We start from the raw sequence: 144,179 nt of genomic DNA, 5'->3' as shown, positions 1-144,179 counted from the left end.
ATAACATATTCAATAACACATTTGACATAATGATTTTATGTGGAAACTCAATTTGGAAAAAACCACTAGTAAAATGCTACTCATTCTCACTCTTATAAAGTGATGCCCTGTGAAAGGCCAACCCTATTAAATGTTAGAATGCACACTGTTAAATGTGACTTGGTTAGAGGATTTCAATCACCTTGTTAGGAGTGAGCCTTGTTAGAGGAATTTAGATCATTTGCTTGGAATGTTACCTGGTTAAAGGATTTACAAATGACTTTTAGGTTAACCTTAATCCAAAGGTTTTACCCTAGATTGATACAATGATTAGAAAGTAATAGTAAGGCCTGATCTGATGACAACTTACAACATGCTTGTAAATTATAGATCTCTATTTTAGTCCTCCATTCTGCTTGGCTTTCATACATTTCAGCTCTAATAGCTTGTTCAACCTTCAAGCATTTTTACCCTTCAACCTTCTTGCTTTACTTGCCAATAGTAGTCTCTTCTCTTTGGTCACTAAATGAAGCAATACCTTAGACTCCATGTCTTCCTTAGGGTCTTGCAAATGACAACCTTTTCTTTTGACTAGCCATCTCTATAAATAGAAAATTGAGATCTTTTGTCGTTCATCCACTATTGTCCAGTTTAGGGTTGGGTAGGATTAGGTAGGATTCAATGAATCTACCCATATTTTCATTTTATTCCCTTCCAGAAACTTCTCCTTCAATCCTCTTTGAATTCACCTCAAAACGGTTCATCTTGAATTTTGTGCCACCAGCCCATCAAGCTTATCTTCCACATGGTTCACACAATCCAAGAAATCAAACTTGTTGGCTCAGATTCATTGAAGTCATGATCTTTCACACAATGTTGTCACTCAACATTAAATTGCTTCTGATGCTTGGCATAAACTATGTTGTTCGACACCCACTATCAAATCACTATGCATGAACTAAAGTTTACAGGTGCTTGGCATCAACTAAACTTTACTCGACTAAAACTGTATCACTCGACATGCACTGAAATTTGAATTTGTTTGGCTCCAACTATTTTTTGCTTGGCTTCTATTAACATTGCTCGGCACCTACTGTGCAAATTGTTAAGTATGGTAGGCACAATTTGTTTTACTTGTTCTTATGAACTTAATTAGTGTATCCATCCTTTGCAACCTTAAGTAGATAATCAATGCACTATAATATCACTGTCTTAATTGATCTTTGTAGTCCTTTTCCATATCATAACTTAACCTTTCCTCTTGGTGCTATTATTACCTTATTTGATCAAATCCTCTTCATCAATCAAACAAATGATAGTACTCAAATCATCTAAGGAATTGTCTTACTAGCAAGTAGCAGGTTTGACATCAGTGACAAAACAATGATTGAAACACATTCTCATACTTGTATCAATTTTTTTTCAACAGCAATTGGCATGTCATACATTTTATTTCGTGATATTCATTTGCTTCCAATTTTTAGTTATCGAAGCCTTAGCTACTTCTTATGTCATTTTATATATGGAAAAATGATTTGTATAAGAGTAGTTCACTCTAATAAAATAATTCAAAGTGCTATGAGTCCTCATCTAGGATGACATAAAACTTTGGATGAGCATTATAATAGATTTCACCTATCTCTCTTTCCATTTGCAGTGCTTATGATTCAGAGAATAGGAGAAAGATATTGTAGACTCAAGTGGTGTTATATCCTTATTCTTTAGAGGTCATTCCACATAGGTGTGTAAGTAGGTAGTCTAGATCTGGCTTTCATCTATCATCTTTATTATTTGGTGAAAAAAATTCTTTCAACATTCAAAGATGTGAAAGGTCAATTACAAACAACAAGGGACAATTTTTGGAGCATGTGACATATTTTTTGTGCCCCTATATCATGCTCTTCCATAATCTTAGTTGTGGATTTTCAGTATGTTGTAAGGGTTAGGATATATGCTTGTTGTATTGTAGATTATTTTAAAAATAAATTGATGCAAATCTCAAACATTCTCTTTTCTCTTGATGCATACTTAGCAGTGTATTTGAGATTTTTTTTTTTTTTGTGAGATAATAGGTTGACAAACTATGTTGTCTCTTCATATGTGTAACACTTCACAATTGTGTATATTTAACCTATCATCATTCCTTATAGGTTCATAGTTTTAATTCCCATTATTGTGAAATGACAAGGTGAGGTCATTTTGTTCTTTCCATGGCACTTGGCATCAACATCTTATTTTTTTCCTCCTTCTGCAAGCATGTTTCATCTATACACTTTGTGTGCCTCTAGACATGGTTAATTGTCTCTTCATAGTCATTAGTAGGAAGTGTAACAAATATCTCAATTATTTCCAGCAGGCATAGATCATCTAGCAAGAACTTGTACATTGTGTCATATATGCTTTTTGCATCATGAGGTTTCCAAGCACTAACATACATGTCAAAAAACTTTCTTTCTCTTTCAACCTCCATATTATTTTTCTAGTCGATTTTATACATACTGGGTGCACTTGGGAGCCAAACAAATCTATCTAAATATGCATTACCTCTATGTTGCCACTTGTATCTATACTAATAGTTTTTTACCAAGAAGTTTTTCAATCACTTCTTTGTGAAATACGGTAAATCATAAGTACAAGTATAGTATTGTAGTATGGGGGTTATTGATTACATTTTCCAAACTTTTCTTGTTTGATTACCTTTTAATGGGAAATTCATTGGATGATAATTAGTGTAGATCTAGCCAGTTCATGTCTTTTTCACTTCAAGTGAATACTATGGTGGGTAATCCTATTTGGTTGATTATGTCTATTAACTCTGCCAAACAATTTTTCTAATTTGATCTCGTATCTCTAGCAGAAGATCTAAAGCACATGAACTCCTCCACAAGTTGTGTGTTTGGTACAGTTTTCAAGTGTGCGTGAATATTTTCAATGGTAGTCGACATGTTTTCATCTACATTTCTTTAGATGAATACAATTATAAGGCTTTGGTGTGATGAGGAAGTGTGAGGTTGTAGATAAAAAATTAAAATCACCCCACCTTCAAAATCTTTGTTCATGAAACCTCATCAAGTATAATGCAATCTCATGGATCAACACTCCCCTGAGTTGTGGTTACATGTGTTATGCAAATCCATCTAGGAAAACTATGAGAAATGTCATATCAAGGAATTTATCAATATTCTATTCATTCATTAGACAAAAGTCTATTCTGAGCCAATTAACAATACTATTTGTGTCATCCTCAAGTTTCAATGTTTGCTTGATAAGTTTAAGCTTATGAAATCTTTTTGGCAATCTATACATGGTTGTCAATGTGAAACTCGTACTAATTTCATTTTGGTCTTTATCAATTTCTATCTCATTATTAGGCATGGTCATGTCTTCATATGTTTCAATGCTAGTAAGCATTATTGAAATATCTATTATTATTTCAGAGATTTCTACTAGATAATTAACATCTATCATAATATCATTGTAATATGGGCCATTCCTGACTTTGTATTGCAATGCATCCCTAGCACAATTTCTAATTATATTACTATTGAATAATGATGTCATTACTCATGCAATTTTTAAGCTATGAGCATGGGGATCTAAGGTTGCATTTTTTGTATTTAAACATAAATGTTGTAAAATTACTCGTGGGCGATATTTTCATACAACTATTTGTTAATAATCGACATATTCAATGGTCAAATTTTATTAACAAATAACGGTTAAGTATAAAACTAATTTTAGTAGCTAATAAAAAAAAACATAATTATCTAATTAAAATATAATGGAACTATTTAATGTATGGAATGATATTATTGTACTTGTCATAGGCTAGGTTGGTTTGCGTTCACTTGTTTACAATTAGTGAATTAGCTTTGTATTAATCAACTAATCATAAGTAACTATTTTTCTATCAATTGAATATCTCTAAAGTTTCTATATTTATTTATTATTTAATTATATTATCTAAATTACTTATCTCAATTATCATTGATTTATTTGGTTTGGCAACTCCTTTTTGAAGGCTTCCTCCATATTGTTTTTTTTTTTAGCTAGATTTTTGTGCTACAATTTTTTTTTTTTGTATTTTGTATTTCTATTTTTTTCATGAAATCATTTGTAGATTTAGTGGTGGTTACTTTTACCTTTTCTAACAAAAATCTTAATCTTTATAGCTTGCAATTTTATCAATTTAAAACAACATATTATATGGTTGTTTCTGGTTTAATATAGATAATGTCACTCATCTTAGACTATTATACAATTAATTACCTTTTTCTATAAAAATATATTAGTTAGATTTATAAACACTTACTTTCTACTATTTTCTTTAAGATCACATAATGAATTACAATTTAAAAATTAATTTCTTTCTTCAACTTTCAACAACTCTTTTAATTTTAATATCTATAAAAAAGGTCTTTTAATTTTAATAGACCTTCATACTTTATTAATGATTAATTATTTCTTTAAAGAAAATAATTAATATGTAATATATTAAATTTTCTTTAATATTTTACTATAAATAGTACATGGTAAGTTTAAAAAAGAAAAGAAAATAAGTATATTCATTTCACAAAATAGATATCTCTCATCTTTAAAATCAAACCAACACATAAAATTAAGTTGTATTATATTTTTATAATTAAGTAAATAGGCTTCTTGTTGGAGTTTTGCTCCTAATTTTTTCTTCTTCGATGGAAACATTGTAAGACTCGACAGAAATGTTGCAAGACTTCTCGGTTTTATGATTTTCCATTGATGTAAAAAAACTCATTTAAAAAAATTAAAGTTTTCTTTATCGTTGTCAATCTTGTGGGAAAGATTATAATTTTTATTTCTTCTCCATACGTTTCTATTTTTTTTTTAAATCTATTTAACTTGTGAGATTTATTAATTAACCTATGTTTTTCTCCCATTTGTAACATTGTAAAGGCTCTATTGGATTTTCTTTCTTATCAACAATTTCTATTATTCTCTCTTTTTGTACATGTTCATTATTTTTTTCATATATGCAGGGATTATCATCCACAAGTTTATATACAAGTTTGAATTTCTCGACAAGTTTAGCATAATAAAAAATACATAGTGAGTAGTTACAAAATGCATACATATAGATTATAGAAAAGTTGAGGAAATAATCATAAATGGTAATACATGCCTAACAACAAAGAAGTGTGAACAAAACTAAATCATATTAGTTATAGTTTTTTCTCAATTTCATGTGATTGTAGGTTTGTGTCAATTTTGTGCTCAAATCATTTTTAATAGGCTATATTTTATTTGGAAATTTATCCTTCTCTCCAAATGTCACGTGCTCTAAATTTGTGTCGTTTATGAAAAAAAATTGCATTATTTTTATTATCAAATATCTTGACAATGATTCATGTTTTTTTAATAAATCATATAAATAAAAATAATAACCAATTTAGATATAATTTTGATTTTAGATTCATGATTAAACTACTTATTCATATTTTTTATAAATCTTAATAATAATAATCAATTTATATGTAAATTTTTATTTTAGACTCGTGATTAAATTGCTTATTGCTTTATCTCAAAATTAAAAAATTAAATTAGAATTTGAAATGCAAAAAGACAATAGAAGACAAAATTTCTAAATATAAAATAAAAAGATTGCATTTGTATCTATATTTTATTATTAGAAGTGTTGCTATAGGAAAAATATAGATTTAGTTTTAAATTGAAGTTGATTCATTTTAGAAAATTAAAATATAATTTTATATAATTTTAAAATTTGAAATGATTTATAAGAAAGAAGAAAAATTAAAAAATATATTTTGAACATATATATTCCTACTTTTAATTTTATTAATTATTAAGATAAAAATAAAATGTATAAAAAAAATGTAGTTGTAACATATCTTCAATAGATATAGAAGATTTCCTTTATATCTAGATTTTAGTTTTAAATTTTATAGTTTCATTTTATCATTTTAATTTTTTTATATATAAAAATGATTTAAAATTTAGAAAAGTTAGTTATATATGTAGATTAATTTCTATCTTTTTTCTAATATAAGAAAAAGTGGACAAGCCACTACATATATCAATTATAATTTTAAAAAAGCATGATTCAAAAGCTCTATCGGGAAAGAACCAATAAGAAAACCCAAAATCATCGCTAAATACAAAATTTTGGATCATTGAACTTTACATATAGTAACCTCCATGAGGATACAGAAGAAATGTATTTACAATATTGACCGAGCATTAATCTCATAATGTCCAACTTCAAAAATTTTGAATTTCTCATATCCATTAACTATCCTTTCTCCATCTCTGCAAATGTAGATTCAACAACATGACCATGTCCACCCATTGACTAGGAATCATTTATGCAACCACTATTAGGGTTGTCACTGTTGGTGAGAACCAATTCGGCCTGAACACCACACCACCCAAATGGTCCTCATGAGTAGGCACATCCCAACTAGAAGAACCACCAAATGCAGAGGCATTTGCCATGTCAAAGGGAAAATGTACATTATGCAACCCGATATCTTACCAAGACAACTCATTGTCACATGAGGCCGAAGACGACCACTCCAAAGGGTTGTGTGAGTTTCGAGCAAGATACAAATTATTCGAAAGGGCCGACAAGTCCAACAAGGCATGCCCATTTTTTTGAACTCTTTCTTCTAGCTGATAACCAAGGGCACGTGCGACAACTTGTATAACATATTTCATAGCTTGAGAGCTTTGCTTTTGAAAGAAACTTTGGAGTGCATCAAACATAAACATGTATTCATGCTTCCTAAGAAGCTGAGACCTTGTGAACAAACCCCACATTAAGGCATTACTAGCCCAAGGATCATAGTGCTACATTGCAAGCTTGAGCTTGTTTAATTTTCTAATAGAAATGTTGTTTATGGTAAGAAATATAGAAAGATGATTTTTATATCAATTACAATTTGAAATGATATGCATGCAAAAATATTAAATAAAATAGAAATACTTTTTACATTTTCAGAAAAAATATAGAAAGTTTACATTTAAGTCTAGATTTTAGTTTTTTAATTTTCAATTTACATTGATTCATTTTGAAAAATTAGAAATAGAATTTTGTAAAATTTTAAAATTTGAAATGATTTACAAGGAAAAATATTTTTTTTAATATATGTTATACATAATTATTTCTATTTTTTTAAAATTTAGTAATTATTAAGACAAAAATAAAATGTATGCAAATAAAATTATTTACATGTATTTTATAAATATAGAAACAATTTATTTGTATCTAGAGTTTAGTTTTTAAATTATAATTTAATTTAAATTTTTTTACAATAATTTTTTCAAAAATTTAGAAATATTTTTCATACATGTAAGTTAATTTCTACCTCTTCTTATTTTCATAATTATAATACTTGTTTATTCATTTAAAATTAATTAATTTATTGTAATGTCAACATAGTACATAATATAAGCATCTATTTACCTATATTATAATAATGTATTCCAGGGCCATTATATTCTCACAACTCTTAGAGCTATCCATCCTATAAATCCTAACTATAACCATAATCTCAATCCTATGTATAACCATAATCCCAATTCCAACCTTAATTATTTTCCAAGACCCTTACAGTTGGGCTAAACACTTATCCAAACATTAATCTTGATGTAACTACAATGTGACCTTAACTATGACTTAAACATAATGTGAAACCTAACTTATTAAATTTTATGTATGGATTGAAAATTTTATTCACCTACTAAAAATATAAAACTATTTATCTTAATAGATTAACCATTAACCTAACATTACGCTTTATTAAATCATAAGTAGAAATTGAACCCTTATCCTAAAAAAAATGAGTTTTTAATAACCCTCAAATTATTCTTAATAAATTAAACTTTGAACCTAACTCTAATACTTACACAAAACCAAATTGAAACCTAATGTTTTTAAAATCTAAATAAGTTAACCCTGATCCCACACTATATCATTTAATTTAAGAAATTTTTGTGTACCATAGAATTAATCCTAAATTATATTAAAAATTTAAGATATATTTGAATCATAACCATAACACCAATCTTATGCAACATGAAACCTAACCTCAAACTTAACTCTAACCCTAATTAAATATTATGTTAAATTAAAAACTTAATCTAATTATAATTCTAAAATTAACCATAATACTTCTTCTCTTCCTATCATTCAATTATACAAATCATTCCTATTGGCTAAATTGTTGCACGTACATAAGCACACAATTGCTAGTAGTAAAATATTATATAAATGGCACACTTATGCTCTTTGAAAATAGTGAATAAGGATTATGAGACAAATTGAAGTTCATGAAATAAATGTCCTTTAATATAAAAATATTCATAATTTGGTCAATCATCAACTCAATAGTCTGATCATCTATAAAAATAAGTTTGAAGCCTAATTGGGGCTTGTTCGAATAAGGAGACCAAAATTCAATCAAGAAAGAATGGAGGCAAGACCTTCCAAGAAATGTTTTCACCACCTCAAAAAAAAGATTCATTTCAACCATGGGTGAGATTCAAACTAGATCGATTGCGGTAGTGGAAACGGGCGAGAATAGAGGTTGCGACGAGAGAGACTGGGGCGACAATGGCCGCTCTGTGCTAGGGCCTGCGTGCCCTAGTGACTGCTTCTGGTCCTCCACGCTGCTACAGGCGGCTGGCTTTGTGGGCTTGGGGATCTCCTTTGACGCTAAGCAGGGTTTGGATGGGTTTGAGGGCCCAGACTCTCCTTTTAACGACAAAAACTTTCATTGCATGCGGCTGTAAATGCAAGACTATTGGTCTTGGTTTGGGGCTTAGCTCTTGGGGTCGGAGACCGGGGGTTTCCCATCCTGTTGTTTGCTGGTAAGATTTTCAAGTTAACCCTATGGCGAATCGGGGTCTTGTTTTATCTCAGATTGCCTCTGAGGATATGGTGATGGCTGATCCATCATCTTCAGCGCATGCAAAGGGTAAGGACCAGACAAGTAAACCTACAATAGGAGATGGGGTCTTCTCCTCCATAGGAGTGCCTCACATTAAAAAAGTTAATGGATGTTTGGAAAGATCTGAGGACCGACCTGTTCTGGTCATTCAACCTGAGCAGATTTCGGAGGATGTTGAATATTGGTAGAAACATGCCCTTATTTGCAAATTTTTGGGCCTTCATCTCTCCTTACCTGTGTTAGATTCCTGGGCTTGTAGGGTTTGGAACCCTGAAGGCGATATGGAGATCATTTTGGCAGCGAATAATTACTTTTTAGTTATCTTCTCTTGCATGGCAAACATAAATAGGGCATTTGAAGGAGGCCCTTACTTCTTTAACCAGGTGGGGCTTTTCATCAAGCCTTGGCACATGGGCTTCAATTCAGCTGAAGAGATTCCATCACGGGTTCCTGTGTGGGTTCATTTGCCGAGGCTTCCGTTGGAGTTTTGGAGGGATGATATTCTTCATTCTATCTCACTACTGCTTGGAAAACCTATGGGGGCGGCTACACAAACTCAAGATCATAAATTAATCTCTTATGCTCGTATTTGTGTTGAGGTAGATTTAACTAATCCATTACCAGATTCTATGGAAATACAATTGGGATCCTCTTCCTGGATCCAACAGCTGGATTATGAGACCCTTCCTTTTAGGTGTCAAATTTGCCATGAATATGGTCACTTGCTTCGCAAATGTCCTACATTCAAGCCTGCTATTTTGGATACATCCGGACCTCTTACGGGAGACAAGGGGAAGGCCCCGACATCTACTCGCCCTATGGATAATGAGGGCTTTACTCAAGTCAAAACTAGGAACAAAGGCAAGGGTAAGAAGAGAACCTGGCAGGAGAGACACAATGATGGTACCTTTAACAGATTTAATGTTCTTGAAGACCTTGTGCAGGAGGAAGGTATTCTGGTTGAGCTTTCTTCTAGGGATAAGGGCCTGCATGAAGTTCAGGAAGATGAGGCAAAGGGGGAGCTTCAATTACTATTACTAGAGGATCCTCAGAGTGTACAAATTGATATGGATCTACCTCCTCAGGTTTAGGATACCAGGGAGCCCCAGGGATCATAGGTTTTGATGAGTTCAAGTGTGGTGGTTCCAGATCCCCCTATTCCCAAGGGGGCCGCAGAGTTGGCCAAGGGTGGCAAAGCCCATCCTACTTTAGGGTTACAACAGAAATCCTTCAAAAAGGGGTCTCTGGAGAAACTATCCAAGAGTGGCAGAAAGACAGATCAAGAGAAGGTTAAGATTATGGGGGACACTTTGGTTGAGTCTGGGTCTGTGCAACCCATTGATTCCCACTTCACCCACCCCCATAAATGATTATTTTATCATGGAATGTATGGGGGTTGAATAGCATCCCTAAACAAAAGGTTGTTCGTAAATTAATTGAATCTCAGTTACCTTATGTGGTTTTTATTCAGGAAACTAAGCTTTCTGTGGATGGTTTGGCCAGTTGTACTGTGCATATCTGGCCCCAGGGAAATTGGTAGGGGGTGGGAGCTCGAAACAATTTAGGTGGGGTTGCTTGCTTCTGGAACCTAAGAAAAGTTCTTCCCTTATGGTCGATTTCTAGTCAATCCTCTATCTCTTTGGTTGCATCCTGTCTAGCGACTGGGGAAAGGTGCCTTCTATCTAATATTTATGCTCCTATGGATATTGTGGGAAAATAAAATCTGTGGGTTCATATTAGCCACATTCGGGCCATGGACCCATTTCTTCCATGGATTATAGCAGGGGATTTTAATTCTATTACTAGCTTAGAGGAGAAATGGGGAGGAGTTGCTAAGTTGGACCCCTCTGCAAATCTTTTCAGGGATATGATTGACTCTTTGCATCTTATTCATGTGAAGCCAACTAATGGTGTCTTTACATGGAATAATAGGAGGTGTTGTGAGGAGGCTATCTCAGAAAGGCTTGATAGATTCTTGGTTTCCTATTATTGGATGAACAACAAGTTGATCACCAACTCTAAAATTCTTGATTGGAGAGGCTTTGATCATTGGCCTATCAAGCTCTCGGTTACTACTTATGGTGTCACCAAGAACCCTCCCTTTAAATTTTAGTTAATGTGGTTACGAGATCAATCTTTGCAAGACCTTATGATGGATTGGTGGTATGAGAGGATGCCTACCCATGGGACGACAATGTTTACTTTCTGTAAGAGGCTTCAAGGTAAAAGCACAAACTTGTGTCACCTTTTATGAAGAAACGTGATATCAGAATGCGACAGTTCAACATTAATGACAAAAAAAATGGTAGTTGTGTTTAGAATTTGAAAATGATGTAAACTGATGAAATGTGTAGAATTGGATGAGCTTTATGTCTATCATTTTTTAAATTTTTTTTGAGTAAGAATTTATTCATTTCTTTTATTTTGAAGTCCCCTTTTTAACTATAAAAAATATAGGGTCTAGTTCCCGTCAAAAAAAAAATGCAAATCATCTTTTTTTGTTTTGATTTGAAAATATCTTATAGATGACATGTATATCTAGTGCACAAAAAAAGAAATAATTATTTTTGATCTATATTTTCTTTGTTATAAGTACTCAAGCTTGACCTTCTCAGAAGCCAACAATTTTTTCCTCCCGTCAAAACTTCCTAATCAAATCTACACCTTCTTGAGAAAAAATTACATATTCATGAAGAGGACTCTCTCCTCTAGAGATAAATATAATTTTTTATTTTTTTTGGTATGATTTACTATTTTTTCCCTTTTTTTAATTGAGCATCTTCTGAAATGTTGAAATATCGACTTATAATATTTTTAAATTCTAACATATTATAACTAATCAAAACACTCAAAAATTTATATAATGATGATATTGAATCTAAGATCTATAAAAGGGTATTTTTAGTTTTTGAATAAAATTGAGTTTTGATAGAGAAATGAAATTTGACCAAAACAGGTTTTGATATCACAAACGGTGACACAAATCTGTGCTTTTACCCAACATGTTAAGTATAGGCTTAAGAAGTGGAATAAACAATGTTTTGGGAACCTATAGGCTCAAAGGATAACTGCTCAAACTAATTTAGACAATATCACTCGGTTGATTAGGGATCAAGGGAGGACCTTTGATCTAAGTGAAGTAGAGTCTGTGGCTCTTAAAGGATTAGAAGAGTGGGAGCTTTGTGAGGAGATCTTTTGGAAGCAAAAATCTCGTATTGATTGGCTTCAGGAGAGGGATAGGAACACTGCATTCTTTCATAACTTTGTCAAAGCTCGGAGATAGGGGAATTCTGTACCCTCCTTAATCTTGCCCAAAGGGATTCATCTTCCTTCCAATATTGACATTTCCAGAGCTGCAGCCAACTATTTTTCAAATCTTTTTTCTAAGGAGGATCTTGATGCTTCTTGATGCTTAGGCGGAAGAGAGGGCAATCTTGGATGGTATTCCTCACTTGGTCTCTGTAGAGATGAATGAGGCCCTCTTACGTCCTATTTTGTTATCTGAAGTGGAAAAAGTGGTGTTTAACATGAAAAAAGGTAAGGCTCCAAGCCCTGATGGATTTTCGATTGAGTATTTTCAGGAATTCTGGGAAATTATTAAGTTAGATCTCCTTGAGGTGGTTCAAGAGTCTCATAGGAATAAGCAGATGCTCAAGTCCATGAATTCTACTTTTTTGGTTCTTATACCTAAGCAGGAAGGGGCTAATTAGTTGACTCATTTTAGAGCTATTGCACTTTGTAATGTTGTCTATAAGATCATCACCAAGCTGATTGTGGAGAGACTTAAGCCACTTCTTAGCACTCTGATCTCCCCAGAGTAGGGGGGTTTTGTTGAAGGAAGACAAATTTTGGATGGTGTGGTGGTTGCAATGGAATCTATTCATTCTATGGCAAATTCAAAGGAGAGGGCTATGTTCATAAAGCTTGACATGGCTAAAGCTTATGATCGAGTGAGTTGGGAATTCTTATAGAATGTTCTCTTAACATTTGGTTTTGCTTAGGAATGAGTTAATTGGATTCTGAGTTGTGTGACCTTCGCTTCCTTTTCTGTCATTATAAATGGGGAACCATCAGGTTTGTTCAGTTCCTCTCGAGGACTTCGGCAAGGGGATCCTTTATCTCCTTATTTATTCATTATCATGGTAGAGGGTCTTGGTAGATTTATCAAATCTCAAGTAAGGCAAGGCCTTATCCAAGGGTGGAGTTGGCATGACTCTCTCCCTTCCTATTCTCACCTTAAGTTTGTGGATGATACTGCATTGATGGGTATGGCCAGAGTTAGTGAAGCTATAAATTTCAAGAGGGCCCTTGACATTTATCTGAAGGCTTCAGGTCAATGTATTAATGATGAAAAATCTTCCATATTTTTCTTCAATACCCCCCAGCCTATTCAAAATAGGATTGCTAGGATTTTCAGATTTTAGATTGGTGTTCTTCCCCTTTTATATCTTGGAGTCCCCTTGGTTTTGGGATCTCAATTTAGAGGGTATTGGCAAGGAATTTTGGACAAATTTCAGAGTAAAGTCAGTCATTGGACGAATAGGTGGCTTTCTACGGCTGGCAAAGTGATTCTTCTTAATACTGTGGTGCAGTCTCTACCTATTTACAAGTGTTGTGTGCAAGTTCCCCCTTCCACCTTTGTTAGGGATTTTGATGCTCTTTCTCAGTAGTTCCTTTGGTTTGGTACCCTTCTTTCATCAAAGTGGAGTTTAGTTAAGTGGGAGTGTGTTTATAGGCCAAAGTTTGCTGGGGGTCTGGGTCTTAGATCCATGGCACTTGTTGTCACGGCTCTTGCTACTAAGTTGTATTGGAGGTGGTGCAATAATCAACACTCAGATTGGGCCAAGATTCTTACTCACAAGTATTTTCCTAGTGCAGATAGTTTAGAGGTGCCATGCCTGGCTTTGTTGGGTAGAGGGTCTTGTGTCTAGAACACCCTCAAGAAGGGCACTCAGCTAATTAAGGAAGGCCTCTTTTGGATTTGTAATGGAGGCTTGGATGCTCTTTTTTGGCAGGATTCGTGGGATGGCCATCCACCCATGATCTCTTGCTTTCCCCAGCTCCAGTCTCTCTACCACATTTTCACTAATGCTAGCTGGTTTAAGGTGGAGCATTTTAAGACTATCAAGTGTTTGGGACAGGTGGAGGTGACTTGTTGGAGGGAATCTCAAGAGTGGCCTGTCGGTGGCTCTGATGAGGATTGTGCTCTTCTTGCTCATGTGTTGGAGGGTAGGTTTTGTAGCTCTCTTAAGGGGAGGGATGTTCTAGCTTGGGATCCTAGTCCAAAAGGAAAATTCTTTGTGGCTCAAGGCTATGTGGTGCTTGATAGGAACCTACATGGAACAGCTAAAGTGCACTGGTGGAAGAAGGTTTGAAATAACTTTTCTTGGCCCAAATGTAATTTCTTCATATGGTTGCTAGCCTAGAAGAAATGTCTTACTTGGGAGAATCTCCACAAAAGAGGCTTTCAGGGACCTTCTGTTTATGCTCTATGTTTTCATAATTAGGATTGTATCTCTCACTTATTTTTTCTTTGCTCCTTTTCAAAGGATATTTGGCATATATGGTGGGAGGCTTGGAATCATGGTTGTATTCATGCAACTTCCCTCATTGACTTTTGGGCAAGTTTGGGCAGACCTCCAGCAAAGACGTCTTTCTTGCAATCTGCCTGAACAGTCGGGCCAATTTTTATTCTTTGGAACCTTTGGTTGGAAAGGAACCACAGGATTTTTTGTGACTCTAAGTTAGATAGCCTGCATTTGTGGAGGAAGATCCTTAGTAGGCTGCAGGAGACTATTTCAGCTAAGTGCGACATGTTTGAAAGTATAGATCCTGGGGAACAAAATATTGTGAGGAATTTGAACCTGGATGGCGATAATCGGGGATGCACTCTTGGAAAATGATCAAGCCATGGCAAGTAATGTGTTTATAGGGATGGGCGATGGACCCCTCCCCCAGCTAGGATCCTGAAGATTAATACTGATGGGTCTTCTCGAGGAAATCCTAGTCATGTTGGGATTGGGGCTATAGGTAGAAGTAATGATGGTGGTGAGATTTTTATGACGTCCATTTATAAGGGTCAACTTTCTAATAATCTAATGGAGGCCCTTGCTATCAAGATTGCTATGGAGAGAGGTTGCTCTTTAGGCTAGAAAAAGATCATATGTGAGTCTAATTCACAGATTGTTGTTGATATGTTGAATAACCAGAGCTTGGAAAATGTTAATTGGCTATTAGCCTCTTTGGCCAGACAAGTTCCGAGTTTATGTAGTTCTTTGGAGTATGTCTCCTTTCGTCATATCCCTCACGAATGGAATAGAGTTGCGGATTATTTGGTGAAGTGGGCTTCAGAGAATGTGGCTAGTTGGGATATTAATAGAAGGGATGAGTTACCTTGGGAATACCGTGAGATTGTTGATCAGTTGATATTGGAAGATAGGAATATGTAGTGTTGGTGTGGCCCTTTGGCCTTTGTTTTGTAATCTGGATTTGAGTGAATAAATTTTTACCCCTTTCCCAAAAAAAAAAAAAAAAAAAAAAAGATTCAAACTAGATCGTGCATGAAAGATGACCCTGGCGAGGAGGGCTAGATTACAGTATGCAAGCATTGTAACAAAACCGCATGGAAGAATTTTAACAGGCCTCAAAATGATCCTATACCACAAAAGGTGTTCATATCTATCAAGCCCCCCTCATTGACAATCCTTGATAAACAAATGAATAATATTGAGAGTGAACAATTGTGAAAGACAAGATCAATAAAGCTGTCAAAAAGTTTGTTTTAATGAGAGGACAAAGATTCTTGGATAAGAAAGAGGAAATTTTACACAATCCTCATCCTCCTTATAATTGGCCAAGAATCCCATCACAAAACACTATCAAGAGTCTAAGAGGGTCGTATCCCCAAAAATCATAGTGATATTAAGTAATATATATACAAAGGGCTTATGGCGATATTGTGAAGAACACTCAATATGTGCCTTTTGGAGTGCCCCATAATTATCTATAAATAGAATTGTGAGGTGGATATACCCGACCTTTGATGACCAAGTAAGTATTGCTAACCTTAATAACAATTTCATTTACTTAGATTGAAAAGATATTACACTAAAGAAGATGTTATTAGAAGGATTTCGTGTTTACTTTTAAATTTATTGATTAGATTTCTTCCAATTGGAAACCCAATTTAAGCCATAAAACCTTTTTGAAAGAAATAGCTCTAAAATGGGTAGTTATCCATAATTTTTCTAGTAGAATTATTACAAAGTAAAGTACTATTAAAAATTGATGATTTGATGGGAGAATATGTAGGGATAGAAACTACTTTCTTAATAATTGACCTGCCAAATTCTTTATTAAAATAATTTTTTTGAAAAAAAAATCTTTAATCCATCAAAATTTATCACAAACAATTTCATATATCATATTTAGCTAGAAATAATCTTTGGAAATATTATGAATATATATATATATATATATATATATATATATATATATATATATATATATATATATATATATATATATATATATATATATATATATATATATATATATATATATAAAAGGTAAAGACATAATAGGAAGAGATTCACATTGTCTAACTAAGTCAATAACATAATATTTTAGATCTAGGTATATTGATCCTGACACACAAGCCTTGGAAGAATGACAAATAAAAGGGGATTTAGAAGACTTGGAAATGGATCCTAGTACATAATTCAATAACAAAGATATGTCTAAAGAGAGGCATCAACCTTTAAAGGAGGATACAACTTTGATTAACTATCATATTGGAGAAGGGGAAACAATAGATGACATAAATCCGAATGAAATGGGACAACCTAAAATAGATTCTCAAATAGAAGTATAAACATCATAGCTACTTAAAACCAACACATACTTAGAGATATCGAAAATGAATAAGAATAAGGAAATGATAAAAGCTAACATTTCCAAGGAAAATTTGGAAGAGGGCATACAAAAACTAGGTAAACAAATTATGGATAAGGTTTTACATACTTTATCAATGGTGTGGAATTAGAACAACAAGAAGGTCAACTAACGATGCGAGATTACTAGTAAGAGCAAGAAAGAGTTGTAAAGAAGATGGAAGAAAATATGGTTATGCTAAGTGAGATGATGCAAGACTTTCAAATAGTTTATAATTAAATAAGAAATTAATTAACATACTAGCATAGCCTAGAAAAAGAAAAGGAGATAATAACAAATAAAAACAAATCTCCCGCAAGGGACAAAGAGGAAAAATGAGAATGTGTTGAAGCTAAGAGTTAGGAAGTATGTTGAAAATAGATTGATACAAGTATGAGAATGTGGTTCAATCATTGTTTTTGTCACTGATGTCAAACTTTCTACTTGTTTGTAATATAATTGCTTAGATGATTTGAGTACTATCATTTGTTTGATTGATGTAGAGGATTTGGTCAAATGAGGTAACAATAGCACCTAGAGGAAAGGTTGAGTTATGATATGGAAAAGGAGTACAAAGATCAGTTAAGACAATGAAATTATAGTGCATTAATTATCTATTTAAGGTTGCAAAGGATGGATACACTGATTAAGTTTAGAAGAACAAGTAAAACAAATTATGTCTACCAAGATTAATAATCTACACAGTAGGTGCTGAGAAAAGTTAGTATAAGCTGAGCATAAAATTAGTTGGAGCTAAGAAAAGACAAATTTTAGTGTATGCTAAGTGATACAGTGTTAGCCGAGTAAAGTTTAGTTGATGCTGAGCACCAATAAACTTTAGTTTGTGCTGAGTGATTTGATAGTAGATGTTGAGCAATGTAGTATGTGTCGAGCATCAAAAGAAAGTTAATGCCAGGTGACAACATTATAAGAAAGATTATGAATTTGATGAATTTGAGCTGACAAGATTGATTTCTTGGATTGTGTGGAAGATAAGATTAATGAGTTAGTGGCATTGAATTCAAGATGAACCATTTTGAGGTGAATTCAAAGAATAAAATGAAAAGATGGGTAGATTCATTGAATCCTACCTAACCCTAAAATGGACAATAGAGAATGAACAAAAAAGGATCTAAATTTTCTATTTATAGAGATGGTTGGTCATAAGCAAAGGTTGTCATGTGTGAGAAGCTAAGAAAGACAAGGAGTCTAAGGTATTGCTTCATTCAATGACCAAAGAGAAGGGACTACTATTGGCAAGCAAAGCAAGAAGGCTTAATGGTATGGATGCTTGAAGGGCGAATAAGCTATCAAAGTTGAAATGTGTGACAACTAAGCATAATGGAGGACTAAAATAGAGATCTATAATCTGCAAAGTGAGTTGTAAGTTGTTCTCGAATCAAGCCTTATCATTACTTTTTAATCATTGTATCAGTCTAGGGTAAATTCTTTGGATTAAGTTTGACCTAAGAATCATTTGTAAATCCTTTAACTAGATGACATTCCAAGTGAATGATCTAAAGTCTCTAACAAGGCTCACTCCTAATAAGGTGATTGAAATCCTCTAACTAGGTCATATTTAACAATTTGCATTGTAAACTTTAACAAGGTTGGCCTTTCACAGGGCATCACTTTAGAAGAGTGAGAATGAGTAGCATGTTACTGGTGGTTTTTCCCAAATTGGGTTTCCACATAAAATCATTGTGCCAAATGTGTTATTGAATCTGTTATGTTTCATGCTTACATTTTTGCAAAGTTGATTTGACAACAACCTACACAGTTTAATTGATTGTATGATCTAATGGATGCATGCATGATAAATATGTTTTATGGATATGGGTTCACTAAGCTGTGAAAAGTTTTATTTGTACATCTAGAGCTTGGATAATTGATTCATCATCCCCCCCTCAGTTATTGTAAAGAATTCCAACAAAGTATCAGGAAAAAATCTAATCCCTATTAAAGTAGAGACTATTTACAAATAAGTAGGTTAAGTACCTCATATTGAGATCCCTATAATTAATGATATGGGGTTGGCAAGTTTTGACACAAACCTCTTTGTTGATGAACCAAAAGTTTGGGAGGAAGTTGGTGTGAATGAATTGGACATTCTCAAAAAAGGAAAAATAGAGGCAATTATCGATGACTCTCTAGGGATTCAAATTGAACCTATATCAGTAGAAGAGATTAATAGGGATAAGGAAAAGTGGTTCAGCAATAAGGTAATAAAAAAGTTTTAAGAGAAACAAGATGACAAAGAGGGTGATGAAACATTATCAACAAGTTAGTAGAACGTACAACTCAATCTAGACAAATTAGGCATTTAAAAAAACATGGAAGGTATTGAGAAACAAATATGTGGCAAACAACATAAAAAGAAAGCAAGGAAAACCTTAGTTGAATTGAGATCAGTGACATGAATGACTAGTAACCAAAGGAAGATAAATCACTCACTCAATGAAAGGAAGCAAAAGTTCCTTCCCAAGGAGCCATCAAGTTGACTACGTGGAATGTTTGGGGCATTAATGCCCCTAAAAAAATGTGCTTACTCAAGTGCAACATATTAATTGTAGAATCAAAACTAATATTAATTTAGGAAATTAAATTAAACAAAACATAGAGTGAAGTTTAGAAGAAGACTACAAATTTGGAAAGTAGAAACTATATGTACATATGGTGGGGATTCTTTGGGACCCTTAAAAGATTAATTTTATTAGTTGGGTGTCAAACAAAAATTAGATAGGAGAAAAAGTTAGCAGTTATAAAAGTTCAGTAAACTTTGTTCTCATAAATATATATGGTCATATTCCAATTGTAGAGAAGAAAGTAGTATGGACAAAAATTAGTCAATTCATGAAATTATATAAAGGGGGAACCCTTTTTTTCTAGGTGGTGATTTAATGTACTTCTAAATACTAAAGAATAATCTTGGGGCATAAAAAAAGTAAAAAAAAGTTATGAAAAACTTTAGAGATTAGTTTTCTCAAAATAACCTATTAGATATACCAAAAAACATTAGGGATTTTTACTTGAAATAACAAAACAACAGGATTCAACAATATAGAGGAAAGACTATATAGGTTTACATTGAGGGTGATTTATTGTCTTTTAATCACTTTTTAAGTTCTAGCATCTTACCTAATGTGGGTTCAGATCGTTTCATAGTAAGGTTAGAAATAAGTGAACCCAAAAAATCATCTAGTAATCCATGTGTGAAAAATATAGTTTTTGTTGGACTTAAGTAGTCACATTGACATTATTTGTCAACAAAATGGTGATGACTAAGTTGTAGTGTCACGAGGACTCAAGTATTGAGTAAGCATTGAAGTGTTGTCATTGATTGGCAATCGGTTAACAAGAGATTGAAGAGTTGCAAAGAATGTGCAACCACTGATAGACTGACATATTGGTCACAATAAGGAACATGATACAAACAAGAAAAAATTCCTACATGTATAGACACCTATGTATAGGTAGTCATAGTTATTTTGTGACTATGCTCTCTTATGGATCTCAAAATTTGAATACTTGATTTGATAAGGATAACTTTAGGGTTTTGACACTTGGATTGAATCAATAGATTTAAGGACACTCGAACTTCATTATGAAGTTTTCAACATTGTTGTTGTTAGAGCTCAAAGATCTATAGGAGACAGAGAAGGAAAAAACAAAGAACAATGAGCCAATAGTAGATCAGTGCCCAAGCATGAGAAAGAAGAAGTCAACATAAGCATTTACTGAGTAAAGCCAGAACATAAGAAGGAGATCATAGAATTTTTGTGGGTAATCATAGTAGATCTATAATGAAAGGTGTGCCATATTCTTAAATCTAATCTTTAGTTTGTGTTCTTATCATTGCAACTATTGTATGCCTTTAACAAGGAAGACTTGTAATAAGTTTTTAAGATCCTCTAACAAGGTATCTCTCAAAAAGAGGTCTAAATCCTCTTACAAGGTATCCTTAGTAGACTATTGTAATAATAACAGACTATGTTCATTCCTAACAGGATGAGTTCTCAAAAGGAATAAACGCAAGCCTTTAATAGGGTACCCTTTTACTTGCAAGGAAAGAGAAGTGGCCAGGTCTATTACTCCCACCATAATTTCCACCCTCACACTGGGGGTCTCCATGCAAAAATACATGTGTCATAGATGTATGCTTTCTTATGTGATCTCATGTGGTTTTACTATAGAACATTCATCATTTTTTTACTTCTTAAATAACTTGTAATAAGGCTTGTGAATAAGTTTGTTTTTATAACCAATAGAAAAGGCCATATTGATTCACCTCCCCTTTCATAACTGGTTGGGACGAAAAATTGGTATTAGAGCTCAGAACTTAGCAGTAACGAGACTTACAACTTGAGGGAAGATCAAATGACATCAACTAGAGTTTAGGGACAACTTGATGATGCTTTGGACACTCTTTAAGACTTGAAAGACAAGTTGAGAGAAACTCTACAAAGAGAACATAACCGATGGGGAAGCTAAGAGATAATAGATAAACTAGAAGAATTGATTGGATTTGAAGAATTTGCGAAAGAAATATCTGAACTCATAGTTGAGAATAAGAAGTTAACCATAAGGATTAGGACAATGAAAAATGATAAATAATTTGCAACAATTAGAACGAGTAAAGCTTGAGATGAGAAAGAAAATGTCATCCTTGCAAGAGATCAAGCCTATAAAGAACTAAGAATAACTCAAGAAGAAAAGAAACAACTTGAAGATTTTTTGAAAGAAAAGGAAGAGGAAATGACTATGATGGAAGAACACTGGTACATTACGCAAGAAAATAATATCTTGTTGGAACATTATCATGACAAACCAAAAAAGCTAAAAGTCCTAAATAAAGAAGGAAGGTAGATTGGAGAGTATATTCATCAATTGATAGATGAACTAAAGGATATGAAAGAGAAAAATGAAAGACCGACAAAGACTAATGAAAGTACCAAGAAGTCAGAGGAGCAACTCAAAGCTCAAAGGAAGATCACAGGCTCAACCTATCTAAAATTCAAAGGAATCAACACAACGGACAAAGGAGAGTCTTTAGGTACAAAAGACTCAAACCTCACAAAGACAAGAAGACATCAAAGAAAGGTATGTCATCCAACAAACCTACCTATTTTTGTTATGGTAAAATAGGACACACGTCAAATATCCATTGACATAGAAAATTAGTGTTTGGTATTTAACACAACCATAAAGACTACTACAATTTTTGTTATCAGTATAGCACAATGCACATGAGTGCAAGGATCTTACAAATTAAGCAAGAGAAGAAGGTTACTATAATATCCCCTCGGATAGTATAATCTAATAGTAAAACATAATCAATATATAGCTAACTGATTATTAGATATAATAATTAGAAAATAAATTATTGTCAATATATATCATAAAAGACATTTTACATATTGATATAACATAATAAAACATTACAAGTACTTAAGTAATGAGTTATTATGAAACTTAAACACATTGGCACATTAGCCAATGAAGTGACAGATTTACTTGTACAAATGAGACCTCATGACTCATCAAAACATATATACCCAATTCTCAAAAGTGGATAAGGCAACGGAAAATACATTAGAAAATGGGTGGCAAAGTGGTTTTTCCATATTCATATCATCAAATAAAGTGAAAGGAATATAGTAGAAACAAGTTTGTGTATTGACACGAGGACTCACAAAATGGTGTCATGGAACACCAAAACATAATAGTGACCATCCTCATCCAATTGCATACACACCCAAATGTCTAGTCAAAAGAATAAGGAAAGAACGAGTATTGAATAGTAACAGACCTAATGTAAGCACTCAATCAACACATAGTCGTATAGTACAATGAACAATTCTAAGGTAGGTAAGGGTAAAAGCACAAACCTGTGTCACCTTTTATAAAGGAAAAGTGATATTAGAATTTAAACTCTTCAACTTTAATGACATAAAAGTGGCATTTCTGTTTAGAATTTGAAGATAATGTAAACTAATGAAATGTGTAAAATTAGATGAAGTTTATGTCTGTAATTTTTTTTAAAAAAATTGAGTGAAAAAATTATTTATTTTTGAATTTTTAAAGTCTTATTTTTGAATTTAAAAAAAAATGCTAAAAATATAGAGTTTTTTTCCTGTCAAACAAATATATGCAAATGTTCATATTTTGGTCTGATTATGGAATACATTAGAGTTGACATGTATACCTAGTGCATCAAAAATGAAAATTGAAATTCGGCTAATATTTTTTAAGTTATAATTGGTAAAAGTCAAAGTTATCAGAAATTGACAATTTTTTTCTCCCATCAAATCTGCATACTTTTTAAAACAAATTACATATTCTTAAAGAAGACTCTCTCCTCTAGTGTAGCATTGAAAAATAATAATTTTTGAACATTATTTACTTTTTTTTTCCTAATTTTGAATAGACATCTTCCTGAATCTTAAAATATCTACTTGTAATATTTTCAAATTATAACATATTATCCATAATCAAAATAAAAAATAAATTATATGATCATAATCTTGATTCTGAGACCTACAAAAAAATATTTTTAGTTTTAAAAAACTTCAATTTAGTAGGTCAAATTGGCCTTCAAAGTGAGATGTTTACATAAATTCTTATTTTTGCTTGTGGCTGCCACCTAGGATGCCACATAGACAGTTACGACTAAAACACTTTCGGCCATAACCCTTTCAGCTGAAACCCCTGTTGGCCCATGAAACCACCGGCGATCAATTTGGCTATTTCATATAAAATAAGATGTGTTGTTTTTTTTTTAATAAATACAGAAAACAACAAAAAATAAAAGAGCGTTTTCAAAAGACAATGATTTTTGAAGCCATTTTCAACAACTATTTCGTGGATTTAATCAGAATTGCAAAGGATCGAATATTTTAAAGGTGTTTTTTCCCGTCTACTTATTTTTATTTTTATGTATTCTATATTGAAGCATTAACTGGTATTTGTATTCTATAGATTAAAGTATTCAATGGGTAGTAAAAGGGAAAGATCAAGGAAATATGATAGAATAAGAGATGACAAAATGAAAGGTCACACAAAATGTAACCAAAACCAACCTACTGAAATTCCTGAATAGGATGAGATTTATGAAGAGAATGAAAGTAATGAAGAGGAAGAAATTGGCAGTTCTACTGATAGAAACAAATTAGAATGCATAAAAAATTTGATGGATTTGGATGAGGAACTACTTTTAAACCAAATTCCATCTAAAGATATGATAAGTGATAACACTATTAGAAAGCATTGTCAGAACATGTGGGATGAATATTTCAAAGATAAAAGTATATTTGGACAAACACAATTATTTGTCAAGCTATTTAGGAGAAAAGATATGAGACCTATTTTGGAGTTGTTGGCTGTTGATAATAGGAAAAACCATGCGCATAATATTAATAAAACAATAATTGAAAACTTGCAAAATACTTATAACAAAATTGACAACACAACTCGAGGAGTTGATTTGAGTAATGCACGTAGAGCATTGATGACTACTATATCTAGTATAAAATTGACACATAGAAAATAGGTACATGCAATTTTTGATGTACTACATATATCTAGAAGAACTGTTCAGAGATACATCAAGAGGAGAAATATGCTAGATGATAACATTGAGAATAATTGGGTGAAAATTTGTAGAGTTCCTCAGAAAGACATAATTTTTGAAGATGTAAAAAGAGAAGTTATTGAATTTTGGACCACACATTGTCATGTTTCTTCCAACAAACATTATACTATACAAATTAAAGATCAAGAGATAGGGGTCAAATTTGAACATCCAAAATATTTCATAGATATAACTCAAAGTGAATTATTTCAAACATTCAAGAAAGAATTTTCAAATGTCAAAATATGTCAAAGAATGTTTGAGAGTTTGTGTCCTTCCCTTGTACGTATAAATAAGATGCGTGAAACTTGTTGTTGTTGAAATCATGTTGAATTTGGTCTACATTTTCAATTATTAAAAAAAATTATGGCAGCACTTGATCCTAATTTGGTCATCCCTAGCAGTACAACACAATTTGTGAAGTCCATATTATGTGATAAATTAGAAGATTCAGATGAGTTCAAAGTGCAATGCATCAAAAATCAGTGTGAAGATTGTGGAGATTTACACAAATTTTTTGAAATGCAAATTGAGAATAGTAATGAATCGACACCAGTTTCATGGATGAGATATGAATATGAGACATAACAAAATAAGACAAGAGATGAATCCAAAAAAAATGTATTGAAGGAGAGTGAATTGCATTATGATGAGTTTATGACTAAGTTCCATCCATTGATATATCCACATATCCAACATTGTCATGGTGCACGATGGCAAGCTAAACAGTTTTGTGATTCCAAAAATTGTTTTCCACTTGGTTTATACTTTCGGTTGTAGATTTTTCTTAGAATTATACATTTGCACCTCAAATAGAGCTTCAAGGGCAATATTATCATTCTGAACAAGTTACAATATTTGTGCAAGTGACCTATAGACATGCACAATTTGAGGTGGATGAGATATAAAGGTTAGATAAAAATGAATGCATCATCATCAAAGAGGTTCATTTCTATATTAGTGATGATAGAGTTCATGATAGGAGTTATGTGGCTAATTGTTTTGCAATGTTCTTTGAAGATCTTAGAAATTGTGGAATAAATGTTTCAGAGCACAAGATTTGGTCTGATGGATGTGCAAGTTAGTATACACGAACTTACACATTTATTTAACTTTATTTTAACTTATATTTATTTGTACATGCCTATTTTGATTTGATACATGTACACAAATAATTGTTTCTACTTATCATGTTTCATGTTCACAGGACAATTCAAATATGCAAAAGCATTTAATTGGTTAGCAATGCAACACGCTAGAACCAATGTTAGGTTTTTATGAAATTTCTTTGAAAGTGGACACGAAAAAGGGGAGCATGATGGAGCAAGATCATGTATAAAGCATGCGCTTTGACAACATGAACTTGTAGGTAAATATGCATTTAATGTGCACATTTTATACTAGTAGCATATATTTTAAATTATATATATGCATGTTGTATGTACATACAGGGAATAATATAAAGAGAGCAAATCAAACTGTTGAATGGTGCAAAGTTCATTTTGCTACTCGAGATACTGAATACAATAAGTGTTACTTTTGGGAAGTGAAAGGTGAATTAAGTTATATTTGTTTTTAATATATTTTTCAAATTCTTGAGTTTTTTTATTAAATATTTATTCTGAAATATGACAATTAATTTTTGTATTTGTAACATATATAGATCAATCTAATCCTTACAATTGTCAAATGATTCCTGGTATTAGAAGTTAATATCAAGTGATGATTACAGGAAACCATAAACCTCTAGTAATTAAAGTAAGAGAGAAAACATGTTTTTGTGATGATTGCATTAAGGACAATCTAGTGAGTGTATGTGAAAATATTGTGAATGAATATGTTTCACATTGGAATTTGAAGGAGATAGTTAGAAAGCCTTTTTTTGAAGATGTTGACATTGACATTGACATTCATGATCCCGTAAATTTAGCTAATTATGAGCACATTTCTAATTTAGTTATGGTAGGTTTGTATGTATATATACATATATATAAATTAATATACATGTATATTCATTTTAAAGTTAATTTATATTTATCTATTCTTATATACATGCAGGAGATATTTTTACAGTTCAAGCCTTACTAGATAATGCAGAAAATGTGGACTATTATCTTTTAAGATGCACAAAAGCAAAACACAAGTTGCTAGAAGGAACTATAGATGCTGATGGAAAATCATATCTAATTGGATCAGTTATTATTGAAGGAACATATTATCAACAAAAAAGGATAATTGATAGTGGTATTGAATTTATTGAATACAAGCCTAGAGGAAAAGTTTTACATTATAGTAACCATGTTATAGCAACAAAGTTACAACTTGAAGCAATACAAAGAAGAGGACATCGTGGAAATCAAAAGTGGAAACTGTATATTGAAGAACATGAAAAACTTCTAGAGATAATAACAACTAGAGAGGATCCTAACAATATAATATTTGTGGAGCTCTAGTTTACCTATGTACTTATTCTGGAGCTCTAGTTCAACTATGTCTATATAGCTAGATTATACTTTCACATTTAATGTTGATAGGATATTTTTTTTATAAATTTGTATACATTGGATCATTTATCAAGTGGATGTGTGAAATTAGACATGTTTTGTTATTTTTATTTAAATTCGACATGGATATCTCATTTAAGACAACCTCTTAGGACCTCCCCTTAAGAAAACCTCTTAAGACCTCCCCTTAGGACTACCTATTACCTAACCTCCCCTTAAGACCACCGATTAGGACATCCCCTTAGTACCACCTTTTAGGACCTCTCCTTAAGACAACCCCTTTAGTAAATTTGTATGCATTTATATACATTGTTTATGTTTTCTTATTGATTGTTAATGCTCTTATGTATTTATGTATATAATCTTTCTATTCTTATATGATACATGTTCTTTATGTTTGTATATAATCTTTATGTTCTTATATGTATTAAATTTTATTAATTAAATGTTCTAACATGCATTCTTTAGGTCATACTCTTTATATGTTCTTATGTACATGTATATGTTATAGTCTTGCCTGTGCATTAATCTACATTCTTATAACATATTAAATTTAGGATCTCCCCTTAAGACATGTCATTAAATATAGTTAATTATACCTAGATTAAGGCATTAAAAACAATAACATATACATAAACATGAATATTGAAAACATACATGTGTACATTTAACATGAACATATTTACATACATCTATGAAATAAAATATACATTAATCTACATTCTTATGTATAATTTAGGATCTCCCCTTAAGACATGTCATTAAATATAGTCAATTACACTTAGATAAAGACATTAAAATCAATAACATATACATAAAAATGAGAATTTTGAAAACATACATGTCTACTCTTAACATGAACATATATACGTATATCTATGAAATAAACAATACATTAAATTAATCTACATTCTTATGTATAATTTAGGATCTCCCCTTAAGACATGTCATTAAATATAGTTAATTACACTTAGATTAAGGCATTAAGATGAATAACATATACATGTAAACTTGAATATTGAAAACATGAATAAGGCATTAAGATGAATAATATATACAAAAACATGAATAACACATACATAAACATAAAAGATTAAGCCATTAAAATATCAATAACATGTACATAAACATTAATAAAAATATGAATATTGAAAACATGCATGCACATTCAACATGAACATATGTACATATACATCTATGAAATAACATCTGAGACATGTACATATATATAATAAAATATATCTGGAGAATAATGTACCCATATCAAATTTATAAAAATATCATGTATCAAATGTCTCCAAATAACATATATAAAACATCAAAGTCTCCATGTAAACATATAACTGGAAATAACATAAAAAACATCAAAGTGTCCATATAAACATGTAAATCCAAAATACTATATCAAATGTCTCCAAAATAACATGTATAATATAAAAGGCAATGATCTAATCAGCAACATCCCCCTCCTAATCCTGAATGTCCCCAAAAGGGTCTATTAGCTGTGTTTGAACCCTGTGTCAAATGATAGTGTCAAATTATGTACAAACAAATTATATCATGTACATATAAATCAAATATATATTTAAATTGTAACATACCGAAGACTCAGGACGTGTAGTATCTGTTGGTGTCTACAGATCACCAAAATGTAACATACTATCACTCAAACCCTATAACACATACACAAACACACACACACACACACACATAAATTTAAACATATCTAAATCATGCAATGATAAAACATTATTAGTGTCCCAATCAATAGTGTCATCTGAAAGCATAGAGGTAAATAGACTAGCCTATCTAGCAGTGAAGTCCTGAGTTGGGGGGGGGGGGGGGAGGGGGGTGTTGTAGGGTCCTGAGTAGCTGGGGTTGGTGCCTGTGTAGCAACAAGAGTAGTAGAAGGTGTAGGAATGTCCTTATGCCTCTGTGAACCCTTTGATCCTATTGTAAGTGACATAATATGACTAATTTGAGAGTTGATGTCACGAAGTGGAATCCCTATGAGTGTAGATAATGCTTGGTATGAATCCAAAAGATCAGATACTTAACAAGATCCCAAACAGTGCAATGCATCCACATCTGAGACTGTAGGAACCTCTAGTGGAGAAGGTATGTCTACTACCCCATATGCATCATCAACATCTACACTAGATGATGCAGCTGTGGGAACAATACCTCAAGACCATAACATATATCTACCACACTGATCAAAAGAAATCTCCTACAAGTGTGTGGTGACGGTGGCGATGCTTGAATAAATTTGTGTCCTGATTGTGTCATCAGGAACACTATGGCCTGTAGCAACCATCTGTGGACCTCTCGACATAACGAAAAGGTTTGGACCCACCATTGCCCATTTGTTAACGAGCGCAGGAGTGTCCATGGGTTTGAATCTATTTGAAAGTCTCCCCAAACCCTACCCAACATGACCTGGATAATCTATGTAATCAACATTATGATGTAAATAAAATTTTGCAAACAATTGTTTGCAGAAATATAGAAGCAACTCATCCTTTTGTGGCCATCTATGATGAGTAGCCAACCAACGAGGATATATGAATGGTGCCACGAGCTCATTAGTAGACTTTGTTGTAGAGTAGCCTCTAACTCTAGCTCTATCTGTATAAAATGGAAACATGGTCTTCACCATGGTAGTGGAGACCTCAATGTCAACCTGTCAATACTTCACAGTGCTAGTGACACTGTGAGATAGAGAAGAATAAAATGTCTCAATACTAATATCATCAAAAGGGTTGTATGATTCAATGGTCTGAATCATATGAAACAACTCCTCTCGCATCACTGTGATCTTCTCCCTATTAGGGAGGGTGGTAGAAGAGGAAAGTGAGGAGTCCAAAACCTCTATAACACGAGATAATTTGGCAAGTGTATCTTTAAATAATCGTTCTCTATCCTCAGTGGAGGATGTCGATCTATGTGCTATGCCAGACTCAACACTTTGACCCCCTCTATGGACATTAGCCTCCCCTGAGGATGCAGGACCACAATCCCCAGAACTAGATGCCATAATGTATATATGTATATAATTTATGAGGATATGAGTGTGAAGCTACAAGATTGATAAATATCTAGAGATCTGCACATGCGCGCGCGCGCGCACACACACACACACACAAGTGTATAAATTCAAATAATTAAAAGTTAAATTTAATTTGAAACACACGTACATATAAATACACAACATTGAATGTATGGTGCTATTCGATCATGTAATGTATGTATTTTAAAACAAATTATCTTAGAGACCATATCTAATGTAGTTTAACGTGCTCATGCAAATGTGAAAAATAAATATTCGTACATGTACATGTATATGCGATAAAAAAAAAATTTTCTTGATTAAATTATAACTAAGTGTATACATGTATATGCGATAAAAAAAATAAATTCTTGACTAAATTAGATTTTGATTTAACTATAAGGTTAAACAATTTGTCTAAATTTCATATAAATTCATATAAAGGTACATTTTACCTAATGTTTTTCTACATTTTTACCTAATTTTTTTTGCATTTTTTAACTAATGTTTTTTACATTTTTACCTAATGTTTTTCTACATTTTTTAACTAATGTTTTTTTACATTTTTACCTAATGTTTTTCTACATTTTTACCTAATGTTTGACTACATTCTTGCTTATGTTTTAAATAATTTACTAACAAATCTAAAAAATAATTTAAATATATTAAAAAATTAACAAATCTAAATAAATCACTCATAAAACACGTAAAAAAAAATTAATTTTACTACCATTAATATTTACTAATAAAAAAATACTTAAAAAAAATAAAAAAATGGAAAAAAAGAGAGCCATTGACGCGTTACGACCGAAACACCTAGATTGCTCTCCAAGAAATTTGAAACCACTACAGTGAAAATGGTAGCCACAAAGTGTTTTTCAGTGGTTTTATAAAATTGGGGTGTTTGAGCCGAAAGTGTTTTAGCTGAAACATTTTTGGCAAAAATGATATAGGCCATGTCCGCACACGAAACTACCACGTATGTACGACCAAAATTGGTACAGCTAAAATTGGTATGACTGTAAGCATTTTGGCTGTAACCTTCTTCAATATCATAGAGGGTGACACATCTTTGTACTTTCACCAAATAATATAATAATTATTCATTTACGATTATAAATATTATGCCCCATACTAGTTGGTATTATTAATTTCGAATATGTTATGATGGGGAGGTGATATATAGATCATGAACATGCAATTTTACATTACTAATAAAGGGATAATAAGGATAAATAAAATTATTTGTAAAGGGAAGGTCACCTCTTCTTATATTGGTATCAAAGATAGGGGTACACCTGTTTGGCCAACATAATCAAGTATGTTACAAACTCTTTGTGTCAGTATTAGAGATAAGTATAATTACCATTTGGTTGACATAAATGGATATATACTCTTGGTATCAGAGATGGGTGTAATTCTCATTTGGCCAAAGCACTACTTAATGGATACAACCTCTATAATGTTGGTATGTGAGAACTATATGCATTTGAAACATAATGAAGTAGGTTACAAACTCTTAGTGTTAGTATCAAAGATAAGTATAATTACTCATTTGATTTACATAAATGGATATATAGTGTTGGTATCAAAGATGGGTGTAATGCTCATTTGGCCAAACACTACTTAATGGATACAACCTCTATAATATTGGTATGTGAGAACTATCTCCATCTGACCAACATGCTTGAGGAAGTTATAAGGAAGGAATATTTTAATGGTGTCAACATATGCATACGTGAACCTTAAAGGGTGCACTCTAGAAAAGACAGTTGAATAACTAAGGGTTAGGAAACCTGATCTAGAGACATCTTTAAGGTTGGGTTAGGATAGGGGGTAGTCCATAGTAAAATATATTTTATTATAATATAAATTATAACCTTGGTTTTGCAGTTAATGGGGACATTATAGTTACTGATACCATTATAATAGGTATGGTCATAAATCCAAGGCTAGTAGATCAAAATCTTGATCAAAATAATCATCCTCAAAGGTAGGGAGACACATGAGAACAACAAGTGTGTAAATAGGTTAGCTCTACTTGTGAAAAAAATGGTCATCTAAGTGCATTTCACTATAAGCTAAGGACTAGTTACAAGAACATCCCTGAACCATGGAATTGTCTATGCATGACATGTTATAGATGTCATAGGGTCACATTACCAAAAATTGTTGGGTCAAATGAAAACCTAAGCAACAATTGTTAGCATGAATGCTGATGGTATTTCTGTAGGGGAGTATCATAGCATTGTTTAAGACATGATTTGGTGCTTATGTGTTGCATTCATGATAGAGTTTGTCATTAATGTGTGAGGCCTTACCCAATCTGTCATAGTATAGATGATAGATTTACATTATGATACTTCTAATTTGGTGTTTTGATATACTTTCGAGACTATAGGGTTAGGTTATTTTAATATCTACATTTTGATGATCCACACTTATGTCTACACATTAAGATCTAAATGATATAATTAATAATTTTGTTTCATGTTCTAACCTTTTTCAATTGCTTTGATAGAAGTTGAATTGCAAAAATGCTTGTAATATGAAATTGTAATGCTTAAGTGGGGTTATGTTACTTGCATTTTGATATTTGGGATTTGGATATTTTTGACATTATTCAAGACATATAAGTACAATGGCTTATTTTATCTATTGATTCTAACATTTCAATAGTGTTTTGCATTTATGATATGTACTTAGAACCTAATAATATGTATGGGATGATCAAAAAAATATGGATGCAATTTTATACATGGTAGAATAGAATTAGATTATGATGTGATGGAAAATGTTAATTTGATAATGATGATTTATGATTTAATGTGATATGCAGATAAATGTTAATTTGATTATGATGATTTATGATATGAAGATTTTGAGATTCCAACATTTTGAATGATTTCCTTGAAATGATTAGGAAAGTAAATTAAATTGAATTATGTTAATTTGGATTACATAACATTTGAAAGTATATGCATTTATGATATATATGTTATATGACCTTCTTGGACTATTGATGCTCAAGTTTAATGTGTAGGAAGTGGAACCATGGAAATTTTTGAGGGAAACAAGTTCCAAACCTATGTGAATATGGTTTAGCCAAGTAGAATCTTTGGAAGATTCAAAAGCCTTGATGTGATGTATTTTATTTCATAAATGTGAGCTTGCTTGTGTGTGAATTTTTTTAATATCAAAGCTACAGTAGGGATATGTCATGGTGATGTGGAATGTGCAATTATGTGTCACTTGACACCAGTGGATTTTGTGTGTAAGGATATGTCATTTAGGGTTTTGGTCATGGTGATATTTTAACCTAAAACTAATTACCTTGTTAATGAGTAAGTAAACCCACTTGACAAGGGGTAGGGTGGGTCACAATCAAAGGAAATTCGAATTTAGACTTGACTAGGTTTTGAGGGGTCATTAGGTGGTTCCAAAGTGCCTTTTATGTGAAAATGAGCTACCCATATGATATTATAACATGTTAGGGACCTAATTTTGACCCTGATAGTGACTAGATAGCCTAGGGGGCCCCTTTACCCATGCATCCTTCCATCAATTCGAAAATGGAGTTGTCACATGTGTTCTTCCCCATGTTTCCACTAAGTCAAATATAACAAACTTAGAGGGAGAAAAGTATGTAAGAGGAAATGGCTTGGTGTTTTTGCTAAAATAGTTAGTGGGTAGACCTTATTGGAGAGTCTTCAACAAATTAGTGGGTTGTTCACCCAATCTCTAAGTTTAGAGACTATTAGGGTTTGGAAGCTTGGAGGAAGCTCTTCAACAAACTTTCATTACCATTTTTCCAAGGAATTTCAAGGTTGGTGTTCTTACCATGTAGTTAACTTTTTCTATTTTGAAGTTGAATCTTGGTATTGCATTCATGAGTATGTAGGTATGGAGAATGGCATTGTAAGAATAAGGTCTGGTATCATCTTGTATAATTTTGTGTTGTGATGAGCATGAAGTTTGGATTTTCATTTTCCTCTTGTTTTTTTTGAGTTTTCATGATTTTTTACATGAGTGTTGTTATGGGTGTGAGGGCTTCACTCACCCTTTGGGAAGGGAAGAGAAGTCCAGGGTGAAGGGCTTAGTTGGGCTTGAAATATAGTTGAGAACCTTGGAGTATGGGCTCCATTGTATGCCATATTCATTCAAATCAAGTGATTTAGGGGTGATAAGGGAAATATGGTGTAGAAAGGGATTTTATGGAGTATGGGCTTCAAGGAAGCTATAATTGATGGTAGTATGTTTGGAGGAGGTTTGTGGAAGCCCTGAAAGGGCATGTAGATTGTTGATTTGTGAAAGCCTTGAAGGGGCTTAAAGATTGTTATTGTAGATATGGTATGATATGGCAAGTCTCCTATTTGAAAGCACACCTTCTCCCTATGTTCAAGGTTCTATTGGTGAACCATTGTGAAATACCCTTGGGATGAAATTGTTCAAGTGTTATAATTTGATGTTTATGCATGTGTGAGATTGGAATGCAACCTGGTTTGAATCTTATTTCCCTTGCTTAGTGGGTGGCTTCATAGAAGCCTAAGATGGGAGGTGAGCCTCCATGGTTCCAAGTTTTGTGTTGTTTTTGTAGGTTTTGAAAGTATAGAACCATTTGAAAAGGATTAGGGTTTCAACCCTAGCTATGTTGGAGAACCAAGTGTTGTGAAGAGATAAGATCTCTTTCCATGTCATCTCATAATGTACTATGATGTTGAGTTTTCTATTGTTGTGTTGCTAAAATGTGGAAGGGGATTCACTTCCTATTGTACATTGTTGTAGATGTGTAAAATGAAAAATGAGATCTTGCATATAGTGGTCTTCACATGAGAAAGATTGTGTTTTTATCATAGTTAAGTAAAAAGAAAAGAAAGATCATTTTCATGTAAAAGAAGAATTAATATTATAGAGACTCCATTGTATTGAAAGATTACTAGAGATTAGCAAGTATATGTGATCTTGTACCCATTTTTCAAGCCATTAGATACTATGAAGAAATTGTATTTTGTTTTCAAAACTATGTTGATCATGCAAAGAAATTTTGTATTATGAAATGAATTGAAGGAGAGAAATCATTTAAATTTTTTCTTTTGTTGTAGAACAAAAGGATTGGGATTGATATTCTTCTTTGATAGACTTTGTTTGATCTAAATATTCATACTGATGTTGTTCCAAAAGCATTACAAATAATAAATCCTAGCTTTGAAATAAAGTTGATAAATTCCATTGATCTATACAAATATCTTAGCATGTTAGGACAACATCTAACTAATGCCAAAAATAAGATTAATGTCATAACTATTGAGTAGTGGTAAATAACTAAGTAGAAATTCAACACCAAGAAAATGTATAAGGAAACAAGCCCATAGGTAGTAATTAATTCTCTAGAATTTGTATGAGGAATGGTAAAAATCCAATTCTGTGGAATTTGTATGAGGAATGGTAAAAATCCACTTTCCATTATAGTCTAATATCATATTAAGAGAATATACTAGGAATCTTGTGCATAAAATAATAATAGGACAATATCTTAGCTTAGGGATAAGACTCATCAATTAATAAAACACCTAGTTCCTATATAATGTGAGGAAAGACTCCTATGAGTCATGTGCCTCTATATTATAAAACACCACAAGAAAATTTAAATAATGATTGTTAAGGTTATTTCAACTCAAAAAAAAAAAAAATCATAAAAAGGCTAGACTTAGGTAGCACCCTAGAAAGAAAAACATCACCATCAAAAAAAAAGAAAACTAACAATTAAACAAAAGTCATGTCTAGTCAAGACCTAGGAACTCACCCCTTAGTCCTAAGTGAAAAGGGAGAGGTACCTTTCAGTCATTGTTAAATAGAAAAAAAGAAAGAAATATTAGCCCATGGAAAATGTGACCCATGTCACATTAGAAAAGGTGGGGTGGGGGCGAAATGTATTTGTGGTCACGTAGGTCTATGTGGTGTAGAAAATTTGGGGTGTTTGAAGTTTTAGTGGGTGTATATGTTAGGGAATTAATATGATAGTTTTAGGAGAGTAAGAGGTAAGTAGGGTAGTTAGTAGAATGTGTTTTCTTTTGTTTTGGATTGTTAGTAATGTTTTGGGGTTGATTTATTATATTAATTCATGTGTTAGTAGGAGCGTAGGGAGTTAGGATTAATATTAGATGTGGTAGACTTTAGAATCTAATGATAGATTTTTAGTTAGTAGTTAATTTTATGAATTAGTAAATTTTAAAAAATAGAAATAAAACTGTAGGATAAGCTTTAAAGATATTTAAAGAGTTAAAAGGGGGCACATGACCCTAAGTCTTAGGAAATTTGCATGGGAGGATGTGAAGTTTAGATATTGGTATGTTATGTTAGGTATTTTGTTTGGGATTATATTATTGTATAGAGTAAGGATATGATTATGTTGTTTTGGGGGTGAGTATTAAGTTTTTTTTTGGGAATTATATTATAGGGTAGTGAGTCAGTAGTTAGTAGGATTATGTAATTGGTTTTATGGAATGGTTGGAAATGTTTTTTTTTTCTTTGGAATCGATTTAGTAGATAAAGGTATGTGTTAGTAGAGAAAATTAGGATTAGTATTAGGCGTGGTAGATTTTAGGAATATATGATAGTTCTCATTTAATAATTAATTATACATAATTAGTATTTAAAATAATTTAAAATAATAATAAATCATAAAATAGAATAAATATAAAGTAGTATGTATAACAATTAGGTTCGAAATAAATATTCTAATAATTCATCTACATAATGCCAACACTACGTACATGTATATGAAAGGATGTAAACACAAAACAAAGATATAGTAAGTGGTATTCATAAATTGACACCATTAATATCGTAATGATGTGTTTCCTACATTAATAATGCAAGATACCATAGGTATTTATTAATGGAATAGGAGTAGTTAGGAACTTAATGTAATAACAACATCTAAGAACTCGTTAAAATTAGTATAACTAAATAATAGAAAATAATAAAACATAGTTGATGATAAATCTAATAGTCTAGTTGGTAATACTTAACTAGTAGCCATCAATATGATTGAGGTTAATAAAGGATAAAATGTAAGAAACTCATTAACATGGTCCTACCATATCATAATAACTAGAATAGTTTTGGACATGAAATGTAATGAGTTAAAGTTATTTACCTAGGGAAATTATAAGACATTTGCACAATCACAAATTATGGAACCATTACAACAACATTGATGCAAAATTTGTGCTTCACATTTACATACGTAATGCCTCAATTCAAGGATAGGGTGTGAATTCTGATATGATAACATCACCTAACTATTATGACATAACCTAGGTTCTTAATTAATGATAGGAACAAATTGGCCTCCTGTGGAAACTTGAAGTCTAAAATTTTGAATGAAAACAACTTCTCCCACCTCAACTAAAAATTAATCATCTCCAAACTCAATGATTGAATGAGCAACTTTATAATTTTCTCGAGGATACATGAACTATTGTATTTCAATCACCCCATAGCTCAATAAAATCTCATAACGTAATATAGGTCATATCATGCTATCCTTTGGTTCACCTTTCAAAAAAAAATTGTTGGTTGTGTTTGGCCTTGTTAAATTTAGGGCATGACATAATGTCAACATATACTTTATTTTGTGAACATTTATAGATTTTTAGAGGCAGATGCATTTGGCATATTCAATGGTCAACAAGTTGAGTTATGGACTCTTGGGAACATTTTAATACATGTGTATATATGCTACAACTAAGTGCATATAAAGAGAGATGCAAATATGACAGAGTTATGCAATGTTTTCTAGAGGTGGCTTTTAGAGAGAGTTTCTAGAAAGTGGGTACTGATAAATCAGTTGTCTCTTTTGGTTGAGATTGAATTTGGTTAAGCACATTCAATGGATGGTCCAAGACTTGTTGAAGACATTATGTTATAGATAGAAAAATTAGATATGTAGTTTGGGCTAAATTATGAAGACTGTTTAATGTGTTGTTTCATGTGAGAGAGTATTGATAAGATCTTTGTGAAAAGAGTTTAATTATAATGTAATATGTTAAGGATGTCCTATATTATTCATTATAATTAAGAAAGCCTCAAGGCTAACTCAATACTTTTTTTAGGACTTGGTATAAAGGAAATTTCACTTCCTTGTGGATTCGTATCTAGCACATATGGTTATTGTATATGCGAACTTGAATATAAATTAAGCTAAAATTAGAGTAGACATTGATGTTGATTGATGTAATATAATATTTAAAGTAGCTATATTGGGAAAGAAGTTATTGTTTATTCAGTTCATAACTTGGATAGATTATCTTAAAGATTGTCTAGTGAAGATTATCTAAGGCTATTTGAATAATGGGTTGAGTTGTCCTCCTTTGAACTCCTAATAGAGTTGGCACAACTCATAACATATTTGGAATATTCTAACAAGGATTTCTCATATGTATGGATTGTATTCATTGGATTCTAATTGAGTCTATCCTTTTAAAAGGAATAACACATCATCTTGTGGGAATCATTCCCACCGGGGTTTGCCCTTTGATCAAGGGTTTCCCTAGTTAACATATCTAGTGTTATTGTGCATGGTTATATTTTTATGGTTGTTGCATCTATTGTTTACATGTTTGAGAGTTTTTTTAAGTATCTAACTAATTCACCCACCCCCCCGAGTTATCTTGGTGGACTCTACTTTCTAATAACAACATCATCACAAGAAAAGAAAAGAAAAATTCATTGATATTGTGTAAGTTAGCAAGGACTTTTCCAAGGTATATACAAAAAAGGAATTGGAAGGCATTAAAGCCAAGCTTGGAGAGGTTGTAAGATCACAACAAAATGGTGAGACTTCCTAATCAATTTAAGCTTGAAAAGTTCAAGGGGTTACACAATCAAAGAAAGTCTTACACTATTCTTGCATTCAAACTGGTAGGTCATGAAGAGTGATGCCTTGGAAAACTCAAAAGTGGTCACTAATTTAAATACTTTAACCATGATGATAGGACAAGTTATGCCCAAAAATTGATCATTGGACAATGGGTCAAAATACATTTATTGTACAAAGGTAGAGGTAAGTAAGGTATGTACCAACTTTAGGACCTCAGTGTTACATTTTTTTTTGGACCTATAAATAGACACATCACATAGTGATTATCACATTGTGAATCTAAGTTCTTAAGAGATGTCATATTTGTGAAACCCGAGAAACCAAAGTTGTGACTTTTTGTACAAATATGAGAAAGAAGTAAAATGAATATCTAGAGCTAGATATGATAAACCAACTATGTGAGTGTGATCAAATCAGCATATCAATCTAATAATGGCTAAGGAAAAATACTCACAACTATATGAAGTGGAACTAGTAGATACAAAGGAGAATGATCCACCAGTCTACAAACCTATTTTGAATAAAATAGATGAGAAAGACATGATAGGAGACCTATTCTCAAAACACTTATTTGAAGGCCAAGATATCTAAGTTAGGTGACACGTAAATCATAACAAAATACCAAGAGTTCTGTCATGACAACAAATAGAAACTAGGTTTTGAAGATTTGGATGCAACAACTCTAGACCGTATAGTTGATATCCCTAATTTATTTAAGGTTGAGTGGGTAAGATTCATTCTTAGTAGGGTGTAAAAAAAGTACATGTGGCTCAAAAAACCCTACAAGATTACAAAATAGGTGATTGGAAGAGTTACAGGGCTTTGTGGAATTAGAAAAACATTTACTATCAAGAAATGTTTTCCAAATAAAGTGGATAATTTGACAGGATGCCATCATGATGGTAGGATATGTATGCTAAAGTATATAATAGATGAAAAAATTAAGTTTGCAACAATGGTGATTGCCCACCAACTCTATCACTCAAGAAGGAGTGATAGCATGCCAAGCGAAGTACTACATAGAGAATGCCATATTATAATTGAACACACCACACTTAACTTAAGTGGGTGGTTACACATGAAGATGATGGAGAATTTATGAAACATAAAGAGGGATAAAAATGCACACATTTTTAAATATGGTGTGATACTAGTCTGTATATTCTTTTCCTTCAAGAATAAATTTCCTAGATTTGTAAAATAATAGTGGAAGACAAAGAGTCATATCACTATGCAAATCACAATTATGTACAATAGATTAGATAGTGAAACCCCTGAGATACTTAATTAACACTTCAAAAAAATTTAGTCAAAAATGCAATGAAGGAAGAAGATGTCTCTAAATTTGGTTATGAATTATAGATGGGAAATTTATTTCCTATCAAGCACAAACATGTGAATTTTGCAATAAGTTCAACCACAAACCCACTTAGTGACTGAACTACCAAATTAAATTGAGGAAGAGTCAACAAGAAAGCATGTTGAGAAACTACTGGTAATTCTTGTTGACCTAGATCAGCAAAAATTTGAAACAACTGGGGAGAAGAAGAAAGAGCTAAAGGAGAAACATGCAAGAATTTCTAAAGAGAAGAAGAAGAAGAAGAAGAAGAAGAAGAAGAAAAATAAATCCAAACCTCAAGATAGGTTGAGTAACAAGAAGTAGCAGAGAAGGAAGAAGAACATAAGGATGCATCTTTACTTGAACTTGAATTAGAAAGGGAAGCTACAGAGAAGAGAATCTAGACTACTGTGAAGTCCCTAATAGTAGAGACATAAAAAAGGAAGGCCACATAGAAAGAGAAGCAAAAGCCTCCAACTCCACTAGAGAAAGAATAATCAGAAGAAGAACGTATGAGACTAAGATCTCAAGTTATCCAAAGGAGGGAAGAAACTTAATTTCAAATATATCTTAGATGATATCAAGAATAGTGGGAACTATAGTAAATTAAATAATAGATTTTCAAAGTTTACCAAAGAAAATAAGGATAAAGTTGTGAATGATGTATTAGTTAGTCTAAGAGTATTCAATAGAATGTCACTATCAATCAAGCCATTGGTTTCTAATGAATTTGTTAGAATACTTGCAGAAATATGGGCTAAAGGAATTCTTGAGTGAAAGGGCATACTAAATGATACATTATCTAAAATAAGGCCTGATATGGATAACAAGGAGAGAAAAGACTTGCAATGTCATGCAAAAAGGATTTTGATATTGCAATCAATATAGCACTGACAACCAAAAGTATGAAAAAGGCAACATTTCAGAATGCCAAGAAGTTTTGTTCAAAATGCTATAGCCAAGAAGAGTCAAGCTCAAAGAAGAAGCATGATACAAAATAGGTGTCATAGGAAGATACAAGTGGGAGAGGAGTAGGAAGGTCAACAAAGGAAGTGATGCAAGGGTAGGAAGCCCTAAGAGGTCAATCCTTAACTATCCTTGCTAAGAGTTATACATGGAGCTAATGCACAAGAGAAACCACAAGATATTATACAAAATTCAATGTAGTTATGCTAAGACAATCTCCCATTAACATGTTAGGCATAAGGCCTACTTGGTTGCAGCCATAAATATCCAAAGTACAATATGTGAGCTTAGACTATCAAGATTTTAGAGCCAAATATTAATGTTTCCTTCTATCTGAATTCATTCTACCTATTCTAACTCTAGATCTCAAATTATATAGCCAATAAGACCATAAGTTGGCATATTAGGCACATCATTATACAATGTAGGTCTTGCCTCAAAGGAGAAATAAAAAACCTTTCAATTTAGAAAAATATCATTCACAAGGAAAAAAATAGGTCCACATGTGATTGAAGAAGAAAACCCTAAGGCTATGGAAAGCCTCGATACCATACATAACCTCACCAAAGCCAAATCCACATGCTACTCAAGATGCTAGGAAAGAACATGCCACAAACAAAGAGAAGGATAACTCCAACATATGAATGGATTAGTTTCTATGAGCTTAGAACAAGGATCCATGATTGGTCTTGATTAAGGGGCCAACTATGAAAAAATAGAAAACACAAACAATAAAGGCCATTCTTCAAAATATAGATAGGAATAACTGAAAGGAAATATTTTTGGTTGATGCAAGATTTCCAAAGTACCCAAGGTGCTCTTGCATCAGACACCTTGGGTAAATAAAGACTGATGTCCATATTAGGTTGTCTTGATGTTCTGAGAAGTATCATAAAGATCCAACTTAACTTGTATTATCCAAGTCTTGTCTTCTACTAGTTATTTCTTCTATTTCACTCATTATTCTATGTAATTTTTTCCTCTGACAATTTTACCAATTCTAGTATCCAAAATTTGGTCAGTTCCTTTTATCTTCTTCTTATGATGATTAGGTTTATCAAGTGTGTCTTCATCAGATTCAAAGTACTCATAAATGTCTAAAATATTGAAAATAGGTGAAATATTCATGTCATCAGGCAATTCAACTTCAAATTCATTTTCACTATCACACTTCTTCAAGATCTTACAAGGACCAAATTTCTTCATCTTTAACGTGCTATAAGTTCCAAGAGGAAATTTTTTCTCCTTCAAATGTACCATCACTTCATCTCCAACCTCAAAATTCTTATGTTTCCTCTTCTTATCTAATCTATCCTTATTCTCCTAATTAACTTTATTCAGATTATTCCTTACTTCTTCATGTGAATTCTTCATATAGTTCACAAATTCCTCATCTTTAGCACTATGTTTCAACTCATTATTCAAGTTTCTTAACTCTATAGTTCATCTAGGATGCATTCCATTCACAATCTCAAAAGGTGTCTTCTTAGTACTTTTGTTCACTAAATTGTTATACACAAATTCAACTTGTGCTAAGACCAAGCCCTAATTAGTAGGTTTGTCTCCAATCAAATATCTCAACATGTTACCCAAACTTTTGTTTACAACCTCAGTTTGTCCATTTGTTTGTGGATGAAATGTAGAACTAAACTTAAGCTTAGTATTCAAGTTCTTCCAAAGTGTTCTCCAAAAGTATCCAGTAAAATTAGTATATCTATTTGAAACAATCATCTTAGGTGATCCATGCAATCTCATAATATCTCTTAAAAATAAATCATCTACGTGTATTGCATCTGATGTTTTCTTACAAGGTATGAAATGTGTCATCTTAAAAAATCTATCAACCACTACAAAGATAGAATCATTACCTCTCCAAATTCTTGGTAATACCAAAACAAAGTCCATATTGATTATTCCCAAGGCTTATAATGAACATGAAAAAGTGTATACAATCCAACATTCCAACTAGTTTCTTTAGGAACTTGACAAATTTTGGAACCCTTCACCATCTTATGAACATCCTTATATATCTATGACCAAAAGTATCTATTTGATATCAACTTTACTACCTTATCAATTCTAAAATGTCTTGCAAGTCCAGCGCTATGCTTCTCTTTCACAATATTCTCCCTTATAGATCCTATAGGTATACACAAGTGAATTACCTCAAACAAGATGTCTTCCTGAATGAAATAATCAACCCACCTATCTTGTTCACCAATCATAAGGTTCTTACAAGATTTCCAAGGTTATCCAAAATTAGTATCAATTTCATACAAGCTCTTCATATCATTAAAACCAAGTACTTCAACTCTTATCTCTGTTAACAAATTTCTTCTCCTTCTCAAGGCATCAACAATATTTCCAAGGCTATGTATTGTATCAAGGCTTTTTGCAGCCTTGGGGTTTTCTTCTTGGATCATGTGTGAACCTATCTTTGTCCCTATAGATGTTACTTTGCTAAATTAAAAGGTCATTGATTTCTCCTTTGGGGTGAGACCTATATTTTGCAATAATTTGCCTAATAAGTTGACTTGTAGTCTTGTTGGCTATATAATTTGAGATATGGAATTAGGATAGTAAGAATGAAGTTAGATAGAAGAAAACAATTGAGATTTGGTTCTACAATCTCAAGCTTTTAAGTTCATAGATTGTATTTTGGATGTTTATGGTTGTAACTAGGTAGGCCTTATGCTTAGCATATTAATGGAAGATTGTGTCAACATATACGCATTGAATTCTATATAATTTCTTCTAGTTTCTCTTGTACATTGGATTCCATGTGTAACTCTAGCAAGGGTAACTTAGGGCTTCCTGCACTTGCATCAAGAAGAGTGTTCACATGAGAAGAGAGCTAAACATACCATTGCACTAGTAAAATAAAGGACTAAAATGAATCAAGATTTGAACAAGGAACTCAAAGAGAGTAGTGAAACACAATAGGAGCAATCAACAACAACACATATAGAGCAAGAAGAAACATAGAAAGATGACACACAAGCAAGTGATATTCATCCTAGAATAATTGATATAACAATGATGGACTCAAGTCCAAAGGAGATAAAAAAGGAGCAAGGCTAGACAATGATGGATGCCCTAGAAGACAAGCATGAAGGTGATAAGGAAGAATAGAAAACACTAGAAAAGGATTGGACCATTGATAGCACACTTGAAGAGCAACAAGTTCTTGAAATAGAAGTTCATGATGACACAATGTAACATAACACTCAAAAGGGATAAAAACTACATGAAATTGAGCAAGAGAAGAGGTAGATTGAATTGCTTTCATCTAAGGGATCATAAGTGAACATGTGAAAGAGGTATAAGCCCATATTTCCAATCCACTAATGGATATAGAAGAAGGGATCAAATGATAATTGGTAGAACATAGGAATGTAATACTTTCTTTCACTCACCTGAAGTAGTCATGGGAGACATATCTCAACACATCAAGGGAGAAATACAAAGACATATTTGAGAAGTTGTAAGCCCTTCTAACCCCATATCCCATACCCTTTGTCCTTAATGAAAAAAGGGGGAGATAATAAAGTAAGGAGGAGAGAATGAGGAGCATAAAGAAAGGAGGAGATAGAATAAAGAAGGAAAGAAAGGAAATGAAATGATGAAAAATAAGGAGAGATGGAAAGTTATCTAAGAAAGAAGTAGAACCAAAGGTATCAAGTTGCAAAGGCCACAAACATGCAGAGAGGAGACTCAAACTGAAGAGACAAGGAAGTGTAAGTTGTGTGAAGATGTAAGTCTTGTTAATAGAAATTTTGTTTTTAGGTTTTTCTTTCACTTCTAAAGGTCGATATTGTTGGACTTAAGTAGTTACATTAGAATTATTGACCGATAAAATGGTGATGACTAAGTTGTAGCATTATGAGGACTCAAGTATTAAGTAGGCATTGAAGTATTGTCATTGATTGGAAACTAGTTAATAAGATATTGAAGAGTTAGAAGAATAGTATAGCCACTGGCAAACTAACATACAAATCACAACAAGGAACATGAAATAGGCATGCATACGACCAAGATAAAGATGTAGAAGTTAGTTGGTAACAACTGAGTCACTACTGATGTGATGTAATAATGAGATAGTCTAATAGTGATGTGACATGCATGTAGAGAGAAGAGACATGAGAAATAAAGGAAAAAAGTCTAGATGTAGACTTAAAACAAAAAAAAGGCCTATAGCTATAGGCACTTATGTATAGGTACTCACAAGTCTTTGTGACTATGCTCACTTATGAATTTCAAATTTTGAATACTTGATTTGAATAGGATAACTTTAGGGTTTTGACACCTAGATTAAATTAATAGATTTTAGGAAACTTGAAATCCATTCTAAAGTTATCAACATTGTTGTTGCTAGAGCTTGAAGAACTATGTGAGATAGAGGAGGACAAAAATGAAGACCAATGATCTAATAAGAGACAATGCTCAAGCACAAGAAAGAAGAAGTGAACAAAAGCATTCATTGAGAAAAACCAAAATAGAGGAAGGAGATCATAGAATATTTGTGGGTAATCATAGTGGATCTACAGGGAAAGGTGTGTTATATTCTTAGATCTAATCTTTAGTTTTATTTCTTACCATTACAACTATTGTACACCTCTAATAGGGAAGACTTGTAATAAGTCTTTAAAATCCTCTAACATGGTATATCTTATAAAGAAATCTAAATCCCCTCATGAGGTAACCTTAGAAAATTTTTGTAACCCTAAAAAGATGAGTTTTTTTAAGGAACATATGCAAGCCTTTAATAGGGCACCTCTTTACTTTCAAGAAAAGGTTAGTGGGCATATTACTCAATGTAATTTTTAGTCTCACATTGGGGGTTTCTTGGTGTAAGGTACCCATGTAAGGACAAGGAACAAGGGGTCTACATATTTAACATCAACTAGGATTGGCATCACTATGATTGGATTTGTGATTAGTCATATTAGGTCTTGGTCACTTGTAAAGGGAAATGCATCAAGATGTTTTATAAATCTTGTTTGCATTTATCCTATATGACCCTCAGTTAGGAGTTTTTGCTTAAATTTGGTTGAATAAGGCCAAAAAGGTCTAATCTATGGTTTTATATATGTTTTAGAACTTAACTTAGTCATTTAGTAAGGTTAGGAGTTGGTTTTTTCTATTTGAAGCAAAATTCCACTTTATTGCAAAGTTTGTTAGCAACTTTTAAAAGTTGCTTCGCAACTTTTTGACAAGAAGTTGCAAAACTTGCAAAATGACCTCCAATAGCCAAAATATGGTTGGAGTCATTAAAGGAAGGTTATATAAGGCATGTTTCATCTCTCTCTAGTTAGAGAGTACCATTGTACGAAAGGATATTTTGAAATCAATAAAATAAACCTTTGTTTTTGTGCAAATTTTGTTGTAATTGCTATTGGTACGATTTTGTACATATGTTATTATGCGTGAAAGTGATATGGTTGGATAGAGGGGAGAGTCAACATGCTATAAGGGTTGGATTGAAATCATTTCATCAAGTGGGAAGCAAGTTGGGTTGATTCTTGTAAAATTGGTTTTCCAAACTCTTGAAACTAGGGTCAAAATAGGGCCCTAACTTGACTTCTCACCAGTGGATTTGTACGGCCACTTCGAGGGAAAGTTAGGATGATGAAAAACTATATTCCAAAAGCACAGACTTAGGGAATGGAGTTTTCTATTTTTCCTTCCTTTCCCTAGGCTAAATATCTTAATGTATATAGCATCTAGTGAATGTATTTGAAGGACCAAATGACTAAGAAGTGTTGATTTGGCTAAGTGATGGTGGATTTAGTGTAGTCTAGAGTTAGGACACTTGTTGGAAACATCATTTCAATCCCATGAACCCATTTCAGAATAGTAATTAGGCCTATTAGGTTTGTGAGTCTTAGGATCATTCTGGGATGCTGGGGTCCAAAAGGGTATTAGAATCCATAATTCATTTACCAAGTCTTTTGGAGAAATTTGGAGCAAGTTTTGAAAAACTAGATTGTAAGGTCTAATTGCTACTAAGTCTAGTAAGTGCAATTTTCTAATTTTTATAGTTTGGTGATTGGTGAAGGGAAGTTATTGTAGGATCTTAGTAAGGGTATCAAGTTAAGATTGTGGACAAGGAGTGGGGCTTTACAAACCCTTTCAACCAAACCTTTTGATAAGTAAGAAATTTCTCAAGGAATTGAGCAATATTGCAATTTGTGAGCAAAACCACCTTTGGCTACTAAGTCTTGCATCAAGCAGTATCAGAGCCACTTTGATTCTGATTTAGGAGTCTACATAAAACAAGATGTTTAAAGATCAAGAAGGGGACATGGAGATCCCTTTGAGGGTGACCAATATGGAGTTGGCCAAGATAGTAAGGGAGCAAATGGTAGAAAATAGAGTAGTCAAGGCTGAGACTAGAGCCATGAGAAGAGAGTTGGACAAGTTGAAAGGACAGCTAAGGAGATGAGATAATGAAGAGTTAGAGGTAGAAGAAGTGGAAGAAGATCCACGTAGACTAGCAGACATGCTAGAAGATCAAAGGGCTATGCTTGCAGTCCTAGAGAGGATAGGAAAGAAGGACAAAGGAGACCTACTTATGTTCCATGGTAAGTTGGAACCAAAGGAGTGCTTGGAATGGTTGGAGGCCCTTGAAAATCACTTTGAATGTGATGTTATACCTACAAACCAGAAGGTTAAGATTGCCAAATCCAAGTTGAAGGGACCAACTCTTTGTTGGTGGAACTTCCTACAGAATGAGAGGGTAGAGGAAGATAAGGAACTCATACCAAATTGGAAGAGGATGAAGGAGGAGATCAAAAATCAATTCATCCCAAAGGACTATGAGATCATGTTCCACAAGAAACTATAAAATTTGAAGCAAAGAGACCTAGATGTAAGTACCTACACTCAAGAATTCCATTCCTTATCTTTGAAGGAAAAAATGTATGAAAGTGAGAAACAAAAGTTGGCTAGGTACATAAATGGTCTTAAATACAGTATTAAAGATGAACTCACTATAGTGTATGTGGAGTCTGTTCATAAATCCTTTCAATTATAAAGTTTGAAGATAAAAGAGGAATGAAGATTAGAATAACAAAGGAGGAAGAGGAAATAACTTTAGGGGAAGAGGAATATTTAAGAGGCATATTTCATAGTAGAAACTTCAACAAAAACCAAGGAGAACCAAACAACCTAGACCAAGAGAGGGACAATCCACCAAGGAGCAACTCTAGAGGTGGCAGATGAAACAATAGGGGGAGATTTGGAGGTAGAGGTCAGAATGTCTTTATAGGGAAATGCTTCTTCTACAACCAAGTTAGTCACCAATCCTTTATGTTTCATTGATGTATGCTTACTTATGTGATCTGCTATAATTTTACTACATTGCATTCATCATTATTTTAATTGTTAACAGACTTTTAACAAGGCTTGTGAACAAGTTTAGTGTTATAACTGGTAGAAAAAGTTGTATTAATTCACCTCCTCTCTAAGTAACAGTTGGGACCAACAAATTTTGGATGAAGATTTCCTAAATAAGATTGACCAATATAAAAGGAAGAAAATTTAAAGGATCCAAAATGTTTTCATTTGTTAAAAAAATAAATAACTTAAGTGAAAATCCTCAAATGGAATAAAGAACATTTTAAAAATATAATGTAGAAAAAATTACAACAAAAGATGAACTGAATAAAATCAATGAAGAAGTCCTTAAGATGGGTATGGACAATGAAAAACACCAAAGAGAAAAAGAACTATTAACCAAACAAGAAAATATTCTAGTGAAAGAAGAAATTTAATGGAAATAGAAATCACATGAGACTTGGTTTTTAGATAGAGACAAAACATGATTTTTTTCATAATAGTACTTTTAGTAGAAGGAACATGAATATAATATAAAAAATTAAAGATATCTTAGGGGAGTTCACTAAGGATCCAAAAAAATTAGTAGATGGATCCATTAAATGTTATAGAGATATTATGAATAATTTGGAATCCTTAAATATGCTAGCTCAACAACAAATTTTGAGGACAATCCCCAAGGTCGTTACTACATAAGATAAAAAATTCCTAAACAAGAAAATTTCCATCAAAGAAATAAAGGAAGCTCTCTTTCAACTTAACCTAGAAAAGTTATTGGGTCTAGATGGCTTCCATGCCTTTTTCTTCCAAAAATCTTGGGTTATCCTGGGTTATGATCTTTGGGAAGTTATAGAAGTGCCTAAGAATTAATGTACTCTCCTAAGAGGAATCAATAATACCTTTTTATCACTTATCCTTAAAAGGTCAATTATGAAGAGCTAGGTGATGTGAGACCTATAGCACTATATGTAACACTATCTACAAAATATTATCTAAATATCTAGTAAACAAGTTGAAGATTTTTGTAACACCTCGCCAAGGGACCCAAAAGAAACTAACTTAAAGTTTCACTAAGTTTACCAAACATTTTTTTTTGAAAGATAATATATAGCAACAATTATAAAATAGTAGAAGCAATAACATACATTCATACATAAGCAACACATAAACAAATTACATCTCTTAAGGATCCCATGATGTTGAATCACATTTAAGTTTAATTAATACTAAAACCAATATATAACGAATCCACATTAAAGAATATTTACAAGTACGAATCCATATAAATAATATATAATTATCTTGAATGCCACTTGGAAATAATCAAAATGCACAATCATCCACTATACAAGTCATAGGGTATGAAAGGCTGAAAGAGTATACATCATAAAAATAGATTACATCATCTCGTAAGATCTATGAAACCAAATACGATATAATACACTACAACCATCCATCATAGTATATAAGAAATAGAATAAAAGAGAGTATAGAATAGGGAACTCTAGCCATGACATCAAATTATCAGATCTCAATGGTAAAAGTAAAAAGCACTACCACCCGACCTCATGAAACCATTAGAGGTCCACTCCCACCGCACTGAGGAGATAGTCTCAGGTTCCAAATACAATATCAAACTCCTAGGTCAAAAAAACATCTACGTAAAGAAAAACTTGAAAGTAATCTAACTCAAAGGTACCAAGATATAAATGACATTTAAACCTTGAGGCAACAATGAAACATAGGAAGTATACTATGTAAGTGGGAAAGTGTCATGGCATGAGCCAACTCTAAGGTTAGCCAGAGAATCTTTTAATACTCTTGCCCCCTAGTGTCTCTATGTGGCATCAATATCCTTTTGTACAGACAAGGCATAATGATGAAGCAAGGTTGCGACCAAGCATCCTCCATACTCCCATCCTAGCCTGTACTAGCACTAGAGGCATGGGCAAGGAGAAAAATGACTCTTGTTAATTCATTTTACTCTCGTTTAATGTAGTGTTATCACTTATTAAATCAAACTACAATGGGTAATGGTTAGCCTCTTTAGGGCCTCGGCCTCTATTGCAAGCCACTTCCCAACATGACATATAGATAACCTACCCTAAGCTTAGTAAAATCTATAGGTCTCATATGACCATAAATCAGTCAACAGTTCTTAAATAAGCAATTGGAAAAATATTCTAAACAATTTTAATAATAATCACAGATTTCACCAATACGATCATCCTAATAGGACCAATCCAAAATCAAATACACATATACAAAATCATGACATCACATGACATCACCAAAAAATAGCTCAATATCACCTAAGTGCTATACAAGAAAATGGGAAGCAATCCAAAGATAACTAATTGAAGACTCATAGGTTATATCAGGAAAGCCACATCATTCACCTTAATTCTACACAAGAGAAACTGAAAGCAATAACAAAACATTTGATCAACTCGACATAGAGCACACATGACAAATTACTATGGTTGGGTATAAAAGATTGTAACCAAAATAAGCCATAACATCATCACAGAACAAAACTCCCGAGTCTTTGGAAAACATCCTGATTGGTCAAAGTACTAAGTCAACCCCAAAACCCATAACAATAAACCACACATCATAAAGAGTACATAAAATAGTCATTTTCATAATTCATTAGGTTTTGAAAACACAATAGTTCAATTTTTACTAAGGTTTCAAGTTTTCATTCTCGTTTCTTAGGTATTACAGATTCAATAAGGTTTTTGAGTTCACTAGAATCCTAGACGATTCAACAATTCATATAAAGTTGTTTAAGCATTGTTTGATGGTTCAATTCATTTTCATAACACAAGATTCGACATACAAGTTGGGTTTTAGTTTTCGTTTCTAGGTATAAAAATTGATAATGTTTTTTTATTTCAATTAGGGTTTTAGTTTCAATTTCCAAGTATAACAATTGATAATGTTTTCAGTTTCCATTTTCTAGATGCCAGATTCATAAAGGATTCTTACTTCTCAAGAATCTTAGAAGATTCAATATTCCATAAATAATTGTTTAAAAATAAATAAAAACTCTATTTTCAATTATCAAATTATCTTCCAATGTGTCTTAATAATAAAATTCTTCAATTTAGATATTATTAAAACTCACAATAATCAATTAATAAACTCTTGATGATAATAATTATTTATAAAGTAATTATTATTAATAAAACATTTTTCAAATAAATTATTAATAAAATAATTTCTAATCTATTAATAAAGTTATTATTATAATTATTAATAATAATATTATAACATTAAAATAATTAATAATAAACCATTTAACATTTAATACTATTATATATAAAAATAAAACCTTATTATATATATATAAGTATTAAATAAAAATTAAAAAACTAAATGAAAAATAAAATTACAAAGCTTACCTTTTCAAACAAATACGTTTATAGCATGTCAGCTATTAAAGGGTGTTGTGGTAGCCCTATTGCCACCACACTAGGTCTACATTAGTAGTATCTACTGCGTCGGCAGTAGCGCTGTTGTGGGTGCCATATTGCTATCGACAATAAGAAATAAGGAGGTGGAAAGGTGGGTGGGTTGAGGGGGGGGAGGGTTGGTGGTCGCTGCCCACCAAAACATTTAATTTTTTATCAACAAACAAAGTCACCACCCATCAAGAAGAAAGGAGGAGGAGGTAAGGTGGGTGGGGAGTGGTGGCCCCCGCCCACCTAAAACATTATATATTATTTATTTATTTAATAAGAGTGCAACCCTCCTCATTTATATTTAATAATATAATTATCGTGTAATTTCTAATTATTGTGTAATTATATTATATATATATAATGAAATTTTGCAATATAAACCTGATATAGAAACCCATATCAACCAACCAAAAACTAAAAACAAAATTGATTTTCTTTTCAAAACCCACAACTTGATTTAAAAAAATCCATATATGGATCCCTAATTCATCAAACAAGGGTTTCAAAACTAAATTCATTCACTAATATTTTCAAGAAATAAAGAGCGATAATTTCAATATGAGGGTTTCAAATTTCCAATTTACATATAGACATTTTCGAAAACAATAAACAACCAAATTCACACACAATGGTTTCAAATAATCAAATTACCCAAAATGAAAAATATTAAATATGCAAACAAGGGTTTCAAAACTAAATTCATTCACTGATATTTTCAAGAAACGAAGAGCGATATTTTCAATACAAGGGTTTCAAATTTCTAATTTACATACAAATGTTTCTGAAAACAATGAACAACCAAATTCACACACAATGATTTCAAATCATCAAATTGCTTATAGAGGTTTCCCAAAATGAAGAACATTAAATATGCAAACAAGGGTTTTAGCCAAGAGGAATTCTAAAAATAGAAACACAATAGACATGGAGAAGACAGGAAATCGAAGAATGACCGACTACTGCACAAACCCACAAGATCCTACCTAGATCTGATGCTAAAATGATGGTCACACGGATCACACAAATAATCCCCCTTTTTTTGAAACCCTTCTTTTAAAAAAACTCCTCCTCCAAAACCCGGTTCTTGCAAAATGAGCTCTAGATCTCTGATAAAGAGTGCAATCACGCGAGAAGACTCGTTGATTTTTATCTTTTATTATTTTATTACATTTTAAATATTCATGCACAACCTTTTTTCCATTTAATTAAAATATCTTTTTAAAATAATTTTCTCTCTCTTTATTTAATTTGCGAGACATTTTTAATAATCTATTTATTAATTTAATTAATAACATTATTTAGAGTTTATTATTAAAATAAAACTCCTAAAATAATAATTATTAAATTAAATAAATATAATTACACCAAATTAGAACTTTAATAAAATCTTTAAATTTAATTCCTTTATTTAATTAATTTCTCAATTAATTAAATATAATTAAATATTAAATTTTCTTTATAAAATTTCCATTAAATTAAATCAATAAATTATCTTTTAATTTGATTTAATTAAAATAGAAAATCATCACAAACCCACAAAACCAAATACGACAACTCAACTGAAAGACAAAGCATAAAGTCAAACTACAGGGTCAAAATCATGAATTCACGTCACTTAGCAAATTTGAAAAGGAGGGACTAATTTAGATACTTGTCCTACTTTATAGGACAATTGGCTTAGGTTAGGATTTGGACTCAAGAGTTATCTCACCACTTATATCATTGAAATACTGTGATAGGGTACACTCATCTTGGTAATTCAGGGGAGTTGATACCCAATACCTACAATCTACATAAAATCCATGCAAGTACATACACATATATTCTAAACTATATAGGCAATGATGAGAAGTGGTGCATCATGTAGATCCCAACTAGTAGGTGACTACGACTCCCTCCCTCAACTATATCAGAAACATCATACATAAAGTAAAACATATAGGTAAACCATACACATGCAAGTATGTGGTAAGTATCCATAGAAAAACACATACAAATAATCCATCTATCTATCATCATGAAAAAATTGAAATCAATATATACAAGTATCATCATCGAAGAAAAATCACGCATACATGAAATAATTAGTACCAAAGTAACTCATCATATAATCAATTGAGTATGAAATAATATCCAACAATATGGAAAACAATGTCACTAATCATCAAGCATAAACATAAAGCTAGCCTAAAAGAGTTTGGCAATATAATACGAAAAGTTAACTAGGGGTAGGCATTACAATTTTATTACCAAGATTAATATCTAAGGAACATTCATGCTTTGTTCCAAACCGATCTATATTTGAAGGAATCATAATAATCCAAGAACTAATTCACTTGGCTCAAAATAATAGGGAAGCATGTATGTTAATGAAGTTAGATATACAAAAACCTTTTGACAAAGTAGATTGGATATTTCTATGCATAAGTCTAGAAACTTTTTGTCTTTTTAAAGCAGTGGATAAACCTTATTTTTAATTGCATATCAACTCCAAAAAAAAATATTCTTATTAATGGTTCCCTTCAATGCTTTTTCAATATTTATAGAGGGTTAAGGCAAGGATATCCAATTTCTCCCTTTTAATTATAATTATGGCTAAAGCATTTGGTAGATCAATACAAAAGTCACAAATAGAAGGGAAAGTCAAGGAGTACACGTTACTCAGGGTGTTCCAAAAATCATGCATTAACAATTTGTAGATGATGTTGGCAAGGCTAGTTGATTAAGGCACCCTTGGTCTCAGTTAGTACACACAACAGTTGGTGACAAGGGATTAACAACCTCTTGAGCTAGTTGTTGAACAACTAGTTTTTATACTAGGAACTAATGGTTCGAGCTTTTGGTGCAATAAAAATTATCAATGGGTTATGGGCCTATGGCCCAGGTTCTAACCCCTTGCACATCTTGAGGGTGGGATTTTTGGAAAGGCTAGCCTATTGATGTGACCTTGGTCTTAGTTATTACATGCAACATTTGATGACAAGGGCTTAACTACCTCTTGAGCTAGTTTAACAACTAGCTATTGTATCGAGTATTAATTGTTCAAGCTTTTGGTGCAACTTCAACTACCAGACACACTAAACTTCAAACACATTATTAATTTATATATGGAAGTACAAGGGAAAAAGGTTAATAAAAAAATTAGAACACCCCACCCCCACCTGCAAAAAAGTAAGAAAAAATTAAAAATAGTAAACTGACAATTGAAAGGAATATTTGTATTATAGTGGGTTAAAACAAGGGCCCGTTTTCATATAAGTACCTAGGTTTTCAATTAGAAAAAGGGTTGAGAGGAGGTAAATGATGGAGACAAATTTTAGAAAATGGAGAGCTAGAAAGGAAAATGGCTAACCAAAGCTAGTAGAACAACTATGATTATTAACGTTGTGTTATCAACAACTCCTATGTATTAGATGTCTTGCATTCTACTACCTTAAGACATTACAATAAATTAGATAGAAAAATGAAGAATTTCTTTTGGAAAAGTGTGAAAGAAAACAATAATTTAGCATTAATTAAATGGGATAATATATGAAAACCCAAAGAATATGGGGGGTTAGGAGAAAAAAATTAGAATAAGCTCATTCGTCAAATGTATCAAGAACATGAAAGAAAATGGGTAAAGATTCTATACCTAAAATATGCAAGAAATCCTAATTTTATATCTCTTTTTTAGACAAAGAACCCTCTGAAAGGATTTAGAGTATAGAACTTTATCATGGATTGTCGCCAATTGATACACATAATCTCACTTGAGACATAGGTCAAGGTCATGATGACTTTTTTTGGAAATATTTATGGGATGGGTACCCCCCTCTAGATAGCTATAACTTGCATCCTAGCATCAAAGAGACACTTTGTATTTATTGGGGCAATCATGTAAAGTGTCAAAAAGAGTAAATTTGATGGAAATTATATTGGTAGGTGGCAATGGAAATCCCTTGGAGATATTCCTCTTCCAACTTATGAAAAATAGAAATTTTCAAAAATTCTAGGAATCAAACTTGTTAATCAAAAAGATAGGAGGGAAAAATTAATATGGGTCACCTCTAAGATAATAGAAACAATGTTAAGGATGGATATGAAAATTTAATTAATTCCTAGAAATGGGAAAAAGTGGACCTACATTTAAATCTATGTTGAGATGCTTCTTGTCTACCAAAAGAAATGATTTTTCTATGGGTTGCACTTCAAAAAAGAATCCAGATAACAAAATGGTTCACTAAAAAAGGGTTTGAGGGACCTTCAAGATGTTCTTTATCTGAACACAAACTTGAAACTAAAAATCATATTTTGTTTAACTACCCTTACTTACTGAAATGTTGGCAATGATTATGCTCAAATCTTAATTAGAAATTGGATTTTCCTAACAATGTTCTGGTTCTTCTGAAAAGATGGCCTAAGTTTGGAGGGTCAAATATCTATAGCAACATTTGGAATATTTCACCATCTATTTTACTATGGGAGATACAAAAGGAGATGAAGATAAAAATATCTTCTGATGAAAGTATTGATGTCACTACTCTCCTAAATAGGGTCAAGGCTTGTATGGTTGACATAATCAATAATAATCTTATGAATGTCTATAATGATGAATGTTCTTTCTCATTATGTGATGCATATATGTGCAAGAACTAGTACAATTTTATTAATCCACCATTGCTTTAATCGAAGACTTCATAAAATAAGAATGTTAGGGTTGAATGTAAATGAATTTCTCCTTGAAAGGGATGGATAAAGATCAAATTTGATGGATCCTCTAGGGGAAATTTGAGTCTTATGGCCTTATGATACACCATTCACTCAGATGAAGGTCTATATTTAACAAAGTTGGCAAAGCCACTAGAGGTGATGTCTAATAATATAATATATATGAAGGCTCTTGTTGAAGGACTAAATTTAAGAATTAATATTGGAGAAAGAAAAATAATAATCGAAGGAGATTCACATATCACTCTTAAATCTTTAAGAAAAGGTAGCATGCCAAATTGGAAATTACAATCCAAGCTTTAATTATATTAATGTTACTAATTTTTTAAAAAAGAAATTAGAATAATACATATATATTGCAAAAAAAAATAAAGAGGTAGATTATTTGAAAAATAAGGGAGTTGATGGGGAATATATAACTTACAACACTACATGTTCCAATTAAAAGATCATAAAAAGTAACTATCTCTAGCTTTAAGTAACGATGCACTAATAACTTAGTAGTAAGAGTTGAATAAATTGTTAAGTGATAAATATTAGATAATAAGCCAACTTTGTACAATTTTTATTACTCAATAGGGTTGATACAACGATAGTTACCAAATAGTCCTAGAAAAATCCAATTCCATCATTATAAGAAATTGTGAAAGTCTTGACAATGAAGAAAGCAAATTTAAAATTGAGGCCTGTGAAAACATTAAATCAAGTGAGAAGTTGCGAGCTTAATGAAGGATACACTGATCCAAATGAAAGCTAGGAAATGTGAAATGGCTTTCTAGGGAGAAACCTCTAAGAGAAGATTGATGTTAATAATGGATGTCAAGCACCCATTGATTAATATGACCATTTTGAAGATCATAGGGAAGGAATTTTTAGAGCTTGAAGATAGACCCAAGACCCATACATAGGCTATTGCCATGTTAGTTGCAACCATTCTTCATGTGGACTAAGATAAGGAAGTGGGATATGAGTTATGTTTCAACCTGTTTAAATGCTTCCAATTGGTGGAGCTCCAAAGAAATGTTGGACAATATTGATGAAATCTTATGCATTATGAGGTGTAGGTACTAGGGAGTTGTCAATCACCCAATGTAGGTCTTCCCCATCTTGATTATTGAAGATCATGCCATGTTTATGAAATGATTACTAGCTATTAGATTAATGAACTAGTGGTTCCTTCTAAGCATAATGCATATTCGGGTAAAGCCAATCCAAAAGGGGCTAGAATAGATTTTACATGTGGATAAGGTTGACTGTAGCAGTGACAAGTCAAAGCTTGAGGAGGATGGTCCCATCAACATAAATATGGCTTAGTATTGATAACTGTTTAGGTTCAAAATATTACTAAGATGATAGCATGTTTATCAGGCCACATTAGGCTAGTATACTTTTGTAGTAATAGTGTATGAATAGATTTATAATTAAGACTTATATTTCATAAGTAGATAGTTAAGCTCCAGACTCTTATTGTATAAGGTTGAAACTTTTTTCTTATATGCAGATATCTTTGTATTATTAGAAGATGAATATGTGATGAATTTTGGTAGCTTCTCAAACTTTTATATCCTAAATCCTATATAAGAAAATTTAGGGAAATGTGAATTGAGTTTGGTTTAAAAGGTTTTATGAATAATCTCTAATAATATCTTAGCTAAAGAAATATGACATATAAAATTAGTCATAAGTGGAAAATGCTACAAAGGTTGTAATTTTTTCAACTAGCCAGTGCCTAGAAGCAATACAAGTATGAGAATGTGGTAATCTTGGTTTTAATAATGAAAATATAATATATGGCTAAAGAGGGTAAGGTTGAATATTTTCTTTTCCCTTAAAAAAAAGTTTGATTTAGCAATTTCTTGGTTGGTAATTATAAGGAATGGTATCTCTAAGTGGGTTTTAATGAATTTTAAGGACAAATATTAAACTAGGAACAATGAGTTCCTAATGAGAATGGAAAGGGGTAGACTAGGTGGCTAGTAGAAAATAATTATGAAAATCTAATGCTTTTATAAATATTCATATTCCATAATGCTAGAGTAGGATTTTGCTTAAGTTAATGGATACTACTTTTATTAGATTTTTGTAAGACTGTGCTAAATTACATAATACAACTCAAGATAAAAATTTAAGGAAATAATAATTATGATGGCTGACTTGTAATAATTATGATGGCCGACTTGGGTTTTTTGCCAAAGGAATGATGAAGTGGGGTAAGCATTAACATTTAGGGAGAGACATGTAACGAGTCTTCTAAAACTGTCAAATTTACTTTGTGTAACATAGTAGAGGAAGGTAATTTCTTGGCTTTTGCAAATAATAGCATTGTCATATCTTTTCTAAAGATTCATCCTCTGAACAACAGACAAAATAGTAGCCAGGTGATGGTTCCATTCATTTTTTAAGTAGATAAGTCTGGAACCAAATAACAGAAAGGTGGTTTCTATTAAGTAGTTTTGGATCTCAATATTCATCAAAATATGTAGGAATTGTACAAGCAGAGAGTAAATAGTAATTTTTACTTCTATAGTTGGAAAAGATGGTTTAATTCCCTCCTTAATACAACTAGAATAACACACAATTAATTAAGTGTATTTTTTTTGATAGGTAAGCTTGTAATTTTGTATTAATATTAGAAAGAGGAATTTCAAATATTGCCATATGCATAGTTTGACCAAAGTCCTTACAAACTTATAACTACCCAAACCCAAGGCCATACATATTTATTAGGACAAAAATTGGGCATTAACACTAGCTGCCTAAAACCAATTTTAGTGTTAGGATTAAACCTTAGACAGAAATAATAATTACATTCAAATATAAACAATATTAGAAAATATTGAACCACACAAGAGAGAACACAAGAGACCAAGATTTAATGTGGTTCACCCAAACCCTGGGCTACGTCCACTAAACAACTAGTCCAATATTATTACGATCCAATGATTACAACCTGATTACAATTTGTAATCCCTTACAGCTCAATACCACTACAAGAAGCAATTTTCACATCACCACTTATGAAACAATTCCTAACCTGAGCCCTTTTATACAAGTATTTTTCTTCTTTAGGGTTAAAATTAGTTACCACATGTCGGCCATTAAATGTTGATAAAATAGCCCCTAAAAAATTACCATGGCCTAACAACCCCAGTTGTATTAAGGGTTGCTACCCCTAAACCCCTGCTTAGGGCCTAGCTTGACTTCAAATCCCACTGAGGAATTATGGAGTATGTACAGTTTCCCTAATCAGTTACCATAATCTAACAATCTCCCACTTGGAGACTAATCAAGCTCTATAATAAAAAACAATCTCCCAACTAGAGACTGATCTTGTAGCTATGTCACTACTCCATGAGGCTCCTACTGGATCAAACCACCTTGGACTTAACTATTCTTTTATTCCTATTCAGTTTAGAAGACCAATTGAAGTTGAAGAGGAGTTCAAATTCTCCCTTGTTACTACCCTTGTAAACATTTTTACTAGATTGTCATCTGTATGTATCTTGTCCAACTTTAACTGTCCATCATCCAAAACTGATTGAATGAAATGGTACCACAACTATATGTGTTTTGTCTTTGAATGCTAAGTAGAATTCTTCGCGATACGAATGACACTCTGACTATCTGTAAAAAAATAATTATCCTTCTGAGGGTTTCCCAATTCTTCCAAGAAGAACTGAAGCCATATCATCTCCTTGGCTATCTCTGTAGCAACAACATACTCTACCTCTGTAGTGGATAAAGAATTAACCTTCTATAACCTAGAAACCTAGCTCATGGTTGCCCCACCAATAGTAAATACATAACCTGTAGTACTCCTCCTAGTATCAATATCCCTTGTCAAATCTAAGTCAACATATCCCTATAAATCAGTATTAGAGCCTCCAAAGTGTAAACACTTACTGGATGTTCCTCTCAGATATCCAAGAATCCATTTTACTACATTCCAATGCTCAATTCCTAGATGACTCATATACCTACTAATGACTCCCATTGCATGTGCAATAGTACATACCATAGCATACATCAAGCTTCCTATGGCTAAAGCATAAGGTACCTTGGACATCTTATTCTCCTCTTCTTTTCTCTTTGGACACATCTCCTTAGTCAACTTCAAATGACCAAGTAAAGGTGTGGTGACACTTTGTTGGCACCCATGTAGACCTAGTAATTTGAAAATTTCAATTTATGGTTTTGAACTCCTTTGAACAATGGTTCAAAGTGGTTTGAAGTTGTTCAAATAAGTTTGAAATTGTTTCAATTTTCTCATGCAGGTTCCATGGCTTGTTTTGATCCATCTTGGTTCATTTGGTTCAAGGCAGTCCACCCTACGGGTTTAGATTAATATGCATAAATGCAAAGGTTCAGATTTCAAGTTTGAAGATTGAGTTTAGTGGATTTTTGATTGGTTCATGGGTAATTTATGAGTTCAAAATGGCTCAAATTCGAAATCTATAGGCATCAATTTAGCTCTGATGCCACAAGATTATGGAGATTGCAATCCAAAGCTGCAAGATCAATTAGGCATGCACAAGATCTTTAAAGTTCAGCAACCTATGGGCTCAACCTTAAGGGGTCAAGAAATGATTTCAAAGAAATACCAAAAGACTCGACACAATATAGGCATACACCTTTTTAAATGGACAGTACTACGTGATCCTTCACACATACTTGAAATACCAAATTTTTTAGATAAGGTGATACTTTCCACAACTATATTCGAGATAATCACCATAACAAGTATAATTTTAATAGATAGGTCCAATCTAAATGTTTGAACAAAGTTTTGTCTCACATTGTTGTCTGAGTCACAATTAGAATTCCAATGGATTCTATTTTGAAGAAGAACATGATTTTTTGTGAGAGAGATACTAAAGGTGGTGTCTTATTCATGATATGTAGCTAAATTGACTTAGACTGCAATATGCCCATTCTTGATGCCAAGACGTAAACAATGAACCTTGACGAAAATGCAATAATCATGTTAGGACAACTACAATGGATTGCATCGGTTATATTTCATGGTGGAGTGCAAGTGCAATTTGATCTTAAGGTGAAGATGTTTCAAACAAATCCATTGAGAATAAATGCACATCAAGAGGTAATTGGAGGTTCGGCAAAGTCAATAGACAACGAGGCCATGACATCGATTCATGCGAATTCATGATGACTGTTTGATATAACTTTTAAAGTTTAATGAATATGTATGGTAGTGAAAAGTCAGGTGTGATGACATGGTCACTAGAGTTGCCACAGGTGTTGACAACAACATGATTCTTATGTGGGTTATTGTTGATCAATTATTTGACTAAATACCCAAACACTAAGGATCAATAGGAGAGGAGAAACAAACACATATTTACCATATGGAATGCAATGTAATGCCCTGCCAAGGGATCCAAAAGAAATAACCTAAAGTTTTACTAAGTTTGCCATTTTTTTTTATAAAGGAAGAATAATCATACACATCAAACATAAAGTAGTGGAAGTAACAACCTACAATCATCTATAAGCATACATAACAAGTTACATTTCTTAAGGATTTCATGACATTGAATCACATTTAAATTTAATTAGTACTAAGTCTAATAAATGCTACATCCATATGAAAGAATAATTAACAGTCCAATATCCATTTAAATAATATACATTTGTTCCGAATGCCTCTTGGCAAATGTAATTCAGAATGCTCAATCATCCACTGTGCATGTCATAGGGTATGAAAGGCTAAAAGAATATACACATGTAGAACTAGAAATACATCCTCCTCCTTAGATCCATGATACAAGTACAATAAAATAAATAAAACCATCCACCATACATGATATATCCATCCATCATAAAAGATATAAACATCCATCATAATGATACATAGATAGAATGAAAAGAAAATGTAGACAAGGAAGCTCCAGCCATGGTGACCATGGATGGATCTCAATGGTAAGAGTAAAAAGCACTACCACCCAACTGCGTGGAACCTAAGTAGCCCACTCCTACTACGCTGAGGAGATAGTCTCAAGTCCCAAGTAGGATAACAAACCAAATATAAAAAGTACACTCTAAGTCTGAGAAACCCTAAAAGAAATCTAACTCAAAGGTTCTAAGATAGATTGACATCTAATTCCCAAAGGCACACAAGACACGTGGGAGACCTAATATGTAAGTAGGCAAGAATCATTGCACGAATCATGCTAGAGTTACCCTGGTAGTCTCTCAGGACCCTGGCCCCCTAGTGATCCCTATGCAACCACTAGTATCCTCTCATACTGACAAGGCATACTAAAAATACAAGATCACAACCAAGCATTCTCTCTAGTCCCATCCTAGTCTATACTAGCACTCGAGGCATGGGCGAGAACATACAAAGACTCTTATTAGGTTCATTTTATTCCCAATTAGTGTACTATTTTCACTTATTAAATAACTTACAATGGGATACTAGTGGTTGCATGCCACTTCCTGATATTACATATAGATTACCTACCCTATGCTCATAAAAACACAAATCAATAATCATATAAAAATTACCTCAGTCCTATACAAGTGATTGGAAAGCATCAAGAGATAATTCACAATAATCACATCAGTTCTCTACGAGCAACTGGAAAGCATCCCAAAAATAACTGATCACAAACTCAAATGGTTAAGTCAAGTATCTCATAAACATACACCTCAGCTTCACACAGGAAGACTGGAAAGAAATAACAAACAGTAAATACATCCCATCATAGAGCATACTAAACACATTGCCATGGTTAGGTTTAGAAAGATCGAGAACAAATCATCATATCATCACAAGTGCAGAACTCCCAAGACTCTGGTAACATCCTAAGACTGGTCAACACTCTAGTCAACCCAAACCCAAAACATAGACAACATACAAATAACAATTTGTAGGTTTCATAGTTTGGTTTGATTTGAAAACACATTGTTGAGTTAATAGTAAGGTTTCAGTTTTCATTTTCTCAAACTATTATAATTACTAAGATTTTCGAATAATAAAATTTCCTTAGTATTACAAACCATTTTCATATATCTGAACCATGTAAACACATCTAAGTTTATAAAAGAAAACATTAATTTTCCCAAATAAATTTCTTTGATTTTTAATTTACTTTAGAATTATATTTAAATAATAAAGTAATAAATAAAATTTTCAAATAATTAAATTTTAAATTTTAACAATACTTATTAAAATTATTTGTAATAATAATTATCAATTATTACCATAATAATTTTAAATTAATTAAACTTTGGAAAAACTTTCCCAAAAAGGAAACTTACTAAAAATATAAACTTCCAAAAATGGAAACCCACTAAAAATAGAAACTTTCCAAAATGGAAACCTACTAAAAACATAAACTTTCCAAAAAAGAAACCTGCTAAAAATAGAAACTTTTCCGAAATAGAAATCTACTAAAAATATAGACTTTCTAAAAATAAAAACTTACTAAAAATATAAACCTACTAAAAATAGAGACTTTCTAAAAATAGAAAGCTACTAAAAATAGAGACTTTCTAAAAATAGAAACCTACTAAAAATAGAGAATTTCTAAAAAATAGAAACTTGCTAAAAATAAAAACTTTCTAAAAATAGAAACCTACTAAAAATAGTCTTTCTAAAAATAGAAACTTGCTAAAAATTAAAAAAACTTTCTACAAATAGAACCCTACTAAAAATAGAAACTTTCCAAAAATAGCCATGATGTATAAATCCGAACCAAGCAGTCAAATTCTATAAAATGAAATTTGTTTTCTTTTTAGAACCCAAAACCAAATTTAACAATTCCATATACAAAACCTCAATTTAACAATAAGGGTTTCAATTTAACTCTTTCACAGATGTATTCAAGAACAAAGAAAAATGAATCTTAACACAAGAGATTTTCTAGTTTCCAATTTGTATGCAGATGTTTCCTAAGAACAATGAACAACCAAATCCACACACAAGGTTTTCAATTATTAAATTGCTTACAGAAGTTGTCAAAAATGAAAAATAATAAATATGCAAAATAAGGGTCTCAAGCCAAAAGAATTTTGAAAACAAAAAAATAACAGACATAGAGAAGATAGGAATTCAAATGATTGAAAACTACTGTACAAATAAACCATGAGATCTTACCTGGATCTAATGCTAAAACAACAATCACACAAAGCACACAAAAATAATCCTCTTTATCTAAAAACTTCCTTTTTAAAAATTCCTCCTTCAAAACCTATGTAATTGCATAATGAGCTCTAGATTTCTGATAAAGAGTTCTCCCTTAATTTGGGGCTTTGATTGTTCAATCACACAATCTTTAATAAAGATTTCTCCCTTAATTTGAGACTCTAATTGTGCAATCATGCGAGGGAACTCGCTGATCAATTGCTATTTATTACTTGTTATCTTTTACCTTTTCATGTAGAAACTTTTAGATATTTAATTAAAATATTTTTATTAAATTAATTAGCTTTCTCTCTTTAATTTAGTTTATTATATTTTAATTTCATGCATATGATTTATACAATTTAATTAAAATAAACTTTATTAAATAATTGCTTACTCTCTCTTTAATTAATTTATTATATTTTAATTTCATGCATAAGCTTTATGCAATTTAATTAAAATAAACTTTAATAAATAATTGCTTACTCTCTCTTTGATTAATTTATTATATTTTAATTTCATTCATAAGCTTAATTTAATTAAAATAACTTTATTAAATTTATGTTTTCTCTCTATAGTTAATTATGAGATATTTTAATTATATATTTATTAATTCAACTAATAATATTATTTAGAGTTTATTATTTAAAATAAAACTCTTAATAATAATTATTAATTTAAATAAATATAAAACACAAATTAGAATTATAACTTTATCTTTTTCATGCATGTTTATTGATTAATAAAATAACTTTATTTAATTTTCACTTGACTTCTCTTTTAAATTAACTTATTAAATTTTAATCTCATGCACAAACTATGCAATCTTAAAACCTTTAATAAATTAATATCTTTTCCACTTTTTAATTTATTTTCGAAACATTAATTGATAAAATATTTATTAACTTAAATAATAATAGTATTTAACATTTATTTAAAAATGAACTCTAAATATATTATTATTAAATAAAATAAATATTATTATGTTCTAAAATTATCTTTATAACTTTTATCTTTAAATTTAATTCTTTTTATTTAATTAATTTGTCAATTAATGAATTATTAAAATATCATAATAATTTTCATTAAATTAAATCAGTAATTTAATCTTTTAATTAGACTTGATTAATAGAAAATTTCACCAAAGACTCATAAAATAAAATACAAAAACCCATCATAGCAAAACACATATAAAATTAAACTAAAGGGTTATAATCACGAATTTACATCATTTAACGTATTCAGAGGGTAGACAACTCAAATACTTGTCCTAATTTTCTAAGACAAATGGCTTAAAGGTTTAGGATTTGGACTTAAGAATTTATCTCCCCTCTCTTACCATTGAGATAATGCGATAGGGTACACTCATCTTGCCAATTCAGGGAAGTCGATACCTAGTAGCTACAACCTGCATAAAATCCACACATGTACAAACACAATATTCTAAACTAAACATGCAATGGCAAGAAGTGGTGCATCGTGTAGATCCTGACTAGTAGGTGACTATGACTCCCTTCCTTAACCACATCAAAAATGTCATACATAGAGAAAACATACACACACACACCATACACATTCAGTATACGGTAAGTATCCATAAGAAAACAAATAATAATCCATCTAACTAATCATCATCAATTTACTGAAATCACTGAATAATCATCATGCATACACAAAATGTAGAGTACCAAGTAATCTCATCATATAATCAACTGAATGTAAAACAATATTTGATAATCTCAAAACAATATTACTAACAATCAAGCATAAAGTTGGCCTAAAAGAGTTCAACAATGATAATAGAAATGCAAACTAGGGGCAGGCACTACATGCAAGATGAGTCAACGACACATGGCAATTTGTGTTCTTAATCCAAATCAAGGATTTGATGGGTTCTTGATCCTGAAAAAGGTATAAGTATAGGCAATACTTGCAATGTGTTTGATAGAACACACATGCACTCATGTTGAATGTGACATTCCAAATTCGACCCTAGTAGAATTCACAAACAAAGTAGAAAGAGATGTGTATGGATATGGAGGTTCTAAAATATATGTGATGGAGACCAAGTTCCATTATGGATGTTGGTGGCATCATATACATTGTCAAGCCATGAAGGATGAAGGAATGCAGGGTACATTGTGATAGAATTGGTCGACTCTTGTTGAAGTCAATATGTAGGAATATTGACAGATGTGTGTAGATTATTTGACAAAATGTTTGAGTGTCAAGAGGTCGAACATGATGGTAGTAAGATTAACCTTTGAGCTTTAACAAAACAAGATTCCTAGGTGCCAAATAAACCACTACTCCTCATGCTTTGAATCAAAATATTCTTCAAGATCAACTCTATATTACTAGATAACCCAAAAATATGCAGCACACATGAATGCATGGCAGGTGTCATGATCCTATCCAAACACCTGTGCAACACATCAATAGATACCTGAAGTCCTACGTCAATGAATTTTCCTTCATCATTGCAGAGTCTCCAAATATAAGAAATTATTTTGGTAACCAAAAATCAAGTAAAATACCATCAATTAGTAAATGGAAAGCCTAAATGATGTAACATCTCAAATTAGTAGGTCATGGTATATGATCAACCTTGTTTTTTTTTGTCATGGCTACAAAAGATAAGGAAGCTTGAAGGCTCACGACTGATTATAGGAGATGAAGGAGCAAGTGTCAAATTTCATCAAACCTAATATGTGGAGCACCGACATCTCATGTACTTTATTTGACAAAATGCCCAGGTCTGATGAGCATACGAGAAGGGATTTGAGGTGAACTAGAGAGATTTTTATGGTGTAAGAAGAAAATCAAACACAAAGAATGATCACAAACTATCTAACAGAATGCTAGAGCTATTGGCCCAAAATATATGCTTAAGTGTCAAGCTCTAGAGTGACAGGTGGTCATAAATTCTAGAATACTCTTGGAACTAAACTAAAAAATATTATTGAGGATATGAGTCATCATTCAGTTTGATATCTGCCCCAATTTAGTTATATCACCCCCAACTTGAAATATTATCTTCCTAAATTGTAAAGGGAGAAAGTTAACCATTTTATAATATCCTTAGTGTGGTCATTTACTATTTGAGATTTATTGGAAAGTCAAGGCATTATCTATGTATCGAGGAATAAAAGAGAAAAGGAGGCACTTCCAAGAAATAGTTTTTATACATAAAAAACAACCCATTAGGAAGGATAAATAAGACATGGAAAGATAAATAGAGGGTTCCAGTTTTGGATGGGAAGACTGCCTTTTTTTCTATAGACTTTGGGCTTTAGAGAAGGGGGGTTTTCTGCTCTATTTGATTCTGTTTATAATGCAGAGGAAGGGGATTGTATTTTTCTATGGGTTTTGTGCTACAGGAGGGCATATATTTTTCTAAATAAATGATTTGTGTGTGACTAGGGACAAATTTTTCTTTGTTTTATTGTGTTTAGAGGAGGAAAGTTTTAGTATATCAGAACTTTGGGTTTGTGTCTTATCGTTCTGATCAATGTCAATCTTTGTATTATCTTGATTGCCTCTAAATGCATTTTTGACACATATGATTATCACCATGATTATTATTAAGATTTTGAGCTTAATTATTCATGTATTTGGAGAGAACAATTTGTCTTCCTTTCTGCATTTCTCCTATAATATAATAATTGGGTAAATGAGCTTTGTATCATTTACTTTTTGTTTCCTTTTGATTAATTAGTTTTTTCACATCTACGTCAAGTTTACGAGTGGATGTTTGTCTTCCTTTTGTACTTTCTGGTTAAAAGAATTTGTGTTTGTAATTCTACAAATTTATTGTAAATTATATATAGGGAGTTGTACCCAAATAAATTTAGAGGGTGCTTACACTCCTCAATAGCGAAGTGACCCAACTATTAGTGCATATTTAGTCTTCCTATCTAGGCATTTTGGAGTTAATTTGTATCCATTTCTTTGGAGGACAATCTGTTCACTAACACAACTTTAATATTCTCTACAAAGAAATGTTGCAACACCTTCACAATATAATCAGCCTAATATAATGTTAATTTCTTGTTCTTCCTATCTCTACAAATCTTCATACCAAAGATTTGTTTTGCTGCTTCCAAATCTTTCATAGGAAATGCATGTGCTACCTAGTGTTTTAGCCCCTTAATGTGATCCATGTTGGACCTAGCTACAAGCATATCATCAACATATAAACATAAAATAATGTAGCTATCATCATCCAACCTCTTAAAGTAAACAAAATGATATGAATGGCACCTACTATATCCATGCTCATACATAAAACTATCAAATTTCAGATACCATTGCCAAGGTGCTTGCTTCAATCCATATAAATTGTTCTTCAATCTGCACACTAAGTTCTCCTTACCTTTGACCTTGAATCTCTATGGATGTTCCATATATATCTCTTCATCCAAATCACCATGAAGAAAGGTTGTTTTAACATCAAGCTACTCCAAATACAAATCTTCAATAACTACAAGACTTAAAACTGTACAAATAGAAGTGATTTTAACAACAAAAGAGAATATCTCATCAAAATAAATGCCTTTTTTCCATGTAAATCCTTTTACCACTAACCTGGCTTTAAATATTTTCTTACCTCTATCCTCTTCTTTCAACTTGTAAACCATTTATTCTATAAAGCCCTTTTACATGTAGGCAACTTGCATAAATCCTAAGTCTTATTTTTCAACAAAGAGTCCATTTTGTCTTTTGTTGCAGACTCCCACTGAATCTTAGTTTCCACCTACACAACTTCGTCATAAAATTTAGGTTCACCAACATTTATTAGTTAAATAGAGTACAAAGAAGGAGAAATCTTTTTGGAGGTCTACTTAGCTTTGTTGACCATCTAACATTCACTGGGGCGTGTGGTATTTTTTGTTGCAGTTGTTGTGCATCATGAGGAATTGATGGAACATCATCTTTTAGAGTATCATCTAGCACTACATAATCATCTTCTTTCTTCTCATGTTGCTACAATAGATCTTTGTACATAACTCATTGAATATGACATCCTTGCTTCTTACAATTTTATGATTTTCGAATTCCCAAAGCCTAAAACCAAATTCATTAATGCCATATCCAAAAAATTTACATTTCTTTGACTTAGCTTCCAACTTGGTTCTATTTTTAGATTCTATATGAGTAAATGCTTCACAACTAAAGGTTCTGAGAAAAGAATAACTCATCTTCTTCCCCGTCCATGCTTCTCCTGGAATACCACAACCCAAGGGAGTAGAGGGATCTCTATTAATAAAATATACAACAATATTGATAGCTTCCACTCACATGTGTAAGGGAAAACCTTTATGCAACCACATGCTCCTTGCACCCTCCATTATAGTCCCATTCATGTGTTTAATCACTTCATTTTCTAGTGGATTCATTGAAATAATTTTCTATCTACAAATACCATTAGTGGAGTAATAATCTTCAAATTCATGGGTGCAATAGTCATCACCATTATGTTGGTCAAATAAATAGTATTGACAAATGAGTGTCAAAACCCTTAACCATTTTCACTATATATGTTGAGTACACAATAGATATTGAGCCAAAATTTTAATAGGTGCTGAGTCACAATTAGTGCCGAGAAGATTACAATATAGTATGTGCCAAGTGATCAAGGAATTGTTCATGTGTTGAGTAACAGAATCATTCATATGCCGAGAAACTCAAAACAACATATGCCGAGTGATACATGATACAATAGGTGTTGAGAAAACTAGGAAACATAGTTGATGTCGAGCAATCTAGAAATAGTATGTGCTGAGCATCAGTAATACTTCATGTGTTGAGCAATGCAAGATCAACATAAGAGTTTGTACTTGCACAAACTAAGATGAAAACTATTTTTGGAGCCGACTTAGAGAAATTTTGATGGAGAAAAAGGATAAGGATGAGTCATTTGAATTCTCTATGAAATCTACATGCAACCAATCAAAAAAATGGTGAAGGCATGCAACCAATAAGAAAAATGCAAAGTATGAGTAGGAATTTGAGATTCAATTTGGATTGTAGATCCATACCTAGCCCAAGTTTTTGCATTCTTTATAAGGAGGACAAATGCACCATTGTATGGATGGAAGAAAAATAGCAAAAGGGGAGATTATAGTGAAATTTCAGTGTGAAGAGGAAAATATTTAGTGAAACAGATAGAATTTATCTAGTCGATCAGAACTGAACAAAGGACATATTCAAAAGATCAGATCAAGCAAGGATCATAAGAGAAAGAGAAGATCAAGTGCCTGAACTCAGTAATTCAAGATTGCATTCAATTAGGTCAAATGTTCTAATACTCTCTCACAATTGTATTAGAAGTTGAAATCCTATGGTGATAGGTTAGCTTAATAGCTAGGTAGGAGAGTCTTTGGAGAAGGACAAGAAAATCCTATGTATTGGGTAGGTTTAAAAGCCTTCATGTAAATCCTTTAATAGGGTGACACTTCATGTAAAGTGTTTGTAAATCCTTTCAATAGGTCACATGTAACAGTGCGTTGTAGCCTTTAAAGGGCATGCCTTTAATAGGTCAAACCATCAGAAGTGGTTGAACTCATTGATGCAGTAATTTTTGTGGGTGTCATCCCCACCCTAGTTTTACCTTCTAATTCTTGGAGGGTTTTTGGGTCACCAAAATCTCTTGTGTTATATGTTGATGCATGCTCTCATTTTATGCTTGTTTACTGTGATACATGTTAATTTCAATTATATGTTATTAAGGGTTTGAAAGGACAACAATTGGTTACTTTTGATTCACCCCCCCTCTCAAAAGTACTCTTCCCATTTGAATATTCCAACAAAGTATCAGATCTAAGACATTTTAATTTTCTACCAGTCTCATTTTCAACCAAGCATTCCATTTCTTAAAAGTTTGAAATACATCAGATTTTTGTCTAAAGAAATAGACCCATACTTTTCTAGTTGCATCATCAATAAATGTAACATAATAATGCGAGACACCAAGGGAAGATACCTGAGCTAGTCCTCATACATTTTTATGCATAAGCTCTAATTTTTCACTTTTATTTTCCTTCCTAGCCTTTGCAAAAATCACTCTCTTTTGTTTTCCATACACACAACATTCATAGAAGTCCATATTAACACATTTTAAACTTGGTAAAACTTACTTTGAATGAAGTACTTTCATACCTTTCTCACTCATGTGCCCAAGTCTATTGTGCCACAACACTATATTAGAATCTACAATAACATTTTTTCTCCCTACTCAACTGCATCAACTATTCCTGAACATTCATTTCTCTTTGAAATAATCAAAGTAGAAGGAACAATATGACCTGCACAAAGATATAAGGTGCCTACTTTCACACCTTTTTCTACTACAAGGGAACCTTTTGAAACCTTCCAATTTTTATCATTAAAAGTAACTACACAACCCTCATCACCAAGTTTTCCTACTAAAATTAAATTCCTACTCAGCCTTGGAACATGTTTTACCTCATGTAGTTGCCAATGATTCCCATTCTACAACTTAATCTTAATTTTTCCCTTTCCAACAATCTGACAGGGTTCATTATCCCCCAAATAAACAAGCCCAAAATCCCCTTGGACATAATCAGTGAAATAACATCCATGAGGTGTAGCATGAAATGAAGCACCAACATCTGAAACCCATGAATCATCAATACTTTCTAAAGACATAAGCAAAGCATCCTCTTCGGATTTGTTACTTACCACATCTGCCCCCTTGTTCCCTTCTAGGTTTTCTCCTTCATTTTTCTTTTGAGTCCAACAATCCTTCTTCTTATGCCTTGGTTTCCCATAGTACCGACAGTTGTTTGGTCCTCTCGATTGAGACCTTTTCCCCTTTTACTTTCCTCTTGATTTTTCATGATTTTTGGAATTATTTCCTCTCTTAGTCATTCTGCCTCTGCTTTGTGCGTTCAAAAAACTTGCTAATGTATATCCACCTGAGGTTTTCCTAAAAGTTTACTCACTCAAAATAACATCAATCACATCATCATATTTTAGGGTATTAGATCTAGAAACATAATTACTCACAACCATTACCAAGCCATTCCAACTTTCAGGCAAAGAACACAAAATCAAGAGAGCCCTAATTTCTTCATCAAAATTAATACCCACAAAAGATAACTAACTAGTAAAAATATTAAACTCATTCAAATGATTTGCAATAGATCCACATTTTTCTATTTTCATATTAAATAAATGCTTAATAAGAAATACCTTATTGAAGCGGAGGGCTTTTCATATAATTTCACTAGGGTTTCCATCAACTCTTTCATTGTCTTTGCTTTTGTAATGTTAAATGTCATTGATGGTGCCAAGCATAATCTAATGCTTCCAAGTGCTTTTCTATCTAAAATCTTCCAGTCCTCATTTGCCATAGTTTCCTGGTTCTTAGTTTTTCCTTAAAACAACTTCCATAAATCCTTTTGATAAAGATAGTACTCCATTTGCATTTTGCATAACTGAAAGTTCTTCCTATTAAATTTGTCAATCCTCAACTTACCCTCATCTCCCATTGCTCCCACACAACTGTGAGACTCCCACTCAACCATGAGACTTTCCTATAGAGGATAACTGAGAAAAAAACCTTGCTCTGATACCACTTGTTAGGATTAAACCTTAGATAGAAATAAAAATTATATGCAAATATAAATGCACAAAAGAGAACACAAGACACCAAGATTTAACGTGGTTCACCCAAACCTTGGGCTACATCCACCAAATAGCTAGTCCAATATTATTACGATTCAATGATTACAACCTAATTATAATTGGTAATCCCTTACAACTCAATACAACCATAAGAAAAATTTTTTGCATCACCACTTATGAAACAATCCCTAACCCTAAGCCCTTTTATACAAGTGCTTTGTTCCTTTAGGGTTAAAAGTAGTTACAACATGTTGGCCATAAAATGCTAATAAGATAGCCCCAAATTTTTTTTTCTTAGAGGCTCCACCCCTGAACCCTCAAAATCCCTACTCAGGGCTCGACCCAACCTCGAACCCCATTGAGGAATTATGGAGTATGTACAATACTTCCATGATCAATCACCACAATCTAGCATTGAGCACCAAAAAGGAAAATTAGGTGCCCAAAGAGCTGACTCCATCCACCTCCACCATGAACTTGGGGCTAGTATTTAAACCAATGGGATGCCTCCTCTTGTGTGAAGGTTGGAGTGGAATGATCATCTGACATAGATCTCAACCTTGGCTTCCCATGCAGAATTGCATCTTGGTGACACTTGCTCCCACCTCTTCTATCAAGGAAACATCCACCCACATGCTTTTTATCATGGATTCACCCCCTTCCTTTTGATTCTTCCTCATGACTTGATGTCATAGGGGTTGTCATGGAGCTAACAAATTCTTGTGCAGTGTTGCCTTCTTGAAACCACACTTATCCTCAACTAACACCCAAATCCTCCCCTATAGGAAGTCCACTCCCTTCCTCCATCCTTTCTACACCTTTGGCGTGTGCACCCCTTTTGGGCTTTCCAAAGACTAGAAGACTAGGGGTTGTACAGAACTCTCCCCACCTCCATTCAACCACCATGGCTCTTGTCCTATCTCTAAGCCCATACCCAACACAATGCATTCCAAAATCTAGATTTCAAACCCAATAACCACTATGGGTCAACACAAGCTACCATGAATTGGCATACTTTCTCCTTAGATTCACCCACCATTAGTGCCAGTGCCATGAAAAGTGAAGCCACATCCATTTTTGAGCATCATTTCCAGTGGGCGTCTAGGTACTCTACACAAAACATCTGTTGTATGCCCTCCATGAATTCTAGATAGTGGAATATGAAAATGTTCTTCAAGCACTGGACTATAATCTTTCTTTCATAAGTTTGGATCTAGTTCTCTAATCCCAATGCTAAATTTGACTCCATTTCCATCTCCCTTGTTTAAAAATCTGTATTTTGCCCTATCTTTTCTCCTTAAATTCATTGTCTTCAAACAAACTGGAAACAAGTATATGTCAAGGTGCCAATTAATAATTCTAAATTCTGACATACTCTAGAGATTGTGAACACATGAATGCCATCGAGGGATGGAATCATGATGGAAGTTGTACTCCCTAAATGATCAACAAGAACACTTTTTATTTGGCCTCTTCATAATAGCTCCTCTCTTTAATCTAATATGAGAAGCCTAAGGTCTTCATAAATTTCATTCTAAATTCTTGTAGCTACATTCGTGCCCATATTGGCCAGCTTATCTACCACCCTATTTTCTTCTTGGTAAATTCTAAAAAACCTTAAAATCTTCAAAATTCATTAATAGTCCTTTGATTTGTTGAATGTATTTGTCGAGTTACCATGCTTCTAGCTTTCCTTTCTTTATTCCATTAATGATTATCTTTGAGTCCCCTTCGAGATGAACTCTTTGAATACCCAATTTTGCTCCTAATACTAGAGCCTCTTTTGCCACTCAAAATTCTGCCACATTATTCATACCATCACTTAGTTTTTTGGCCATAAAAGCATGCGTGTTTCCCTTATGATCTCTTGCTACACAACCACACCCTAAGACCCTTGGATTTCCCCTTGTGGCCTTGTCAAAGTTAATTTTAACCCGTCCTTCCTCTAGTGGTGTCCAAAAGACCTTATCCCTTTTCAAATTAGGACTAGCCCTACCAAGCCCATTGACGGCCAAAACTTGATGGTTAGGAAGCAGGACTATAATTGTAAGTCATGCCTTGTAAATGTCATATGTTGGGATCTTGAAGATGAAGATATTGATGAAATTGATTTTGCTATAGGCCATTCTAATCACTATCCAAACCTTGGCCACTCCTCTTTCTTTTCCTAGAAAATTCTCCTATTCCTCTCTTTCCAAAGATCCCACAACGTTATTGCCAGAATTACCCTCCACGCTGACATAAACACCTATTTGTTTTTCTTAATTGGTCATGCTTCCAACCAACCCTTCAGTGTTGTTATTAATGGACTAGCCTAGCCAAGTTTAGTCTTGATCATTTCCCATGCTTTTCAAGCAAAAATACAATGAAGTAGCAGGCGATCTATGTTTTCTTCTACATTTCTACAAAGGGGGCATCTAAAGGGACCTTGGAAGCTCATCTTTTTCAATCTTTCCTCGAATAGAATTTTACCATTGCCTACCAAACAAGTAAAAGCTCCCACCTTGGGAAACCATGTGCTATCCCAACACAAATTATTCTCCCATGGTATTTGGTTATGAGTACTATCTAAGAGTTGATATCCAATTTTGACTGTGTACTTACCACTCTTGGAACCACTCCAAATCAACTGATCCCTAGTGTCAAACAAAACTAACAATCTTTCCTTAAATATTTGATCCATCCTTGCCTTATATTTAGTATTTAGATTCAAAGTAGAGGTATCCTTCCACTATCCCAGAATGACTCTATTAGAGTTTGTGCCTACAATATAATCTCTTACTTTGATACCCCATTGTTGTTGAGTTGCTCCAATCAGATGTTTAGGGACTTCCAACTTGTCTAATTGTTGTCTCCTATCCCACAAGTCTCTCTAGAAATCCACCTTTGTGCCATTCTCAATCTTCTAGGTCAAATGGTCTATGATTAAATATCTACAACTCATTAAGTAGTTCCAAATTATTGAACCCCACAGTGGGTTTGCCATTGTCAAAATTTGGTCATCCTCCATGTTTTCTAGATATTTGGCTCTAAGAATCTTACCCATTTTTGATTACCTACACTAAACACCTACCAAAATAATTTGGCTTTAAGGGCTATGTTTAAAAAAGTCCCATCTTGTTTCCCAACTCCACCCCCTCCTCTTGGTCTACAAACTTTTGACCAGGCCATGTCTGATATCTTATCATCTTCCTATGATCCATTCAATAGGAATTTTCTCATACTTCATTGAATAGCTTGAATTTATTTCTTTGGGATTCTGAAACATGTCATAGAGTATACTGGCATGGCCGATATGACTTCCCTAGGCATCACAATCCTCCCTGCCAATATAAGCCACTATCCTTTCCAATTGTCCATCCTTTTTTTGCACTCATCTACCAAATTTTTCCAAATGAGGCCTTTTCCTACACCCCCAAACAAAGGTGAACCTAAAAATCTACTTGGGAGTTTACCAATTCTTACTCCAAAAGACTGCTATAATCCTTTGGGACCCCACTTCTATGTTGAAAAAATAATTTTCTGACTTATCCCAATTGACAAACTATCCCAAAGAAAAATTGTAGTCATCTAGGATCCGCTTCATGACTTTTTCCTTGGTCATTGAGACATCCCTAAAGAGGCAAGTATCATCCAAAAACTGGGAGTGTGTTAAGGCTTCAATCCCATTCATAATTAGGATGCCTTTCCAAGAACCCAAAGCACACTTCCTTGAGATAGATCTTCCTAGGACCTTCGCCAAAATAATAAACATGAATGGTGACATGGGATCTCCCTGTTTGATGCCTCTATTGGTACAAACAAAATCCCTAGGCACTGCCATTCGATAGTATTGATGCTTTGAAATTGGAGATCATACTCTTGACCAAAACCAAATTTCCTCATGACTTCGATCAAGAATCACCTATCAACACTATCATAAGCTTTATAGATGTCTAGTTTGAGCATCATTTTACTCTCTTTACTCTTACTAGCAATATGAATTACCTCATGTTCCACAATTGTACCATCCACAATACTTATGTTTAGTGTGAAACCACTTTGCTCTTGGGGGATAATAGAGGCCAATAAAAATTTCATCCTATTTTCTATAGTTGTTGTAATGATTTTATAAACTGTATTAAGAATTGAGATAGGTCTAAATTCCTTGTACCTTGATGAATAAAAATTCTTTGGGATGAAAGCGATCAATATGTTGTTGAAGTATTTCAGGATGAATCATTCCCTCCTTGATTTTTCCACCACCTTCAGTAATTCCTCCTTCAAAAGTTCCCATAATTTCTGGTAGAAGAAGGCCTAAAAACCATTAGTTCCAGGTGCCTTATCTCAACCTAGTCCAAATACAACTCCTTTGAATTCACTCATCTTAATAGGATCCATGAGCATTTTATTGTCTTCTATAGTAATGATGCATGGGATAATACCCAAAATCTTCTCTTGGGCCTTACTCTTATCCATCCGTTCCTCCTTCCAAAGGTCAGAGAAGAAGTCTATGGCTTCCTTATTAATGATGTCCATGTCCTCCAAAAGGACTCCATTATTGTTATCAATAGAGAGAATATGGTTAAGACTACGTCTAACTTTCATTGAGTTATGGAAATATTTAGTGTTCCTATCTCTAGCCTTCAACCAATTCTCCCTTGACTTTTGTTTAAAGAATATCTCTTCCCGCTTTAAAACCTCCTAATACTTTCCCATCAAATCTTTCTCATTTTGAAAGTCAACCTTTTCCATCCCAAAATCTAAAACTTAACTATTTAGAGCATCTAGGTATACCTCTAATCCTTCTTCCACCTATAAGATGTTCCCAAAGTGGAATTTATACCACTTCTTAAGCTTTTGCTTTAGATGCATAAATTTGCAAAGAAATTGGAAAGAAACACTGCCTTCCACATCTAGAACATTGGACCACTAGTTCAACACCTTATCATGGAAGCCTTCCTCCCTAAACCACATCAATTCAAATTTAAAAGGATATCTAATTGGGATACCATCTTGTTGCACCACCAGGGAAATTGGGAAGTGATAAGAGCCTGGCAAGCCCAATATTCCCCCTTCAAAAATGACAAGAAAGGACTATCATTTCCTATCCAAAAAGATCTTGTCAAGTTTTTTCACAATATGAGAGAATCTCTTCCTTCTATTTATCCATGTGAAGTGGCCTCCTTTAGTAGGCACATCCCAGAGCATATTATTCTGTACAAAGTACTGGAAATCCTCTTGTACAGTACCCTGGGAATGAACTCCCCCTTTCTTATCCATCGTACTTAGAGTAGCATTACAGTCTCCTACTCACCCTTAATTAATTTCCTAACATGGCACAAAAGGTTGAAATCTCCCCCAGACAACCTTTTTCTCATCAGATTTAGTGAGACCATACACATTTATCAGCACCCCTAAGAAGCTTACTATCAAAGAGGAAAAATGAAGTGTTTGCCAGTACCTTTTCTTCATTACAAGCTCTCCCTTAAGGAGCCTTGGATTTCATAGGATCCCCAACCCTCTCGAAGCCCCAACAACCTCTACAAAAAGACTTGACCATTTATGTCTAACACCAAAAACCTTTGTTCCCCCTGAACTTCCATCTTGGTTTCCTGAACACATACAATATCTATTTTCACTTGATCAAGCACCTTTTGTCAAGGGCATTGTAGCCTCTAACATTCCACATGAGGAACTTCATGGCTATCCAGGACAGACAATGTCCCTTCCAAATCTCAAATGAGTTTGACCTCACATATTCCTCACATCAACAAGAAATTGATGATTGTTTTTCCTTCCCTTCTTCTATGATCCTTCCTTATTTTTCTTCTCCTTGTTTATTTTTGGCTATGAAATGGTACAAAATTCCAAGATTTTGATGCCGTCCTCTTCAGCTGACTCACTTTCTCCCAAACATTCCTTAATCTTAGGAATCCCCCCAAATAAGGAACCATCATTTTTAAGGGAGATGAAGGAAGTTCTTCCCCTTCTGCTTCCTCATGGCTTAGCTAACACTCAAGTGTCTTGGATACCTTCATGGGTTCAATTTCCACATCCCCCTCTTGCAAACACCCTTTGGGTTCACTGGTATCTTCTACCCTACTCTCCAATGCCTCTCTAATATCTTCTTATGCTACCTTTACAATAATATCTACATTGAAGTCTTGCTAATCAAGGTTAATGGTGTCTTCCTCTAAGCATTCAAAATCCAGGATGCTCATTCTGCTATCATCTTCCTTTTGCTGTGAGCATTCCATTCCCATAGCCAGTTCAAGGTCCATATGGGTCTCGATATTACCTTCATCCATTAGGCGTACTTCCTCTCTTGTTGTTCCTGGTGGACTTGGGTCCCTAAAAACCTCATTTCTCCCACCCACCACTTGTTCTTTACCCTTTGAATTGACTGTGCATTCCTCCAAAGAGTGGCCCCAACTTTTGTAGCTTTTGCATCGACTAGTAGATTCCTCAAACTCAATCTACTTCCACCAATAGCCCTTGATTATTTTGATCTCTATTGCATGTGGAAGCAAGGGGTGGGGTTTACACAAGATGCAAATCCTTGCATATTGACTGAAGTCTTTCTGCTCTATTATTTCATTCGCTTTGATAAATGTTCCCAGTTTATCTCATATCATTTTGAAAATATCCCTATTCTAATATTCATGGGGAAGGTTATACAACCTGATCCAGATTGGTACCTCCTCCACCATGGCTTATTTAGGGTTAAAGTTTGGATCCTAGTCTTTAATGAAGAATCCCACTTTTTCCACCAAGAAAGGTCTATTAAACATTACCCTAATTTTTTCATGCTTTGAGTCCATTAATAAAAAAAAAAAACTATTAGTCAAAGCCTTGATCATGGTCTTCATTACCCAAATGTCTTCAACCCATTTTTTCATCTTGCCTAGGGATGGAAAACCTCCCCCATATTTAATGAAGAAAACCCTATCCCTCAACAATGAAACCGTGGTCTTCCGCTCTTCTAAATCTACTTGGATGTTAATTGCTTTTTTATTCATAGTCGTCAGGGAATGATTGGTTAAAGGCACTTCCTTTGGCTATCTCTTTTCATCCCTCTTGAATCATTTCTATTTATTTCCATCTGTTTTGCCTTGAGGAAAAGTCAAATCTTCTCTTCGCGGTGCAAATTCCTCCTCTATGTTCCATTTTTCTTCGTGTCGACTCCACTCTTTATACCCAAATTGGGATTTAGATTGGTACCTTGGTAGCTTCCATGGAAGGCATACCCCATAATGATGGCCCTTACCTATCTACAAGTGATGTCTAACGTCATGGTGTTAAAACCTTGGTCTCCATCACTTCTTTGCCATATACAATTAATTAGGTATATTACCTTCTCATGAATTCCTAGTACTAATCGATCAAAATTCAATATTAGGCACAAGTCATTATATAAGGAAGAGATATTTTAAATTTACTAAGATTGGGATATGAAAAATTATAGGAGAAGGTACATTCAAGATGATGCTTTAATAATCACGTGATAGTATTAATCATTAGATATCAACTAAACATATTAATTAACTAATTCTGATGCATCCAAGATGATATGATATTATATATATAAATTTCTTGGCTAATTGAATTTAGGCAAATTAATAGTTTAGTCATATTAAAAGTTTTGACCTAATATTAATAACAATGTTCCTATATGCGAGGTATTGACCAAATTATATATACTTTGTAAAAGGATAAAGGTAATAGGATTTTGTAGAACAATATTATAGGAGTAAGTTGAGTTAAAAGGAATTAAATATATCATCATTTAAAAGACTATTTTCATTAAGAAAATTATGTTCTCTTTTCTTTCATCAGATCATTGATAGTATATAAGTTTGACAAGATAATCTTGATCTTGGTTAAGAAGCATTATGTGCAACTCTGGCCAAATTTATTATTCAAGTCATAAAGCAAGCTCAATGAAAAAAATAACATCAATAAAGAAAGATGAATATATCCAAGTAATGTATGAATGAGAGAAATCCTCAAAATATATTTTGTATAACAATTCCAAATAGTAGGGAATGCCCTCAAGATCTAAACTTTGTAAATATGGGAGTGCTTCTATATTTTAAGTTTTGTAAACATATGAGTGGACTTACGTACCCAAACAAGACTTGAGGTTTTCTTCTCCATTCTTTACTACTAGTGCCTATTTTGAACGAAGGACAATGTACCAAATTTTAAAATTAATAAAATATTAAATGGCTTAGTCCTTTTATCAATGATTTTTATTAAAAAAAGTAAAATATTATATAATAAATAATAGAAAACTCTACGTGTTATAACTAACTTATCTCTACATTTTGTGTTAAATTAAAAAATATTTCTAATATCAATATTTCATAACAAATTTTTTTATATAACATGGTTCCTAAAGATCTCCTATATTTTAGAGAATGCTAATATTTCTTAACATTCCTTATATTTTAGATAACATCAATATTTCTTTATAATTTTCTATATTTTAGTGAAGACTAATCTTTCTTTATAATTTCTTAAGGATATAAATATTTTTAATAATTCTTTATATTTTTTAAGGATTACTAATATCTTTTGAATTTTTCTATATTTTATTTCATAATAATTTCTTATGCTTTAGGGAAACTAATATTTCTTTGTGTTTTAAATCTTAAATGGTGTTCCACTATGATAATTTCATAGGAGCTAGAGTTTCATCACATCCTTCTGGTTCTAATGCAACATGCAATGGAGACAAGCTATAATCTCCCATGTTAAATATCATTTAGACAATTATTAGGATTATAGAGACATAAATAACAATTACATGCAACTATAACCAATGTCACAAAGGAATAAAACACACATATGAGAACAAAAGTGGTGCAAGGGATAGTGGATAAGATGGACCCAAGGAAGACTCACCAACCACCCTTGCTAGATTTTCACATGGAAGCTAACACAAATATGAAAGAAATGCCAATTTATATAGAATCTAATGCATATTTTCCAAGACAATCTTTTTTATATGTACCAGGCATAAGGCCTACCTGGTTGTAGCCATATACATTCAAATTACAATCATTGAGCTTAGAATATCGAGCTTACAAAGCCAAATTCAAATAATTGGGCTTAAAAAGCCAAATTCATATTATCCATCTTCTACTTATATTTCTACTACTTCTCTTCTCTTACTCTAATCCTAGACCTTAAATATATATCCATCAAGACCACAAGCTAGCCTAATAGATATAATTATTACAAAATATAGGTGCTGTCCAGAAGGAAAAATTAATGACCATACAATAAAGAAAATTAACATATGTGGGATCAAAGTTAGGTCCACACATGATCTAAGAAGAGATCCCTAAAACTGTGCAAAGCCTTGATAATACTATTAAAAGCTTGCAAAAGCAATAATTGCATGTGATTCAACATGTTAGGAAATTAACATGTGACTCAACATGTCATGAAATGAACACACGATAAGAAAAGAGAAAGGATGACTCTTCAATGAGATCAAATGAAGTTTTATGAACATAGAAGAGTGATCCATGATAGGTCCTCATAAAGTAACCAACTATGTGGAAAGAAATAACATAAACAAAAAAGGACTTTCCATGAACAATAGATAGGAATAATAAACTGGAAATATTTTTGGTTGATGCAAGAATTCAAAAGAACCCAAGATGCTCTTGCATAAAAAAGGCACAAAGATTTAATGTGGTTTAGCCAATCCCTATGATATGTCCATCGAACAACACGTCCAATAATATTATCCAATGATTTCAACTTGATTACAATTTGCAATCCCTTGCAACTCAATACTATCGCAAGAAGCTAGTAAATCATCACACATCATAAAATCCCTAACCCCAAGCCATTTTATAAAAGACTTATGTCACCTACAAAATTAGGGCTAGAATATGTCAACTGATAGAAAAATAACTTCTAACACCTTTCATAATAATAAAGTCATTTTCCTAACTTAGGACCCCATAATGGGCATTGTCCCTTGACCCTACAAGGGACATTACCCCTTGACCACATCTTGGGGATGCTCCCCCCAAACCCCTGTAGAAAAATATAGGGGGAAACCATGTCGAGAAAAGTTGAAGAAAAAATTAACCTTTCATTGTAATTCAAATCCATATAATAGCAATAATGGTTGGGGGGAGAGGTATTCGAAGAAGGGTTTTACACAAAACAAAACAAAGTCAATCAAAGACCCAAGTCATCTCAAATGCGTATGAAGAGGCCTAATTTTAATGGGTTTGCAATGGGATATTCATCCCATACATTATTTGGGTTTGTAGATGACAATAGTCAAATAAAATGGTCAAATTTACTGAATAAGTATGCCCAAAAGGATGATTTAGGAGACTTTTTGAAGCAATGACATGGAGTATGTAGAGCTTCTCTTCCTCACAAAATCCCTTAGTGTAATGAGATATCGGGCCAACCCCTTTTAAATTAGCTATTGGGAAAGCATATTCTACCATTTTATCATCAAATATTGTTTGATCTATTATTTTGGAGGTCAATATGGAGGCAAAGGTTCACAACTTGGTTTTTCTTCTTCTAGGAATTAGGTTTAATCAACCATTTCAAGGGGTTTTGGCCTAGTTTTATAGATCTTCACAAATGGATTCCAGAGTATTGGGATCTAATATTGAAAGGGTTTGATTATATTTACCTAGTGGCTAAAAGATTATTTATTGTTGTTTTTGAGCATGTACATGATAGAAATAAGATCTTTTATGAATATCAATAGTGTTGGTAGAATAATATTTCTTCAATGTTAAATCCATAGGTTATAATCTAACAAAGGAAGTATTGATAAATTTCTAGTTTGGGTAAGACTACCTAACCTCCCTTTACATATGTGGTTTGATTCTTATCTTGAAGTAGTTGGTGGTGCTTTAGGGAACTTTTTGATGGTGGATAAAGGATCCTCCAATTTTCTCTATTCTACCTTTGTCAATACCCTTATGGAAATGGATATTGCAAATGAACTTCCTAGAGGGATTTTGATTAAAACTTGAAAGGGAAGTTGGGTTCAACATTTAGATTAGTCATGAATTATAGATAGGGTTTGAGAACCCATATTGAATTTTCAATCAAAAAGACTGTCTACATTGTGTTGGAATTGATAATTGAAGATTGTGTTGCATATTGGATTGTTATTTTGGTTGATTTGGTTCTCCTTACTTTTGCATGAAAATGATAGAAATATCAAAATAAAAAAACCTTATTGGAAAGTTGAGAATTTTTTATTGCGGGAAAAAACCTATATTGAGATTTCTATAAGAAAATAATGTTACCCTTTTCTTTTGTAAAAATATTTATATATTTGATAATTGGTTGGAAGGGAAAAACCTATTAGATTTAGGGTACAATTTGATTGGGTACGCTTTGATTTCACACACACACACACACACACACACACACACACACACAATATGCTAATATTAAAACACATTATTTAAAAAATATATATTATTATTTTAAAAATTGTACAACATGGATAGGGGTTAAATCCTTGCCCACGATGATAGTAAAAGCTACGACAATCGTTGCTGCCTTTGTGGTAGTGGGGGAGAGGGCACAACCCCAACTAAATTAAAGATATTTTCATTAAAAAATAAGAATTAAAATTAATATAATTTTGATTAAGCTAATCAAATTTAATTAAATTTTATTTTCAAAATAAAGTTTTCAAATAACATATAATAAATAAATTAATATTAAATAAAATTAAAATGTGTTAATAGTAATAAAATTAAATTCTTTTTTTAGATGCAATGTTTATTTTAAACAGATATTAACTTTAACTTTTAATATTTATTTAATTGAGTATTGGAAAATTTTTAAAGATTAAAAACTAATAGAATATTATACATAAAATTTAATATTTAATATTAGAAAGCTTTTCACTCAAAGAAAAGTGAGTAAACATGTGAACACACATGAAAGTATTAAACCATATTTTATATATAGCCAAACTAAACCTTAGAAAACATATTAAACCTTTTTCACATGAGGCTATGTTATGATTGTAAATGTGTTTATTATCTTCTTGTAGGATGGTTACTGAGTATTTAAGTTGGATATAGAGTTGGTGCATAGATGTGTGGGAATTGATTTCTCTTTTGACTTGTGATATTGGTCATGTTCACAGTACCCAACCTTATGTTGACCGACATATTTTAATATCCCTTTCTCTTTTGTTTTATGATGAGAACCTTTATAATAATTTTGAAGTATCAATTAGGTCTTGTATGACTATGGTATCTATGAGTATTCTCGCATAGTTTATCTTGTTTTAATCTTTATTTCATTTGACAATGAAAGGTGATGACCATTATTATATTTGAGTCTAATTTATTTGGTCACCTTGAGTTCTGTATGAATGTTCTATGTTCTGGATGATTATCTCTATGGATTATGTGACTCCATGTTTAGAGATGAATGCTATTAATGCTTTTATTTTCATTAGTCTTATGATTTGAGACTTTGTGGATTGTTCTTATATCTAAGATATCCACTATGGGATGGACAATCTATGGTAATGTCTATATTTAGATGGACAATTTGATCCTTTTACAAGATGTGATGTTATCTATTATGACCCATTATTTTACTTCAATGATTACCATGATTTATGATTTATGAGAAGTTTTTATGATTTTGGTTTTGTCTCTCTTTTCTTATTTTAATTAGAACATTTGGGTAGGTTACCTAAGTGCATAGAGGAGAAGTTACTTACAATGGTAGCTGGGGCTCTAAGTGGCTAAGTAACTTAACAGGTGATAACTAAATTATATTAAGAGGTTAAAATTACTTAATAATATGTGTGGTTCCTCACCCATACCTTGGATGCTAGTATAGTCTAGGATGAAGCTTGAGATTATTCTAGATTGAGGTCTTGCATAGTTAGTATCCTTGTCTACATGAAAGGATTTTAAACACCACATAGAGTTAGTCTAGAGGGATGAGGTCTAGATAGACTTATAGATAACCTTATAGTTTTCTCATGTAATGATACTTTCCTATATGTATCTTAGGTTTCCTTCACATGTTGGTTGTTTCTAGATTAGTGCATATTATCTTTTTAGTATGAGTATTACACCTTGAGATAGAGAGCTTTCCAGGATCCCATCCTTAGTTTATATGATTGGTTTTTGTGACTTGATTATTTGAGTGGGGTCTATTTTTTAGCTCCTCAACACAAAGGGAGTAAGCCTTCTTTGGGTTCCATGAGGTCAAGTTGCAGTGTTAATTTTACTATTGATATTATTTTCAACATCCTATTGTGGCGTTGGATGATCCTTGTTGTAGTTACATTATTTTGTTTATGATAAAAGACTTGTTCTATCTTTCTTATATTATTCTTGTACCTTATTTTAGCATATTAACTATAATGTATTTATGAGATGTATATATATTTTTACTTTGATCCATATATTATACCCTACAACTTGTGCTATGGATGTGGAGTCTTGATGTATTTGGATATTACAATTTGAGATCCTCAAATGTGATGACATTCTTGATCATCATCTCCATTATGTAGAGTTATGTACTATGATTATACTTATTAGTGTAATTTAAAAATATTACTAATCACACTTAAGTTTACTTAGGATAATGCATTTTTATATTAGTTATCATGTAGACACATAGGAGTTTGCACTTTATTTGACCACATGTTGTGTCACACCTCTCTTAGTGCGATATACTTTTGTACATTCTTATCCTCTCATTGTTGCACATACTTTCATGCACAATGGAAGATAATCCAACTTTGGCTAACATGTGCTTAGTTATTATACTTATCACTTGTATGACTCTTAGTTATCTTGCATTGCCTATATATTGAGGCATATCTACATTGTATTTCATGATCTATTCATTTGATCAATATTGAGCTATTCATTTGATCACATCATTTTGTCTCTCTCATGCTATTAATTGATCTTCTAGATCTTGGAATTTTTTATCTTTTCCTTTGGGAAATTATTAAATGGTATTAGATCCAAAGGAGTATCATTGGCTTACCATTGGAGAGCATCATTTGTCTCATATTTTGGAAGGCCACAATTCAGCTCTAGGATATCCATAGTTATTAGGAGCATCTAGAGAAAGATCTCACCTCACCATTAAGTATGGGTGGCCACTTCCATGAATTTTGACTATAAATTTTCCTATATCCGAGTATTTTTTTTTTCCTACAAATTGAGCTCAAATTGAGCTTAGCAACCCAGCTTGCCAATAGGTAAAGAGTTCATCTAATTGGTGAATGTGGGATTTTTCAACTCAATCCCTGCCCAACCCATGTATTCTATAGAATCATAGTCCCTCCCTCCATGAGTGAGCTCGTTGCATGATTATTGTCATTATTTCATCTTGGTGCTAGACATCCTCAGTGGTCCTACTATTCATACTATCCCCTCCAACATTGACACATTACATAAGTCACTACAAGCATTGTTGCAGCCTTTGCACACTTCCACATGAAATCCAACATCATTAGATTAGGACAATCACTTGATCTCTAATTAGGAGTGGGATCCTCATGGTCTCTATACTTAGCCACACAAAGCATATCTCAATGGATCACGCACCTCCATGTGATAGTGGATCTCAGTTGATCACCTACCTTGCATTGAGCATAGTCCAAGAATGAAATTAGTCATGAAAGATTGGCAATATTTAGCACACAAAATCTTAACCCAACTCATGGAAAATCTTGTCAACATCATGTGACTTGCATAAATCAAAGACATTAAACTATCTGAGGCCTTCCTCCATGATAAACTCACCCAACAGATGCATTAGAAGTCCACATTCATAGCAGGTCAAGCAACATTTTTCAATCAACAATTTTTTCCACTTCTCAATTCACTCATCAACATCATTGTAGTCCAATCTCGAGCACATGTAGATTCAAGGTCATTGCATTATAATTATTTGATCTAGATGAGGCACAAGAAGATAATACTGGCTAATCTCCAGACAAAATGCATACAAGACAAAAAAATCAAACATGATTCTTTTTCAAATTCACAAAAACATAGCAAAATTTTCTCAAAAGTTTTCTATTTTTGATCACAAAATATATAGATCATGAAGATGAAATGTTGAAAATTTCAAAAAATTTCATTGTGTTTTTATTTTTTTGAAATTTCAATGGTGCAATTTTTAGTGAGGATAGCCACATCCCAAGAAGATGATAACATTAGTGATTCTTCTTTCTCAGCACAAGATTTGATTCCCAAGGCCTGACCTATAATCTCATAGCTATCCGATCAAACACATCAACAATCATCATGAACAAACTGGTAGTTTATTATTTATTATTTTTCATTTTTGACATAAATCCATAGTGTGAAATTTGACATTCATCTCATAATAAAAAGAGGGATCTTTATTTTTTTCCTTAACAATACCCAAACTGTCAAGTTTTGCCAATTATTTGTGCTGACATCAACAAGCACATGAAATTTGGCAGATGACTTAAACATCACACACTAAGCTTCATTCCAAGACTAAAAGTATTAAATAGTGAAATTTGACTTATTATTTCCAATCTTAATTTTCTCTTTACTTTAAATGTGGCCAAAATTTGGACCCCTCACCATATTGAGTTTCAATTTGGTAGTTTGACTTTGGGAGGCCATAACTCATTCATCCAAATTCTAAATTAAGCAATTAAAAAAAAAATTGGGGGTACATTTGTTGAATTTTCTATTGGTACAACTATTTTTCTAGTTTTGGTGGACATAACTCACATAATTTGTAGATTTTAGTGATTGTAGCTATTCAATCCTGGTTTTGGCACTGCCAAAGGCTTCATTCAAACTCATATAGACACATTTTTAGGTACTATTTTTTTTGAAAGTTTATGATTTTGTATCTACTTTCTAGATATGATATCCATTTAGAATAATTTGAAGAGAACATAGTACTTTTAGTATTTGGTCTTTCTTTGCCTATTTTTTCACTTGTAATTGATTAGATCCTTTAGAGATCTTGTGTCATATTTTTATTGAATTTGTTATAGTTTCATTCTTACTATTGTAACCATCAAAATCAGAATTCCACTTTGATCAATTTTTACAAGTGGCCAATTATACACACACTAAATATAAAGTGCCAAAGCATCTATTTGGTGGGGGAGGGGGTGTGGGGGGTTTGGTCTTTGAATGAGTGATTTGAGGGGTGCCTTGAGTGATTTTTCTTCTCCTTCTCTTGCATTCTTTCAAATTTGCATCACAAGTTCTTCATTTAAAAAATTAATTCCTCATAAATATGCCAATGGAAAGAAAATGTATGGACCAAGTTAATGAAGAAAGACTTGATTCTCTTTGTAAATGGAACAATTCCATTTCACTCTAGTTCTGATTGTCAATACTAAGGATATAGTTACATGGAAAATGAAGACTTTAAGGCTTTAGGAATCATTAGAGATTCAATCACTAAAAATCTTTTGTTTCACATTATGCCCTTGAGTAGTTTCAAGGAAGCTTGGGAAAAGCTTGAAAGTTTGTATGGTAAAGTGGATGAAGATAAGGGATTCACAATTCAAGAAAAGCTTCTCAAATTGGATCCTACAAACTTTGACCCAATCCAAGATTTCATCAACAAGGAAAATAAGTTGAAGATACAACTTAAGGATTGAAGTACATTACCATTGATGAAGGATTCTCAATTAGTTCATCATATGATGGACAATCTTCCTTCAAAATATTGAACTGTTGTTTCAAGATACAACACTCACAAGTTGATAATGGGAAGTTCTTTCACTACACCTTCATTTGAGTCATTTGGAGAGATTATGATGTTGGAACAATCAAAATTTATGAGTATGGGAACTCTCAAGTCTTCAAATGCTAAGGAATTGGTAGCTAATCAAGGGAATCAAGAAAAAAAGAAAGAAAAATAAGTGGAAACACAAGGCACAACATGAGAAAGAACACTTAGCCTCCTTACCACAAGGTAACTCTAGTAATAAGGAGAAATCATCCAAGAGGGAGTTGCTTACTTGTGCATACTATAAGAAGAATGGACATGAAAACATCATTGGTATAAGAAGGAAATTCATAAACTCAAGAATCTTCTTAAGAAGAATCAAATAAGTCTACCTTCAAGAATGATTACTTCATCCTCTTCTTCACATTTATATAAAGGAAAGGATAAGGGAAAAGGTAAATATTTCATTGCTACTTGAAGTCATGATTTGGGTGGATGGCTTCTAGATACAGGTGCTTTGCATCATATGATATATTCATATTCTATGTTTTCATCATTTGATCCTTGTCATACTCCACCTATTTTGATGGGTAATCATACTTACATGAACATGATTGGGAAATGAACTATTGAGAAAGGGGAGGGATACTTCAAAGATGTTTTGTGTACACCTCACCAAAGTAATAATTTTCTTTCCATCTATCAATTCACTCATGGGGATATAAGGACTATGGAATTCACACCTAATCCAATATTTATCATAGACTTGGAGACTAGAGAGATTCTTGCTACATTGATGGTTAATCATGCATCTCAAATACACTACTTCACAAACTTTTCTCATGTTGATTGTCATGATTCTTCAATAGATTTTGTGCACACTTGCTATATTGATTTAGACTATGAGGAGAAATTTGGCTACATGAACTTGGGTATTCTCACATGTGATCAAGTTCTTGAGCCATCCATTTGTTCTCCTCCTATTGAGATTGCAACTATTGTTTCTCTTGATGATGCTTGCATTTAGAAAGCCATGGATTCAAGTGATTCAGTGCAACATGATACTCATTGTTTTCCAGAATTAGTTCCATGGTATGAGCACTTGAAAAACATTGCAAGTTTACTTGATTATTCTTTCAAGGTTGACATGATGATAAATAATTTGATACAATAGTTGGAGGAGATCACTTTATCTTTAGAGGAAACACTTGAGTCTTTGACACATGTTCTACATTCATCATCTATTAATATTGATTTGTCTTTTTTAGAAGAGTGGCATAGTACACATGATTTAGAGGAAGCACCTTTTATCATTGACATGGGACACTTGAACAGGTTTTAGAGATTCCATTCATTTTGAGGTTTCTTCCTACAAATGAGGGAGGCTTCATTGATGCACCTTTAGTTTTGTTTCTTCCTAAGGGGAGGAATGTTGTTCTACACCCATAGAACAATCTCTACATTGATCCTAGAGCATCTAGCATAGGTGTAAATTCTACATGGAGGGGAGGTGCTACGTGGTTTCTCTTCTACTTCTTCTCTCTCATATGGAGATCTTGTATTTTATATGCATGATGTGTGTTAGAATATATTTACAGAAATGTTGTGGGAGATGAAAACTATCGATTTAAGGTGAATTAAATTTTGAATAATTATAAAAGAGAATATATAGGTCTAAAGCCAATTTTTTATTTGGATTGTTCTAGCTATATATGTTATCTATAACATAGTCCAAGTTCAAATAGAAATAAGTTTATTTCCATATAATTTTTTGGTGGGAACTAAACCCCTAATTTTCAATGTTTTTAAGAAACTAAAAAAATATCTATAAAAATAGGGAAAATATATCAAATTATTATTCCAAATAATTATTAAAAATTATAATCCTAAACTTCCTCTATTTCTACATATTTCATTAGTTTACTTCATTTTCAAATTCTAAATAGTAATACTCATTAAATTATGTCATTAAAGGTGAATAGTTATACTTTTGTTAGCCTTTTCCTTTACAAAAGGGTGACATAGGTTTGTGCTTTTACCCTTACTTGATCCATCCATGAATCTTGATTTTCTTTTCATCTGTCTTTTTGGGGGAGGGTTTTTTCCCATGAGGGTTTGCCCCTTTCTCCACTTTATGAGAGATTGCATTGCATATTATTTTCTTTTCCATTTTGTACATGGGTACCTACCATGGCCTAGTAGACATGACACATCTTGCATTGCCATTTAGCTTTTTTTAGCTTAAGTGCATCCCCCTAAGTTGTACATTGGGGGAGGTGGGAAGGGGGGATTGGTGTAATTAATTAAATAATACTAATTACAATTTACTTAAGTTTACTTAGGATAATGCATTTTCATATTAGCTATCAAGTAAACACATATGAGTTTGCACTTTATTTGAGCACATGTTGTCTCACACCTCTCTTTGTGTGATACAGCTTGACATTCTTATACTCTCATTTTTGCACATAATTCCATGAAAAATGGAGGATAATCTACCTTTTCTGGATATGTACTTAGTTTTTATGCTTATCACTTCAACAACACCTAGTTATCTTGCATTGCCTATATATTAAGGCATATCTACATCTGTATTTCATTATCTATTCATTTGATCTCAACATTTTATCTCTCATGTTATCAATTGAGCTTCTAGATCTTGGCATTTTTATTCTTTGCCTTTGGATAATTCTTAAATGGTATTAGGGCAAAAGGAGTATCATTGGTTTTCAATTGGAGAGCATCATCTGTCTCATATTTTGGAAGGCCACAGTTCAACTCTGGAATATCCATAGTTATTAGGAGCATCTAGAGTAAGATCTCACCTCACCATTAAGTATGGGTGACCACTTCCATTAATTTTGACTATAAATTTTCCTATATTAGAGTATTTTTTTCCTGCAAATTGAGCTCAATTTTAGCTTAGCAACCCAACTTGCCAATTGACAAAGAGTTCATCTAATTGGTGAATGTGGAATTTTTCATCTCAATCCCTGCCCAACCCATGCAGTCTATAGACTCATAGGACCTTCCTCCATCAAGGAGCTCACTGCATGATCATTGTCATTATTCCATCTTAGTGCTAGAGATCCTCAATGATCCTACTATTTAGACTACCCCCCCTGACATTGGCACATTGCATAAGTCATTGCAAGCATTGGTGCAACCTCTATACACTTCCAATGACATTCAACATCATTAGATTGGGACAACCACCTGATCTCTATTCAAAAGTGGGATCCTCAATGGTCTCTATACTTAGCCACGCAGATTCCTTGGCATCACAAAACACATCTTAGTGGATCACACACCTCCATGTGGTAGTAGATCTTAGTCGATCACCCACCTTGCATTGAGGATAGTCCAAGCACAAAATTAGAGTCATGAAAGATTGACATTCTTTAGCACACAAGATCTCAACCCAAATAGTGGAAAATCTTGTAAATTTCATGCGATTTGTAGACATCAAAGACATTAAACTATTTGAGGCCTACCTCCATGATAAACTCATCCAACAGGTGCATTGGAAGTCCACGTTCATAGTAGGTCAAGCAATATATCTCAATCAACAATTTTATCCACTTCTTGATTCACCCATCAATGTCATCCTAGTCCAATCTCATGCACATGTAGATTCAAGGTCATTGCATTATAATGATTTGATCTAGATGAGGCACAAGAAGATGATGCTAGGTAACCTCCAAACAAAATGCACCAAAGAGAAAAAAAGTCAAACATGATTCTTTTTTCAAATTCATAAAAACAAAAAGAAATTTTCTCAATTTTTTTGTTGTTTCTGATCACAAAATATATAGATCATGAAGATCAAATGCTGAAAATTTCAAAAAATTCCATTGTGTTTTCATTTTTTTGAAATTTAGTCAATGGTGCAATTTGTAGGGAGGATAGCCATGTCCCAATCTAAAAGCCAACAATGAAAATTGTTAAATTAAGATGAAAATCAATTAGATTACATCATATCTAAGAATTAACTATGTAAGATAAAAGAAATTAGAATATATCATATCATAAAATAAGAGCTAAATTGGATATAGTCATTCTTGGTCTTAGGTGAATTCTTATAATTCTTGATGGAGTCATTAATGTATGTAATTATTGTTGGAAATATAAGGTATGAAAGAAAGGTTATTGAGAAGGGAGAGGTGAATCAGGAATCAATAAAATCTTAACTCACTTCAGCAATTAATCCTTCATATATTATTCTGATCTAATTGCATGCATGAAAGAATGAAAGCAATAAAACATTCATAACATTTTGACACAAGATATGGTGACCCAGAAACCTTTCAACTAAGTAAAATTGGGGTAGGGATGATACTTGCAAGCTTTAGTACTACAGTATAAAATTAACCTATTAAGACTTACAATTGACTACTTCTGGTGATCTTCCTTGTTAGGAGCAATAAGGACCATGAGGTCCACCTTGTTAAAGGATTTACAAACATACAATGAAGTATGCACTCGGTTAGGAGATTTAGCAAAAGATTGTTAAGTCCACCTAGTTAAAGAATTTAACTGATACACCTATTAGAATGAATCAATGACTGATCTTTGATTTACAATTTTGATTTGTTGAATGAGATTCCTTGAATTGCAATGATCACCTTTTTGTGATAGATAAATCTTTGCTGTCTCTTATAGTGCTTGTAGCCTTCTTCAATTCACACTCATACACTTCATATTACTTCTCCTTTATACACTTGCATATGATACAATGAGTTACATATATATATCAATCCAAATAATTACTTACTAGAGTCAGCTACAATACCAATTTCATCATAATTCACAAAATCAGCCCAACTGCTCTAACTTGGGTTCTAAAGACAAACTCAGTGATGTTTTGACACTAAAAAAAAATTGTCAATGCTTGAAAATATCTAGCATTTGGTAAAGTTGAAGCTCAGTCCATACAAACCACTTAGAGTAGCTTGAACTCTATTAGCATTGAGTGACTCGGTGAACACTAAGAAACTTGGTAGATACAGAATCACTCAGTTGACACTGCATGACTCGGTCAAGACTAGATTTACTTTGTTAACACTACAAAGGTCAGTTAACATTAAGATCTTCATCACTTCTATTGGATAGCTTGGTAGACACTGCTATGCTCGAGCTATACTGCAAATTGTCTCAAATATTTTGTAAACATTATGTAGCTCGGGATGAACTACAATTTGACTATTTTGCTCAGTAGCAACTAAAACATTTAGTTAAAACTATTGGATGAATGATAGTTCAGTAGCAACTGTAGAGCTTAGTAGCAATGTAACCAACTGACTAAAGTGTTGAGTCACTAATATACAAATTGACCTTAATGTCAAAAATCTCCCCCTTTGGCATTAGTGACAAAAAAAATTATCAAACCAAAAAATTTGAATTCTCAAAATTACAAGTCAATACTTTCTTTTATCAAAATTCAGTGTCTTCAACTTGGTTTTGATTTCCTGCTGCTGTAGCTTAGTAACTTACTCTATTGTTTTGATTTTCCAAAATTGATTTTGTAACCATGTTCATTGCTTATCTATATATATTATTACTCCTCCGTACATATATCTCTCCTATATACATATATCTGGAGTATACCATTCTTCTCCTCCTTTATCAATAATATTCACATTTACTTCTCCCATACTTTATACAGATAATCTTTTTCTCTAAGCATATTTACTTCTCCTCCTTTTTGACATAAATGCCAAAGGTGTATAATATATACAAGTTAATATCAAAATGTGATGAGAAATGAGAATGTACCTTCAAGATTAGTACCATAGTCTTGTCCCAATTCTCTTGCAATACCTTACTTGTATGTAAAACTATCTATACCTCTGTTAATAGTTCTATGATGTGGTCATCTATTGAGAATTTTTTATCATGGATGAGCATCTTTGAATGTTAAATTTACTTTTGTAGTGCATCCATGTTTGGAAGAATCACACCCTAAATTTTTGCAAGTGTGGCCCTAATTCTAGCTTCTTCCCTTAATAATTCTACCTAGAGATTTGTTAGAAATATGATCTTGGTGAAGTGTGTAGAAATATAACTTGGATCAAGTGATAGCTGGTGTGCTCTTTCCTTCATATCCTCATCTATCTTGGATAATTTATCTTTGATTTCCTTTGTGAAGATAGATGTGCCACTCAATTTGACAAATAATGAAACAACATTATTGATACATATTTCCAATGAAGTAAGAATAGTAGACAATTCTACTTGATCTATAACAATCTTTTGTGCTACTTGCTCCAACACTTTATTCTGAATGTTTATCTCTACTCTTTCCATCAACATTTATTGTCCATTCATTTCTACATTGTGCTTGTGGACAATCAACTAATTGATCTAGAATAGGTTATTTCTCATCAACCTCAATACTTAGAGCATCAACAAATATGCTCTTTGTATCCACAAGGACTTAATTTTCCTTTTCTTCTCTTCTCTGAGCTTCTGTTTCTTAGCCCTCTTCTTCCAAAGTTCACCTAGGGTATCCATTTGATTAGGAGTGAGGTTAGAGGTTTCCCAATTTGAATAACAATGTCCTCATCTAGATTAATTTCTTCTCGTTCTATAACCTTAATCATTGGAATGATAGAATGAACAATTTCTTTACCTTTATCTACAACTTCAGTGCTCGGTTAAGACTGATTCTCAGCTATCATTGCACTGGTCATGGTGGAAACAATAGTGGAAAATGTAGGAATAGCACCAATACTACTAATAGTAGAAATAACACTAACAACAGGAATACCTTGTTGTTGCTTGCTCAAGCCTAATGCTGGAAGAACATGCTGCTTGGTAGATGAAGTGCTAGGCACCTTAGTCATCAAAATACTTAGCACAATAATTTAAGAGATTGGTTTTATGCATGGTGTTGCATATTTTTCCTCAACCAAATCGGTAGAAGCCTTATCTAAGCCTGATTTCACTAAGGCTTTTCTCAGAGAATAGGGAAAGGAAGTCATAAGCTATGCTGCAATCTTTTTTGCATTAGATTCTTCAATACTCTGTATTTCTGGAAGGCTTCCTCCAATGCCTTCTTGCTCTTCCTCCTAATCATCAAGATTAACATCATCTATCTCATCATCTTTGATTTCTTCTTCTTCTTCATCATCTGCACCATATTTGTCATCAACTTGTACAACAAAGTCACTAGGCTTGTACAACCCATAGATATTCTTCCACATGGTAGTAGTAGACTACACCATAGATTCAATGTCCTTAAGTAGTATCAAACATGTATTTAATTTGAGTGTGAGCTTCTTCTTATTTTCTTTCAATGATTCCTTCACCCCTTTCTCACCAAGACTTGGCATAAGCTATCTCAAGGTTTGTTCATTAATGTCCATGGTAGTTTTCATTGTACTATTCTATCAAGGTTTAACTACTTTAAAAAACATATTGGGAACTTGTTGTGAAAGTTCATCAAGTGAATATTTCCACTTACCCAATTTTGTCACAAGGATATCCTCAATCTTCTTTTTATCTTCTTCACTCCTAGTCTCATACTTAAGAGACTTAAAACATGCTATATCAGTTCCTTGTTCTATCTTCTTCAATCTTTCCTAAAAGGTAGATGCAAACCTCTAAAAGATAATCTATTAAGATTCATCTTCATCCAACTTCAACTTCTTCCTAGACTTGGAAGATCTTCTTGTAAACACAAGGAGGGAATATTTAGCAAGTTTGGTTATAAAAACCTTTCCTTTCTTCTTTAGAGGCTCCTCTTCCTTAGATTTTGCTTCCTTTGCTTCATCCTCTTCGTCTTCATCCTCTATATCATCTCCTTTAGCCTCGATAATCATGAGAGGAGAACTTGATGACTTAGAATTCTTGATTATTTTCTCTATCGTCTTCCTCCCTCTATTTACTACTTGAGGTAACTTGATCTCAAGCTCAATTCTAGCCTTTGCCTCATCATAAGTGCCAAAATATGTAGTTTTAGGATCCATAGGTTCATTTAGTAGAGCCTGAATGATATGTTTAGTTTCATTAATGTTAACCTCATATTCTGGACGCTTAACCCATGCCACTCTAGGTCTAACTGCCAGAATGTAAACCTTGTCACAGTCAACCACAAAATAGCTATCTTCCTCATAATCTTTTACAAGTTTCTTGGGTATCTTAAATCTACTCTGCAATTTCTCCTTAAATTTTTCAAAATAGTTGTCCATGATATTGTCAAAGTTTTCTCCCATTTCTTCTATGAATTCATTGATTTGGTACAAGTTGAAGTATCTTTCTTCCATACTACAATACCTTTAGAAGGGAAAAACTTCTGAACATAGAAAAATAAGCATCTGAATAGAGAACCAAACTTACACAGATTATTCTTTGATATTCAGATGCTCTCTATATTCTTGCTTAGTTGATTCAATAACACCTCAGCAAGGTTGAAGGATAAGTTGTTCTTCACTAACTTGTATGCTAGGTCAGCCACTTCATATGACACACTATTTGGCTCTTCATTTTTTTTTTTTTTACATTTATCTCTTTATCTCACTTCTCTTCTCAAACCCTCTCTATCTCTTCAATCTTTCTATATTTCCTTATATCTATCTTTATAATTTTATATCACTTCTTTATTAAAACTTTTAATGTACAGGCACTATCCTTTTCTATGAAATAATGTCAATTAACCTTTGTAAGACGAACATATACTAGTAGTTGCATGTTTTTGTGCATACAATGGGTAAACAACAATAGAATTTTTTAAAAAAGATGTAAAATGTAAAATTATCATAAAATATATGAGAACATGATAAACAACTATAAAAAAAGCTCTAAGCTTAAAAGTTTCTTTTATCTTTCACTAAAAGTTTAACATCCAAAACTTAAAAAATAAAATAACATTACAATGAAAATTGAGTCATCAAGACTTTGGACTTTCCTTGGTCATAAAAAAATACATAGAAATAAAATCTATTAAAAATTAAATAAATATGCCAGAATAACACATAGTTTTGTTCAAAACAAGAGTGATAACATATCTACGAGGACACATATTCTTATTTACAACTACAAACCTGCACAAAAGGAAAATATTGTTTAGTTTATACAAATTAATTATTGTGCATAAAAATAAAAAAAGGTCCATGATTTGTACTAATGAAAATGTGTTCTCTTCCAAATCTGTTTATTTCTCAATTATTATCATATTGAACATACTAAAGTAGACAATGTTTATACATTTTGAAAGTAAAAAAGTTTCATCAAAATACTAAAATTAAAAAACATGTATCCAAACCCTCTAAGCTCGATGTGACCACAATTCTTTAGCCCCATTTTGAATAATATAGTTAATTTTGTTTTCTAATTTTACATGTAAACTTTTATCATTTGACTCATAAAGTCATACAATCCTTTTATTAATAAGTTCCAAAATAAACTATTTCATCTTAAAATCTAGATTTTACATAAACTTTAAACCATACGTATTAAAAATTAGCAAACTCTATAAGAATTTTGGTATAGCTCTGATACCATGTAAGAATATGCCTAAGGCAAGAATGAAATGTCAAGATCTAGAAGCTCAAGAGATAGCACAAGAGAGAGAAGATATAATAAAATGAGAATGGATTAATCAGATAATTGGATGAATACATCATAGAAGTGCCTTGTATATAAGGAAATTGATATGACTAGGAGTCAATAAAGAGATAAGGATACTAACTAAGCACATGTCCACCAAGAGTGGATTATCCTCCATTGTGCATGAATGTATGTACAACAATGAGAGGATAAGAATGTAAAGGTGTATCTCATAAAGAGATGTACTAGACAACATGTGCTCAATTGGAGTGCAAACTTCTGTGTTGTCTACATGAAAACTAATATGAATATGAAAAATCCTAGGTTTTTACATGACAACTAATATGAATATGCATTAACCTAAGTAAACTTAAGTAAAGTATAAATAGTAAATACTTATTTACACCAACACCCCCCCTTAAGTGAGTCTTAGGAGAATGCACTTAAGTTCACAAAAGCTAGATAATAATGCAAGATGGGTCCCAACTACTAGGCCATTATAGGTACCCATGTACAATATGCAAGTGCAAAAGATATGCAATGCAATCTCTCATAAAGTAGAGAAAGAGGGAAAACCACTTGGGAAAACCCCCCTCCAAAAAAAGAGACAAGTACAATAAAAAGAAAATGAGAGAGAAGAAGACCTCATGAGAGGAAAAAATCCCCCCATAAGAAAGAAGAAGAGGAAGATAGACCAAGTCACCCCCCCTTCATATATAATGTACACCAATGGTAGATGATCTAGGCTCAATGTAGGAACTCCTCCATGAGTATAGAACAACATTCCTACCCTTAGGAATAAAAATAACCAAAGGTGTATCAATGAAGCCTCCCCCATTTGTAGGAAGAAACCTCAAAATATATGGAATCTTTGAAACTTTCTCAAGTGTTCCTATGTCAATACTAAAAGGTGCCTCCTCCAAATCATGTGTATTATGCCACTCTACTAAAAAAAAAAATCAAGCTCAAATGAGGATGAATGTAGAAAATGTATCAAAGACTCAAATATCTCCTCTAAAAATAAAGTAACCTCCTCCAAGTGTTGTATCAAAGGATCTACCATCATGTCAACCTTGAATGACTGATCAAGTAGAGAATGAAGATTAGGGTCAGCATGCTCCCTCGCAAAAACTAAAAAAGAATCATCTTCACCAAAGAGAAGATGAATGTCATCAATAGTGTCTCCAAAATCTACAATGTAGGACTCCACAAATAAACTAGAAATGTCTGTCAAGTAATCATCCCATGGAATTGAGTCTAGAAGACAAAAAATATCTTGCTATACCGAATCACTTGAATCCATGGCTATGTGAATATAACTATCATCAAGAACAATAGTAGATGGAATATCAGTAGGATGAGAAGAAATAGAAGGCTCAAGAACTCGATCATATGTGAGAACACCTAAGTTCAAGTAGCCAAAGTTCTCCTCAAAGTCTAAATCAATATTAGAAGTGTGATCAAAATCTACTGAAGAATTTTCTGAGAAATCAGTATCATCATCATGAGAAAAATCTAAGAAGTAGTATAGCCTAGATGCATGATCAGCCACCCCTATAGAAATTATCTCTCTAGTCTCTAAGTCTCTGATAAAAACTAAATCAGGTGTGAATTTCACAGTCCTTCCTTTATCTCCATGAGTAAGTTGATAAATGGCAAGAAGATTATGACTTAGGTGAGGTACACACAAAACATCTTTGAAGTATCCCTCCACTTTATCAATAGTTCCTTTCCCAATCACATTCATGTAAGTATGTCTGCCCATCAAAATAGGTGGAGTATGATAAGGATCAAATGATGAAAACATAGACTGTGAAGATGGCATATGATGAGAAGCCCCTAAATCTAGAAGCCATCTTCCTGAATCTTGACTTGAAGTAGATACTAATGATTGAAATTTTTCCATGTGATCCTTTTCTTTATCAAAATATGAATGTGAAATAGAGGGTGAAGTAGTCATTCTTAAAGGTAGACTAATTTGATTCTTCTTGAGAAGATTCTTGAGTTCATCAATTTCCTTCTTGTAACAATGATGTTCTTCATGTCCATTCTTCTTGCAATATGTAGAAGTAAGAAAATTCTTCTTGGATGATTTTCCCTTATTATTTGAGTTTTCTTGTGGCAAGGAGGTTGAGTGTTCTTTCTCTTGTTGTGAATTTTGTTGCCATGATTTCTACTTTTTGTTAGACCCTTTTCCTTGATTCTCTTTACCAACCACTAATGCTTTGGACTTTGAAGACTTGAGAATCCCCATTCTCATCAAATTTGATTGTTCTACCATCAACATCTCTATGAAGGAATCAAATGAAGGAATGGTGTAGGAAGAACCTAAGGTCAACTTATGAGTATTGAATCTTGAAACAAATGATCCATACTTTGGAGGAAGTTTTCTCATCAAATTATAGATCAATATTTCATCCTCTATGGTAATTCCACAATCCTTAACCATTGACCTTAGCTCATGTGCCTTGGTGATATAGTCTTGAATTGTGTCAAACTCCTTAGGATCTAATAACATGATATTTTCATCAAGTTCAAAACCCCTAGCTTTGTCTACTTTTGCATACAAGCTAGCAAACTTATCCCATGCTTCCTTTACTATTTTACAATTATCAATATGGAAGATAAGATCTTCATGTACATAATTCCTCAAAGTACCAATAGAAACCTTATTGTTATGATTCCATTCATTTATTTTATCAGGATTAGATGGTGCAACCATGGTTCCATCAACATAATCAATTAAACCTTTTTCCATCATTTTACTCAATGCTCTAATTTTCCATGTAGCATAATTATGTGAAGTTAAAAGAGGAAACCTAAGAGAACCCATGATGCAAAACAAAAGAACACAAGAGAAAGAGAAGTGCAAAAACTCAAGAGACCATTCCCCCCCCCGCCCCCCACACCCCCCCCCCCCCCAAAAAAAAATCACTCAATCAAAGAACCCCTCAAAATGGATGATTTTGGCACTTTATACTCAGTGTGTGTACAATTTTCACTTGTCCAAATGAACCAAAGTGGACTTCCAATTTTGATGGTTACAACAAAAAATATGAAGCTAATATCAGACTCAACAAGATAAGACACAAGACCTCTCAAGGATCTAATTAATTATAAGTGGCAAAATAGGCCAAAAATGACCAAATGTTGAAAGTATTACGTCTACTCAAAATTACTCAAAATTGATACAAAACCTGGAAAGTAGACAAAAAATCATGCACTTTCAAAAAAAAAAGCTCCTAAATATGTGTCCATATGAGCTTGAAAGAAGCCTTTAAAGTTTCAAAAATTGAGATTTGTGATTTTCAAAAAAAACTCAGGAATAGGGATTGCAAACAACCTTTGTAATTATTTTTCCTAAATCACCGCTTTTGCACCTCCAAAAGTTAAATGACTCTAGATTTCACCTTGGATGTCCGATTTTGATGAAATAAAAGTCGATTTAGGGGTTCTTTGACCTTCTAAATGTGATGCCAACATCTGATTTGCACTAGTAAGCTCCAATCTTGACCTAAAAAAAATCTCTCCAATGGCTATGCAATGAATCTCCTATGGCTTTGATACCATGTAAGGATATGCCTAAGGTAAAAATGAAATACCAAGATCTAGAAACTCAAGAGATAGAACAAGAGAGAGAAGATATAATCAAATGAGAATGAACTAATTAGATAATTGGGTGAATACGTCATAGAAGTACCTTGTATATAAAGGCAACTGATATGACTAGGAGTCAACAAAGAGATAAGCATACCAACTAAGTACATGTCCACCAAGAATGAATTATCCTCCATTGTGCATGAATGTACGTGAAACAATGAGAGGATAAGAATGTAAAGGTGTATCTTATAAAGAGATGTAGTAGGCAACATATGCTCAATTCAAGTGCAAACTACCGTGTTGTCTATATGAAAACTCATATGAATATGCAAACTCCTAGGTGTCTACATGAAAACTAATATGAATATGCATTAACCTAAGTAAACTTAAGTAAAGTGTAAATAGTAAATACTTATTTACACCAACAAACTCTAGTTGTGGGCTATCAACATAGCATAAAACTGTACACACCATTTATTTAGAATAATTTTATTAATTAGTCCCAAAAGAAACTATTTTATCTTAAAATATAAAATTTCCATAAACTTTAAACCATAAGTTAATAAAAAATTAGCAAACTCTAATTGTGGGCTATCAACATAAAATTGTATACACCATTTATTTACACTAATTTAATGTTCTTCCATAAAATAATAAATCAATGAATTAATGAACTCTATTGATATATTAAAACTTATCAATCACTTTCATTCATTTGAGATTTTGAGATATTCTATTTCTATCTTCATTCTCATATAAAATGAGTATGGTAAAATGATATCAATATAAATACTAATAGATCATCCGCTATTAAATTCCGGATGGAAAATGATAGCCCTTATTTTTGTTAAAGAAAAAGGTTAATTTAATTTCATTAATTAAATTACCTTTTCTCCTTTCTTAAGATTTCACTTTATGGGATTTTTTCATTCTCTATTTAATAATTAATTAGTAAATATTAAATAGCTTTTACCTTTTAGGTTACTCTTTGTAACTTTTTAGGTTACCCTTTTGGGTTTTGATATCCTTTTATAAGGATTGAGCTTTTGTAATAAATACAAATCTTTTCTTTATCTTAGAATACAATTTGTATGCTTTCAGAGAAAACCTTTGCCTCCTCCTGTCTTTTTCTTCTCTGTGATAGGTTTTCTACATTTAGGTATTTGAGGGTTTCGTGGATTTGATTTGCATATTTTCTCAAATCCTTCATGGTATTAGAGCCAGATCTACTGTAGCTTGTTTGATATCTGGAGAAAAAGGAGAACAAGGGTTTGATAGATTAGATTTGGAGTTTTTTGGGTGTTTCTTGAGAAAATAGTGGGGGTCACTGATTTTTGGAGTAGCTAAAGGCCAAGAAGACCTCATGGATGGATTGACAAGGTGCCAAAACCCTTGTTTCCATATAAAGTTTGTCCATTTTGGACAATGTTGATCCGAGAGGAATTGTTTTTTGCCCAGAAGGCCGTACGACCTCTACATGCACTTTGAGGCATGTTTCTCCATTGAAAAATTGCAAAGAAAGTTTAAATATTTGGGTTTTTGACCCATTGCAGTTTAAATAAAATTGCCAGTAGTCACCAAGACTACTCGCAATTAGCAGTAACCACTGGTGGTCTCGCTGACCACAACGACTCCCCATGATCGCCGCTTCGGCTCTATTGCCCATAATATAGCTAGGCCACCGCTCCTCTGGTAGCACAGTTTTTTAAAAAAAGTTTTTTATTTTTATTTAAAAAAAAAAAAATTTCTTTAATGCATTTCTAGGTGCCTTGTCCATTTTTTCATGATATCTCGAGCATATAGACATCTTTTTTTGTTCCAAAAAAATTGTCGAAAAGCTAGTTCTAACATAGAGACAATGGCACATGATTTTTTGGGTTTTGATATAGCTTGGTTGCCTATTTGGGGAGTCAAAGATGGATGCTCTATTTTTCACTCCATAGGGAATATCTTGAGCATTGCAACTTTGTTTTTCAAAAATGTTATATTTTTGGAAAGTTGGTTTAGTTCTCTTTCCAGAAATGCTAGTTTGTCTTCTAGATTTTTCTCCAAGCTCTTTCTATTATAGTTTTTCTTTATTTCACTATGGTGGATATCTTGGGTGTTTCAGGTTCAAGGATCATTTTTGTGGCATAGGATTTCTTCTTTTAGGCTATACTATCTATTGTCATAGCTCTTTTCCATTTCAGATCATTGTTGATATCATTAATAAGCATGTTTATGCAAACACACTGAGATAAAGTGCCACTCCTTACATTTTCAAGATCTTTTTCATCATTGTGACTTATTGTACTCATGTACTACATTATAAAGTGCCATGGGGGGATAGTTGTTTGCCTTTTGGTGCCCTCTTTTTTTAAAGTGAGTGTTCCTTCCATGACATTAGCCCCATGATGTAATGATGACATGTGCCTTTATAGGTGTCTGTACCTCTTCCTTACTCTCAATGTTCTTGGTTTTTTCTGTGTTGTAGGAGTTATTGCCCCACTTTCTTAGTTGCTTGTCACCTCACCCTTGTCTGCATTAGGGGGGTCCTTTTGTTGTTTTTCATGCATCCTTGGTTTAATTGATTAACTCTTTAGGCTTTGGTGTTTCATGCCATTTGTATCTTCAAGCTCAATTATTTGCCTTTGTTTTCCTCTTGATTTGATGTAGATTATAGTCTTCTCTACTTGGTCAGGTTTTATTTTAGAGGAGATTTTACAGATCAGCAATATCTTTTTGACAAATTTTGCAGATTCTACATGCTTCAGTGGTTTTCTTCATGATTTCTCTTTGTTCTTATTTTCTAGAACAATTCCTCTAGTTTGAGGCTTTTGTAATCCTTCACTAGGTTTTCAACAATCTCTTTTTGGAGTAGAGTTTTTTCCACTGAGTTTTCTCTATTTCTCCATTGCATAGAGATTTGGTTGTGATTGGGTACCTCATCAGGCCTTGTTGTTGGGACCCAAGTTTTCTTTTAGCATTGCATTGTAGTTTCCTTTCTCTTTCTGCATTGTTTGTAACTACATTAGTCCTCATCTTAAGGAGGGGGTGTTAGAGAAAAAGGTTAATTTAATTTCATTTCCTCCCTTCTTAAGATTTTGTTTTATGCACTTTTTGCATTCTAATTAGTAATTATTAAATAGCTTTTACATTTTAGGTTACTCTTCGTAACTTTTAGGTTAATCTTTCGGGTTTCGATCTCCTTTTATAAAGATTGATCATTTGTAATAATTAAAAATCTTTTCTTTATTTGAGAATACAATTTTCATGTTTCCAGAGAAAACCCTTTCCTCCTCTTGTCTTTTTCTTCTCTGTGACAGGTTTTCTACATGTATGTATTCGAGGGCTTCATGGATTTGATTTGCATATTTGGTCAAATCCTTCAATTTTTACTATGCAAAATTCTAAAAATTTACTGTGAATTTGTCTTGAAATGTGTTATGTAGTTAGGGTTTTTCATATATTATTCTCAATTTTCCAATAAAAACCCTAATCTAGTAGGGTTATACCCTAGCCCTCTCTAAATTTTTTCCCCTAACATAGGATCTTGCAATGTCTTAAGAATTATGTCCTTTACCCTATCATTGAAAGTTTATCCTTACTTGGCAATCAAATTTGGCCTTTACCCAAGGTTTTATGTTTAAGCAAGAGATCACATTTAATTTTCAAGCTTTCCATCTCTTGGTACAATTTTATGATCAGGGTTTTAACATGAAGTCATAGGTCCAATTTTTCAAGTCTCTCAATGTTATGAAACAAAGGCTAGCACATGATCATAAATGTTATTGTTGAGTTTCCTGATGATACGATATTTAATGGAATCATAGAATTGTGGAAGTATGTTATGTGGGTTTTGATCTTATGATCGTGGTAGTAGCGAATCATCATAAGTTTTTTGTGATGAATATCAGGTGTTACGATCTTATGATGAATGGAAAAGAGAATAAACATAAAAGTTTTTAAGTGGACCCTCGGCCATATGAAAAACAAGAGAAGCATAAGATTGTAAGACATAAATGTCTAAGGTTGTGAAGTGTTATAATCTTGCAAAGTGAGGTCAAGTGTATAAGTGAAAGGGAATTTAACACATGTCAATAAAGTTTCACAAAGATATGCAGATGGGAGATCGTAATATCGCAAGAGCAAGCCATGAAGGTCTTTGAGGCTATGAAACAAGGTTAAGGTATGATCATAAGTGTCAAGGGAAAGTAACTGCTAGAGCTTTTGAGGTTAAGATAAAAAAAGGATAACAATCAGAGTATGATCAGAAGGTATATGCAACGATTAAAAGAAAGCTTCTAAAGCTATGATGAAGGTTTAGATAGCTATGGTCATGAGATTGTATATAAAGGAAAGGTAAGCTATGATGCTACTGGAAGCTGTGATTGTAAGTTAATAAGGTTCATTTGTATGATGATGATGCTACAAAAGGGTTTGTAAATTGCTTGGTGTAAGCTCATGACTTTGAAGAAGACATTGCAATTTGGTGCTTCTGATCTTACAATAAGCTATTAGGCATAAGTCATAGGAAGTTTAAAAGGGCTCTGTACTAATATGATGATGGATTGATTATAAGATCATAAAGGTCAATTTCTTTTCTTACAAGGACATAAATGGTTTGAAATTCAAAGTAAGGCGTAAGATCAAAAGCCCTAAAATATGACATGAAAAGTGTTTTTTGCTTTCTCTGAGCTAGAAAATGACAGGAAGTTCTCGACTAATGAAAACTGAGGAAAGTACAAAAAAGTGCTATGCCAGATAATTAATTTGATGCTCCATTGAGGCGACACAAAAAAGAGAGTTTAAATCTTGTGCATGTAGAAAATTCACATAGCAGAAAAGTTGGTGGAATATTCATAACCTAAAAGACATTCTCCAGGTTAATAATAAATTACCATTTGTAGAAGCACTAAGAATTCATGAAGTTACAAAGTTTCATTGTAAATATTTTAGAGTTTTTAGTGCTAATTGCAAAGCTTCCAGATTCCTAATTTATATTCAAGATGTCAAATAAAGAGGTAGAAGAGATTCAAGCTAACTATATGGAGGTTACTAATACATCTACTTCTAAATGAGGAAAATCTTGATAAAGAAAGCTAAACAAATTTGCAGAAGAATGGATGAAAATATTTCCAAGCTCATCAAACATCATAGTTGCAAATGATCACAACTTTAGAGACCCATACTCATTCTACAGAGATATAATTTTCCCTGGTGTCAACTAATATGAGCTTTTCATACATTTTTATAATAATAAGTTTGAAAAGATCCCTGTCTAAAATCCGTAGAAGAAAAATTTGGTGAAATTCTTGTTCCTAGAAGTATTTATATATGTCAATTTGGTGAAGGCCATGATCAAATCTTACAACCCAACAACCAAATCATTTCATAGGCATGATGGGAGCATTCTATGTATGTTGGACTGTGCTTCTTTCATTGAATCCTTTAGATTAGAGGGTTAAATGAGAAAACCACTAGACATAGATGAACTTCAAGGGAACTTTGAGAGGAATACAAAGGCCTACATTGGAAAGGCCATGATGTAGCACATCCCTATGGACCTCAAGAAAGTGGGGGATTATCCAAAGAAGGTGGATAAAATGATGCCTTTGGTCAAGTTCAAAAATTATTTCTAGAAGACTATATATGGCATCCACAAGGTGGTGGGAAGCGACAAATTTGATATGGTATATGGGTCAATCTACATTATAGCCCGAGATGTACAAGATGCATGTCATGGAGGGGAATATGATTATGTAGCTTACATCCTAGAGAAGATAAAAGAAAATATTGGATTGGCATAAAAAGGATAATTGGGAAATTTCAAATTCCACCATTATTCACTACTGATGCATCTCATACTGTATAAGAATGTGGGATAGATTAGCTAGACTTCATTGACTAGACAGATGATGCAAATTGAGAGCTGCTAGTACAACTATGGACATGGGTATGGGATAGGTTCTATCATTATTCATATTCAATTTCATTCTTTTATAATTTTAGCTCTGTAATAATGAAAATGTTAGACTGTATTTTATTTAGGGCTCCTAAGATTTTGAAGAGTTTATTAAGAACAACCCTGTTGCCTGAAAAAAAGAGGCTAGACCATAATTGGAGTGATATATTCTTGTTTCAAACATTTTCCCTTATGGGAGTCTATGAATGCCCCCAACCCCCACATATGTTGCCAAAGTATATCCCTCCCAAACTTGCCATCATTGAATTCATGTGGTAGTTATTCATCGTTAATAGGGAATACCTAGGGCCAAAAGTGCATAAGGGCACCTTTCTATGTAGATGTTTCAGAATAGGAGATTATTTAGTTGGAAAAGAATCCTTAGAATAGATTCATGCTTGCCTTCGCCACTAAAATTTATCCACTGCTCCATATATCATGTATGACCCAAAGGGCTTTATGAGGAACATTGTAAAGGACATTAGGGTTTATTTGTTGCCCAATACCAAGGAGTCACCCTATGAAGACTTGATCAAAAATCTTGTAGCTGAAGGGGAAGTTGTAGATAAATTGATAAAATTTGAAGATGTCTTGAGGGTAGACAATGAAAAAGAAGACCCAAGCTGTAAGGGCTTCTATCTTGATATCCCCTATCCCCTATCCACACAGATTGAGGAAGATGGTGAAAGATTATAACGAGTTAATGGTATAGATACCCATAGAAATAGTAGGTGAAGAGGGAAGCGTGAACCCAAACTCCCTTGAGCCAACTGTTGTCCTAAAGTTTGAAGAAGAAGGGCCTAAAGAAGTGACATGGGTTGCCAAGGGAAACAAGAGACAAAAGGTGATCCATATACTTGAAAAGGTAAAGAAAAGGACACTTCAACTAATGCCTAGGAAGAATAAGTACTTTTACAATTTAAGGCAGAATTACTTGCAGGATAGGGTGACAACAACAAAGAATTCTCTAACTAATCTTGTGCTAGTAGCAACTAGGTTGGACGACAGGATCATCCAAGCACAAAAGGTCATGGAGGATGATGAGTTCCTAAAATATGTAGAATTTAAGAGTTTCCTATATATGGTAAAGTAGGGTGAACTGGTTCTAAAACTCAAGATAGAAGAATTGGAACAAAAAATGCAAAAAATGGTTGAGAAACAACATGCCAATGACCTAGAGAGGGAGGAAATGACTCCTGCAAAGACAAGAGACCTAGTTCAAAGAAGTGGAATGCTTTTGGTGCCTAGGTGGGATCTAGAGAAAGCTTTTATGCTTGACTAGATAAGAAGACAAGAAAAGTCAATTTCATATGAGGCATTTGATGCTGATGGTCTTCAAAGGTGATCATTTTTAAACATTAATTCCAATCCTTTGTAGTGTAGAGCATGACTCCTGAAATAAAAAAGCCCAAGTTGATGGATGTACAAAATCTTGCCCAAGGCAATATGATAGTCGAGACCATGCAAAGCACATCTGGTTCAAAAATCTCCAAGGCCACAAAATAGTTCTCATTTATGAATGAGGCTAAGGTGGATGAGATATAAACAAAGATGTCCAAAACCTTCCATGATTACATAGATATCAGGAAGTTATATGAAGAAGAGCTCTGGAAGAGCTATGTTTACTAAAAAAGAGTAGAAGAGATGGAGACAAAAGATCAAGAGCTAGAAGTAGAAGTTTCATCCTTAAAGGAGAAACTTAGCATTTATGCTCAAGCTCCACAACAAGTTGGTGATGTGAGGAATAATGTCCTAAAATGTATGATAGGTCACATAGTAGATACTTCGAAGAAAATATCACAACAGACACATAGCCTTTTTATTTCTTTACAGAGTGCTGAGCATGTTTGTAATGAATAACTCTAATGGCTATTACCTATTTTTAGTCAATGGGGGCCATACATTGAGTTTTTGGAAAGACTAATCCAATTGATGGCAAAGAAGCCATATTTTCCTGAGAAAATCTTCACAGTGAAGGAAGGCTTCGAAAATATGAAAGAACTGATTGGCTTCTTCATTGGCAAATTACAAATCATGCAAAATAAGATGAAGGTCATGTCAGAAGGGATTGAACTATGTGTCCCACCAATTTTGGATGCTGACAACAAATTGAAGGACTGACAAGATTGACTAGATTCTTTTGATTCAATATTAACTCAAGGAGGAGTAGCATATTATTTTTGAAGATGAAAGTGGCATTCATTTCAATGATTATATTGATTCCTTGTTTAAAGTAGAAATAAACTTAAATAGGTTTGCAACTGAATCAAGGGCTATAACAAATGCTAGATGGAACAAAGTAGTTAATGACTTGGATAGAGTTAGAGGCATTGAATGACCCACAAAAAGGGAAATATACATATGTGAAGTAGTTAGAGAGGTCAAAGCTCTACTAATAGGAAGTAGTTAGGAACTACAACTAGATGGAAGAAAAGATAAAACGAAGAAAAAGGCAATAACAGTGATAGGTTGTTAAGATGCAAACATGCTCATTTTAAAGACACCTAAAGAAAGTCACCACCTACTAGTTTTGGAACTGCTTCCCCAGTTTTGTCCAAGTACAAAGAATGTTTATAAATTGAAATATAAAAAATATCTTTGTATTTATTTTTGAATCAAATTTTTATGAGTGTCCTCCCATATGAAACTTGTTGTAATCCTTGTCTTTAAAAGGATTTACAAGATGTGGAGTGAGGGTCCAAATTCCTTTCATTGCATAAGTCTTTGTAAAATTTTGAGTCATCCATGCATACTGTAAAACTATTTTAGAATTGAATATAAAAGTTAACAGTTGCTGGTGTATGTGTTTTAATTCCCGATAGAGATAAACACTAAATTGTATACAGTTTCAAAGAAATCAATACAAAATATTGAAAGTTGGTTTTCATCCCAGATCTTGTCTCTATTTTGTTCTCTGAGATTTAATAGAAAAGTTTTATTAAGTTTCATTTGTAATTTATCTTGAGTTATATTTCAATTTTCTTTTTCTGATAATCTAATGGATTATGTAAATGCTTAATGTAAGTTGAAAGAAAACTATGGTTTTAAGTCAAGATATGATAAGAATGAGATTTGGAAATGAACCATGATAAATCTTTACACAGAGTGTCAATATAAGATCCTAAGGTAGGTGTATGATATCTTAAAGTTATAGTCCATTAGATAAGGCATTTGCCATCCTTACTAGTTGATCTAATTGGAATGCTTTGCATAATGCATAAAACTTATATCAATCATTCTTTTAATATTTTGTTGTCCAATAGTAAACTGTCAGTTTGCATTTGATTCATGGTGTCTAGGGTTTGGTAAAATAGCTAGTTATCATCTCTTTATTACTATTGAATTAGAAGAAAGAAGGCCAAATTATTTGTTATTTTGGAGTTCACATTGAGAACATTGATCTTAAAGCAAGAAAGAGTGAATTCCTAAGGTAAACCCATCTAAATCTTGCAAAATTCAAAGTGGAGAAGACTTTATAGTCTTGTTAGTTGGTCCTTTTATCTTGCCTCTCAAAATACCCAATATGGTTTCTAGTTAATTCCTAGGTTTTTTGATATCATAAAAGGTAGTTGAAATCACCAATCAAATTAGGAGCCAACATAAAATAAGAATAATCAATAACAATTTCTCAACATTCTAATTGACAAATCAAAATACCTAATACACATATGGACAATCCATTTGCCTAAATCAAACCAAGAGTTTTGTGGGAGCAAGAGTCCTTGCCTATTGTGAGAAGGAGAAGATAAATTATTATATTGATTCAATGAATTAAAGTGTGGTTTAATTTTGTAAATTTGTAGGTGCACTATATTTCTATACATTCACATTACACCCACAAATCAATTGAAAATATGGTGCATATGAAGAATATTTTATTTTATAAAAGTAATTACATGAATCAAATAAATATAAAATTAAAAGAATAATGCAAAAGCAAAAAATTAAATTAAATCTTAAAGAATGAATTAAAATGATTTTTTACATAAATATTTTATCCATAATTAGTTGGGATAGATTTGTTTTATGGTTAAACATGACATACTTATTTAGTTATAATTAGTATGATTGAAAATAAAGATAATATTAGACACTTAATATTATTGATTGATAATGCATATTTATATGGCTTTGTAATATAGATCAATCTTAAATATTTCTTTGCCAATGTCCTTTGTAAGACTTTGCAAAACGTTGTGAGATTGCAAAAAAACTATTAGCAACGAAGACAAGTTTAGTTTATAGCCATGGTTAATTTTTTTAAAAATTAAGTCTTTTCATTATTAAAAAAAATACAAATATTGTAACATAGACTTATATATATATATATATATATATATATATCATTCTAACATAAACTCTAATATATATTTGAAGCTATGTTTTCATTTCAATTGATATATCTTATTTGCTCACGATCTATTCTACTCACAAACATAGAATTGGGATTTACAAATAGATAGGTAAAGATGAATAATAAAATTAAACTTTTATATATTAAATTAAATCAGATTTTTATTTGTTTACATGATATTATAAATAAATTTATTTTGATAAAGTATTTCAAAAATTAAATAAATAAATAAATTTATTTTGATAAAGTATTTCAAAAATTAAATAAATAAATTTTGTATTGTTAAAAAACTATAATATTAAAAATAGAATTTATTTTAAAAATAAATTTTGCATTATTTAAATGGTATGATGAAAATATTCTAGAGAGCATAAATTTTACTCAAAATTAAATAATATCAATGTAAGACGTTTCATCTTGTAAGCTAATTTTAAGCAAGTCCTACATTAATTTTTGACTTTTAACATAAATAATCCTCCTCCATTATACAATCTTTGGCCTCTTCCCTACCATATTCCTCAAAGTTTCCAGATCCAAACCCTTACATTCAATCCAAAGCCTTGGAACATTGTCAAAGACCAAAAAAGAAAAGAAAGACCAAAATTGTTCTCCTTAACTAGATTGTAATTGACTTTGGAATTTAGTCCATCACATAAATAATGGGCATACAAAGCAATAGGAAAATAGGCAGAGACATCCATTGTCAATGATGAAGAAGATTCAAAGTTTTTCGTATTATCGACAAATATAATTAGAAATTTTTTTTATAGACAATGTATGAACATTTATAGACCATGTATTTGGGTGATCCACATTCATAGAGCCATGTGGACTCTAATAATCTTGTGAATCTTTTGTTCAGGTCAATTTTCAATATGGTATTATGTAGGACCAGGTTTTTTTTTTTTTTTTTTCTCACCTAATGTTTATAAGCTAAAATTTTAAGGGTTTTGGATTGTCGTCATTGGTCCATTGTTATATATCTCAAGCACATGTAAAGCCCTAGACCTGACCTCAATCTTACCACTAGGTTTACAAATTGGTTTCTTCCTAGTTGTTAAATTTGGTGGAATTTTTCACATTGAACTTGGGACAGGCTAATCTCCCTGCAAAATGCACTAAGGACAACAAAGTCAAACCTTTTTTTCTTAGATTCACGAAAACCTAGTGATTTTTTTTCAATTTTGTTGTTGTTTTTGAGTACAAACTATGCAGACCATGATAAAAAAATCTAATGTTTTCGATTTTTTGAAAATTGGTCAGCTGTATAGTTCGGATGGAGGATAGCCACCAAAAAAAGTCAGATTAGGGGCTGTTATATGGAGTGATTTAGTGGCCTTTCTAGGGGTGATTTATGAGACAATTTCACTTTTATTAAAAAAACCACTTAAAAAGCCTGGTCATATGAATAATTTCTTTTGTCAGTTATTACATATGAATTTGGAAGAAATTTAATTCTTAAAAATGGAAACTTCCATAACATGCAAAGCCATAAATCAGAAAAGTTTCTATATAATTTTAAAAATGGTAAGTTGCTATAATTTTTTTTAATAAAAGTCTAAAATTGTTTTATAGTGGGAAAATTAAAGTTTAGACACAAATTTTTAGGCAAGGTACATATAACCTAACAACTTAAATAAAAAACCAAATATTTCCTGAAAAAAATTCCACATCTGAGGCGTACCCATTGCACACCTCAGTAAACATTTGTGCATCCGAAAGTGTGGTGCATCGCTATGCCTCGCAAACTCACTCCCAGATTCCAGAGGAGCCAATGTTAATTTCTCATTGCCAAACATAATTCTCACCAACCGCAAAATATTTCTTTATGTAAAGCCCTGCGAAAATTCGGCTCCATGGGAAAAATGCCTAAGGAGAAGTTGAAGATTTTTCATTGAGATTGTTTCTGGATGCTTAAGCGTGCTTCCAGACATCGTTACCTTTTTCTTCCAATGAGCCCATATGATCAGGCACAGTAAAATATTCAGAGAATATCCTCGATCAAAGAAATTGGGAGTTGTAGTTACAAATCTAGATTCCATGTTTTATCGTCTTCTATTCCTCATAATCATCCTCTGTTTATTTACAGGTCAGTAATATAAATTATCATTTCAAACTTTATTCATTCTCTTCTCTCGGATGATATTAAGTTTAAATCGATTGATTTGCAGGGAGAGGTGTTGCGGAGAAAGCGCAGGCTCTGTTTGTGTTGGGAGATTCTTTTAACCACACAAGAAATCAGATTCCATATAATCAAGGTGTGAGACAATCTTACACTATTGCCGGCCATCACAAAATCATACATTAAGCAAAACATAAGCTTGATACAATAAGTTAATTTGAACTATTTAACAATATTTGATTTTTTAAATTTAAGAATCGAGCTTTAATATATATGGTTTAAACCGTTCCAGGCAGAAGAAACTTGGAGGTGAGCAAAACAAGAATAAATCAAGAATAAATAAATACATTATGAGCAATTTCTTATTTGTGATGATTATAAATCTAATTGAAAACAAGATTTAATCAAATTTATAACAAAGAAATTTGACAAGAAATCACGAGTTTAAAATCATCTGAACTTGTTCTTGCAATCAATATAGTACGGGATGCTTTAAGCCGTTCTGTTTAAAAATTTAGCAGCCTTGTCTACAAAGGCAGCTGCTAAATCATAGTCACAAAAAATACTCTATTCTGACAAAAATCTTGTTTGCATCAATCTTAATACTATTTGCCCAAAATCCATATGTCTTGTATTATCTACGCATGAGAATTAGATCATCTAACATTGTTGCTATGGAGAAACTTGTGTTGGAAATTAGACATGGAAGAAGAATAGAATCAACTGAGATAGGAACAGATGTTGGAATATTTAATGCTATTGACATTTGCTCCTGGAGCCAAACACCTCCCTAAACAGACATAAAACATAAATGCGGTGGGTGAGTTTTGAAATCAGGAAAAGAAGAGAAAAAATATGACAAAAAGGAATGTTTTAGATTCATTCAATAGTGTTCATTAGAGCAGATCAGAGAGTTGCAAAGCAGATCAATCGTTGCAAAGACAAAAGGAAGTTTGTGTTGTGTTTTCAGTTGCAGGTGTTTCCTTTGTTCATTCTATAAGTTAGCTATTGTTGGTTTTGTCCTATTGAAGTAGTGATTGCTCTAGGCACCATTGTATGCAGCCATTAGAGTTGCAAGTTTAAAGTATTGAAGTTGTTTAAAGTTTTAGGGTTTTCTGGTTGAAGCCGAATGCTCCTAGATTTTGTAATGTTTTTAATTTTAGTTGAGTAGAAAGCAAGAAGACATACTTGAATCCATTGATTCTTCTTCTATTCATTGCATTTGAGAAGTTTGTTTAGAAGTTTCAAGCTTTGGCTCTCTGGTTTTAATGGTGAAAGCATTCACGTTGAAATTTCTCTAAGTTAAAATTTTTCCAGTTTGAGCCGAGCTCACTTGGCATCCATTGTTGCCGAGTATTTCCTTTGACTGCTGAGCTTACTCAGCTTCCACTTGGCATTGCAGTTGAAGCCGAGCTTACTCGACTTTGCTTGTGCCGAGTGCCCTTTGAGAGCCGAGCTCACTCGATTTCTATTGTGCTGAGTTACTCGGCACCCTCCTGCCACTCGGCTCCTTAAGGTGCCGAGCAAAACTGGCACTTGGCACCTTCATGTGCCAAGCAGATTTTTAGGTTCAATATTGTGAGTTTTAATTGAATTTTATATTTCTCACAACAAAAATGAGATAACGAGGAATGGACGTGCCAGAGCCACCCCAAGAACTATAGCAGATCTTTCTGTGGGTGGAATCACAAAACAAAGTAGCCCCATGCAGTTGCAGATGAAAGATAGTGTTGCAATGCACAGAAACACCTTGGCTGAAAAAATGTGATCACACACCTTGGCAAAGGCAAACATGACCAGACAGAGTACGCCCAAAATACATCCAAATGCAAACATGTAAAAAGGAAAGCCCTTGTCAGAATATGTCATGGCAAACGACATAGCGACGACGAGAGGGATCGCTGCTGACAACAATAAAATCTTCTCGAACATATCCAGCTTTCTAACTGTGTATTTAAGCTTGGTTTCCTCCTCTTTGTATACTTCAAGCAGAGGCTGTTCAAGGTCATTTCTCAACCTCTCCATTTGCTGAAAAATATAAAGATATAATATTTGTTTAACAACATTCAACAAGTTATAGAGAATGAATAGAGGTGTTTAGAACTACCTCTATACAATAACAATACACCTTCACTGAGATGATGAACTTCTCTCCTCTTGATAACCTGCAACACATAAATGATGTTTAAGTAAGATTTAACAAAAAACTAAAGTTATGGATTATATCTTCATTTGTATCTCTAAAAAAAATTCACATACTCTATGATCTCGTCAACTAGAGAAGCTTTTTCTCATATCTGAGCAAAAGCCAAACGTGAAAATAAAATCATTGTTTCTTAATGAGCCCACTTTAAATTCCAGTTTATGGCTGACAAAGGACAACTTTTCTCTTAACTGTTACACTTAAGAAAAAAATTGAAATTGTGTTTCTTTCCACTTCCTTCTTAACCCATTATCGACTTGCTATATGATTCATGATTTCATGTATTAATTTAGTACATGTGCAGCAGAGCGTAACTTGTCTATTAATAGTTTTCAATTTATTATGCCCCCACCATGCAATGACTATCGTTAGTTTGCTTGAATTTTGAATTTGTCAGTTGATTTATTTTGAGGGGATAGTTTCTTAGTTCATGATTTTTTATTAATAATATTCATCTTTTTTCACATTCATATTTAATATTTACTATTTTGCAAAACATTTTTTCAAAAATAATTAAAAAGAAAAAATTGGAGTTCAATGTTGAATTTTTTTTACAATTATCTAGAGAACAACTTTGCCTATTAGTGTCAGATATGCTATGACTGTAGGTACGGCTATGGGTAAATGCAGTGAGATAGTCTCCTTTTTCTATAGCTTATATATTTTTGTATGAGAATAAATTGTTGTATATTAACATTTACTATATGTACATGAGGCAATATACAAGGATGCTTAATATATTAAAATATAAAACATATGTAAACTTAATTTTTTAGATTAATTATCTCTCCTTTAGTTCTAAGTTTCATTATTAACTATTTCATTTTATTTACAATCTAAATGTGTTTTTTTTACAAATTCTATTCCACACACTAATTCATCCATTTTCATACTTTGTTATATTTATCTATTAAAAATACATAATGAATACAATTATATATTACATTTGTATTAATTTAATTGTTTCAACTTTTTATTTTAATATTATATAATCATTTTATTTAAATGAATTCTTTTGATCAAACTTTTACTACTTATATAATATTTCTATTATTTAATAAACTTTACGACAAATACATGCCACTATGTGGCACTTGCAATGAGGCTTAGAACTTATAATGAACACTTAATAATATACTTATAAAATAATAGCTTGTTTAAAAAATTATAAATTTATTCATATTAGTTAACTAATTTAAATTTAAAATATAATAAAGTTTTATTTTTAACTAATTATTAATAAATAAAGATAGAAGATATGTATGAAATAAAAAATTGGCACATTCTATTATTAAAAAATTATTTAGATTTTTTAAGTTATGTCCATTTAGTTTTCCTTAAAATCTGCCCTTATGACTTCATTTGATTTAAAGTTTAAATATAGTACAGTTTACTTTAACAAATATTAAATTTTGGTTTGAGTTGATGCCTATAGTTCTACAGCCTACGAAGAGAAATTCTTTATGAAGAGCATGACAACGAACAATAGCAAACAAAAGCAGAGCAACGAGCAAAGGCAAATTGGCAAATTTGAGCAGACATGCGAACAACTCCAAATGGGCAAATGGAGAACATAAGAACTTCGGATGCCCTAGAAAAAAATATTATCAAAATTTTGTGAATGTTTGCAATACATCTAACACTCGATATGTTGTCGAAACCCAAAATAGATTATCCATTCTAGCCGATTCTGACATACATAAGGAGCTGAATCGAGGGAAATCTTCTCTGTAGAATGAAAGGTTATCTTGAATGTCTTCAGAGCTTGGGTTATGCCACTCATATTACAACCTCCACAACACAAAGTCTTCTGGTAATTATCAACCTCACACATTTTTCACCGTAGAAAGTTTAAATCATTAAATCAGAGTTTTCAACATGACTAAATATGCCTCCTCAATCACATGCAATGTTTTACCTCCTCCATCTGAAGTAGCTAGGGTTTCATTTCAAAGTCCATGCTAGGATAATTCTATAAACTTGGATGCATCCAATGGTGTATCCCCTAAACCCTACATTCCCCCATATCGAAGATCAATTAAAAAAGGTAGCATGAGTATGGAAAAACCCCCAAGAAATCCACCTCATAATGAAGATTCAGATAATTCCATCTTGATTCAAAATGAAGAATGTTAAGATGCATGGTTGGAATGCAAAAACCTCAGAATCTTTACAATTTGGATTGGATCCAGAGAAGAAATGTTTTTTCTATCTAATTGGCTTGAAGAAAATTGCTGGGGTCAAGTAAGTATATCTCTCTTCACTGATAATGTCCTTTATTTGAATTGTTTTGATAAGGCTGTTAAAAATTAGTTTATCAATGTTTCAGAATGTTTCTTCAATGGTCATTATGTCAATTTTTTTGAATGGTCTCCAAACTTTAAATTAGTAGATGTAGATGTTAAGTGCCCAATCTAGTTTAACATTTTGTCCTTACCACCCGAATTAAATCAAATCAAAATACTCAAATTAATTGGGTCAGCTTTAGGAGAGTTTGTAGGAATTGATGCGTCATTCTAGTTTGATAAAAATGTGAAATTATTAATCAAAACCAAATTTAATCAAGGGTCAATAGTCCATAAAAATGTAATAACAAATAAGGAAAATTATGAGCTAAATCTCCATACCTTTAAAGGAGAAATTCCAAAAATCATTAAAATTGAGGATCATAATGGTATGGGAATCAAAAATCTTTCTCTTACTTCAAATTTTTGGACTACGTTTCCATCAATTTTCAAATTGAGAAAAAAGATGGGCATTAAACATGCAAATTTTGACTCTTATTCTCAGCCTATAGACAAAGACAAGACCCAGGTGGATATGCTTTGTTCAAAACTAAGAAATCAAGGAGAGGATAAGATTTACAACACCTAATGATAAGGTGAAATTTATCATTGTTCACAAAGAATCTCCAGAATTATGTCAAGGGAAAGAGAGGTCAAAAAAACATAAAGCTAAGAAGAATAAGAAACCCTTCAAAATTTTGAAACAATGGATTGATTCAGAGGATAAGGAGGAAATGAAAAACAAAGAGGAAATGGCAAATGAAAATAAGAATTAGGCAGCAAGCAATGTAAAGGGACTTATTATAGCTTACCTTTCAAATATGGTTCAAGAAGGAGATAAATATTCAAGTAGGAAAGATCTATGCAATGCAAGAGAGGTAGCTAGAGGTACAAAGGAATCAACAAAGACTCAAGTCAGGGCAACAGGAGGGTCAGAGAAAAATGATATAGTTAAAGTAGAAAAATCCTTAGTTTTTGCTTCACCTAAAGATGGAGGTGAGGATAACTCACCAAAAATGGAAAGGCAAATTTTTTAGCAGTAGACACAAGATATTGAGGTTGAGGCACCTACTCCTAGTAAAAAAGGAATCAATTTTTCTTCCAAATTCTGGCAGACTCCGATTGACTACATGACTTCACCATTTACTCTAGAGGTTAATTAGTTAGATATGATGAATGAGGGAAAAAGAATAGAAGGTTCTACTATTAAAGATGTCTAGACTTTCTTAAACAAAGATTTGGATATCCCTCTAGAGGAGGAAACTTTAATGCATAAGATGAGGACTTAGATCAGCTTTCTGAGGATCTAATTTAGGTATTTAGCTTTGATAATATAAATAATAGTACAGACTCCCAGAAGAAGAATTTAATTCAAAAAATCATCAAGCTAGGAGGTAAAGATTACACAGCTAAAGATCTCAGAAGGGATCTACTAAAGATTGAGATGGAGGATAATTTATTGAGACAATCTGAGAATTATGGTAACATATCAAAAGTAAATCAAGAAGTTAATGGTATAGATATTTGTAACATGGTAGAGCTAAACTTTGTGGATGTGGACAAGGGTGGAATAGGGAGTTAGATCTTTAGTGAATTTGACAATGAAGAGCTAGACAAAATAGGGGATATCAAAATTGCCTCAGTACATAGTCCATTTAATTATCAACAAGATCTCAGAATATATATGAATCGGGAAGGATTGAGCTCTCCAAAATATGGCAGATCAAAGGGCAAAAAAGGAAAAAAAATCTTTGAAGGAATTAGGAGAGGTTGATGGATAGTGCATAGAATAGCAAAAAATTGATTACTTACTTAATAATGGGAAGGGGAAGTGCCTTCCTAGGGCATCATGAGGATCACCACATGGAATCCTAGGGGCTTAAATGCCCCTAGCAAAAAAATGTTAATGAAACAATATATTAAAACTTTTAATTCAGAAACAATTTTGATTCAGGAAACAAAATTGAGTCAGTCAGAAGGTTTAAAACTTAATAAGATGTTAGGAATGTGGGAATCAATCTTTCTAGAAGCTGCACGTGCGTTTGGTAGTTTAGGTCTAATTTGGAATTCTAAGAGAGTAGATATGCATTACCTAGAATGTAGTAGCAATTGGATGTGTGTCAGTGTGCAGATTCTAAAATCAAACTTGAAATTCATTTTAATCAATATTTATGGTCCTATTAGTCACATAGGGAAGAAAGTTGTATGGGATGAATTAAGTTCTATTTTTCTTAATGACAATGATAGCCCAATTGTGATAGGTGGCAATTTCAACACCATTTTAAGCTTAGATGAAAAGGTAGGAGGCACACAACATCTTGCTCATTCATCTTTAAATTTTAAAGCATGGATTGATAAACATAACATGATAGAAATTCCTTTGAATAATGGCATTTTTGCATGGAATAATAGAAGAAAGGATTATGCTTATATTGCGGAGAAACTAGATAGGTTTTTTATTTTAGGAAATTTTGCTGATTATAATAAGAACTTTCAGTCCTCTATCCTGCTATATGCAAGATCGGATCACTTTCCTATTTGTGTTGAGTTTTTTGAACCTTCTAAACCAATCAGAAATCCATTTAAATGTGAAAAGATGTGGTTTCAAGATCCTAATTTTATCGAATAATATTAGAGCTTGGTGGACACAAGCTAGCTTTGAAGGCTCTAAGATGTTTATCTTTATTTCTAAATTAAAATTATTAAAAGAAAACATTCTAAGGTGGAACAGAGAACACTTTAATAATATCTTCAAAGAAAAGATGGAAATTGAAGACAAGTTAAAGATTCTGAATCAAAAAATTATAAAGCATGGCATGAACAATGAAAGTTACCTATTAGAAAAATAACTTCTCATGAAATAGGAAGATATCCTTTCCAAAGAGGAAATATTTTGGAGATAGAAATATCGAGACAAATGGTTGGATGAGGGAGACTAGAACAATTTTTTTTTTCTCACAATTTAACCATCTACAATATATCTCAAAACAAAATCACTAGTATCACAAACCATCTGGGTATTCATATGGAGAATCCTCAAGAAATAGCAGATACTTTTGTTTCACATTTTTAGGGATTACTAAATAATTATGAAGGATCAAATAGGGACGCTCAATCCAATATGCTTAAAATTATTCCTAAAATAATTTTGTCTAAGGATAACAAAAAATTAAATAAACCAATCACTTTGGATGAAGTACGATCAGTAGTCTTCAATATGAATCATGAGAAATCTCTAGGGCCTAATGGTTTTTAGGCCTTTTTCTTTCAAAAGTGTTGGGATATTTTGGGGGAAGATTTATGGAAAGCAATTGAAGCTTCCAGGAATGGAGGATCCTTGTTGGCCAAAATTAATTACTCATTTTTCACTCTGATTCCTAAGAAGAATGGGCTAGAACATCCTAGAGATTTTCATCCTATTGCCTTGTGTAATACGATATCTAAAATCTTTTCTATAATTTTGGCAAATAGGCTTAAGGGAATTTTGCCAAAATTGATCTCTGAAGAGTAGATTGGTTTTGTCCCTGGAAGATCTATTTTGGATGGTATTCTTACTATCCAAGAAACTATCCATTCAGCATCCAAAAAAAAAAAAGCATGTATGTTTATGAAATTAGATATACAAGAGGCTTATGATATGGTTGATTGGCATTTCCTTTGCAAAGTCCTCGAGGCCTTCAAATTCTCCCATCAATGGATCAACCCTATCTTCAAATTTATTTCCACTCCTAAGATTTCTATTCTTATTAATGGCATGCCTGAAGGTTTCTTTGAAATTTCTAGAGGTATTAGACAAGGAGATCCATTATCTCCATCCCTCTTTATAATTATGGTAGAAGCATTTGTTAGAGTGGTTTTAGATGCATATCTTAAACAACATATTTCTGGTATTACTATAACTAGAAATCTCCCTAACATCACTCATCAACAATATGCAGATGACACAATCTTACCAGGAAAAAGTATAGTTCCCGAGGCTTTGGGTTTTAAGGATATTATACAGTCCTACATGGATGCCTCAGGATAGAAGGTAAAAAAAGAAAACTCTGAAATATTCTTTATGAATACTAATTCAGATTTGGAAAATCAGATTTGTAGGATTTTGGGTTATAATAAGGGGCAATTTCTGTGCAAGTATTTAGGTATCTCTCTGGAAAAGGGCTCAAAATCTAGTAAATTATGGATGGACACGCTTGAGAAGTTGGATAAGAGGATAGGTAGTTGGAAAGATAAGTGGCTCACTAGGGCTGATAAAACTACTAAAATCAATTCGGTCCTATCAGCCATTCCAATCTTTCCTCTATCTTGTCTCCCCATTTCTAATTATATGACTTCAAAATTTGAGACTAAACTTAGAAACTTTCTATGGAAAGATAGTGAAGATGATAAGAAATTAGTCCTCATTAAATGGGATAATTTATGCAAATCTAAGGAACATGGGGTTTAGGGATTAAGAAGCTATAGGGAAAAATGAAGTGTTAGGAGAAAAACTTATTTGGCGGTTATACACAGAAAGTGACCACAAATGGGCCAAGATTTTATATAACAAATATCTTGATTTGACAGACCTGTTATCGCTCTTTAGGATGAAAATCTTTCCAAAAGGGTTAGAGTGCTGGAACTTTATGTCTAAATGTTAGAGATTAATATGCAAGTTTTTGACCTGGGATGTGGGCTTGGGGGATAAAGCCTTATTTTGGGAGAACTCCTAGGATGGTTATCCTTCAATTCCTTCCCCCCCTTGTCACGATAATCTTAAAATCAAGTTGTCATCCTTATGAGGTGATAAGGTCAACGATTATAACATTAAGATATGCTCTAATGGGTTCCAATAGTGGAGGTGGCAATTGGTTGATGGGTTAGGTTTAGATCCTGACTCAGTTAAGGCTTATGAGAAGATTGTGTCAGAAAGATGTATTAAACAATCTGATAGGTTTGATGATCTCATTTGGGCTAGCTCTAAGGATGGTAAATATAGTGCGAAACATGGTTATAAGGCTTCAATCCATTCTCAAAGTTGGAAGATTGTTGAGATGCCCCTCAAACTTTATTGGGATACTGCTTGTCTTCTTAAGGCTAGGTTCTTTTTGTGTCTTTCCATTCAAAATAGAGTCTTGACTATGGATAGACTTGCTAGATTTGGCATCATAGGCCCTTCTTGGTGTGTATTATGTAAACACAATAATGAAGATGTGGATAACCTATTTTATAGCTATCCATTCACACAAGTTTGTTGGGAATGGCTTAGGTCTCGACTTATGTGGTCTACCCCTTTGCCAAACTCTTTTCAAGCTTTCCTCTCATCATGGCCTACTAGCTTGGATCATGGGGTTTATAATAATATTTGGAATATTTGTCCCTTGATTATTGTGTGGGAGTTATGGAAGGAAAGAAACTGCTGTATCTTTTGGGATATGGAAATGAGTTTGGAAGGATTACTTCTAAAAATAGAAGCATCCATTGTGGAGGTGTTGAACTCTCATCTTAGAAAATTGACTAAAGAAGAGGGATCCTTCTCCATCTAGGATGGCCTTATAAAAAGGAACTAGCCCAACCTTATCAATCCACCCCTTATTTATTTTAAAAAAAGTAAGGAGGCGAGGGCTAGATGCAAATGGGTTCCACCTCCATGTGGATGGTTTAAACTCAATTTCGATGGCATTGATAGAGATAACCTGGGGGTGGCTGGAATTGGTTGCATAATTAATGATGACTCTGGCAAGTGGGTGGCAAAGCTAGCCTCACCCATCCCTCCTACCTCTAATAAATTGGCAAAATTAAAAGTGCTATATAAAGGATTAGAACTTTGTATTAGTCTAGGATTATCTAAGGTCATCATCGAGGGTGATTCTCAGATTATTCTAAATGCAGTAAGGAAGCGTGAAACACCTAATTGGGTCTTAAACTCAAAATTAAAAGAAGTCCTTATGCTCCTTGATCATATCAAAGATTCTCAAGTTTGCCATATATTTTGAGAAGGAAATAAAAAAGCTGATTGGTTAGCTAATAAAGGAGCCAATGGAGAATTGATTTTAATTTATAATAATTGGTAGTTCCTTTTGGTTTCATTATATATTGGTCTTATATATTAGGCTTATTCTTGATCATAGGTAAGTTAGATTTATTGGTTATTTAAGGGTTTGTTCAGGCATTTTTAGAGTCTCATATTCATTTAGATTAGTTAGGACATCAAATCTTTTTTTTTTTTTTCAATTTTCTTTATCCATGGCTTTTTGTTTGTTTATACTGTTGTCTTTAATCCTCTTTTTGTGTCCTTGTCTTAGGGTCTCGAATGTATATATATGTATATTTTGAGATAGATATTTTGACCATCTATCCTTTGTTTTGGTCTCCTTCGGTTTAATTCTTCTATATGTTTGTTATTCTATCCATAGTCTGTGTTATGGATATTTCTTTTTCTGTCTATCATTTTATGTGATTTTCTTATGTTTTTCTGGGTTCTCGAGGTGCCATCATTATTTTTCATGATTGTTATAGATTATTCCTGTATGATGAAACTTATTGCTACTTACTTCTAGCACATTCTGGGGTCGGGGCATGATGGAAATAGTTGGCTGATTAACTCCAGAATCCTCGCAAGTTTATTAAAGACAATTGTATCCATTTAGTTTAACTAATAACAAATAGTAATATCCAGTTAATCATATCTAAGTTTTGATTCCTAATTTGTTAATTGAGGGGATGATCCTTCCTGTGATATGCATTTAGATACCTGAGCATTGGAGCATTATATTTATTGTGCATTGTATTGAAAATATAGAAAGGGAAATTTGATTTATCGAGTGTAAATATATTGGTACAATCTATTAGCTTTCTGCACTTAGTATGGATATAGAATAGATTAATAATATGTTTTTTTGATGGAGGGACGCCTTTTTTTATGAGATGCTTATTTAGATTTGCATTTGGCTATTTGAGTAGAGATGCATAACATTGAATGATAAGTGATCTAAAAATTTAGAATGACAGTATGACTTTTAGCTTTAATTGGATATTAAAACTAATTTCTTTAAGGCTATGCACTCATACCAAGTAGGATACCCTATTTTTAGATCTCTAGAAGGATTCAAAGCTTTTGTTAATTACCAGAAGGTCCAGTCTGGTATATGGGTTTGAGTATAAGTCCAGAGCTACTGATGGATTTAAGTTAATTTCATTTTAAGTTTAGTTTCTTAATTTTTACTAGGTATGGGAGGCTCTTTTTGTAGATGTTTTCCTTTTCTAGACTTTCTTTTAGCTTTCTGAGAATTGTAGCATTATTTTTAGTAAGCACTCGACTAAAAATTTAGAGTAGGCAGTGTGGGTTTTGATGATTAGCCTCTAGCAATGGATATCAAAACTAATATTTATATAGTCATGTATTAGCTTCAAGAAGGGTACTCTATCTTCAGACCCCCTCTGGATAGAGTACTATGGTTTTAGACTCAGAGTCCCTGATTAACATAATTGCTAGAGGTATGAGACGAGATTATGGGGCTGAAGAGATAAGTGAAGAGGTACTAAATGATGTTAAGCAAAATACTCAGTTAATATTATTTAAGATTAGATGAAAATTTTAAGGATTGGTTAAGATGTTGGCTGTTTGAGTCAATTGTATTTGGCTCTTTATAGACAATGAAAGTGGAGTTATGATATTAGATTTTCATAAGAATTCTAATGAGTTTATTGTGTTTATATCATAAGTAAAGCAAAAAAGAGTTAAGGATTATTAGTTCAAATAGAGTGTCAAAGGTATTGACAGGAATGCCTCTAATTTTAATTGATTTAGTAATCATAAGGATTTTATTAATAAAGGATTGAACATAAGTTCATGGACGTATGCATACTTTAAAGTATAGTAGGAGATAGTACTAATAAATTTAAGAAAAGGAAATAGTTAGTTTATCCAAGGCATCCATTACATTTAAATGATTATGAAGTTATGTCACTAACAATTTGATGGTTAAGTTTTAAAGGTAGGGATGAGTGTGTTGATCAGTAATGGAAGGATGTTAAAATGCAGAGGTTGAAAGGGTCCAACTATAATTGGTCACAGATGCAGTTAGATTATATTATTGATTATATTAATTTGAATTAAATCTCCTCTTTACAATAACTTAGGAGTTAATTTTACTGGGGTATGCCCCTTTTATGATGTAATAATAAAGGACTTTAGTCCCGAGCTAGACTGGAGGTTTTCTTCTCCGTTCTTTCCTACCAATGCCTATTTGAACGGAGATACTCTGGTGTAATTTATCAATTTTTACTAATTAATATAATCAAGGTCTTGGTCATTTACTGATAAAAAATAAATAAATAAAATAAAATAAAAACAAAAGATTCTTTATAAATCAAACTTAAAAAGATAATTTTTGTTTATAAGTTAAATAATTTAAAAGGAAAAAAGAAACAAAAGAAAAATATTTATAACTTATACTTAAAAATTAATTCTAATTGCAAGTTAAGTTTTAGTTTACATTTAACTAATTTATTTTAATACTTTTTTGTTGTTTTAGATTTTGTGTACTTTTTAAAAATATTAATTTTTTTAATTCTCTACATTAGTTTTCAATGGTTACTTTTACTACTATTCATTTATAGAAGAATATTTATAATCAATCTTAAAATCATTTTTTATACATAAATTAGTTTTTTTTGTAAAAGTTTAATAAATTTTAATATTACTATAATTTTATATGTAATTTATATTATTTAATAATAATATTTTAATTCTAATCATTCAAGAATTAGAATTTGAAATAATATAGGAAAAAATAGAATGAAAATTTATAAAGAGATCATGTGAAAATATTAAAAAAAAAAACAAGATTATGATTGTTTATTAATAAAATAATTAGAATGGAAAAAAATAAAAAATAATAGAAGGCTCTTTATAAATCAAAGTTAGAAATTGTTTATAGTTAAAAAGTTAATTTTAAATTTAGATTTTACTATTTTATTTTACTATTTTTATCTTCTATTACTATTGCTATTTTTAAAAAATTGGGTGTTTGTGAGGAGGATGATGTCTGTTATTTCAAGCTGTGACCTGTGTGCTAGAAATTGGGTGTTTGTGAGGATGATGTGGGGCGTAGGTTGAGATAAAAAAGATGGGGAAATAATTATATGAAATCGGGTGCATTTATAAGGAGTTTTATAGAGCAATGGAGTCAGTAAGGCTCATGTGAGGAAATAATTCTATGAAATCTCTTGGTTAATTTTAATGGCCGCAAGGAGGCCTCCCCATTTTAGGGTTTGCCATAGTTTCAAAAACCTCTAGATTACTTTCAGATTGGATAATGGGGAAGAATAAAATGTCTTATAATTCTTGATTTATTCCATTTATAACAAAATTTCCTTTCTTCAAGTTAAGCTATTTTGGAGAAACAATCACATTGCAATCTTGACAAAAAAAATTTCCATAGCAAATTATGACATATAGCTATCATCAGATTGAGGAAGCTTGTTAGAGACTGGCTACACCACTTTCTCTTACCATCCTCTTCAACATAAAGACCACATTCTGATCCAACTCGTTGCTGTAATGCAAGAGGGAACATGGTTTCCTTAATACAGTCTGAATTAGGAAGAACAAGGAGCAAATGAACAACAGGAGAAATTTGGAGGCAAGCAAATGAGCAGCAGTAGAAATTTTGGTACAACAACAAATGATTTTAACAATAACACCTCCAACAAAAGAAAATCCTTAATTCGACACAACTTTCCAAAGTCCAAGATTATTAGTATTATTAGCCTCAATAGCACAAAGGTGGTTCTAGAAAATACCCAATTAATTGCCCACCTTTTGCAAAATGATCACATAGGATTGACAAGGATAGCTAGGCAGGAAAAATATGAAAAGGAAGAGGGAACAACATAAAATGGATTATGGTTAGTCCAATAAACCAAAATTATCAGCCAATGAAACATGGTGTTTTCAAAATTAAATAAATATAATTAACAACAGTTTCTTATTTCTGATGCTTATAAATTTACTTGAAAATAATATTTAAACAAATTTATAAAAAAGACATTAAACAAGTAATCAAGAATTTAAAACCATCTAAACTTGTTCTTCCAATCAATGCAATGCAGGGTGTTTAAAACTTCAGTAGCCTCGTTTTACAAAGGCATTTGCTAACACATCAAATGACAAAAATACTCTATTTTGTGAAAAATCTTGCTTGCATTAATCTTAATACTAGTGACAAAATCCATATGTCCCGTATTCTCTATGTATGAGAATTAGATCATTTAACATTGCTGCTTTGGGGAAACTTGTATTGGCAATTAGACATGCAAGAAGAATAGAATCAACTGAGATAGGAATGAAATAACGAGGAAAGGACATGCTAAAACCCCTAGAATTGCAGTAGATCTTTTTGTGGGTGGAATCACAAAATCAAGTAGACCCATGAAGCTAGAGATGAAAGCTGTGTTGCCATGTAGAGAAACACCTTGGCTGAAAAAATGTGATTACACACATTGGCAAAGGCAAACATGACCAAAGAGAGTATAGCCAAAATACATCCAAATGCAAACATGTAAAAAGGAAAGCCCTTGTCCAAATATGTCATGGAAAATGACATAGGCATGATGAGAGGAAGCGCTGCTGACAACAACAAAATTTTCCCAAAATTATCCAGCTCTCTAACGATGTATTTAGTCTTGGTGTCCTCCTCTTTGTACACTTGAAGTAGAGGCTATTTAAGGTTATTTTTCAATGATGCCATCTACTGAAAAATATACCCAAATTTTTTAAAAAGTATTTGTTACAAAGATGTGATATTTTTTTAACAACATTTAGCAAGTTATAAGGAATGAATAAAGGTGTTTAGAACTACCTGTGTACAATAACAATAATTCTTAACTAAGATTATGAACTTCTCCTCCACCTTCTCTTGATAACTTGTAGCACACAAATGATGGTTAAATAAGATTTAAGAAAAAACAAAGTTATGGATTATATCTTCACTTGCAGCTCTAAGAATTTCACATACTCTATGATCTCCTCAACCAGAGAAGCTTTTTTCATATTTGAACAAAAGCCAAATGTGAAAATTACATCATTATTTTTGAATGAGCCCACTTTAAATTCTAGTTTACGACTGACAAAGGACAACTTCAACTTTTCTCTTAACTGTTACACTTCAAAAAAAAATTGAAATAAGGTTTCTTTCCACTTCCTTCTTAACTCATTATCAACTTGCTATATGATTCATGATTTCATGTCTTAATTTAGTAGATGTGCAGCCGAGCATCACTGGTCTATTAATAGTTTTCAATTTATTATGCCTCCACCATGCAAAGACTATCATTAGAATGATTGAATTTTGAATTTCTTAGTAGTGATTTATTTTGAGGGGATAGTTTCTTAAACATGAATCTAAATTTGTCAGTAGTGATTTATTTTGAGGGGATAGTTTCTTAAACATGAATTTTTATTAATAATATTAATCTTTTTTCACATTCATATTTAATTTAGCCGATAGGCTATTTGTGAGAACTTTGTTCCCATAAATTAAAATTTTGACGAAAAATTTGCAAGTTGGCCGAGAAAGTTGTTAGTTTGACCGAAAAATTGAAAATCCTTTTCGTTAATTATTTACCAATCTCCCTCCACTTTTAACTCTTGTTTTGATATTTATTAATTATTATCTCTACTTTTAAGTATTGTTTTTCTTTTTCTATTTTATTAGTTATCTCCACATTAACTCATGTTGTGATCTATTCATTTAACTTTTGATTTTTTAAATTGATTTAGGTTTTAATTTTTAAATTATTTTAATTTATTTTTATATTAGTTTAATTTCTTCTTTAAATATTATTTTTTAGTTTTTATTATTTATTTAGTTGATAGAATATTTGTTAGACATTATTTTTTTGTATTTCTCTTATTAATTTTTCATAATAGATTTTTTTATGGGTTTTTTTAAATCATTATTTTTTTCATATTTGATAAATTTAATTTAAATAAATAATATTTATTAATATATTTAAAATATTTTAGTAAATATTATGTTATTTAAATTAAAAATTATTAATAATCTAATTTGTTCACATAAGATTATATTTTAAATATCCACTTTTAACTATTGTTTTTCTTTTCTTATTTATTTAAAAATAATTACTTGTAATCTCCATTAAACTTCTAATTTTTTTAATTGATTGAGGTTTTAGTTTTTAAATTACTTAAAAACAAATTTTTATTAGTTTGATTTTTTCTTTAAATATTATTTTTCACTATTTTTCATATTATTTTTTGTATTTCTCTTATTACTTTTTGTAAGAATTTGGCTTAGTCCAAAATTCACTTAAGAACTAAAGAACTCAACACAAGCACACAATAGACCAAAATAGATAAAGTATGATCAGAATGACGATATTCATTCAATAACTGGTTGAGAGTACACTAGGAGTGCCTAAATATAAAGGCCTCAAGAGAGCTTCTAGAACGCATAGAAGTTAGCATCATGATATGTCATACAACTAGGCACATGTCCACCAGATATGGGTTATCCTCCATTGAGCATGAGATTAAGTGAGATGATGTGAGGATAAGCCTACAATGGTGTAGCACACAAATTAGTGGAGTAGACAACATGTGCTAAATGAGGAGTGTGGATAACTGTGTTGTCATCATGACAACTCAGTGAATGATGCATACTCTTGTGTTGTAGACACCATGTGCATAATTAGAGTTGCGTAACTCAATGAGAGTACACAAACTCCTAAGTGTCTCACTTAAAATAATAATAAAATAATGCAAAATAATTAAATAATGCATTAACTAAGTAAAACTTAAGTAAGTGTAATAAGTAAATAATTATTTACACCAACACCCCCCCTTAAGTGCAACTTAGGGGAATGCCCTTAAGCTTATAAAATCTAGGATGATATGCAATATGGGTCTCAACTTCTAGACCATGTTAGGTACCCATGTACATAATGATATGCAATCTCCCATAAAGCAGGGAAAGAGGGAAAACCTCTTGGGAAAAAGCCTCCCCCAAAAAGAGAGATAAATAAGGATGCATGGATGGATGGAGTAATCAAGACCCCCCCATTATGACATGCATCCAATATATACATAAGAGAATGATGAGAAGAGGAAGAGAGATAGGATGGGCTCCCCCCCCCCCCCCCCCCCCAAAGAAGAATGCCGAACAGTGACTGCTCCGATGAAGAAGCTGATCCAAGACTGTACAATGATGTTCCTCCCCTTAGGAAGAAACAATGCCAAAGGTACAAATGAGACGCTTTCGTTGTGTGTGGAAAGAATCCCATGGATAAGTGATGTCTCTATAACCTGCTCAACTAAGTGAAGAACCTGTCCCAAAGAACTATCTGACTCTGCAACTGATGAAGAACCCTACTGCAACTACTGATCATACGTATCCACAATCACTTCAACTTGTGATGATTGATCATGTAGAGAATGAACAAGAGAGTCTGGAACCCTCATGACAACTAAAGAAGGTAATTCTACATCAAGAAGAAGAGGCAGATCATGAATACTGTCCCCCAAATCTGTCACTAAACCTATATCTAGAAGACTGGATGTACCCTATTGTTCTGGACTTATCACTGTGGCGATGTATGCATGTGGAGCGAATTGATGAAGTGACCTCTCATTGTAACTGTCGATAGAACCCCATGTGTCTGAAGCTGTTGAAGCACTATCGTTGGCGTCACTATCAATATCCACACTGTATGATGTGCGAAGAGGAATAGAGGACAAGCTAGGTGAACTTTTCTCAAAATATACATCCTTCTCCACAAATATCTAATGTGTCTTAGGATCTAGAAGTCTATATGCCTTCACACTGTCTTCATAACCAATGAAAGTACAAGGCTGAGATGACTATGCCTTCCATCCCCTGGAAGATTTCTTTGCCCATGCAAGACAACCGAAGACTCTGAAGTGTGTCACAATAGGTTTTCTGCCGCACCATGCCTCAAAAGGAGTTTTTCCATCTAAGGCAAGATGAGGAGAATGATTAAGAATGTGAGTGGCACTGAAGATTGCTTTGACTTCTAATGATGAATTGAGAGACTTGGCATGAATCATGCAACTTGCCATAGAATTAAGAGTGCAAATCCTCAAAGTTGCAACATATGTCTCATGCAGACTGAATGCTGGCAGAGTCTGAAGATCAATGCCCTCATGTTTGCAAAAGTCCTTAAGTCTTTTGTTCACATCCATGTTTCCATTGTCCATGTGGAGTACTTTGATGGCCTTTCTGGATTTCTATTCTACATGAGCCTTGAAGTCTAGAAACTTGTCCAACACTTCACCCTTACTATGCAGAAAGTAGACCCAAGTGAACCTTGAAAAGTCATCAACTAAGGTAAGTATGTAGTGACCCTGTCTAAATGCAAAAGAACCTGCTAATACCATGTGAACCATTTGTAGAACACCAGTTGCTCTTGAAGACTTCCCCTCTAGATGCATATCCACTAAATTTTTTGAACACTCACCCTTAGAAAATTTGATTTGAGGTAGACCTTTCACCATATGGTATGTGCAAAGTTGCTGAAGATAGCAGAAGTCAAGATGACCATACCGCTCATGCCATAGTTGCATGTTTGAATTGGATTTTGATAAGAAGGCCTTTGAAGGAGACTTGGGTACAAAATGGGAGAAAGAGTACAACCTCTTGTGATCATTCACTTTCCCCACTGCAACCAAGGAATTGTCTCTGAGACTGTGCACTTTTACTGAGTCTAGAAGGAACTCAACTCTATGTCCATCTCCAAAGTGAGTGATTTGGTGTAGATTGATAGGAGATTTGAACTTAGGTTTGGAACATAGAGAACCTCTTGAAACTCTCTATTTTCCATCTCCACGTTTCCTTTTCCTTCAACTTCCATTTTGCTATCATTCCCCATGAAGATGTGCGGTACCTTTGAGTGATTCAATGAAGAGAAATACTCCTTTGAAGAACCCATGTGATATGAGGCACCTAAGTCAAATATCCATTCCTTTGAAGAGTTTGCATTTTCCATGAATGCTTGCCCTTTGCCCTTTCAATTTGAAGATGTCCCTTTATCCTTGTAAGCATTAGGCAATGGAACATTATGTTTCTTCATGATGTGAGTTGACTCATCAATCTTTTTGAGATAACACTCATGCTTTTCATGACCCGATTTCTTGCAATAAGCACACTTCTTCTTCTCCTTATTGTTGTCCCCTTTTTTGTTGGAATTCAAGGACTTGCCTTGTTGATTGGATTGTGGTGTTGTCTTTTCTGCATCCTCTGATTTGTCCTTCTTCCATTTCTTCTTACCCTTTCCTTAATTTGAAGATTGTCCAGCTGAATGTTGAGAACCCTTATTTGTCACCAATGCTTTGGATTGAGGTGATTTGAGAATCCCCATTGATTTCAACTTCTTTTCTTCATCATCCAACAGTTTTGCATATTCATCAAATGTGACTTTCTTGTAGCTAGACCCTAAGGTAGTCTTTGAGGTGTTAAAAGAAGATACAAATGTGGAATATTCTGATGGCAACTTGTTATGTATGGGATAGATTAGTCTGTCATCTTTGATAGAACTCCCACAATCAGTAAGCTTTTTCCTTAATTCACTCACCTTGATAATGAAGTCCTGTATTGAGTCATATGACTTAGGATCTAAGGATACAAGCTCATCTTCAATTTTGAACACATCCTCTTCAGACACTTTACCATAAAGGCTTTCGAGGGTATCCCAAGCTTCCTTGGATGTAGTGCATTTCTTGATTTAATCCATGATCTTATCATCTACCCCCAAAAAAAATCACCTAAGGCTTTTCTATCCATTGCTACCCAATTTGAAATATCACTTGTTAATACATTATCACCTACTGGTTTAGGAAGAGTACCATCTACATATTGTGAAACTCCATTGACTCCAAATGTGCCCGTACGGAGCGTTTGAAGTTGCAAAATGCAGGATTATCTAGTATAGTCACCAAAAAATGCAATTTTTGAATAATTCATGCAGAAAATAGTTGCACCACTGAAAAAATTAGAAAATTTTACCCAATTTCAAAAAAAATTGCACCTGATTTGAAGTCCAGATGTGTGAGATATCGCCTCTCAAAGTCAGACTGCAAAATCCAAAATGAATCTGGAGAAGGGTTGCATCAACGAATCACGGGGTTAAATTTGATAGTCATATAGCTGTCTCTACAGTTCTATTTTGGCATGTTTGACATCCAAATGGGCATCAATTTTAAGCTTGAAAACTTATGACATTAGCAATTTCTTTGGCTCTGATGATGCCAACATGATGTCATCATGTACGAATCATATAGACAGTGATGTCGTGTCTTGCTAATGTGGATGCTGCTTAGGGATAGAGTAGCTAATAAGGTGGATGATTAGGATGCTGACTGTATCTACTGATGATGTACTACATGTAGATGCTGACGTTGGTGGTGTTGGCAATGAAAATTGCTACGTGTCTTTCTTTGACAAGGCTGCATGGTGGGTGCGGATTCATTTGCATGGACTGAGGCTGTGTAGTGGCAGTGGCTGTGCTGGGTAGATGCCGTAGTGGACAATGCAGATTTCATTGCTGTGGTAGTGAACCAGCAATCGCCGCATGGAGATGTCTGCAGAGGACGCGTGTTTGGAGATTTAGCGCTCAGATTGAACACTCGCTGCGTTTTCAAAATCCTTTTTCTAGTTGGTAGAGATTTTGTAGATACCACCAATGGTGTGTGGGAAATATCCCACATTCATGGGATAGGTGCGTTATGCGTAGTATAAATGTTGCAGCCCGCCCAATCACCAACGAAGACACAACCCTCATGGTGGGCTTTCAGACTATCGTGGAAGTATGAGCCCCAAAAAAAGTTTGTCACCACCGGTGGGTTGTCCAGTCCCTTCTGTGAACTGAATTTATAGAGTTATATGACCCAAATTTGGAAGAGGTTTCTAGTGGCTATTTAAACCTTGCGAAATAATAAACAAATTCCACCAACAAATATAGAGGGCTGAGCTGGGTTGTCACTGCCTAGTTTGGCCAATTTTTTTTCTGTCTCTGCTAATTAATTCGAAAAATAATTTAAAAAATACAGATAAAGTGCAGACAAAAAATTGTAGATCTAAAATACAATAATCAGATCAATGAAACGATCATACCTGAATTGCAAATCGGGGCCTCGAGGTTTCGATTTGCAAAAAATTTTTGCCTCACAATCAACTTTCACCTAGCATAGAAAATTTATAGTTGATCTTCACCGAATCAATGCTTCGAATGCAATGGTGAGGTCAGATCTGGCTTTAGATGCTCCCAATTTTTGTGGATCTTATAGATTTGTGTCAAGGTATTGAAGCATGAATGGTCTCAATGACTACGTGATGAGAATCCTCCTTGGCTCTGATACCATGTAAGAATTTGGCTTAGGCTGGAATTCACCCAAGAACTAAAGAACTCAACACAAGCACATAGTAGACCAAAATAGACAGAGTATGATTAGAATGATGATATTCATTCAATAACTAGTTGAGAGTACATTAGGAGTGCCTGAATATAAGACCTCAAGAGAGCTTCTAGAATGCATAGAAGTTAGCATCATGATATGTCATACAACTAGGCACATGTCCACCAGATATGGGTTATCCTGCATTGAGCACGAGATTAAGTGCGATGATGTGAGGATAAGCCTAAAATGGTGTAGCACGCAAATTAGTGGAGTAGACAACATGTGCTAAATGAGGAGTGTGGATAACTGTGTTGTCATCATGACAACTCAGTGAATGATGCATACTCCTGTGTTGTAGACACCATGTGCATAATTAGAGTTGCGCAACTCAATGAGAGTACACAAACTCCTAAGTGTCTCACTTAAAATAATAATAAAATAATGCAAAATAATTAAATAATGTATCAACATAAGTAAAAATTAAGTAGGTGTAATAAGTAAATATTTATTTACACCAACACTTTTTCATAATAAATTTTTTGATGAGTTTTTTTTAAATGATTATTTTTTCCATATTTGATAGATTGAATTTAATTGTAAGATCTTAAAATTATTGAATAGTTTCTTAAGCAATATTCAAATTTCCTAAATATTGTAAATTTTATATCTATGTTTTAATCTTAATTTAAAAAAAAAAAAATATTTTTCATTTTTAAAAAACTTATATTTACATTATTTAATGTTCATTCTACATTTTTTTATCTTAAATCTCATTTCCTATCGGTGCACTCATTGCATGCACAAAAGCATGCGACTGCTATTATTTACTATTTTGTAGAATTCGAGTTCAATGTTGAATTTTTTTTTTGCAATTATCTAAAGAACAACCCTGCCTATCAGTGTCAGATATGCTATGACTGCAGGTATGGCTATGGGTGTAAATGCAGGGACAGGCTAATTTCCATTCAAAATGTACTAATGACAAAAAAAAGTCAAAATTTTTTCCAGATTCAAGAAAATGTCATGATTTTTTTTCTAATTATTTTTTTTTGTTTTCAACTACAAATTGTGTAGATTATGAAGATTAAGAAATTTTTAGAAAAATCCATGATGTTTTCAATTTTTGAAAATTGGTCAACACAATTTGGATAGGGGATAGCCATATTAGTAAATGCAGTAAGATAGACTAATTTTTCTATAATTAACCTCTCTTACATTACTTCCACTCCACCTTTAAAAATTCATACATTGTAACAGAAAACATTTTAATAGTCCGTAATCATTTCAAAATTCAAAATTCATAAACTATCGATATGTTCAGCATACTTAGAGCAGTTGATTTGTTGATGCCCATTGGAGTGTTGGAATGTAATTTCCTTGTCAAATGAAATGTGAAGTGTCTTATGTCAGCTAATTTAGATATTTACAGAAACAATTAAAGACCTTTATAAAAGAGGCACAATGTAATGTTTTTTGATTAGGCAATGAAATGATTCTATAATTTCTATAAGTGCCTATAGTGTGTATTTTGTGTTTAATTATCATTGTGGATCCAATCCCTCCACCGCTATCAGTTTGGTATCAGAGCCAGGTTGTGAATTTCATAAGGTGAAGATAATATCTTTTGAAATAGAGAAGTATATGATTGTTTTTGTCCAGCCAATGATTCAGATCATGTGGAAGTTCTAAAGAATTGTTGGTGTGAAAAAAATTGTTTGGAGAAGAAGAAAATCATTACTCCCATCGAAAGAAAGAGTGAGCATCTTATTGGAGGCACCAGTTTGTGGAGGATTTCTATTATTTTGATGAAAGAAGAGAGGAAGAAAAAAAAGATATGGTGTGAATTCTTTTTAATTATTTAATGAAATTTGAGAAATTATAACAACAAAAGAATATTGTGAGGAGTGTAGCTATCTAAAGAGTTTGTTTCAAATTGTTTGAAGATTTTATTAAAAATCTGGAATTAAAAAGACATTTAGAATTATCTAAAAGAAAGAGTAAGGTGTGTTAAATTGTTGATTTCAATGAGAAAAGCTGGTAGAGTTCAAAAAGAGAAGGAAAAAAAAGTTAGAAGAAGAATTAGTGACGGTGAAGAAAGAAAATTCAAGATTATTGTGTAAAAAAGATATTTTGCAAAAGGAATTGGCAAAAGTAAGAAATGAAATGGGAGAAGAAAAGTCTACATTGGTAAATGAAATTAGTGTCTGCATAGAGGAAATTGAAGAGTTGGAAAATAGGCTAAAATTTGTGGAAGAAGTACATAATTAGCAGGTGAAGGAAATAAATAATTAAAAGAAAAGTTAAATTTGTTTGATGATGCTAAGAAAAAGAACAAAGTTTTAGAAGATAATGTGAAGAAATTGGATGAGGAAAATAATTAGTTAAAGAATGAATTGTCTACTCTAAAAAAAGAGAAAAAATGTTTGAATGTGAAACCATTTGTATGTGATGTATCTTGTGACAAAAATGATTTGAGTGATTATGGGATTGAGAAATGTGATTTTTCTATGGTTGTTTGCAAAAAGGAGTGTAATTATGAACATGAAAATTGTATTGGCAGAACTTCTAGCTATTATAATGACAATATTGGTTTGACGATTATGGAAAGAATGGGTTTCAAAGGTAAAGTTCTAGGAAAGGATGAATAGGGATTAGGGAATCTGATTGAGACTACAGTCAAGCCAAAATATGCAGGTCTTGGATATGATGCAGACAGTAGAAAGATGAATAAAGGTTCAAGAGAATCAATTTAAAGCATAAAGATTCTACAATGTTCACACTATAACAAGAAATGGCATACAAAGGATAGATGCTGGGATATACATCCTTGTAATATTTGTGGCTTGAAAAATCATTGTGATAAGACATGTTGGAATAGAGAGTGCAATAAATATTTTATGGCAAGTTGTATTAAAATGGATTGTGGATGGAGCTACGGATCAAATTGGCAAAAAATTGTAGGAATGATCAGAGGTTTATTCAAGTACAAATGTTCAAGTGTAAGGAAGACTACCATAGCAGTGGGAAATAGAGCCGAGGAAGGCATGAAAGAAGAAAAATATTTTTGAAGTCTACAAGCATAGATTTGAAAAAGAATGCAATAATATTGGCACAAATAAAATTCTTATGCATTGACATTTGAGGTTGAAATTGGGGGGAGTGTTGGAATGTAATTTCCCCCTCAAATGAAATGTAAAGGCATAATAGATGATTCTAGAAATTCCAAGAGGATTATCAAATAGGGTTATGTTTAGAAGGCATTTATATTTAGATAATTCTAGAAAAGTCTATTTGTCTTATGCTGGCTAATTTAGATGTTTCTAGGAATAATCAAAGACCTCTATAAAAGAGGCACAATGTAATATTTTTGATCAGGCAATGAAATGATTCTATAATTTCTATAGGTGCCTATAGTGTGTATTTTGTGTTTAATTATCATTGTGGATCCAATCCCTCCACCCCTATCACAGAGTAGGATGGGTTGCAATCGGTGTGACCTCAGAGCTCCTCATGATAGTGTGTCTTGTTCTCTTCTATTTTGTTTTAGTTGCCTAACTATATTCCTTCACCTCTTTTTGTTATTCATTTTAATAGACAACAACCTGGAATTTTAATATTTATTTTTGATAAGGTAGTTATTATAGACTTGCAACCGTTTCTTTTGGGCTTTATCACACTTTTTCCCATAGTTGCTGCACTTTATAGAAGTTAGGATTCCAATTGTTACAAAAAGGGTTTCTTAATCGTGTTTGTTATTTTCATACTTTGTTTTAAATAGACCAAGCTAGTGGCCATTTTAGATGTGTATAGAGGCCTTACTTTTGTGGCATTTTTACTAAAATTTTATGGTGTAATCTAAATTACAAGATAAAGCCACTGTATTTGATATGTATGACTACAAACATAAAACATGGTAGTGTATATGGTATAGATATCATATGAGAGTGTACTACATGCTCCTTTGAATGACTATAATCTAGTAGAGTTTGTCAAGCCCTTCAACAAGAATACTCTTCACTTTAAGGCTTGATTCATAGACTAAAAGTATTAAATAGTCAAAGTTGACTTATTTTTTACAAGTTCAATTTTTTACTTAGTGTATGATGCTCCATAAGTGAAAATCAAATAAATCTTTCTTGATGATGTTCAGATGAGCTTCACCTTGATTTTTTTAAAGACTAAATAAATAATTAAATATCTTACCAATAATAAATCTACTTGTAGGATCAATGGTTCATGCATCCTAGCCATTGCTATAGTATCATTGCAACTAGATCAATAGGGCTCTATACCTAGCTTCTTAGTTAGTATGTGCTCTTTGGCTCTTGGCTACATGTATCCATTTATGGAACAAATTGCCTTTGCTTTGATTCATGTGCCTTAATTGATGAGGAGATGGACAATTACCTGCTTCTATTATTTGATATTCTCTTCAGCCTTTTTCTAGTTCAGTTCTTAGATGAGAGTATCAACCTTTTTGGTATATTTTGTAAACTCTTATTATATTTTAATATATATAGGTAACTTCCTTTAAAAAAATAAAAAACCTCTTACTTTGCATTTAATGCAAGAAAGTATTACATAGTCTATTGCCATAATAGGCTTAATAGTGTCCTTAACATTCTTAATAAAGGTCTTCAACTACCAAACGATAAGTATGAGAATTCAGTTCATGTCCAAACTCTCCATTCTTAATAGGGTAGAGTCCTATCTAGGGAAAATTCTCATTTTCTTAGCTATAACAATGTCAATATACATGCTTAATTTTGGGATATTTTGTTCATTGCAAATCAAAGAAATGGTTACCATCAACCAAAGATCTAAGTTTCCAAAATTAATCCTATTTACCATCAATGTTTTAGAAATTTTGCATTCAGAATCACAATAAATGTGATATATCATCAGGGTTCAATGGAAACTTGTAAGGTTATCTAAATATTATTTCAAATCCCCATTCACAAAAAAAATCAATAGCCAAGCATAAGAGTTAGTAAATAAAATTATGTTTCTAACCATGACCACTAAACAAAACCAAATGAAAAACATATCCATTACAAAACACATAAGGCATCAATGACAAAAAATGTGTGAAACTGTCACTTTACTAAGGAGCATCAGATAGAGAACTCATACATAACCAAACATATGAGCAGAAATGAAGAAATATGTATGAAACCATGGCCTTACTAGTTATTATTTTGTAGTCATTTCTCAAATGACTCTTCTCATTTCAACATAGAATTCTTGTCTTGAACTTCAAATTTATCACTATGCTTTGTGTTTTTAGTGGTTTAATTGTCATAAATTTGATGTGACATGGTCAGTTGTTCTTGGAGCCAAACACCCACCTACCCACCTGACAACATTCGACTTGGTAGGTGAGTTTGAATTTCAAAAATGAGAGGGAAACATTTTGGTGTGAGACAAAAAGGAATGAATCTCATTCATTCGATTAGTTAGAAGGATACAAGTTAGAAGGAAGTAGATAGAGGAGAAGTGTAGACCACATAACAAAGAAAGTATGATGATCATCAAATCAGAGCAAAGGAAGAATATTTAGAATAGGGAAAAGGATAGAAGGAAGTTTCAGTATCACAACATGTGTTGAATCTCTCTGTCATTCCGTAAGTTCATTTTGGTTTTTCCTAAGAAGCAGTGATTGCTCCAGTTGTATTGTATGTAGCCTCTAGTGCTATGAGTTAAAGTTTTAATATTTTTTGGTTGAAGCCAAATGCTCCTAGATTTTGTAATAGTTTAACCTAGTTGAATAGAAAGAAAGAAAGTAGACATACTTGGATCATTGTTGTCTCCCTTCTATTTGCTATTGCATGTTTAGTATTTGAGAAATTTATACTTGCTCTTTGTGTGTTAATGGTGGAAATGTTCAGACAAAAAGTCTAGAGACAACTCACTCAATTTGTATAAGATTGGTTGTTTCTACTAAGTCCATTGATCTTCTATCTATCATTCCTACTGAGCTCACTCGGTGTCTTTGTCAACCAAGTTCACTTGGTCTAAGTGTTGGTTGTGTGTAGAGCTTGTCGAGCTCTACCTCCTTTTGGAGATTGAGCTCACTCGAAAACTACTATGCCAAGCTCCACCTTCCCTTCAATGACCGAGCTCGCTTGACATCCTCTTGTGCTGAGTTTCCCTTACTATCAAGCTTACTTAGCTTCTTTATGTGCCGACTAGCTTGACACCATCTACTTCTCACTCGACACACTCTTGTGTCGAGCAAAATTGTTACTCAGTTTCCTTATTTTCTGAGTAAAATTTGAAGTTTGTGAAGTTAAATTCTTTACATAGTATCAGAGCTTTGATGCCCCACATCCATAGTGAGTTAGGGCATTTGTTTTCTGGGTATAATTGACATGGTAGGAGATGTAAGAAAGATATGGCAGCAACCACCATCCTTCAGTGGACAAAATTATGACACATGGGAA

The sequence above is a fragment of the Cupressus sempervirens genome, chromosome 10 (genome assembly GCF_028749045.1).
Source record: "Cupressus sempervirens isolate cs-2001-9-10 chromosome 10, ASM2874904v1, whole genome shotgun sequence".
NCBI lineage: Eukaryota > Viridiplantae > Streptophyta > Pinopsida > Cupressales > Cupressaceae > Cupressus > Cupressus sempervirens.
The sequence above is the reverse complement of the archived record's forward strand: the minus strand, read 5'-3'. Positions refer to the sequence as shown.